Genomic DNA, 121,896 nt, shown 5'->3' with positions numbered 1-121,896 from the left:
TTTTATGATTTTTGTGTGTGTATCTTGGACTCAAAATTTACATAATTAAGTCCAGTTGGTTCAATGACTACACTTAAACTATAAATTCATCAGAAATACAAAGTTGTATCTCTAGAACATGAACCAAAAATTAACATAAAGGCTTTCCTCAGCTACACTCAATTGTTACCTTCTTTGGTGCTCCTATAATGTTCATTCACTAGTCCATTCATATATTAATTCCTTTGTCCATTCATCCACAAATGAGTATCGTACAAAGTAAGAATTAGTCATATTTCCTTCCCTCCAGGAGATGCATGCTGAAGTTGGAAAACCAGTGTTGACATTAGGCACAGGTGCTTCTTACAGAAAACCAGCGGTGGGGAATCTAAACCAGAGCAAGAAACGTCAGAATGTTTCGGCAATGACTCAAGCTGAATTTTGAAGGGCAAGTAGGAATGCCGTAAGTAGAAAGGCTTTCCATGTTCGTGGATTTTCCAGTGTATTACAGATGTAACAACGTGGTACTTTTGGGGACTCTGTAACCAGAGAAATAAGTAAATGGCAGATCAACAAGGGCCTAGGTGCTACAGCGGAGCTTGAATTTTACCTTGCAAACTAGGAAGTTACTGAGAAATTTCAAGTAGGGGAATAAAATGACCAGGCTTGAATTTTAGTAAGGTCACTTAGGCAATAATGTGGAAGATATACTGGAGGAAACATGGAGCAACTGGAGTGAGGAAATGTTAAGAGCCGACTGAAGTAATCTGGGCTTGAACTAAGAGGGCCTAAGTTAAGCAGGCAGGGGGACAATGTACAGTCTTGCTACACTCAACATGGTCTCCATCAGCAGCACGAGCGTGTCTGAGAAGCTTGCCTGAAATACAGAACCTTGTGCCGTATCCCTTACCTTCAGAATCAGTATTTTAACAAGCTCCTCAGGTAACCTGTATGTCTGGGAGGCACCACACAGTAGGGGCAGTTACTGGAGGAAAAAGAAAATCACTCTTAGGTGGGGTCAGTTTGAGATGTTTATGGAACATTCAAGGAAGCTGATCCATAGCAGTTGAGTATATGGATCTGGAGGCTGGGTTGGAGATGCAATTTAACATTTATCAACCTGTTAGTATTTGAAGCCATGGTCCGACCCAACTTTCCTGGTATCTGCCCAGGAAATTATATCATTAGGCAGAGGGCCCAGAGGGAGCACTAAGAAACACCATTATTTAAAGTTCCATACAGCCAAAGGTATCCACAAGAAACAGAAGGAGCTTCCAGTGGTAGGTATACACGTGAGCAGTGGGAAGAGTTCCAAGTGGCCGGACGGTCAACATTCTCATTTTCCAGCAGAGGTCACATAAGAATAGACAAAAGTCCATGGATTTGCCAATCTTGATGTCAGAGTAAAGCTATGGGTGGAGATTATTTCCCATTAAGTTCTTTCTTGACCTTAGTAAGTGGGGATGCAATTTAGTTTCTGCTTTCAAAGTTCAGATGAGTAGAGTATGTGAGAGGAGCTTGGTATGGAGCCAGTTTGCAAATGTTCTCTCTTCCAATAAGATGGTAAATTCTTTGAGGAATAAGGAAGGCACATAAAGATGAGTAAGACCCGGTCCTAACCCTCAGCGTTTATAACAAATAAGAAATAAGATATCTGTAGTACAAGGTGGGACATATATTATAAAATATTATAGGAATTCAAAAGAGGCATAGACTACATCCAAACAATCAGAAGAGGCTGCTTACCTCTCCTCAATTGTTATTACAGAGATTTGCTTAACATTTACATACTTAACACTTAAACTATATTCACTGCTTGACTTTTTCTCTTAACAAATCTGATGAATTATTAATAAAGTCCCATTTATTCCAAAATCCAAGGAAACTTCAAACTCATTCATGAGATATTTATTAAAATAACACATTTAGGGAAAAAAATCAATACAATTGTATACATCATTACTGAAAACTGTATACCATCATACAAAAAAGGATTTTATTTTGGGAAATCAATTCCTAATTTATGGCAAGTTTTACTTTCAGAAATAAAACCACAAAACAACACAATCTAATTCAATCTTAAAGGCTGGCATGCTGAGCAAGGAATGTTCTTATTCTTTGTAGGAGCTCCTTCTTTACACTGTCAGGTACCAGGGCTGAAATATAAAAATAAAAACATAAGAGTAAAGAAGATCCCAATTAATATATGTCAATTTGAGATTTGGTATTTTATTCAGGACTACCAACAAAATAATTTCAAAAGGAACCCTTATGCTTCAATAAAAAAATAAAGACATTTGAGAAAATAAAGTATATTTGCAATTCATTATTTGAATGAATTATCCAATACCTAAAAATATATTGCATATGTGAAAATTCTTTAAACTAGGAATAGAAAAGGCCTTTTTTAAACAGAGGCTGTAAAAGATTGATGAATTTGATTCAAATGCAACAACTTAATAAGCTTGGTCAAAATCACCATAAACCAAAACCAAAACAAAAACTGAGAAAACACTGCTAATCTCTCTACTACACAATTTCTTCAATTTGATATGAAAAAGATCAGCAGGTTTACAGAAAAATGAGCAAAGGAGATGAAGAAAAGGAGGGGCATATAGTTCTTGAATGTAAAAGGAGTTTAACCTCACAACAGAAATGAAAATTAAAACCACATTCAGATAGCATGTTTTACCAATGAGATTGGCTAAAATCCAAAGGTCAATAATGTATGTATTGGCAAGACTGAGGGAAAACTGGCCCTCTCATATTAGCTGGTGGGAGAATAAACTGACAAAACATTTTGGGGAAGGTAATTTGGCAATACTGTATTGAAATAAATGCATATACTTGAATGAGCAAAGATACAAAAGCTTCAACAGTAACTCTATTTGTTATAGGCTTATTTTTAAAATTTTGAACCATGTAACTGTATTATCTACTCAGAATATTAAACTAAAAATGGGAAAATGGGAGTTCTCTGGTGGCCTAGTGGCTAGGATCCTAGGCTTTCACTGTTGTGTGGCCTGGGTTCAATCCCGGGTTGGGAAACAGAGATCCTGCAAGCTGTGTGGCATGGCAAAAAAAAATAAAAGGAAAAAAAGCTCTGCTCTTTGAAATTTAAATTAATATCAAATGTCAATAAATAAATCTACACTATTTTCCCCCTTTTTGGCTACTAAAAATAATGACAATAAGAAATTAACTATACAGATTCTCCTCTTTATAAATTTACTGTAAGCCTGCCTAGAAATAAAGACTACATAATTAATTCAAGTCCCTGCAAATGTGATCACTATGTATGTTAAATATACTTTTAATCAAAATTATGGTGATGGAGAACAGATCAGCTGCCTTGGGGTTACAGATGTGGTGTGACTATGAAGGAACAGCTTGAGGGAGTTTTTTAGAGTGAATCTATACATGTGTATAAAGTTCATAGAACTGACACTAAAAAAGGGTCAATTTTACTGTATGTTAATTTAAAAAATAATAACAAATACTCCTCTTGACAATAAAAAGAACACTATGAAAATAAAAAAAAATATTTATTTTTACTTCTCTTTTCTTTTTTGCTCATTCTCTAGCAAGGGAGCTACAAGGGACTGAAATGTCCAACACACAAGTATTGAAGGAAAAGCAAAGGATGATTTCTACCCTGTTAACAGATTAAGTTCTTAAATGTTAACAGATTAAGCATAAATTACAGAAGTAGAAAAAGAAATTATAGAAATTCATTTAAAAACATAAATCCATGGGGAGAACAATAAATGCTGCTTTTCCCCCCTCCTTTTCCTGAGACATGATTGACCAAAAAAGTCATGTTTAGCTGTAAACAGCCCTAAAAAGATGGCTGGAAAGGACCATGAGATGTTGTAGCTCCTTCCACATGGTAGCAGTTCAGGGGACTAGTATTCACTAGTAATAATTTTAAAATCATTTATTTTTCACACTTAAATTCTTTTTACTATTTCTGTGTGAGGAAACAACTAACGGGTCATCTAATTTACCTGCTTCCACTTATAATACAACTCTCCCTCCCCCCACTGACTTCCTCAAATGAAATGATGAAAATAATCTCGTTACACTTAATTATATGATCTAATTCCTGACTTAATATTTATTACATATAAATATTTTGTTAATAGTTTGTTAATATACTACTTCCTCTCTTTCCTTTGGCTTCTCTAAACAAGGTATTAAAGGGAGAAATTAAGAAGGTAGTTGAAGTGTGAGTCTTAAATATGAATTACCCTGACCATGAAGTTATGGAGCTACCAAATTCTTAATCAGACATTCAAGAAGACATTTTTGTTTATTTTTAATAAGGAAAGAGAGCAATGACTCGGGGGCTGGTGTAAAACTCTGATTATTAAATATCAGGCTAAAGTTTACAAATCCTAGCTTCAGGTAATATTTGCCTCTACAAAATCCTGTATTTTAAAAATGATCTGTTCTAACAACCACATCAACTTACATTTGTGTACTGTTTTAACAGTGCAAAAATGTTTTACACCTCTTACTTGCTTGTTACTCAAGACCATGCACAAAAGTTGGTGAGGCAACTATAACTCTTCCCAAAGAGGAGATGCAAGTACCCACATAATTTTGGAAAGGGTGCTTTTCCTTGTATAACGAAAGAAAAGCTGCACCAGCAAAAGAGAAAAAAAAAAATATCATGTCTTAGCCCACATTTCCTTTCACACAATTTGTATTCATTCCTTACCTCTGCCTTTTGGTGTGATTTCAGCCACCAAGTCATCAACAGTAACGTGTTCTAGTCCTTTTTCTTTAATTACCTCTTATGCAAAAGCAAAAAACAAATCATATCATTTAAAATCATTATCTGTAAGAAAGATTTTCATAGAGGAAGGGTTAAGATCATGTTTTTAGAGTACAGACTGGTCTTTAAAAAAAAAAAAGAGGACACTTCTTTTTTTCTTTTCTAATGAAGGTTTAGTTCAACCTTAAACACAGTATGTATTCACCAGATCAAAAACATAAAACAAATAATTATAACACTTAGAATGAATCTGAACTGTAAATTCAAATCTAATATTTATAAAAAACTGGAAACTTACAACTGCACAGATCTTATTTCATGATAATCATATCAGCTCTTGAATGTATGGAGGGGAAAAAAACGTAATTTACGTCTAACTTGTAATTTCACAGCCCCAAATTAAAATATAGAACAACTCCTTTGCTCCTTTCTCTTCTCTAGGCTGGGCCAAAAGAAGGAGAAAGGAGTTTACACTTATTGGACCCCTATTATGTGCTGGGTGCTTTGCATCATTTAATATTCACAATAAGCTGACAGGCTGGGCGTTTTTCCCACCTCAGAGGTGAGGCAAGTGAGGCTTAAAGATTAAATAACTCATTCAAACACGACTTGAAATCCAGCTCTAGTCTTACCAGTGAAGGTCTGTATGACCTCAAAGTCTATGCTTTTATTAATTTGGCACATTGCCTTCTTCCGGTTAATGATATAAATAGTTTCTATTATCATTTGTAGAAACCAATACGAGAATTCATTATAAATATCCAGAATTCCAGCATACCCAAAAGCTGAGCCAGAAAGGAAGGCTTATCTTAGTGACACGTGTAATTTATCTAATGGCATAATCATCAATACCTAATTGCAATTTAACAAGCTCCCATTTTATAATTTTAAAAATACATGTAATTTTCTAAGAGCTTTTATAGATGATTTTTTTCAAAAATAACACTGTTAAAGATAGGAGATATAATTCCTGTAAGTCTGCCAACCGTAAAGTGCTCAATGTGTTAAGAAAAACAGACTAGGAATAATTAATGTTTCACTTTGAGTAGGCACAGCAAAAAAGGTGGGATTCCATATTCCATGCCAGAGGAAATCTTGTCTCACTTGTTTTAAGAGAAACACAAAGAAAATTTCTAAAAATTAAGGAATAGGTCTACATATTATCACTGAGAGGAGGTAATCTATTACCAACAAGATTCAATTTTCTATTTGTTTAAAATTATGCTCGAGCACTCAATATATCTTAAAATGCTGACTATAATTTTTCTAATGAATTCCAAACCAACACAGTTGAGAGCTATGGAATTAGCTTATCTTCTAAATGAAACAGATTACCTTTACAGTGTGCCTTCAACTGATCCTTCCAGCCACATTCAATTAATTTAGCTCTCAGCAACTCTTTGAGGCTGTTGAAAAAGAAGTGTTTCCAAATTAAACTACAACAGTGTACAATATCTTAGATAGGAATGTTTGAAGCAAAGCTTCAACTGTTCAATTAAAAATCCCACCTTCCAGTTATAAAACTTTAACCATGGCCTAATCTTGGTTCTACCACTAAAAAGTTCTTTGATCTTATGCAAGTCATTTAAATGCTGGGCCTCATTTTCGTCATCAGTAAAATTCAATGAAGTGGATGGGGTACAATTCTTCTTAAGAAACCCTACTCTCTGGCCTTCTTACACACTTTCTACTTCCCTCCACCAACAGGAATATTGTGGGTTTTGTACAACTTCAGAAGGGTATTAGTTGAGTTTGAAGCAGCTGTACTTTTGAAATCTTCAAACTCCAAAATCCATTCTTTAACTACAAATTCTTACCCATTAGCTCTCTTATTGCCCCTATATCTAACCTCATAGACTTGCCCCTCCCTTTTTCTCATTATCCTTCTAAATTACACACTAACTATGGTATTTCATTAATTCTAAGACTGTGTTTTCCCACATTTTAACAATTCAGTAATTGGCATGCCTATCATAATTTAATTGGCAGTATTTTCTTTATTCTTAAAGGTTAAAAAAATATTGGTGTGTATTACAACTAATGGCATCATGGGTGCAATAAAATATTTTATCCTTCTGCAATACCTAGTCTTATAAAACCTCAGTCTTCAACTTAAATCACCTCATTTCTCAGCTTAAACATGTCAAGTCCCAAACCAAACTGCTTCTTTTTCAGTATTCCTAACATCCACTATGTGACATTTCCATCTAGATGTTTACGTCATTTAACCGTAACAGGGACAAAACCCAACTCTTGCTCCTCTTCCATATCAAGCTGTTCTCCTTGTCAGACTGGCAACTCCATTCTTCCGGATCCTCAGGCTAGAAACCTTGGCAGCATCCTTCACTCAGCAATTTTTATTTTATTTTTATTTATTTATTACTATTATTTTTTTTGCGGTACGCGGGCCTCTCACTGCTGTGGCCTTTCCCGCCGCGGAGCACAGGCTCCGGACGCGCAGGCTCAGCGGCCATGGCTCACGGGCCCAGCCGCTCTGCGGCACGTGGGATCCTCCCGGACCGGGGCACGAACCCGCGTCCCCTGCATCGGCAGGCGGACTCCCAACCACTGCGCCACCAGGGAAGACCCACCATCTTCTCTTGACTGGACTGTTGCCAAAGCCTCCTAACTCGTCCCCCTGCTACTTCCCTTGTACACGTCCTTCTCCTCTCACTGCTCAAAACCCTCCAGTGGCTTCCCAATTTACTCAGAATACAATTTCAAGTCTTTACTACAACCTAAATGACCCTGCATGGTCTGCCCCCTCCAAAGCAATGCCTCTGACTTTATTGTTTCTCTCCTTCACCCAGCTGACTTAGTCTTATTAGTTTCCATGGGTTCCTCAAAATGCCAGGCAAGGGAACTCCCTGGCTGTTCAGTGGTTAAGACTTGGCGCTTTCACTGCTGGAGCCTCGGTTCCATCCCTGGTCGGGGAACTAAGGTCCCACAAGGTACACAAGGAAAAAAAAATGCCAGGAAAGCTCCTGTGTCAGGACCATGGCTCTTCGGAGTCCCCTCACTCCCTCATATTCTTTTGATCTCAGTGAAGCCTACTTTTTTTTTCTTATCCAAAATAACACACCTGATTATTCTCTACTTTATTTTTCTTCTAGAACTCATCACCATCTGACATACTACACATTTATTTTCTGTCTCCTCCCATTAGAATGTAAGCTGTGTAAAAGAACAGGCTTCATTTTGTTCACTACTGTATCTCCAGCACCTTAACAGGACATGGCATATGGTAGAAACTCAGTAACTTTAAGCTGCATGAATGAAAACAGATAAAAAAACAGTAATACATAATACCCTATACCCATTATTGGCAATACTATCCTCTCAGTTTCCCAAGGCACTGTTCTAGAGGCTTTCCTCGTCCTCATTCCTCATGTCAAGGGTTGTTGATTTTACTTTAAAAAAAAAAAAAAAATCTGTAAGTTCTCCTTTCCATTTTTGCTGTTTTCCACTTTTAACCTATCATCTTCTGCAATTTATCTCTAGCCCTTCAAGTCTATCCTCCATACTGCCAAAATAACATTCCTAAAGTGCAAATATGATCTAGTCAGTCCCCTTCTTAGAATTTTTTAATGACTCCCACCACCCAAGGATAAAGTCAACAACAGATGTTTTTGCAAACTACCACCTATTTTCCTGCCATTTCTTTGACAGTAAAAACACTCCACAACTCTCGGTGTAAGAAATCCGGGTAGGGCTCTAGCAATGGAAATGTGACCTAGGCAACACTGATTATGAATGGCCTATTACCTAAGTAGGATGGTAATCTAGCTAGGTCCTTTGCTGAAACTACTAGAACGGTAGTCTCAGTTGGAGAGATGTAAATTTTGAACTGCTAATTTCTGCCACCTTGTGGGTAGTGCCTTCTTGAGAATAAAGCCAACAGAGAGGAAAGCAGAGATGAGAGACAGAAAGACAGACATGTTCTTGGCAACAGTTTTTGAGTGCCTGGACCCAGTGGTGCCTAAAGCACCTCCAAGCCCTAGACTTTTAGTCACACGATCTTATACAGAAATTGGCTGAGCCAGTTACTGAGTTCAGTTTCTTATCATTGTTAATGGAAAGATTTCTGATTACACAAAAGCCACATTTCTCCTGTCCACTGTCTTTCACATTTTAACTGCACAGTTCCCCAGAATATTATCATATTGTAACAAATCTCTTTGACTTTGCATATTCGGTTCCATCTGCCTAGACTGTCCTTTCTCCTTTACCGGGCTGGGGAACTGCTAATCCTTCTTACCCAGCTGAAGTACCACTTCTACTATTTTGTGAGAGCTTTACTGATTACCTTAATTCCCAGGTAGAACTGAGAGATCCCTCTTGTTCCTTATATATATTTCTCTCATACAATTTATCACCCTGCTCCTGGAAGCTTTTTTTGATTCCTTAGACTCTCCTCTGCACTTCCAAACCTATTTATTCTTCAAATATTTAACTGGCCAATTATGTGCTAGGCATGACGCTCGGTATACAGTAGTATTTCTGCTGTCAAGGAACTCAGATTCTATTGATACAAACTAGCAAAGGAGGTGATTATAATACAAAGTGATTAAATACTATGATGGAACAAGGTATTTGGGAGTTAACAGATTTCTAGAAGAGATGAAACTTAAATTAAGACCTGATAATGAGGTAAAATTAGTTAAAGATGGGGGGAAGGAAGAAGAATGTTTCGGAGAGTAGGAATAGCACACATTGCTCTGAGGTTAAGAGGGCTTGGTAACTGAAACTGGTTCCATCATGTTGTCTCCCTGTTAAAAAGTGGGTAACATTTTATCTTCAGTTGTAGTTATCTGGGTATGTATTTTTCTTCTCCATTAGATTAGACATTTTTTGAGAGAGAGTCATTTCCTGTTCATCTTTGTACGTGATCCACTTCCCTCCAAATCTTGCAATATTGAACAGACCTAAGCATTTTTAACAGATGTTAGGAATTGCTTTTGATAATCTCAATTTTCTGTAATTATTTCCACTGACATCAGTTTTGTTACTTTTTAGATTCTTATAACTGTAATTTAAAGATGTTAAATGTAATTAATTAACACAATCGATTACTTACCGTTCTCTTTCTCCAGTTTCTATCAACTTTTGGTTAATTGCTGCTCTCATCTGCGCATCTTTGTTCATCTTGCTAACCTGAACATCAACATGTATTTTCAGATATAGAACACTTACAAAGCATTTTCTTCTAAATCCTCTCAAGCACCTCAACACATTTAACATTCTGTCTATCAACTGAAGGGGTGATAAATTTCAACAATGTGTTAACAAGGTCCTTACTCCTAATATTATTTACTGCATCCCAAGAAGTCATGATCATGACCTTACAATTTTCTTCCCCCATGTACCCTTTATTAATGAGTCTTTGGATAATGACAATTACTGTAACATTTATTAAACACCTATGTGCCTGGAACTGAGCTAACACACTGAGTTTTTAATCTCATTTAATTCCCAGATTTTATTCTTTTATGCAAGTACTATTAACATAGTTTGTATTTTACAGATGAGGAAACTGAGGCACCGAGATAGAAAAGTGGTGAAGGCAGGACTTGAACTCAGGTACTGTGACCCCAGAAGCCACAAAATACTTTAACCGCACATAATAACTGACTGCTAATCATTTCTGCATCTTAGTTAACTGCATTCAAAATTTGGGGGAAGCTATATAACCTAAATATCAATAGAAGATTAAGCACAGTTTGTGAAAAATGAAATTCCTGGGTAAGGATCTTAAGTGCTTTACTTTACTTTCCACTAGTATGTACCCAGAATTACAACTGCCAAACTAGCTGTAAGTATGTGTGTGTGTATATGCTCTTTATCAAAGCTTGCTGGTTGGGTTAAGGAGAAAACAAATCTCAAATTAATTCCTAACTTAGAAAATTATCAGTTTTCAGTAAAAAAGGACAACCAAAATGGTGTAAAAAGGACAGGGAGGATAAACTGTAAAACTTGGAATAAGCTAACGTTACTCCACTTATCTGTCACCAACTTGAGACTACTTTTGTTGTCCCCCACCTCGCCGCCTCTATGAAAACTCAAGGCTGGCAGTGAGTTTTCAGAGTTGATTTTTTTTTTTTTAATAGAACAGGAAAAAGGAGAGGTTGAGAAAGGACTAGGATATGTTTGCTTTTGCAGTTGGAGGCTAACATTTTCAAAATAATACTAAGGTCTAGTCCGTACCATTAGCAGAATACTGAACTTGATCTTGCCTTGGCCCCCAAAATACGGAGAGTGACCTTGGACAAGTCAGTTCTTAAAGGCCTCAGTTTTCTCACTGGTAAAACAAGGGCGCTAGGGGATCCCTCCCAGTTCAGACAGTCTTTGGGAAAACAGAATAGGGCGGAGACAGCGGGAGAGGCGGGAGGGGAGGAGCCAGAAAACAAAGCGAGGACTGGCTTCAGGCCAACTCCGGTAGCACGCCCTGTCGGAGAGCCCTACAGGCCCGCGAGCGCGGGTCGGGGAAGCTAACGAAAGACAGCACATCGAAAGGAGCCTGGGCTGGGCCCGGGTCCCGGCCCTGAGGACCACGGGCATAGCTCACCACCATCACCGCGGGCGAGGGCCGTCCCTTCCCAGCGACGAAATGACCCTTGCGCTGACGACCGTTACCTACCACACTCTTCGGCTGCCCGGACCTAGACCCTCAGTAGCTCGGGCACCTAAGCACACAGAAAGCTAGCACACGCATTTCCGGGGCGGGGTCTCGCCACCCTGCCTATAATGTGAGAATTTAACCAGCGCGGGCCGCCTCCTGGTTGCTCAGCCCTCTGGGTAAGAGAGTCCAGATCCTGCTGTCGTACTGGCATTAAGTTCCCTGAAAACTACATATCCCAATATGCAACAGAACCAACTTCCCCGTGGGCACTACATTACCCAGAAGGGGTGTTACGCCGCAGTGTTTGCTGGGGTGGGAACCACGCCGCCTCGCAGCCACGGTAATACGCGTGAAGCGCGGACCTTTCAACCCGAACTTTATTAATTCTCACGCTAGGCCCCTGGAAGGCGATGGAGGTGGCCGCTAATTGCTCCCTGCGGGTGAAGAGACCTCTGTTGGATCCCCGCTTCGAGGGTTATAAGCTTTCCCTCGAGCCGCTGCCCTGTTACCAGCTGGAGCTTGACGCAGGTGGGTAGCGGCGGTGCCCCCTAGCACTCATTTCCTTTCTCCTTTTGGCTTCCGAAACTCGACGCTTCCCGCACTTCCTTCTTTTCTGACTCCGGCTAGCCAGGCGACCGTGGCCTTCCTCACGGCCTGCCGGGCAGGGGTGGACCAGAGTGGCTGGTTCAGGAGAATGATGCCCATCCCCGACCCCCGAGGGAGCCGCCTTCGAGTGGCTCTGCCGTAGCGGGACCCTGGGCCGGCTCTAGGCTCCGCTGCCCGTGCTCCGAGGTCCTGCATGCGGGTGCTTTCTGGGCTCCGCCCTCCTGTCGGTCCTGGCCTGGCCCCTGCTGCGGAGAGAGCTCAGGGCAGGCTTTCCTCCTGGAGCATCCTCTGTAAACGTGTGCGTTGAGAAGTCACACCTCTTTGGAGGACCTTCTGCTTCTGTTTCCTCTGGCCGAGACCCAGTTCTTAGAAGAGAAACTCCATTGCAGTTAGGAGCGTTTTCAATTACCTACGGGCCATCAGATTAAGGACTCTATCGTAGATTACATCTCGAGAATGTAAATCTGAGGAAAAGTTGGTTTAGTACCCACACTTACACTACTTGTTTTGTTTATCTGTAGGTGGCGGGAGTATTCATCCTTGTTTTTACAAGGTAAAGAATGGCATTTTTGTTAATGATAAAGAGCTCAAAGATTGCATTTTTAACACACAGCCCTGCTGATTCTGGTACATGTTGTCAGTGGATCACACTTTGAGAAATAATCTAGAGTTAATAAGTTTTATAGAATCAAATAAGTGTTTATTCATGTAACGTATAAATTATATAAGTTCAGAAATCTCTATTGAGAGCCTGTTTTATGTTACATGCTGATACAATCAAGATGAATATGACACAGCCAGTAACATAAAAATGCTGTTGTCTAGTTAGGAAGAAAAGTGTAAGCAAATAATTATGAGACAATAAGGCAGTGATAGGAATATGTACAAAACATACTGATAACGTTTCAGTATCTTTCCCAAACCAGCCTGGGACATCTGGGAAAGCTTCCAAAAGAAGTTGATATCTAAGTTGAGCTTTAAAGAATACGTAGTTGATCAGGGTAAGAGAAAATGAGCTTGATGTTTCTATTCATTCCCTTCCTTTCTCTCTCCCACCCCATATAAATGAATGATACCACCATGTTAGTTAGCCTTGCATTAAAAAACCACCCCAAAACTCAGTGGCTCAAAACAGTAAGCAGTTATTATTGCTTACAAGTCTACGGGTCAGCTAGGTGGTTTTAGTCATGACTGTACTTTCTCATATGTTTGGGGTTTCTCTGGCTGTAGGCTGGTTTAAGATGGTCTCTTATCCTTCAGCATGCTGGCACAGGGTTATTCCAAGAGTCTTGTCTTGAAGAGTTTTTCAAGCTCTGCTTGCAGTAAGTGTGCTATTGTCCCGTTGGCCAAAGCATGTCGTATAATCAAGCTTAGAGTCAATATGGGAAGCTCAAACCAAAGGGCATAATAGATCCAGGGAAGCATAAAAAATTGGGACTACTAGTGCAGGTTGACATAATTGCTCATGCGAGAGTCAGCTTTGGTGTATTTCTTCTCTTTTATCCCCTATTGTTTCTCAGCAAATCTAGTTAACTCAAAATCTTGACTTCTCCATGCTTCTACCCTTGTCCAAGTCCTTGTTATCTCTTACCTGAACTATACTACCTTCCTGACTAGGCTTCCTGCCTTCGATTTTGGGCTCCTTCATTCCATTCTTTGGAAGGCAGTACTTATAGTTTTTATCGATAACTCTACATTTGTTTGCTATCTGTTTCCTCCACTAGACTGTGAGCTCCCTGGATACAGTGGTGTTTCTCTTGTGCTTGGCATAGTGGGTACTCAATACATTGAGTGAATGAAGAAGAGAGGTTGTTGTTGAGGTCATTCCATTCATGGGAAGCATGAGCAAAGGGAAAAAAATTAGATTGTGTGCAGGGCACTATTGCTGTATTGCCTGAGCAAAAAATCTACTGGGAAAATGAGAGGACTTAGGTGAGGGCACGTTTTGTCTTTTGGACTTTATCCTGTGAGTCAGTGTTTCCCAGGCTTTTCCATGGGCAATTACAATAAAACATAAAGCTCAGCTGTCATTGATTTACCAACTTTTTAATAAAGCTCAGCTGTCATTGATTTACCAACTTTTTAATTTGCTAAGTGCAGGTGTTTCTTAAGAACTATCACGTACTCACCCACCCTTTCATAAACAAAAGGATATTTTGACACCAAAAAAGCAGGAAGCAAAATCTCACAATAAATAGTCCTCTTAATTGAATACATTAACTTTATGAAAAACTGAGTTGTTCTTTTTCGCCCCTCATTTCACCAGTGTTGGTCTTAGATTCTGTTTGGGATGCACAGGTGGAGGTGATGAGGTGCCATTTAGGGTTTTAAGTGTGGAAGGAAAGTGGCAGGTTTGGGGATTGAATAGTTCACTCCTAGGCTCTGTGGAGATTGAGTTTGGAAGATGAGGGGAATGGAGATGGGGAGACCAGCTTGGAGGCTTTGCAACAGTTCACATGAGGAGCTTTCATTAAGAATTAATTACTTGAGGAGGATGATGAAGAGGTTAATTCTTTTAAAAACTGCCATTTCTAGAGATATTGTGAGGTGTGATTGAGCTACTCCTCCTGACAGTTTGATTTCTTTTATAACCAACCTAAGGCGTTCATGTTAATTTAGCAGACTGTTGGTGGGCACCTGTGGTGTGTGAAGCTTCCCAGTTGGGATGTGAGAATGAAGATGTGGTGTCTGGTCTCAAATTGCTTGGAGCTTTGAGTTTTATTCTCTTGTCTTAAATGTTATTAAGTTGTTCTGAAACCCCCTATGCTACATAAACAGTAAATGTCACTTTGTCTTTTTCTTTTTCAAAGAACTAAGCAAAAAAAACCCTTTTGTATAAAGTTGTAACTGCCCTTTGAGCCAGCAGTTCCACCTCTGGACATTTTTCTTATATTTTTTCCCTAGACTCTTCATTAAGTAAATGTATATATTTTCCTCCTATATTTCACCTAGCTAACTCATACTCTGTTCTTTCATCTTGGTTTACATGTTACTCAGATTCCTTTCTTGACTATCTAGTAAAAATCTATACTATAGAATCTATACAAACTAGAATTTGTACTTTTCCACAGTACCTGATTCTTCATAGACTTTATCACACTTTAGCATTTGGTGTCTATTTTCTCTGCTAAGACTGCTAGTTCTGTATTGAGGGTCCTGTATCCATCTTTTTCAGTGTTTCATCTCTGGAGCTGCAGCATGACTGATGAATAATAGAAGATTTTATATCACAACCTAAACAGCTTTATTGAGCTATAACAATAATCTGCACATATTTAAATGTATAGGTTGATAAGTTTTGACATGTGTTCATATACACTGATGAAGTCATCACCACAATCAAGATATTAAACTTAGGGCTTCCCTGGTGACGCAGTGGTTGAGAGTCCACCTGCCGATGCAGGGGATACACGTTCGTGCCCCGGTCCGGGAAGATCCCACATGCCGCAGAGCGGCTGGGCCCGTGAGCCATGGCCGCTGAACCTGCGCGTCCGGAGCCTGTGCTCCGCAACGGGAGAGGCCACAACAGTGAGAGGCCCGCATACCGCAAAAAAAAAAAAAAAAAAAGATATTAAACTTAGCTACCATCCCCAAAAGTTCCCTTGTGCCTTTCTGTAACTGGCCCTCTGTTCCTCCCTCTCCCCTCTCAGTCCCTAAGCAGCAACTGCTCTGTCACTGTAGATTCGTTTGTATTTTCTAAAGTGTTATATACATAGAATTACACAGTATGTACTTTTTTGTCTGGCTTCTCTTACTCAGCATAATTACTTTGAATTTATTCTTGTTGCATGAGAGAGATTTTGAAATCTCTGGCTATAATTGTGGCTTTTTCTCTTCTTCCTTGCAGTCCTGTCAGTTTTTGCTTCATATATTTTATGTTGCATAAACATTATTGATTATTATGTTCTCTTGATAAATTGACCACTTTATCATTATGAAAGAACGTTTATATCCTTGGTGATAGTCTGCCCTGAATTCTCCTGTTTGATAGTAAAATAGTCACTTCGGCTTTCTTCTAATTAATGTTACCATAGTGTATACATATATACTTCCATTCTTTTACTTTTAACCTATTTGTGTCTTAGTATTTAACATGCATTTCTTTCTTTTTTTAAAATTTATTTTATTGAAGTATGGTTGATTAAAATGTTGTGTTGATAACATACATTTCTTTTTGGCAAAAATAGTTGGGTCTTTTTTATTCAAACTGATAATCTTGTGATTAGACTGTTTACATTTAATGTGTTTATTGATTTTGTTAGGTTTGGGTCTTTCCTCTTGCTGTTGGTAGTCTGTTGGTCCCATTTAGTCTTTGGAAAAGTGGAAGTTTCCTGCTTTTCTGCCTTCTTTTGGATTGAGTATTTTTAAATGAATCCATTTTTATCACATTTGTTGGCTTCTTAGCTATAGCTCTTTGTTTTGTTATTTTAGGGTTTATAGTATACATCTTTAAATTATTACATGGTGCATTTAAATGATATTGTACTATTTCATGTGTAGTATAAGAACTTTACAAAAGTATGCTTCCATTTCTCTCCTTTATGCTATTGTTGTTGTGCATTTTACTTTTACATGACTATAAACTTGTAATACATTGTTATTATTTTTGTTTAAATAGTTAATTATCTCTTAAAGAGAAGTAAAAAGTAGAGAAAAAAATCTTATATATTTACATTTCTGGTGCTCTTCATTCCTTTATGTAGATCCATATTTTTATCTGTACAATTTTCCTCCGCCTGAAGGAATTTTAATATTTCTTGCAGTGTGGGTCTTCTGGTGATGAAATATTTCAGCTTTTGTATGTCTGAAAACATTTTTATTTTGCCTTGATTTTCAAAAGATTTTTGCTATGTGCAGAATTCTAGGTTAACAGCTTTTTGCTTTCAGTACTTTAAAGATGTTACCCTTTGTCTTATTACTTGTATTGTTTCTGATGAGGAATTGTATGTTAGCCTGTCTTTGTTCTTTTATGCATAATATCTTTTTCTTCTCTGGCTGCTTTTAAGACTTTTCTCTTTCATATTGGTTTAGAGCGATTTGATTATGTTGTGTGTTGATGTGGTTTTCCTCATGATACTTGTGCTTGGGGTTTGTTGAACTTCCTAGATCCATGCATGGGTTTATAGTTTTCATCAAGTTTGGAAAGTTTTCAGCCATTATTTCTTCCAATTTTTTTTTCCTCTTGTTTTCTCCTTTGAGGAATCTAGTTACCCATTTTTAGATTACTGGAAGTTAACCCCAGCTCATCAGTGTTCTTTTTATTTTTTTCTGTGCTTTTTTTTTTTTTAATCTTTCTTTGTTTTTTTTTTTGCGGTTCACGGGCCTCCCACTGTTGTGGTCTCTCCCGTCGTGGAGCACAAGCTCCAGACGCGCAGGCTCAGCAGCCATGGCTCATGGGCCCAGCCACTCCGCGGCATGTGGGATCTTCCTGGACCGGGTCACGAACCCGCGTCCCCTGCATCGGCAGGCGGACTCTCAACCCCTGCGCCACCAGGGAAGCCCCTTGGGTTTTTTTGTTTGTTTTTTTGGCCCTGCTGCGCAGTATGCCGGATCTTAGTTCCCCGACCAGAGATTGAAGCTGTGCCCCATGCAGTGAAAGCATGGGAGTCTTAACCACTGGACCGCCAGGGGAGTCCCTTAAATCTGTTTTATTTTGGATAGTTTCTATTTTCATGCCTTTAATTTCACTAATCTTTTTTTTGCAATGTCTATTCTGTCATTAGTCCCATCTAGTGTATTTTTCATCTTAGATATTGTAGTTTTCATCTCTAGAAGTTTGATTTAAATGATTTTTAATACCTTTCATGTCTCTGGTTGTCATTTTGAACATTTGGAATGTACTTTAGTAAATATTTTAATTTTTTAAATTTAATGTTTAATTAAACATTTTCATGTTTAATGTTTTAAAACATTTTAATGTTTTGTTCTGCTAATTATAACTTGTGTGTCAGTTACGTGTTGGCTTCTGTCGATTGGGTATTCTCATTGTGGGTTTTGTTTTCTTTCCTCTTTGCATGCCTGGTAATCTTTGGATGCAAAAAGTTGTGAATTTTACCCTATTGGGTATAAGACATTTTTGTATCCTTATAAATCTTCTTGAACTTTGTTCTGTGATGCAGTTGAGTTACTTGGATTAATTAGATTAATTCCACTAGGTCTTGCATTTATGATTTTTTAGCCTTGTCTGGAGCAATGCTCAGTCTATGGCTGATTATTCCTCACCACTGAGATAAGACTTTTCTGTGTACTCTGCCTATGAATTCGGAGTTTTCTGTGGTCTGCCTAGTGGGAACAGTGACAGCTCCTAGCCTTGTGTGAGTACCCAACACTGTTCCCTCTAATCCGTTCAGATGGTTCTTTCCCTAGTCTGGGGTAGTTTCCTCAAACATATGCCATTAGTTCTCTGCTGAATATTTGAGAGAGACTCTCTGCAGATCTCTGGAGTTCTCTCCCTCTATGGCTCTCTCTTCTCTGGTACTTTGTCCGATGAACTGTAGCTGTCTTGGTCTCCCCAGACTTTCAGCTCAGATTCCTCAACCCAGGGAGTTAGTCAGGTTCTACCTCACTTTCCCCTCTTTGTGCTGTGGGCTGGAAACTCACTCATGGCACTAAGCTGGGGCAGTAGTAGAGCTCACCTCACTTGTTTCTCATCTCTTAATGATCACTATCCTTTGTTGCCTGTTGTCTTGTGTCTTGAAAATTATTGTTTCATGTAATTTTGTCTGGGGTTCATTTTATTTTGTCTTACTGGTTGTTTCTGAGGGAGGGATAAATCTGATTACTATTATTCCATCTTGGCTGCTCAATGCATATTTTTAAGGGAAAAATAATTTTATAGAGTAGTAGAGCTAGAAACAAAATTAAAATGGGTTAATGAGGGTAATGAGAAAATGGGAGTGTAGACTGTTTTTTAGAGAAGTTTGAGAAGTACAGGGTGGGAGAGAGCTCTGCTTTGAGTGCAGAGCGAAGAAGAGGAAATCTTTTTCATGTGTTTTGAGAGTGGGGAAGTTTTCAGCATATTTAAGTGGAGGAGAAGGGCCAGTGGAGAGGAGATAACCTGAGGAAAGGCCTAGAGGAGGCAGGAGAGAATGAAATCATAAACAGCTGTGAAAATTAGCCTTGGAAGGGAGAAGAGGAACCGGGAGATGAACACTTAATCTTCTTCTTAGGTGTCACATAGCAAATACTTCACATAATTTAAACTTGTCAGTAATTTCACAGGATAAGTATTATTAACTTTTATTACAGGTGAGGAATCAGGGTAGTAAGTTAGGTAACCTAACCTTAGGCATCAGTGGCTGACCTGACCCTAAAGCTCGTGCTTTTTCTAATGCACTTTGTGGTCTCTGGGCTGTTTCTTCAGGGCAGGGAGAATAAAAGCTGGTGAAGGTTTAGGCTATAATTGGAATAAAGGGAGAGAAGGGCCATGTAACTTATTTATGTAAGTTTACTATAAAATTCATGCCTACTCTTCTGGAGGAAAATTTGGGGAAGAGAAGCAGATCAGTGTGTTATGGTGCAGAAGCATTGTATAGAAGAGCAGTGGGAGCAATGCTGCTAAGTGTAGCCCTGCCTTGTTCTGTATATTTTGCTTCAGAACTAATACAGATGTGTACTCTTGCTTTTTTACATCTTTATATGCAAAGAGCAAACTCAGTAACTAGGTGAACAGAGGACTTAACTGATCATTTTTAGAAGATAAATGGTCTAAGAAGTGACCTTTGTGAGTTAACGTTCTTTGCCCCTTCCCCTCCTTTTAAAAAAACACTGTACTTTGCTTATGTAAGTATTAGATAGAATCATATTCAGTTGGTGTCAAAAGAGTTGAATATTGACAGTTTCATGTGGTTCAACCTAATCGTGTATTTTGAAAGGGCAAGAAGCAGTAATTGTGACCATTGTTAGCACCATTAGGACACAGAGATTATGTCTGTTTTATTTACCAGTATTTGCCCAATGCCAAGCACCATGTCTGGCACGTAGTAGACATTCAATAAATAATTTGTGAATGAAAAACTGTAGGTTTTTGAGGTTCCATGCATGTTTTATAAGAAATTTAGGTAAAGATTAAGGGAGATTCCCTTCTTGTTAGGCCCTAAGTTCTTTTTCATAGAATAAGAGAGAAGGCTTTTTCAGCAAAGCTGTTTTATTTCTAATGCAAGATAATGTTAATTAATAAAATATTTTACTACAGTGGCTTCCTAGCCTCTGTTAAAGAGATTCCTCTTCTTCAGTCATTTCAAAGATCAAGCTGGATTGGAGACTCCCTGCCGTCCACCCCTCCCTTAGGCTTTACAAAAGAGCCCCATCAGTGGTTAACCTCTGTCACATTCTGGACATTGCTTTTCTCCTTTCATTTTTCTCTGCCTGCCCTTTTATACTCAAGTTGATTAACATGGTAAATGCAATAACTTTTCCTTTCTCATTTGGGGCCAGAGAGGTGGCCTTTTTCTGAGCACTGTCAGCTTTTGCAAAATAGCAAGTATGTAATGTGCCCTTCATTTGTGTCCTTATAACCTACCTAAATTAATCTTGTCAGAATGCAGCAACCTAAGACTTAGACTATTTCCTGGTTTCCTAGTAATGGTTTTCCAGAATCAATACAGTTACAGACGAGGTGTTGTACCAAGGCAAAGGGCTAAGAAGTCTCTGGCTTGTTCAGGTTTGGTCAGGGGTCTTTGGTACAAATATGAAGAAAATGTATTTGTTGTATCATTGCCTAATATTACTGCTTTGGACCATTCTGTTACCATGTACACTTCCTGCAGTATTGAGTTTAATCCACACAGTGGTGCTAGAAAAACAAGAATTAACGATTGTTTCCCTTCTAATCAGTGAATATGTATTTTTAACTTCCTTATCAAATAAACACTTCCTTGAGTCATGTAATAATTTCCTCAGCCTCTATCAAATCCATCACAAAGTTATAATGATTTAACCTCTGATAGGTCTCCAAATTTCAATCATCCTTTACCTGGATGACTGCAGTAGCTTCCTGGTGGATCTTCCTGGGTTTACTTTGCTTTTGCTCTGGTCTGTTTTCCATAGGTAGTTATAAGTAACCTTTATATATATATATATATATATATATATATATATATATATATATATATATTTATTTATTTATTTATTTATTTATTTTTGGCTGCGTTGGGTCTTCGTTGCTGCGCGTGGGCTTTCTCTAGTTGCGGCACGCGGGGGCTACTCTTCATTGCGACGCGTGGGCTTCTAATTGCAGTGGCTTCTCTTGTTGCAGAGCACGGGCTCTAGGCATGCGGGCTTCAGTAGTTGTGGCACGCAGGCTCAGTAGTTGTGGCTCGCGGGCTCTAGAGCACAGGCTCAGTAGTTGTGGCGCGTGGGCTTAGTTGCTCCACGGCATGTGGGACCTTCCTGGACCAGGGCTCGAACCCGTGTCCCCTGCACTGGTAGGAGGATTCTTAACCATTGCACCACCAGGGAAGTCCCTATAAGTAACCTTTTATACATTCGAATCTGGACTTTACTCTCCCGCTTAAAAGTTCTTAAATGAGCTCTTATTACATTGAGTTTATCAACAAAGATAAATACAGGGAAGGCCTTTTGTGATCCAGCTTCTGCCCAGTTCTCTAGCTTTATTCATCTGTTGCCTTTCCTTGTGCAGTTCTCCTTGTTGCTCTGTGTTTCAGCCAGTCTGGCTGACTTTTAGTTTTTTGAACACAAGTGTTTCCTTCTACTTTGGCCTGCTCTCATTTTGCCTGTGATAAGTAGTGTGTGTGTGTGTGTGTGTGTGTGTGTGTGTGTGTGTGTGTGTGTGTGTGTGTGTGTGTGTGTAGGGATGTTTCTTAAGTTAACTCTATCTTGTCCTTTGTAGCTTGGCTCAAATTTTTTAAAGTCTTCTTTAACCTCCCCAAGTAGATCAGCTTCCAGTGTTATTTGTTCTCACAGTAGCCAATAATGTTTCTTTATAACCTTTATTACAGTTTAATTATATATTTATTTATTTGACTAACGTCCATTTCCCCCCTGGATCATAAGTGTTAAAAAGGTAGATTCTGTGCTCTTTTCTCATCATTATATCATTTGTGCCTATTAAAATATTTGCTGGGCTTCCCTGGTGGTGCAGTGGTTGAGAGTCCGCCTGCCGATGCAGGGGACACGGGTTTGTGCCCCGGTCCGGGAGGATCCCACATGCCGCGGAGCGGCTGGGCCCGTGAGCCATGGCCGCTGAGCCTGCGCGTCCAGAGCCTGTGCTCTGCAACGGGAGAGGCCACAACAGTGAGAGGCCCGCGTACCGCAAAAATAAATAAATAAATGAATGAATGAATGAATGAATAAATAAATAAATAAATAAATAAATTGCTGAATAAATGAATGAATAAATGTAAGTCAGCCAGGACTCAAGGCAGGTAATAGAAGTACGAACAGGTGAGCATTTGGGAAGAAAAGATGAAAATGCAATCAGAATACAGTAAGGTGAGTTTCATAATTAAGGTGAAATATTGGCCCAGCATAGTCTACTTACGTATTTCCTGTTGGAGCAGAAATTAATTCTAGGTCACTGGCAGCCCTGAACTATAAGTGTCTCTCTACATAGAAGGGAAGGAGGAGTGGGAGGCAGAGATCATGCTTGGCAGATTTAATATTACGGAAGCAGGACTTCCCTGGTGGTGCAGTGGTTAAGAATCCGCCAGGGTTTGAGCCCTGGTCCGGGAAGATCCCACATGCCATGGAGCAACTAAGCCCGTGCGCCACGACTACTGAGCCCGCATGCCACAACTACTGAGGCCTGCGCGCCTAGAGCCCGTGCTCTGCAACAAGAGAAGCCACCTCAGTGAGAAGCCCGTGCACCGCCACGAAGAGTAGCCCCCGCTTGCCACAACTAGAGAAGGCCCGTGCGCAGCAATGAAGATCCAACGCAGCCAAAAATAAAATAAATAAATAAATAAATAAATTAATTAAAAGGAAACATAAAATTATGGAAGCAGCTAAGAGCAGATTGTAAAAGTTCTTATAACGAGAAGAACAGTTGTAACTATGAGGTGATGGATGTGTTAAGTAAACTTATTTTGATAATCATTTCACAATAAATACATATATCAAATCATTATGTTGTGTACCTTAAACTTATACAATGTCATACGCCAATTACATCTCAATAAAGCTGGAGAAAAGTAAAATAAAGTTATGGAAGCTTCCAATGCCCTAGTGGAAAAAACACTGTTCTTTAAATAGGAAACCTTGTTTCTGTTCCAGATATGATCACTGTTTTGTTCTCTACTCTTGGGAAAGATGTGGTATAGCATTAGAGAAGTCACCATTTGCACTTACATTTATTACCATAATTATTTTATGGGATAATAAAAACATTCTCTTTATTTCTTAATGTGTGGTAAAAAATGAATGAGGTGCTAGAGGTAGAGCATTTTAAAAAGCACACACTTTATAAAGTGTACTTAATATTTGCCCAGAAAACAGGAAATCTTTCAATTTTATGATTTCTCTGTTCTTTTTATTTATAATTACAAGGAAGAGGTACCTAAAGGATAAGAGCGTGGTATGAAGAGCTCTGTCTCCTCTGGCCACTCTATTCTGAGTTCTGTAAGGGCAGGCGCCTTGTCAGTTTTACTTATGGTTTATCCTCTGCACACAGTGCCTAGTAGGGGCCCAGAAATTGTTTTTGAAATGAAAAATGTAGTGAATTGTCCTGAGGCCTTGGTAATTAGTATTCTGTGATTTTTTTGCCTTGTTGGCGTTCTGCAGAAAAGAACAAGCTGAGGCAGAACTCTTGATGTTTGTTTATTTTTCTTATATTTCAGCTGTGGCAGAAGTAAAACTTCGAGATGATCAGTATACACTGGAACACATGCATGCTTTTGGAATGTATAATTACCTACACTGTGATTCATGGTATCAAGACAGTGTCTATTACGTTGATAACCTTGGAAGAATTATGAATTTAACAGTGATGCTGGTAAGAAAAAAATTTGTAATACTAGGGATTTTCCAATAAACTTGTTACTTAATTTTCCCTTTTCATCTAATATCTAGAGAATTGAGGTACACATACCTTTAATATATGGAATCCTATCATCAGTTTATGTAAGGCTTCGTTTTGTTTAATTCAATTTTAATTTTTCCCCTTATTCCTGTTACTTAAATTTACTTATTCCCCTCCACTCTTACCAACAGGCAACTACTCTGATGTGTTTTATATCTCAATATTGATGTAACTGCTTTTTCTATGTGAGTAGTTAATCCTATGACAGTGGATTTATCTGTTTTTTCCTTTTAGTTAATTTTTGCTTTATGTATTTTTAAGTATGTTAATTGGGTGCAGACATTTTATCAGTAGGATTGTTTTGTCTGCTATGCAATGTCCTTTTAGCATTATAAAATATCCCTCTTTATCTCTGGGCTCTGGGAATAATTTGTCTTGAAGTCTTCTGATATTATTATAGCTGTCCTGGCTTTTTTTTTGTTGTTTAATTAGTATTTGTCTTTTTCTTTTGTTTTTCTTTGAGTTTGTCAGTGTTGTTATTTTTAAAGTGTGTCTCTTGTAAAGAGCATATAGTTGGGTCTTGTTTTTTATCCAGAATGACAATCTTTGTCCTTTAATTGGCTTAGTACATTTATATTTAATGTCATTACTGATATGGTTGGGTTTATGTTACCGTTTGCTAATTCTTTCCATTTTGTCCCATCTGCTTTTTGTTCCTTTGTGTCTCTCTTCCTACCTGTTTTTTTAAATTTATCACAGTTTTTCTTTTTAAAATTTTTTTTCTTAAAATTCCACTTAATTTTCTCTTTTGGCATTTTATTTAAACCTGTTTGTATTGTTCTTATTTTTAATGGTTAATGTAGAGATTGTAGTACTCATCCTTAATTTATCCTACTTTGCCTCTAATTAATGTTATTCCACTTTTAAAAAATGTAAAAATCTTATGATATTATAATTCCTTTTACTTTTCGATCCTCTGAGCTATTGTCATACATTTTATACTTCTTCATATGTTGTAAGCTCCACAATACATTGTTAATGTATTTGCTTTAAGTAATCAGTGGTCTGTCAGTAGCTTCCTGACTACTCTGCTCCTTTCAGCTTTCCTTTGTGTTGCATCTACAGAATAATCTATCCACTTTGCTTGTTTAATCTTATCACTTCTCATTTAAATTCCTTAAATATTTCCTTTATGACAAAATCCACACTTATTAATATGTAATTTTAGAATAGATAATGCATTCATGTGATTTAAAAAACAAGAAATTTGAAAAGGTATTTAGTAAAGTCTCTCTGACCCCAGTTTTATCTGTCCTATGTTCAGTACCCCTTTTCCCTCCGTAACTTCTTTTTATTAGTTTCTTGTATATTCTTCCAGAGGTGGGGTTTTATGTGTGTGTGTGTTTGTTTGATTTTGATTTTCCTGGCAAGTATAAGCATAAAGTGATGTATTTGTTTAAAAAATACAAACTCCTCACCTTGGCAAATGCAGCTTATAATGCCCTTTTCTCCAGCCTTGTCTTTCACCACTTTGTACACTACATTCTAACAATACTAAACTCTTGCAGTTACTGAAACATGCTCTGTATCCTTTTCCCTCCAGCTCTTTTCCCACATAATTTACTCTACCTGAAACATTCTCTCTTAACTTGTGTGTCAGGCTGCTTCCCAGTCTTCACTTGAGTTTCAGCTAACCATTTCATCTAGGAAGCTTGATGACATCCACCCTTTGTTCCCCCAGGGATATTCAAACCATTGGCTCTCAGATCTGCATGGACTTTGAATTCCTGCTAGGCCAGGGGTTGGCAAACTTCTTCTGCACGGGGCCAGATAATAAATGTTATAGGGTTTATGGACCAGACAGTCTTATGTCACAGCTGCTCAGTTTTGCTGTAGTAATGTGAAAACAGCAATTCGCAATATGTAAACAATGATTGTGGCTGTGTTCCAATAAAACTTTATTTGCAAAAACAGCAGGCTAATTTGGCTCATGGGCTATAGTTTGCCAACACTTGGTCTAGGCTGTGGGTCTTTCTTACATTTCTATAATCCTAGCAGCCAGCAGAAGGCTTAATCAGTCTGTTTATACAATGGATAACAGTTGTTTAAAGCTTTTTCTTACTCTTTGGAGTTGGCTTTACATTCTTGATAGGATCTTTTTATTCTTCAGGTACAAGTATGAGTCTGGTTTGTTGAGATAATTTTACTGAATAAGAAAGATTTATTTTTCTTCAACAGACATTTATTGAATACTGCTGCATGCTTTGTAGCCACACACACAAATAAATTGATAACGTCACAGCGGAAGTAAGGATAAGATGCAGAAGTAGTATGGAGGAGGAAATAGTTTACTACTATGCGTGACTAGGAGAGGGATGCTGATAGGGTCACATTTCAGAGCCAGAAGCTTGGTTTTATCAGCTCACTCATTGATAATCATGATTTGGGATACTAATCCCAACTTAAATCAAAAGATTGGAAATCTAGAATTAAAGTTCATGACTGCATTTGAAATACTGTAGATAAGCAGTGTGGACTGGTCAGTATATTTTTCTTCTATTGCAGAGTTTCCATAGGAAATAAAATTATTTTATTTTATTTTTTTTTTGAGGAGACTATTTAAAGCTTTCTTTTTTTAATTTTTTAATTTAATTTTATTTACTTTTTTATACAGCAGGTTCTTATTACTCATCAGTTTTATACACATCAGTGTATGTCAGTCCCAATCGCCCAATTCATCACATCCCCACCCCCACGTGGCTTCCCCCCTTGGTTTCCATACATTTGTTCTCTATATCTGTGTCTCAACTTCTGCCCTGCAAACCAGTTCATCTGTACCATTTTTCTAGGTTCCACATACATGCGTTAATATACGATATTTGTTTTTCTCTTTCTGACTTGCTTCACTCTCTGTGACAGTCTCTAGATCCATCCACGTCTCAACAAATGACCCAATTTTGTTCCTTTTTATGGCTGAGTAATATTCCACAGTATATATATACCACATCTTCTTTATCCATTCGTCTGTCGATGGGCACTTAGGTTGCTTCCATGACCTGGCTATTGTAAATAGTGCTGCAATGAACATTGGGGTGCATGTGTCTTTTTGAATTATGGTTTTCTCAGGGTATATGCCTAGTAGTGGGATTGCTGGATCATATGGTAATTCTATTTTTAGTTTTTTAAGAACCCTCCATACTGTTCTCCATAGCGGCTGTATCAATTTACATTCCCACCAACAGTACAAGAGGGTTCCCTTTTCTCCACACCCTCTCCAGCATTTGTTGTTTGTACATTTTCTGATGATGCCCCTTCTAACTGGTGTGAGGTGATACCTCATTGTAGTTTTGATTTGCATTTCTCTAATAATTAGTGATGTTGAGCAGCTTTTCATGTGCTTCTTGGCCATCTATATATCTTCTTTGGAGAAATGTCTGTTTAGGTCTTCTGCCAATTTTTGGATTGGGTTGTTTGTTTCTTTAATATTGAGCTGCATGAGCTGTTTATATATTTTGGAGATTAATCCTTTGTCCGTTGATTCGTTTGCAAATATTTTCTCCTATTCTGAGGGTTGTATTTTCGTCTTGTTTATGGTTTCCTTTGCTGTGCAAAAAGCTTTGAAGTTTCATTAGGTCCCATTTATTTATTTTTGTTTTTATTTCCATTACTCTAGGAGGTGGATCAAAAAAGTCTTGCTGTGATTTACGTCAAAGAGTGTTCTTCCTATGTTTTCCTCTAAGAGTTTTAGAGTGTCCGGTCTTACATTTAGGCCTCTGATCAATTTTGAGTTTATTTTTGTGTATGGTGTTAGGGAGTGTCCTAATTTCATTCTTTTACATGTAACTGTCCAGTTTTCCCAGCACCACTTATTGAAGAGACTGTATTTTCTCCCTTGTATATCCTTGCCTCCTTTGTCATAGATTAGTTGACCATAGGTGTGTGGGTTTATCTCTGGGCTTTCTATCTTGTTCCATTGATCTATGTTTCTGTTTTTGTGCCAGTACCATATTGTCTTGATTACTGTAACTTTGTAGTATAGTATGAAGTCAGGGAGTCTGATTCCTCCACCTCTGTTTTTTTCCTTCAAGACTGCTTTGGCTATTCAGGGTCTTTTGTGTCTCCACACAAATTTTAAGATTTTTTGTTCTAGTTCTATAAAAAAATGACATTGGTAAATTGATAGGGATTGCACTGAATCTGTAGATTGCTTTGGGTAGGATAGTCATTTGCACAATATTGATTCTTCCAATCCAAGAACATGGTATATCTCTCTATCTGTTGGTATCATCTTTAATTTCTTTCATCAGTGTCTTATAGTTTTCTGCATACAGGTCTTCTGTCTCCCTAGGTAAGTTTATTCCTAGGTATTTTATTCTTTTTGTTGCAATGGTAAATGGGAGTGTTTCCTTAATTTCTCTTTCAAATTTTTCATCATTAGTGTATAGGAATGCCAGAGATTTCTGTGCATTAATTTTGTATCCTGCAACTTTACCAAATTCATTGATTAGCTCTAGTAGTTTTCTGGTGGCATCTTTAGGATTCTGTATATATAGTATCATGTCATCTGCAAACAGTGACAGTTTTACTTCTTCTTTTCCAATTTTATTCCTTTTATTTATTTTTCTTCTCTGATTGCCATGGCTAGGACTTCCACAACTATGTTGAATAATAGTGGTGACAGTGGACATCCTTGTCTTGTTCTTGATCTTAGAGGAAATGCTTTCAGTTTTTCACCATTGAGAATGATGTTTGCTCTGGGTTTGTCATATATGGCCTTTATTATGTTGAGGTACGTTCCCTCTATGCCCACTTTCTGGAGAGTTTTTATCATAGATGCGTGTTGAATTTTGTCAAAAGCTTTTTCTACATCCATTGAGATGATCATATGGTTTTTCTTCTTCAATTTGTTGATATGGTGTATCGCATTGATTTATTTGCATATATTGGAGGATCCTTGCATCCCTGGGATAAATCCCACTTTGTCATGGTGTATGATCCTTTTAATGTGTTGTTGCATTCTGTTTGCTAGTCTTTTGTTGAGGATTTTTGCATCTATATTCATCAGTGATATTGGTCTGTAAGTTTCTTTTTTTGTAGTATCTTTGTCTGGTTTTGGTATCAGGGTGATGGTGGCCTCGTAGAATGTGTTTGGTAATGTTCCTTCCTCTGCAATTTTTTGGAAGAGTTTGAGAAGGATGGGGGTGAGCTCTTCTCTAAATGTTTGATAGAATTCACTTGTGAAGCCATTGTTTGTTGAAAGATTTTTAATCACAGTTCCAATTTCATTACTTGTGATTGGTCTGTTCATATTTTCTATGTCTTCCTGGTTCAGTTTTGGAAGGTTATACCTTTCTAAGAATTTGTCCATTTCTTCCACGTTGTCCATTTTATTGGCATAGAGTTGCTTGTAGTGGTCTCTTAGGATGCTTTGTATTTCAGCGGTGTCTGTTGTAACTTCTCCTTTTTCATTTCTAATCTTATTGATTTGAGTCCTCTCCCTCTTTTTCTTGATAAGTCTGGCTAATGGTTTATCAATTTTGTTTATCTTCTTAAAGAACCAGCTTTTAGTTTTATTGATCTTTGCTATTGTTTTCTTTGTTTCTGTTTCATTTATTTCTGCTCCGATCTTTATGATTTCTTTCCTTCTGCTAACTTTGGGTTTTGTTTGTTCGTCTTTCTCTAGTTCCTTCAGGTGTAAGTTTAGATTGTTTATCTGGGATTTTTCTTGTTTCTTGAGGTAGGCTTGTATAGCTATAAACTTCCCTCTTAGAACTCCTTTTGCTGCATCCCATAGGTTTTGGATTGTCGTGTTTTCATTGTCATTTGTCTCGTTATTTTTTGATTTCCTCTTTGATTGGTTCAGTGATCTGTTGGTTATTTAGTAACGTATTGTTTAGCCTCCATGTCTTTGTGTTTTTTACCTTTTTTTCCCATGTAATTCATTTCTGATCTCATAGCATTGTGGTCAGAAAAGATGCTTGGTATGATTTCAATTTTCTTAAATTTACTGAGGCTTGATTTGTGACCCAAGATTTGATCTGTCCTGGAGAATGTTCCGTGCGCACTTGAGAAGAAAGTGTAATCTGCTGTTTTTGGATGGAATGTCCTATAAATATCAATTAAATCTATGTGGTCTATTGTGTCATTTAAAGGTTCTGTTTCCTTATTTACTTTCATTTTGGATGATCTGTCCATTGGTGTAAGTGAGGTGTTAAAGTCCCGCACTATTATTGAGTTATTGTCGATTTCCTCTTTTATAGCTGTTAGCAGTTGCCTTATGTATTGAGGTGCTCCTATGTTGGGTGCATATATATTTATAATTGTTACAGCTTCTTCTTGGATTGATCCCTTGATCATTATGTAGTGTCCTTCCTTGTCTCTTGTAACATTCTTTATTTTAAAGTCTATTTTATCTGATACGAGTATTGCTACTCCAGCTTTCTTTTGATTCCATTTGCATGGAATATCTTTTTCCATCCCCTCACTTTCAGTCTGTATGTGTCCCTAGGTCTGAAGTGGGTCTCTTGTATCCAGCATTTTTTTTTTTTTGTTTTTGTTTGTGGTAAACAGGCCTCTCACTGTTGTGGCCCACTCCCGATGCGGAGCACAGGCTCCGGACGCGCAGGCTTAGCGGCCATGGCTCACGGGCCCAGCCTCTCCACGGCACATGGGATCCTCCTGGACTGGGACATGAACCCGCATCCCCTGCATCAGCAGGCAGACTCTCAACCACTGCGCCACCAGGGAAGCCCCCTAGACAGCATATTTATGGGTCTTGTTTTTTTTTTTTTTTTTTTTTTTTTTTTTTTTGAGGCACGCAGGCCTCTCACTGCTGAGGCCCCTCCCGTTGCGGAGCACAGGCTCTGGACACGGGGGCTCAGCTGCCGTGGCTCACGGGCCCAGCCGCTCCGCGGCGTGTGGGATCCTCCCAGATCAGGACATGAACCCATGTCCCCTGCATTAGCAGGAGGACTCTCAACCACTGTGCCACCAGGGAAGTCCCTGGGTCTTGTTTTTGTATCCATTCAGCAAGCCTGTGTCTTTTGATTGGAGCATTTAATCCATTCACGTTTAAGGTAATTATCGATATGTATGTTCCTATTACCATTTTCTTCACTGTTTTGGGTTTGTTTTTGTAGGTCCTTTTCTTCTCTTGTGTTTCCCACTTAGAGAAGTTCCTTTATCATTTGTTGTAGAGCTGGTTTGGTGGTGCTGAATTCTCTTCGCTTCTGCTTGTCTGTAAAGCTTTTGATTTCTCCATCAAATCTGAATGAGATCCTTGCCTCATAGAGTAATCTTGGTTGTAGGTTCTTCCCTTTCATCACTTTAAGTATATCATGCCACTCCCTTCTGGCTTGTAGAGTTTCTGCTGAGAAATCATCTGTTAACATTATGGGAGTTCCCTTGTAGGTTATTTGTCATTTTTCCCTTGCTGCTTTCAATTATTTTTCTTTGTCTTTAATTTTTGTCAGTTTGATTACTGTGTGTCTTGGTGTGTTTCTCCTTGGGTTCATCCTGTATGGGACTCTCTGCGCTTCCTGGACTTGGGTGTCTATTTCCTTTCCCATGTTAGGGAAGTTTTCGACTATAATCTCTTCAGATATTTTCTCAGGTCCTTTCTCTCTCTCTCTTCTCCTCTGGGACCCCTATAATGTGAACGTTGTTGCATTTAATGTTGTCCCAGAGGTCTCCTAGGCTGTCTTCATTTCTTTTCATTCTTTTTTCTTGATTCTGTTCCACAGCAGTGAATTCCACCATTCTGTCTTCCAGGTCACTTATCCATTCTTCTGTCTCAGTTATTCTGCTATTGATTCCTTCTAGTGTGGTTTTCATTTCAGTTATTGTATTGTTCATCTCTGTTTGTTTGTTCTTTAATTCTTCTAGGTCTTTGTTAAACATTTCTTTCATGTTCTCGATCTTTGCCTCCATTCCTTTTCCGAGGTCCTGGATCATCTTCACTATCATTATTCTGAATTCTGTTTCTGGAAGGTTGCCTATCTCCACTTAATTTAGTTGTTTTTCTGGGGTTTTATCTTGTTATTTCATCTGGTACATAGCCCTCTGCCTTTTCATCTTGTTTATCTTTCTGTGAATGTGGTTTTTGTTCCACAGGCTGCAGGATTATAGTTCTTCTTGCTTCTGCTGTCTGCCCTCTGGTGGGTGAGGCTATCTCAAAATAATTTCATTTGATAGCTTACTTGACATGAATCAGAGCAAAGACTAATATGTCTTTGATTCCTTTTCCTGTCCTATTGTCTAGCTTCTGTGGACACCTTAGAATAATTTGTTATAGTTCCTTATTTGGTTTAGTCTCTCTTTGCCTGTCTATTGACTCATTAAAGACACTAAATATACATACACTCTGTATACACTATATACTGGATAGTGTATGCACACAGCCAGATGCCCTATAGACATACATGTGTGCTATATTGCCCATACAGGGTCATACACATCCATTCTCTGCATATGCATAGTTAGCATTTTATTGTGTGTTTTAAATTTAAGGGCTTTTACTTTTTTTCTAAGATTCCATTATGTTTTGTTTAGAAAGACAAATCTAAAATCTGATATTCTTTAAGAATATTGACTTATGGAGCCTAACTCAGTCACGTAGTCTAATTTAATACTATTCATTCGACATTCAAAATGTTTATTGAATACTTGCTGTATGTTATGCATTATTGTAGGCACTGGGAATGCTGCAGTATACAAAGTAAAGTCTCTTCCAGTTTATTAATTTACAGTAGAATATGAACAGCTTCCTTCCCTCTCTTCCCCAATTTGAACTTGACATTGAAATAACAACCTCTTTTGTATGTTTGTACATGTTCAAAGCAATGTACATCTTCCTAATTATAGTGTACATTTAAATTTGTTTAGTTTCCTGGTAAAATTGGAAAGTTTTTTTTTTTCCCCCTCTTAGAAAGCAATAAGGAAACTATAATTTAGAATGCATGACTTCTGGGAAAGTTTCTACAAGGTGCATTCTTTCCTAGTTCTCAGTTGTCATTCTCATCCCTAAATTCTTTTAGCACTTCATATGTATTCTCTTTTTAGCAATTGGATTACAACGTCCTTGAATTATTTAGTCGAAAAGACATAATACACACTCTAAAAATAGTTTATTAGATCCTCTATCAAAAAGACCTACCATATACCTATATATACCTTTTTTGTTTTTTTTCCCCAACTGTTAAGTGACAACTGTCTGTTTGAGAATCCCCTGACCTGAATGTTAGTTTTTGTAAGTTATATCTCCTGGGCTGGCAGGTGTCCTCAGAGAGGAGTCCTCTGGTTTCTTGTCTGAGAAGTATTAAGGCCTGATTGTGGCTTTTTGGGATCCAAAGGAAAGAAAAGAGTTTGTAGTCTCATCTTTTAATAAGTGGGGATTTGCTGATTCCTCTGTTTTCTTTCAGTGGCGTCCTTTACCCCTGTACTTAGCTAGGTCTGATGGCCAGAGTCAGTCTAGTTAAAACTTTCATTAGAGAAATCTCCAGTTTTTTGCTAGAGTGGGTAGTTTTTTTTGTTGGGGAGAATTGGCTTTTTTTTTTTTAACCCAAGAACATGGTATGTCCTTTCATTTATTTAGATCTTCTTTTATGTCCTTAAGTAAGAGTTTTATAGTTTTCCCTTGATCTTATGCTTATTAAGTTTATTCTTGAATATTTTATGGTTTCTGCCTCTCATTAATAGAATATAGTTTTATCTGTTTTCTTTCCTAGATGCTTATTGATAAAGACTATTTGTTGTATAAGCAGTCACCTTATTTGACAGTTCAGTAATTTTTACCTACTCCCACTTAGGTTTTCAAAGTACATAGACAGTTCCATCCTTAGCAAAAGGAAATGGTTTTATCTCTCCTTTTCCAGTATTTATGAAAGTAGAAATAACATTCCTGTGTCATTTCATTTTTGTCTTATTGAGGTTAGTAGATAGAACCTCTGAGACAATGTTGAATAATAATGTGGACTGCAAGTATCTCTGTTTAGCTTTTGATTTTAATTGTAATGGCTTTTAAAATTACTTAAGAGAATACACATTGTCAGTTTTAGATAAATAGCTTTTATTGTTCTAAAGTTGCTTCTTTGAGTTTCTGTTTCTGTTTAATGTTTTTATTATGCCTGCTGAATTTTATTGCATGCCTTTTCAGAACCCACCTATTGTTAATGGTTGTGTGCCTTTTATTAATTTATCAGTGTAGTGAATTAAATTGATATATTGTAGTTTTAAAATTCCTTAATTTCATAATTCCTTAAGTTCCTGGAATAAATTATTTTTGGTTAGAGTGTGTTATTCTTTTGATACATTATTGGTTTCTATTTGCTGACATTTGTAATATTTGTATTTGTTTTCACAAGTTATATTGGTTTTTGGTTTTGATTTTGTTGATATCTGTCAGATTTTGATTAAAGTTTTTTGCTGGCTTCCTTGAATTGGAGAGCTTTCTGGAACTGGAATAGTTTCAGATGGGAATAATCTGTTATTATTTTTCTGATCAGCAACAAAGGAAATTGACTTGCTCTTTGAACTGTATTGGGGGCAGGTGGAGAGTATTGGCTGCTAGATACTCACTGACATTTTTTAAAGCAGAAAACAGTTCTAATATACATTTTATTGTCTGATTTTTTTTTTTTGAGTCAAAGGCACACATTCACAAATCCCAGAGAGGTTCTTTTCTTGTGGCTGATTTACAAAAATGACCATCCATGTTAATCTGGGCTAAACACTATTGTGGTCAAGATGAAGGCTATAGGGCCCAAGAAAGGAAATCCACAAGTTGCTTGACTGTTAGATTTTGTCAGGAGCCAGCAGGTGGCAGCAGTTCAACACACAGGTTTATAGAGGCATTATACTTCTAAGTCAGTCTAACTTGTGGTTTACAATTGTTAATTTTAGAGAAATGTCAATTGGGAGGAAGTACATTTAGGAAGTAGAAAATTCCTTAGGAAAGAAAAAAAATTGTGTTTTAAAATTTGTTTCTTTATTATTTTGTCATTTTATTATGATATTAGGGCTTATTTTAAAGTAATATGTTCTGTCTTAATATTTACGGGATTAATTCTGTCCTAATTATTTTTCCGTTTATCTGAAAAACTCATGTCTTTGCTACTAAAGAAGAGCGTCATCTTGTGGTGCCTCTTTAAATTGCATGTAAAGATGGAGAGGAGAGTTGCTGGATTCCATTTGAAGCATGGATTTGTGAGGTTGCTTGTTAGTCCAGCTCAGTTGTATGCCAGTATGTTCTTATCTACACCTGAATCTAGCTTATTTTCTACAGCTGAATTTATTAACAGGGAGCCAGTAATTTACCTGGTTAAAGAAAAACGAGTGGAGTAAGTTCTTGGAACTGTGTGTGCTTAATGCATTATTGAAAGCTTTGTGGTACATAAAGACATGACTCAGTCAAATTGCAATTAATTTAAAACACCCTTCCTTAAAGCTTTAGCAAAAAAAAAAAAAAAGGGTGGGGGCAGAAGAAGGAAAAAGGAAGACTTCTTTTTTCTTCCATATAAAGTTAATAGTTACTAGTGATAAAAGCCTTTCTTCAGAAAAAGATCACTCCCTTTTAAAAGGGCAAATTTTTAAATGTCAGTGTCTAATAATACTAGTAAATGGCATCTGTATTTAATTTAGCTTGACCAGTTTTTTAAACTTGAGTAGTGTTTTCTATAAATATACATGTATTAGAAAAAATGCTTTGTTAGTTCAGAGCTTGTCTCCTTGTAGCTGTAACTAAGAGATCCCCAAATGGTTTTGAGATGTTTTCATAAATATGTACAGTTTATGAAAACAGTACTTATTTACTGTTTAGTGTCATTTATATACAATATGTGGACATTGAGATTTTTGTATTATGTTTTGTTGACTCAGGAATCTGATTAAAATACTGCATAATATATTAGCCTGAAAGAAAAACTGAATATGGTAGTTTCGTTCATATTAGGGGTTTTTTTTTTGGCGGGGTGGGGAGTTATTCTATAAGTTGCATTGAGTTCTGGGGTATCATTTGTTTAGAAAAACTTGAGAATTGGTTTCTTCTCAAGAAAGTGTGGAATACAGGAAAGACCAACTTTTGGAGTGTGGTCAACCAAGATTTGAATACTGGCCCTGCCATTTTCTAGCACTGGAATTCCAGGCAAATTATTTAATCTTTTTGAACAGAGTTCTTTATCTTCTTAAAGTGGAATAATAATTTCAACTTCATAGGGTTTGGAAATAATTAAATGAGATGGCAAAAAGTCAAAGCACTTATTTAATACAATACTGTATATTGTAGTCATTCAATAAGTGCTCCATTTATCAATGAAATTTTTTTTTTTTGGAGCGTTATGCAGAAACTAGAATTTATTAATTTGCTGAGTTTTTTACATTATTTTTTGCCCTTGGAGGTTCATCAAATCTGATTTTTGCCTCACGTTCTTCCCCAGCTTTTAAAAATGAACAGCAGGAAACTTCTATATTTTACTTACAGAGATAAAAATTTAAATTTCCAACATTAGTACTTTGATTAATTTTTTTTAACAGACACTTTTATCAATGAAATTTTAATTCTTTTGCAATTCACTTGTGAAATGTTAGAATGATTTTCAGCAGCTTTGAACGTAGTTACGTTAATTTTTTTTTTGGACTGGAGGAAGAAAATAATTGGGTGGGACCAGGACATTATAGATGCTAATTACATAAAGCTTTATTATTAGAACACTGTAAAACTGTTATTGAAGGTTATTCAGAAATAATTTAATACTCTAATTTACACAAGAAAATATTTTATTGGTACAGTCCATTTAAAATTACAGTGTACTCTTTGAGAATTAGGTTTCAAAAATCAGGAACATTTAGGTTCTTTCACATAAACTATCATATAACTTCGAGATACTGTATGTTTTCTTTTGCATTTTAATTTAATTAATTTTGGCATCACATTTATAAACTTGAATATCTTAATCATTCTACTAGATATTGCACTCATTTATCTGATAATTAGGTGCCTAGCAATCTCAGTTATGTGGAACCTTGTATTTAAAAGAAGACGGCTTAAAACCACCTTTATAATTGAACATGAAATGAAGAATAGTGGCTTCCTAATAATGCTTCCCTAGATTAGACATAGTGAAGAGCATGTAGTGGAGGAGACCACTAGAAACTTTTACTTTGAAACAACTATTCTGAGGAAGAAGTTCCATTTTATTTTATCTTATTCACATCCTTTAATTATGTATATCACACGTAAATTATTCAATATGGAAAAAACAGTCAAGCAATGTATTTGAAGCAGTAATGGAAAGTTCTTCTTTACCCCCAATCTCCCTTACCACCAGTTGCACTTTGATCTCATTTTCCTAATAGTAAACGCTATTAACAGAATAGCACGTGTCTGTCTACAGCTTACTCTGTGCTTTCATATCACAATGTTTGTTTCAACATACATGGATTTATACATATTCTGCATCTTTTTTGCCAGTTATTATCTTGGTGATCTTTTTGATGTATTGTAAATCTACTTCAGTATATTTAACAGTTATTTGGTATTCCAAAGGATGATTATTCCACAGTTAACCATTCCTCTTCCAATGCTCTCCAGACAAAGATGCCAGGTACACATCTATAGTTGAACACATTGGATTTATTACTTTTTGCAGCAGAGGAGAATGCATACCATGCGACACCATAGGATATTTCAGAAGATGTTAGAAAGGACTTATTGTAGGATTGAGCTTATATTAGATGATTTTGGGGGAGGATTTAAGAGACTGGGGCTTTGCTCTGGATTGGATACTGTTAGGAAACTGGATAATTCCATGATGGATATCTTAATAAGTCTTATCCAGAGGGAGGGAAGAAGACTGGGCCAAGGCTCAAGCTGTGGTTAGTAATATTGGCATGGATTAGGGTCCTGTTTGTAGCTTTGACAACGTTTATGTTTCATCTGTGTTCAGATACCATTACAGGGTGATGCTGTTTTTGTATTGTTCTATTATGGTGACAGAGGTCACACAGTGGCCTTGTCTCATGATGATGTTCTGTGAAATTGTTTATGTTCATGAGGAGAACATAGCTGTTAGTGTCACCAGCTCATAGCAAAACCAAGGCCTAGCTGATACTGCCAGGCCAGCACTGGGATGTCAAGGGCTGCTATTTTCTTACTTACTGTTGATAAACAGCTAGGTTGTATCTTAGTTTTTATTGACACAGTTTTTCATTTTCATCATTAAAATAAACATTCTCGTTATATGGATCTTAGTGTACATGTGCAAGTATTCTTATAATATAAATTCCTAGAAGTGGAATTACATTAAATGGTATATAATGCATCGTAAAATTTGATTTATAATCATTGCTGAAAGCCTATACTTATTTCTGTTCCCACAAACAGGGCACCTTAGCCAAGAATAGACATTAACAGTCTGAGGTTTTTTTTTTTCTGGCTAATAGAGATATCTTTTTTTTTTTTTTTTTTTTTTTTGCGGTATGCGGGCCTCTCACTGTTGTGGCCTCCCCCGTTGCGGAGCACAGGCTCCGGACGCGCAGGCTCAGCGGCCATGGCTCACGGGCCCAGCCGCTCCGCGGCATATGGGATCCTCCCAGACCGGGGCACGAACCCGTATCCCCTGCATCGGCAGGCGGACTCTCAACCACTGCGCCACCAGGGAGGCCCATATATTTTTTTTACTAGTGAGTTTGAGCATTTTGCTCATTTTTTTTTAAACCATAGTTTTCCTGTTCGTATTCTTTTCCCATTAAAATATTTTTAATAACCTTGTCTCTCTTGTTGAGTTTTAAGGTTACTTCTTATGTTATAGATATTAGTACTTCTTTATATTTGTGGCAAGTATTTCTCTCCCTACCTCCTACATGTCTTTTATTTACATAGGAAGGCTTTCTCCACCTTGAGATTATTAAAACATTATTAATCTTCTAACACAGTTATTTTACTTTTCCCTTAAGACATTTATTTTATTAATCTATCTGGAGTAAAGAATATTTTTATGTAATTTTTTTCCTAAAGATCCCTAGTGTTCCACTATCATTTGTTGACTAGTCCATTTCCTTCACAATAATTGGAAATACCACATCATGTTCTAAATGCCTACGTAGACATCAGCCTGCAGTAAAATTTCTCTCACTTGCCCTTCACTTAACTAACTGGATTAACTGATATTCTCTATTCTCTTTGAATAACATACTGACTGAAGACCACGGTGAGCTTAATGTTTATTGCCAGTAGGCTACTCAGTACTATGCTGTTACAATTCTGTTTCTGTTAGTTGTGCTTTATATCACTAATACCCAGATTTTGTCATTCTAAAAACTTTATGCCAGGGCTTCCCTGGTGGCGCAGTGGTTGAGAGTCCGCCTGCCGATGCAGGGGACACGGGTTCGTGCCCCGGTCCCGGAGGATCCCACGTGCCGCGGAGCGGCTGGGCCCGCGAGCCATGGCCGCGGAGCCTGTGTGTCCGGAGCCTGTGCTCCGCAACGGGAGAGGCCACAGCAGTGAGAGGCCCGCGTACAGCAAAAAAAATAAAAAAAAATAAAAAAAAATAAAAACTTTATGCCAGCTGTGTTTGTCATTGCATTTTCATTATTTAATGCAATATTATGTAAATCAGTAAAATATGAGTACAAAAAGAAGGAAAGTTGCTGTTTTAAAGAAAATTGCATGCTTTAGAAAGAAACAGTGGGTCACTAAAAAAATTGAGGCTAATAAGGATACAGTTTACTTAAATTTTTTTAATATGTACATATATTGATCTAAACAGTTCTAGGAGCAGGGAATGAAATACATGAATCAAGGATTATTTTTGTACTGCAGGAAAACCTGTTAACTAAAAACTAAAACGACAATAAAAAATTAATTGAGGGCTTCCCTGGTGGCACAGTGGTTAAGAATCTGCCTGCCAATGCAGGGGACACGGGTTCGAGCCCTGGTGCAGGAAGATTCCCACATGCTGCAGAGCAACTAAGCTCGTGCACCACAACTACTGAGCCTGCGCTCTAGAACCTGCGAGCCACACTACTGAAGCCTGTGCGCTAGAGCCCGTGCTCTGCAACAAGAGAAGCCACCGCAACAAAGAGTGGCTCCTGCTCACCGCAACTAGAGAAAGCCTGTGCGCAGCAACGAAGACCCAACGCAGCCGAAAATAAATTAAATAAATAAATTAAAAAAAAATTAATTGGGACTTCCCTGGTGGTGCAGTGGTTGAGAATCTGCCTGCTAATGCAGGGGACATGGGTTCGAGCCCTGGTCTGGGAAGATCCCACATGCCGCGGAGCAACGAGGCCCGTGAGCCACAACTACTGAGCCTGCGCGTCTGGAGCCTGTGCTCCGCAACAAGAGAGGCTGCGATAGTGAGAGGCCTGCATACCGCGATGAAGAGTGGCCCCCGCTTGCCACAACTAGAGAAAGCCCTCGCACAGAAATGAAGACCCAACACAGCCAAAACTAAATAAATTAATTAATTTTAAAAAATTAATTGAATTGAATACAGTTTGGTGTATGAGAGGAAGTTTATTTTCTCAGTTGTAGCCCTTTTTATATATTTTCTTGTAAAACATTTTAATGATGTGTAATCCATCTTACAACTTTATATTGTAAGGACATATACACAATAAAAATGTGTCAACAAAAACCCAAGTTGTTAATAGCATAATATAGCATTTTCATACCACAGGAATGTCCGTGTAGGCATTTAGAACATGATGCAGTATTTCCAATTAGTTAAAAATACTGGTCATTGGGCCTCCCTGGTGGCGCAAGTGGTTGAGAGTCCGCCTGCCGATGCAGGGGATACGGGTTCGTGCCCCGGTCTGGGAGGATCCCATATGCCGCGGAGCGGCTGGGCCCGTGAGCCATGGCCGCTGAGCCTGCGCGTCCGGAGCCTGTGCTCCGCAACGGGGGAGGCCACAACAGTGAGAGGCCCGCATACCGCAAAAAAAAAAAAAAAAAAAAAAAAAAAATACTGGTCATTAATTTTAAACTTAGAAGAATGAAGACTAGATTACTGCATTGTATTAGTTATCTGCCATATTGCTATGTAACAACTTACTTCAGAGCTTAGTGACTTGAAACAAATGTTTGTCATCTCACAGTTTCAGTGAGAAATCAGAGTGGCTTAGCTGGGTGGTTCTGTTCCAGGGTTTCTCAAGAGAATGTAGCCAAGGTGTCAGCCAAGACTGCAGTGATCTGAAGGCTTTACTAGGGCTAAAGTGTACACTCCCAAAATGATTCACTCACAGGGTGCTGGTTTTTGTCAGGAGCCGTCACTTCCTCCTCATGTGTGTCTGCCATGTGCAATCCAAGAGAAAGCAAGATAGAAGATGTAAAGTCTTTTATGACCGAGTCCGAGAAGTCACATACCATCACTTTTATTTCTTAGATGTGAGTCAGTGGGACAGCTCACACTGAAAGGCAGGGGAATTAGGCACCTACTCTTGAAGAGAAGCGTAACCAGTGCACTGAAGATATTTATTCTGTGTCTGTATGGGTCACAGAGAGGGAGGGATTCATTTATAATGTTTGGCTTCTTTTTAGGACACTGCCTTAGGAAAACCACGAGAGGTGTTTCGACTTCCTACAGATTTGATAGCATATGACAATCGCCTTTGCGCATCCATGCATTTCACATCTTCTACTTGGGTTACCTTGTCAGATGGAACTGGAAGATTGTATCTCATTGGAACGGGAGAACGTGGAAATAGTGCTTCTGAAAAATGGGAGGTGAGTTGTTTTTTTTTTTCTTTAGACTTAGCAAAGTCTGGAAAGTATATTCAAATTAGATCTTAATGATTTTGATATAACACTTTTTTAGGGATAGTTTACATGTGACCTCTTGATTTTTATAATATATAATGTTTTGGATATCTTTTAAGTTAAATTATAAAATGTATACCTTTTATGAAACTGATATATTAGCTATTCCTGTTTTGATCTGGGGTGCGTGCAGTTGTCAAGAATTGTATTTGTTTTTCAGCAAATACCTATTGAGTGCTTTAAAAGTGTCATGCAGTACACTAAGCAATGATGCTGCCACCATCTTCTTGAAGAGTTGGCCAGAAGATTGCATTGTCATGTCTTTTCTCCTCTACTCTTGCTTTATTTGCTAGTATGTTTAAGGGCCCAGCACACTGCTGCACCACTCTGCTAACTGTCTGGTATGTCTAAACGGGTCAAATAGTAACTTTACCAGAGTATTCCCGACTTAGAAAAATATACTGTAGCATAAATAACTATAGTTACGTACCAGTCTCCAAGATGTCATTTTTACTTCAGTTTTTTAAAAACAATGTAACAGACTTAAATCTGAGGGGCAGGTGTTAGGATTTTAACAGTAATAAATATGGAATTATTTTCTCTAGAGCCACAGTCTTTGAAGGTAGAAAAGAATGACACTGAGTTTTGCTAATAAGTACAATGTGATATTGCTACTGTCTAAATCTCAGCAGGTGGCCTTTCGTTCTGGGTAGCTAAAGCGATATGAATTTAATATTTTACATCTTATGAAATATTTTTTTCAGACCAACAGATGCCTACAAAGACCAGGCTTTAATTATTTGAGAAAAACCAAGAAGGCCTTAGTGGTTTACCTTTCTTACTAAGTTATACCAAATGCTGTACTACCAAATTGTAGTATGTTCAAAAAACTAAACAAAAAACACAGTAAATTATCAGAACAACAATAGCCTGTTTATAGGGGGCCTTTGTAGTCATAGTTTCAAATAGTTATTGGACATTGTGACATTTTCTGTTCTGGCCTCCAGTAATACTTTTTTTTTTTTTTTTTGCTGAGGCAATGTGGTATATAGCACAGCTACCTGAAATAGTTGGAAGGAATTTGGAGAATGATGGGCAGGAGAGATATGAATGAGAATTTATCTGTTATCAAGCCGTGTGGATTCTGTTGGTTTTCAGTAGTAAGAAACACACTGACCTTGTTCACCTTCAGATTAAAAATAACACCACATATTCCACCAGAAGGAAATTCATATAGGTTTATATTTCATTTGGTTTCTGCTGTGTATATCTCCTTGGCACATATTAGGCTTTCGATAATATTTTGTAAATGAATTAAACATTTAAATTTACTCCACATCCTCTTCAGTATTTGTACTATCATAATGAAATCAGCACTCTCTGGGGAGGTGGGGGGAGTGGGAAAGGGATGGGACTTGGGCATTACTGAGGTGGGAGGAATACTGAGGGATATTGGTCACTTTGAGAGAAAGAACTCAGTAGAGTTTTGAGACTTTGGGGGAATTCGTATAAGAGAGGAGGCTAAAGGTGAGCATGATGGGGGCATGGTAGGGCCTAAGGGGGCTCAGCAAGCATGGTGGTGATGACTGAAATGTAGAAAGAGAAATAAAAGAAAGCAAGGAAGACTGCCTGTTTCCAAATGTGTGGCCTCTAATGTGATGGGGGTGCTATATATCAACAATATCACAGTTGATTTGCTAGGTTTGTTCAGAAGACTGGAAACTTCAGCCTAAGAATTTTTAAGAGTCCAGACATCTACTCCTCTGGTCTCATTCCAGTCCCTTTCACTCACATGAGAGAGAAAGAAGAGAAGGAAACAGTAAACTGGCTACTTGTGCTTGTCAAAACTTTCAATTTTTTCTTCCTACGGCTTATTTCTTCTTGTCCCCCAAACAAAAGCAGAACCCACTCAACCAACTATAAAAAACCGTGTCTGTCATCTCTGTTTTGAGTATTTGAGGGTTTTTTTTTTTCCCCTGCTTATGGAAGACTTCAGAATGGATTTCAAAGCTCTACTATTCGAATAATTTTGGCAGAGTTGCTCAAACACAAAGAGAAAATGATGACATTAAAGCACACTTTTCTATTTCTTTTCTTTTTAAATTAAATTAAAATTTTTTTTTTTTTTTTTTTTTTTGCGGTATGTGGGCCTCTCACTGCTGTGGCCTCCCCCACTGCGGAGCACAGGCTCCGGACGCGCAGGCCCAGCGGGCATGGCTCACGGGCCCAGCCGCTCCGCGGCATGTGGGATCCTCACGGACCGGGGCATGAACCCGTGTCTGCTGCATCGGCAGGCGGACTCTCAACCACTGCGCCACCAGGGAAGCCCTTCTTTTATTTTTTATTGAAGTATAGTTAACTTACAATGTTTTGTTAGTTTCTGGTATACAGCAAAGTGATTCAGTTTTACATATATATATTCTTTTTCATATTCTTTTCCACTATAGTTTATTACAAGATACTGAATATGTTCCCTATGCTATACAGTAGGATCTTGTTGTTTATCTGTTTTATATATAGTAGTTTGTATCTGCTAATCCCAAACTCCTAATTTATACCTCTTCCCCTTTGGTAGCCATAAGTTTGTTTTCTATGAGTCTATTTCTGTTTTGTAAGTAAGTTCATTTGTATCATATTTTAGATTCCACATATAAGTGATGTCATATGGTATTTGTCTGACTTACTTCACTTAGTATGATATTCTCTAGGTCCATCCAGGTTGCTGCAGGTGGCATTATTTCATTCTTTTTTATGGCTGAGTAGTATTCCATTGTATATATACCACATCTTCTTTATCCATTCATCTCTCAATAGACATTTAGATTGCTTCCATGTCTTGGCTGTTGTAAATAGTGCTGCTGTGAACATTGGGGTAAAGCACATTTTTCTTTATAAGGCTTTCAGGTAGGAGCTGATATGAGGGGATTCCAGATAATGGGTTTAAAAAGAATAAAAAAGCTAATTTTTGTCTCAGATTAGTATTCAGCTATTTATTTTTTCATTTATTTGAAAAGCTTGTTTAGAAATTAGTATTAAAACCTCTCCTATTTGGTATTTAATAAAAATATAATAGTCTTTTAGATTATGTGTATGTCTTATAAAAAGAATTTGATAAGATTTTGTGTGTCTTTGCATAATACTTTGATTTGCTTTTTAAAAGAAACTTCAGTGTTTAAATAGAGTTGGTGGAATTATACCTTTTAAATGTAAGCGGGCTCTTCTGTTTTTGAAGAACAAGAAAGTTTTTGTGATTTGTTCTCTAATTCCTTTGACTCTTACCTTTGTAAATTTCCAGAAAACAAAGAAAAACAAACCAAACCAAAAACAAAAGGAAAAAAAGCATACACACACGCACTCACAAACATTCACGAACGGTATTCAGAAACTAAGAGGAAGAAAGCAGAAATAAATCAGAGATGAGACAGGGGAAGAGATGCAGTAATGCATGTTGACTTGCTCATGTCCTGTACTGAACATTCTTTGCACTTGACAATTATTTTCTAGAAGATTGCTTTTAATTCCCTTTCTCCTTTAGATGCTGTTTGGATGCCCTGTTGTTTTCTTTGTTTTTTTTTTTTTTTCTTTTTGCGGTATGTGGGCCTCTCACTGTTGTGGCCTCTCCCGTTGCGGAGCACAGGCTCCGGATGCGCAGGCCCAGCGGCCATGGCTCACAGGCCCAGCCGCTCCGCGGCATATGGGATCCTCCCAGACCGGGGCACGAACCCGTATCCCCTGCATCGGCAGGCGGACTCTTAACCACTTGCGCCACCAGGGAGGCCCTGTTTTCTTTGTTTTTAAGCCAAGAGTACTGATCAGTTTTCTCTGTAAAACAATTAGATATTTTCCATAAGTTCTTTCTTCAAGCAATATGATTTAAACTTGTAAGCTTTATTTAAGGGCCTTTTTCATTTTTGTATCCTTGTAGTAAATATGGATAGTATCCGAGTTATTTGTTGGATTGTCAGAATTCTGTGTATTTCCTCTGTGCCGTATACATTCATCTAATACATTTTTGTGAGTGTCATCTTTTTTCTTTTTTGTAGATTATGTTTAATGAAGAGCTTGGAAATCCTTTTATCATAATTCACAGTATCTCATTGCTGAAAGCTGAAGAACATTCGATAGCTACCCTGCTTCTTCGAATAGAGAAAGAGGAATTGGACATGAAAGGAAGCGGTTTCTATGTTTCCTTGGAGTGGGTCACTATTAATAAGAAAAGTAAAGGTAAAACATAACAAAAATCTGATCTCTCTCTAGTGGTTGCCATAATTTAGTAGGTTTTGAAATGCAAAGCAGTTCCTGTAAATGCTATTTGCTTTTTCTTAGGCACTGTGTTATGATTCTGGTACCTGACACCCAGTGGAATGAATATTTACAGGTAGTTTCTCCTTAGGTATAGGTTATAAAAAAATAATAATGTGTTTCCATAGTCAGATGTGCCTTTTTGTGTAAAAGGAGACACTGTTACATAATTTTGGAATAATTTAAGTGTATATTTTTAATATATATAAAAGTATATGTTATGTGTGTGTGTATATATATATATACACACACACATATATATACACACACACACATATACACACAAGATTTGTTCTTCGAAATATTTAATGTAATTTGTTTTTTCTTCCCAGTGTTGTAGTTTTATCTCTGGAGGAACACAGTAACTGAAAACTTTAGATTACGTGTTAGAAAGTTTCTGTAAAGGGCTAGATGGTAACCATTTGACTTATATCATAACTACTCAACTATGATGTTGTGGTGCAAGGGCAGCCATAGATGAATGCATAAATGAATGAGTAAGGCTGTATTCTGGTGTTTGTGGACACTGACATTTGAATTTTATATAATTTTTACATGTATTTAAATATTCTTTTGATTTTTTGTGATTTAAAAATATAAAATTCATTCCTTTTCTTAATATCTCAGTTCCTCTTGTCCCTGAATTACTAACATAATTGTGTTACTTTTTATTTTCCCTGAACATTACAGAGCAGTGTTATATTTCTAAACTCTTTTGAGTGGAATATTTGATAAGTTATATTTTATGGTCAAGTAAGTTTGAAAATGTGGGCATATGATATCCCCACTTCACATTAAGCATATTCAAGTTTCTAGAAATTTTGATTAGAAAAAATTTAATTTTCACCCAGCATTTCCCAACCCATTTAGCCATGGAATAATTCACTTGAGACCTACTGTTTTCCGTCCCACACATGTTGGGAAAAACCATCCAATAAAATATACAGTGTCTAAGTTTGGGTCTTTAGAGGCAGCTAGGACTCTTTGCTGTGCATGTACCTGTGGAGGAAAAATAGGAGTTTTTATTTCATTCATGAAATGAAAAGTCTATTCCTAAATATGTATGAAGTGAATGTGTGAATGTAGGTGAGGATTTAGAGAAAAAACACTGACAGATGTTGTAGAACAGATTGTATTATTATGTATGTATATGTGTTATTATGTGTAACTCATGACATTGAGTTATGATTTTTGACTATTCATTGTGTAGCTTACAAGCACTACCCACTATAATAAAAATTGTTACCCCCAGTAACAATATAAGTAAAGGTATGGACTCAACTGAAATGTTTGGGTACTTTTTAAAGCAAAAAACAGAAACAAAAAAACCCTTATTTTCATAGAATAAATTCAGTTAATTTACCAGAAACTCAGAATACAGTTAATTGTTTATATCTTAAAAATTCTAAGTACAGTTATTTATATTTGATTATAGTAGGCAGATAGATCTATATCTGAATGTGTATAAAAATCATTTCTACCATAAACATATTTCATTTTTTAAAAACCCCTTATCAGTAGCTAGAATGGGAAGAAAATAGTCCACACCACACTTTTCCTGGTATCATCAGTTTGTAGCTTTTTTCAGAAGACACTTATCATATACTGGCTGAGAAAGTAGACAGGCTGTAGTCAAGGAATGGGTAGGTTTTTCAGAGGTTGATGTTTCAGGGAAGTCAGTCACTTCTGTGATTTAGAGCACTGCTCTCCAATAGAAATTTTTCCAAAATGGACGTGTTTATATGTGAGCCACTCAGTGTGATAGCAGCTAGCCATGTGTGGCTTTTGAGCACTTGAAATGTGCCTAGTGTGATTGAGGCATTGAATTTCAGATTTTACTTAATTTTAATTAAATAGCTACTCTGGCCAGTGGCTACCGCATTGGACACCACAATCTAGAACAAATTTCATCAGACCCAGTATTTTTTTTAACATCTTTATTGGAGTATAATTGCTTTACAATGGTGTGTTAATTTCTGCTTTATATCAGAGTGAATCAGCTATATATATACATATATCCCCATATCGCCTCCCTCTTGCATCTCCCTCCCACCCTCCCTATCCCACCCTCTAGGTGGTCACAAAGCACCAAGCTGACCTCACTGTGCTATGCGGCTGCTTCCCACTAGCTATCAGTTTTACATTTGGTAGTGTACATATGTCCATGCCACACTCTCACTTCGTCCCAGCTTACCCTTCGCCCTCCAAATGTCCTCAAGTCCAGTCTCTACGTCTGCATCTTTATTCCTGTCCTACCCCTAGGTTCATAAGAACCATTTTTTTTATTCCATATATATGTGTTAGCATACGGTATTTGTTTTTCTCTTTCTGACTTACTTCACTCAGTATGACAGACTTTAGGTCCATCCACCTCACTACAAATAACTCAGTTTCGTTTCTTTTTATGGCTGAGTAATATTCCATTGTACATATGTGCCCCATCTTCTTTATCCATTCATCTGTTGATGGACACTTAGGTTGCTTCCATGTCCTGGCTGTTGTAAACAGAGCTGCAATGAACATTGTGGTACATGACTCTTTTTGAATTATGGTTTTCTCAGGGTATATGCCCAGTAGTGGGATTGCTGGGTCGTATGGTAGTTCTAGTTGTAGTTTTTTAAGGAACCTCCCTACTGTTCTCCATAGTGGCTGTATCAATTTTACAGTCCCACCAACAGTGCAGGAGGGTTCCCTTTTCTCCACACCCTCTCCAGCATTTATTGTTTGTAGATTTTTTGATGATGGCCATTCTGACTGGTGTGAAGTGATACCTCATTGTAGTTTTGATTTGCATTTCTCCAATGATTAGTGATGTTGAGCATCCTTTCATGTGTTTGTTGGCAATCTGTATATCTTCTTTGGAAAAATGTCTGTTTAGGTCTTCTGCCCATTTTTGGATTGGGTAGTTTTTTTTTTTTTAATATTGAGCTGCATGAGCTGGTAAATTTTGGAGATTAATCCTTTGTCAGTTGCTTTATTAGCAAATATTTTCTCCCATTCTGAGGGTTGTCTTTTTGTCTTCTTTATGGTTTCCTTTGCTGTACAAAAGCTTTTAAGTTTCATTAGGTCCCATTTGTTTATTTTTGTTTTTATTTCCATTTCTCTAGGAGGTGCAGACCCAGTATTTTAAAACAGGGATTTATTTACAGAATATTAGGTTGTAGGGCTTCCCTGGTGGCGCAGTGGTTGAGAGTCCGCCTGCCGATGCAGGGGACACGGGTTCGTGCCCCGATCCCGGAAGATCCCACATGCCGCGGAGCGGCTGGGCCCGCGAGCCATGGCCGCGGAGCCTGTGTGTCCGGAGCCTGTGCTCCGCAACGGGAGAGGCCACAGCAGTAAGAGGCCCGCGTACAGCAAAAAAAAAAAAAAAAAAAAAAAAAAAAAAAAAAAAAAAGAATATTAGGTTGTAAATTTTTTTTATCCTTTCTAAAAAAGGTACCTAATAGTGTGCTTTTTAATAGTACATTTAAAATATTTAGTTTAAATTAGAATTAATATACAAATATATTCAAATATTTTTATTATATAGTTTTTTATTTGTAATTTTTTTGTTCTAAAATGCTTTATTTTCTTACAGATAAAAAAAAATATGAAATTACTAGGCGTAATATTCTCCGTGGAAAGTCAGTGCCCCATTATGCCGCTATTGAGCCCGATGGGAATGGTCTAATGATTGTCTCTTACAACTCCTTTACATTTGTTCAAGTTGGTCAAAATCTTGAAGAAAGTAAGGATGAAGACATGTCAGAGAAAATCAAAGGTAATTTTACTTTGAATATCCATAGAGCTCCTGTGTAAAATATGTCTGCTTTGTCCTCCCAGCTAGGTTATGAGTTTTACCAGGTCAAGATAGGTGCTTAATTTTTCTTTATTTTCCTTTATATTTCCCAGAATGGTCTTTTATAAAATATACCACCTAAGTAGTGTGAACTGTTCAATTTAATACTTCTGTAATTACCAAAAATGTTTTTAAAACCTATATATTATCTTACCTGATTAGATATTTAATAAATACTTATTGAATGAATAAACAAATACTAATGTCTACTTGTTGGTGTTTGAAAATCCAGCATATTAGTATTGTCAATAATAGTTTTTAAAAATAAGCTAACCTCTGTTCATTATAGGTGTCCTAATTACGTGTTCTTATCTTTCATACTAAACTGAAAGAGGGTTCCTTGGGGGTAGAATCACTGACTAAGTTTTCTGAGTGTTGAATTCATTCATGAATGCATGAGTGAATGAATGAAGGTAATGTTTTAGAATGAAAAGAGTAAAAAGTTCTTTCAGGAGAAATTTATATTTGTATACAGAAAGTACATATTCTTTAGAAGTATTCAAGAAAACATTTTTCTATAATCATTACTGTTTATATTTCTGGTATTTATAGCCAGGGACTAGTATATTTTACTTAACAGAGATTTTCACAATATTTAACAATTATATATATTACTCTTTGAATCTACCCTTTTTATTACTTTAACAACTTAATTATTTAAAATAAAAATTAGTTTCACTATTTTTATAAGTATATTTTTATATACTTTTATAGCTTAAAAAATGAATCCTTTGAAATGTATTTAAAAATACTTTCCAGGGCTTCCCTGGTGGCGCAGTGGTTGAGAGTCCACCTGCCGATGCAGGGGACACGGGTTCGTGCCCTGGTCCGGGAAGATCCCACATGCCGTGGAGCGGCTGGGCCCGTGAGCCATGGCCACTGAGCCTGCGCGTCCGGAGCCTGTGCTCCACAACGGGAGAGGCCACAACAGTGAGAGGCCCGTGTACCACAAAAAAAAAAAAAAAAAAAAAAACAACTTTTCAAATACTTAATTTATATGTTATATAATATTTGAATAAGTAATAAATATTTGAAAAATATTTTCTCCAGGTTTGTAAACATGTACACCTCCAATTATAAGGGTTGTGCTTGGTAGCGTTTTATTTAGCGTCTTGTGATGTTTTTATGTGAGATCCCTTTCTGAATAAATTCTATTTTGTCTTAATTATAATGTTAAACTCTCCTAAAGCTTAGCCAGAGCAGCTATCCATATCTCTAGACCACATGCCCTTTAGAACTCCTTTGGTAAGCGGTTGTGGAAGAATGAAAGACTGCCTTAATCCTTAGAAGCAGTCTGCCTAGTAGCTAGGACCATGTGGTTCCAAGACAGATTTGCAGGCTAGTTGGGACACATCATGTGTTTAAATCACTAGCCACTAGTCCAGTGTTTCTTTTCTTGACATCTCACTATATTTTGCATTCCGCCTGAATTCGTTTTTCCCTTTTAGTGTAAACCACAAGTCCCTTCCATTTTTCTGTTTCCTTTCTAATAAATAGCCCTTTCTTGTACCCACTTTCTCTTGGGAAATTTCTTCTGTATTTATTTTGTCATTGGACTTCCACAATAAGAAAGGAAAATTGTTCTAATTTTTAAAAATTATGCATAGTTCGTTAATTAGTATGCTTTCTTTTAAGCACTCTTTTGAGTATGTATACTGGTTTCATTTTCCATAAACTTCAAGAAGACTGATATTATCTATTACCTATTTGGTATTGTCATGATATTATAAATAATGATATTTTCTTTGAAGACCTAATACAATCTCTAGAGATATAGAAAGGTTCTCAAAGCAACCAACAATGGAAAAAATTATTTAGGTGTTTGTATAGTTTTGATGGAGAGGGGAGTAAGAAAATTCTGGCTTTCTCTTTAGTCTATGTCCATGGCCTTAATTTATACTAAAAGCTCATGTGATTTTGAAGGTTCCTCTCATCCCCATATCTGGCAGAAGTTATATATTGCATGATTATTATGTATAAACTGCCTTGTTAATGTTTGTGGGAGACGAGGGATGAGTAAAACATTTCTTACCTTAGAGAGCTTATAGTATGTTTTTTAAGCTATATTTCAAGCTTTTTCAGTAAATTTTTATTAAAAGTACTTCTAAAGGCAAAAGATAGAGGATCTGAGATTTAAAGGAATGTGATGCAAGTTAGATATTACCCCGAAGTAACAACTTTATCCTAAAAATTCATGCTTTTTTTTTTTGGCGGTACGCGGGCCTCTCACTGTTGTGGCCTTTCCCCTTGCGGAGCACAGGCTCCGGACGCACAGGCTCAGCAGCCATGGCTCACGGGCCTAGCCTCTCCGCGGCATGTGGGATCCTCCCGGACTGGGGCACGAACCCATGTCACCTGCATCAGCAGGTGGACTCTCAACCACTGCACCACCAGGGAAGCCCCCCATGCATTTTTAAAAATTTTATTTTAATTTATTTTATTTTTGGCTGCGTTGGGTCTTCTGTTGCTATGCATGGACTTTTCTCTAGTTGTGGCGAGCAGGGGCCACTCGTCTTTGCGGTGTGTGGGCTTCTCATTGCGGTGCCTTCTCCCGTTGCGGAGCACGGGCTCCAGGCGCGTGAGTTTCAGCAGTTGTGGCTCGCAGGCCTCCAGAGTGTAGGCTCAGCAGTTGTGGTGCATGGGCCCAGTTGCTCCGCGGTATGTGGGATCCTCCCAGACCAGGGCTCGAACTTGTGTCGCCTGCATTGGCAGGCAGATTCTTAACTGCTGCGCCACCAGGGAAGCCCGCATGTTTTATATTTATTTCTATATTATCAGATTTGTTAAAAGAAAAATTTTAATATCAGATAAAAGTGACCCTTCCAGGAGACACACCATGCTTATGCTATATCTTTCAGCATATCAAGTACCCCCCCAAGTTTTAACATAAAACCACATGAAAATAAAAAGAATAATAACCCACATTTAGTGAGAGTTTATAATATATTTAGCTAACAGAATTGATATTAAATGTTTTACATGCATTAACTCATTTAAATGTCACCAGTCAGTCCTAAGAGGTGTGTAATATTCTGTTACACTATTTTACAGATTAGAAAAATGAGGATTAGAGGTATAGTTGTGTATCAGAATTATTAAATAGTTGAACCAGGATTCAGACCATGGACTAGCCAGCTCTGGAGCACTAGTTCCTAACAGCTCTGTTACATTCCTTTCTGATGAGTGGATAGACAGATTAATGTTTATGGATGCCATTAAGCAAATATTTATTCATTTTGCATTTAAGCCCTATTTTCCTACTTCCATGGTGATAGTATGATGGGTCTAAAAGTGTTTCTTTAGTAGATAGCTTTTTAGGACACAAGCTGAGGAGTTAGAGATGGTGATGAAGGGAGGATTCTTTTATTGGGAACTTAGACAAAATATACTGACAGCCCTTGAATTTGCTATGAAATTGCTTTCATGTTGTGAATGAGGTAGAATAGCCAATACTTTATAAGGAGAATATCTTTTATTTTTGTGTGGACATGTATCCCACCAAATAACAGTAGTCTCCTGTATCACAGAGTTACTATATTGCCCCAACATTGGCAAATCTAGGCTGTGGTGAAAGTTTCAGACAGGAGTTTATGACATATTTGGTATTCTTTTGAACTCGGAATCCACTGTGTGTGTGTGTGTGTGTGTGCGCGTGCGTGTATAAGAGGAAGAGGGAGAAGTAGGGAAGTAGGGATACTGAGAGGCAGGAAGAGAAGGAATGGGAATGAAAGAGTTGCTATGATTTGTACTGTATGAATGTGTATCTCTTGGAGCATGAGGTAATCCTGGAACAGGAAAATGTCAAGTAAATTGCTACAACTCTTTTGAGTGAAAATTCCCCATGGAGATCTCTGTGTGTTTGTTCATAATTATTTTTTTGTGAGACAATCACTAGAAAATATGCTAAGATAGGTGTTCTTTTGTATGACCTAGTCTCAGCTTTTTAATTATATAATGCATTTTTCTTTTCCTAAAAGAACCTCTGTATTACTGGCAACAGACTGAAGATGATTTGACAGTAACAGTATCGCTTCCAGAAGACTGTACTAAGGAAAACATTCAAATACAGTTTTTGCCTGATCATGTCAACATTGTGCTGAAGGGTCAGAGGTTTTTGGAAGGAAATCTCTATTCATCTATTGATCATGAAAGCAGTACATGGATAATTAAAGAGAATAATAGGTATTTTTATAGTTTTATTTATATTTAAAATTTTATTTTTTATTATTTCACTTTTTCCTTCTTCTCTTTTTATACTTTCTGCAGTGGTTACATCATAGGGGAATACTACAATAGGTCCGTCAGTATTGCTGATTATTTTTCTTAAGATAGATTAAAAATGGAATTACTGTAGTTAAGATTAAAGATACTATTATAGTTATTGTTTATATTATACTGCAGTGCTTTTCATTACCAGCTCTGGATACAATAATAATAATAACAAACAATAATAATCAATAGGTGAAAGTGGTCGTTTATTTAAATTTGTGCTTTTTAAACTTTTTAATAGAAATAATTTTTTTCTATTTACTTTAATTTACTAATTAGTGGAATGCTACTCTGCAATAAAAAGCAGTGAACTACTGATAGACATAATATGAATGAACCTCAAAAACGTTACATGGACTGAAAGAAGCCAGAGACAAAAAGTATGCCCTGTGCAATTCCACATAAGTGAAGTTCTGGAACTGGCAGAACTAATCTATGGTGATACAAATCAGAACCGTGGTTACCTCTAGGGTGCAGGAGGATTGACTGGAAAAATGCACAAGTGAACTTCCTGGATGTTTCACTATCTTTATTGGGTTATATGGGCGTATGCATTTGTCAAACAATGAACTCTACACTTAAAATCTATGAATTTCATCTATAAATTACACCTCAGTAAAAAGAATATGTAAATAAAAGGTAAACAAAGGTTGTGTCTTATAAGACTATAATCCTCTGTCCCAACTACCGTTCCTCTTTGTAAATCTGTTGTTCCAGATACTTCATTCCCTAATCATTTGGATTAATAAAATTAGTCTCTTTCATTTTAGATCAAGTCTTAGTAATTATTGAATTCAGTGATGGTTAATGAATGGTATAAGGCACTTAATTTTTTAAATGGTCAAATTTTGTCAGAAGTGGGTTAAAATTAGATATTTTTATTAAATATAATTCTTGGTTAGTGGTATTTTACCCATCCATGTGAGTCTTGATGTGACTCTGAATTCTGCTAGTCTAAGAAATATATATCTAGTTCAAAATTGTTTTTAAATTAAGCAGATACCCTGAAATCATTTTATTAATGGAGAAATTTGGTGACTTGTTATACTTTTTAATGTATTATTTTAAAAACTCAATATCTGAAAGGTTCTTTCAAAAATATTTTATATTTCCATATATTCTATTTAAACATATCTTACTAGTGTGTGTGAGAGATGAGGATAGCATTTTTAAATTGGCAAACCAGCTGGAACATATTGCTAAATATAAGTCATCAAGCAGTAACCCAGCCAAGGTTTAGGAGAAGAGCTGGACCTTATGCAAATAGTTTCAGCATTTAACACATGAATATAGACCAGTATTCTTTTTTCATTAAATTTGAGGTGCTTGATAACTATTTTATGTTACAAAAGATAATTACAGTGCTATGTAGGTGATATCATTGGTTTAAAAACACATGATTTTTTTGTACTTGATTATATTATTCATCTCATTTTCAGTAGTTAATGTTCCTGTAGTTTTGGAAGGATTTGTTTAACTAATCTGTAGTTTATTATGTATGGGGCTATGTGTTCCTTTTTGCTTGGATGGTAGGATGTGATTCTAGTTTTAAAATGTAGAAATGCATTTGTGCTAAAAGAGTAACATTGACTAGATATGCCAATTTAATGATGGTTCATAAATTCTTTATAACTAAAACTGTATGAACTCTTAACTTCTTTAGGTAGCAACTGACTAAGAACAGTATTTATTCATTCTGGTCACTAGGTACAAGTTCTTTAATAGTTATTTACATATATTTTTTCAGAGAGGCAGAATAGTGCAGTAGTGAAGAACATGGACTTGGAGCCAGACTGCTTTACTAGCTTGTGACCTTGGCAAGTTACTTAACCTCTCAGTGCTTTCTTTTCTTACTTGTAAAATGGAGATGATAATAGTACTTACTTTATTTGTTTGTGGTGAGCAATAAATGAGTTAAAACATGTAAAGTGCTTAAGATAGCACCTAGCTCACGGTAAGCATTAGGTAAGTATAAGCTGCTGTCATTATTTTTATTATCATCATTATCATCATCACCATCATCATCGTTCAAGATTAGCTTTCTCCTTAGAAAATGTAACTAAATCTGGGCATTATTGACCATGGTGGTAGTTTTTAATGCTAATGATAGGAACTCATTACATAAGAAAGATATTATTTTGTATAGTCTCTTAAAATACAAGAAGTTTTAGAAAATTTTAAAGTACTGTAATTAATTCATGAGGTAGTGATAATAGCCTTGAAAAAGAATATCTGATAAGTTTGCATGTTCTATTTGATAATTACGATAATAGTTACTATCGTGTTCTTGCAATTGTTTCCTTGCAGTTGTGTTCCAGGGCATGGGCTAGTATGGCCCACGTGTACCAGAGATGGCACATGGAAAAGGTTGCTTTGCTGTGAAACAGCTACCACCAACACCACTCTTCTCTGTATTATAGCAACAGCCAGCTTACCTGGATTTCCTTTCCTATTCAAGAGGCACATGGGCAACTCCCTATCCCATGTCCACAGTCTGCCCTGACTCAGCTCTCTCTCCCCTTTCTGCTGCATCAGTCCTTAATCTTAGTGTTCCCCAATGGGTCCTTTTTTATTGATTTAACTAACCTTCCTGATATTTAGGTTAATAATATATTTTGGCTACTGGTTTGTGATAATGAAGGTAATTGTTGGCTCCACACACAAAGAGGTACCTTTAGCTATAGGCCCTTTCCAGTTAACTTTATGTGCCCCCCCCACCATTCCCCAGTGAAATAGCTCATAGATTCATGCTGCTTGCATTTTTCTATTACTGAAGATTGGTAACACACAGCACACCTGAACTGCAGCAGTACTTTCTGAGTGGTCTTACTCTTTCCAATCACTCCAGTGGTACCTTCTTGTCTATTAAATCTATATTGTTTACCCTTGGATGATAGGTTTTCCATCATATGCAGAATGAAAATGAACATGATTTTTGGTAAAACATCCTCTGGACATCAGAGGGGTAATTTCTGTGGAAGATTCTTCTGTTTGGTATTGGTTGTATAATTTGTATAGTTGCTTAATGTAACATTACTTTTCTCATCTTAAACTTCTAGCTTGGAGATTTCCTTGATTAAGAAGAATGAAGGACTGACATGGCCAGAGCTAGTGGTCGGTGATAAACAGGGGGAATTTATTAGAGACTCAGCCCAATGTGCTGCAATAGCTGAACGTTTGATGCATTTGACCTCTGATGAACTGGTAAGCAATTGCAACAGCAGTGTGACTTCCCAAGGATCCAGAAGTATGTTATGTTAGGATTATACCATGTTTTTCAAACATTATTTTGCTTTTCCTAATGTAGGAGACAGATAGGTATTACTGACTAGTGTTTGAATATGGCTTAAAATTCTAATATTTATTCCTTATACTGTGTGAATATATATATGTGTGTGGGCATGTACATATAGGGTGGGTGTGCATGTATGGTTGTATGTATATATGTATCTCTCGCTCTCTCAATATATGTACAGAGAGAAGAAAGATATACCCTCATGCACTCAAAAATCCAAGTATAACTTTACAGTTGGTCCTCTGTATCTACTGCTCCACATCCTCAGATTCAACCAATTGGGTATTATATATTTCTGTAGTATGTATTTTAAGTGGACCTTTCCAGTTCAAACCCATGTTGTTCAAGTGTCAACTCTATCTCCGTGTATATCTATATTCTCTTTTAGAAGAATTGACTGACCAAAGCTGACAGAGACAAAAATTATGATTTTACCCCCTACCTTGCTAATAATCTACATGTAGTCATTGAAATTTTCTGGGTGCTCTTAGAATATCACAAGGGGTGTGTGTGTGTGTGTGTGTGTGTGTGTGTGTGTGTGTGTGTACATATAAAACATACAACTATGAGATTTTTGTTGAGTATGTTCCTACTCCGATAACATTTAAGATAATGTTAAGAATTTGAACAAATACAGCAAAACATATCAGCAAATTTAAAATGTCTGATTTATTGCCATCTGGAATTATAACAACGAGGAAGATTATATAAAGAAGTATTTATACTGTAGGGTTAGTTGCATCCTAAGGTAGAAAGGAAAGGTTAGAATATTGAAAGTAAATGTCTCTGACAAAAGAAAACATGACCAAAATGGAGAAACCAAGTTTCACATTTTCTAGCATAATGGAAAATTTCAAGAATCACTGGAATTCATATGTATGACTTTAAAACTTTGATTTCATAGCCCTCTTGTTACAAGCCATGCAGACTGCATTGCTCTGTGTTCATTCAATATTCAGCAAGTATTTATTGTGATAGGGCTCTGGGGATATAATTATAGTGATAGTAGTGGGGGTTTGTTTTGAGATTGTAGATAATTGCTACTAAATGTCTTTTAAACTTGATGATTTCAAATGAATATTCATATATATGAGTAAGTTATTTATGCCTAAACACTAGTGTGTTTGTTACTTTTAAAATAAAAAACAGAATCTTGTCATCTCTAACTGAAGGCAGTTTTGTGTTTTCCAAATCTTTATACTTTTTCTTGCCTTACTGCATTGATTAGAACCTCTAATCCACTGTAAAATAGGAATGGTGAATAGTGAAAGCAGATATTCTTGCCTTATTCATGATCTTGGGGAAAAGACTGAATTTTCACTGTTAAGTATGATGGATTCTTTTTATCACTTTGAGGAAATTTCCTTCTATTCCTAGTATGCTAAGAGTATTTATCATGATGGTCATGATGTATTATTCTTTTTTACATATCACTGGTTTGGTTTACTAATATGTTATTGAAGAGTCTTACATTTAGGTTTGTGAGGAATATTGGGGCCTAGAGTTTTTGTTTTGTTTTGTCTTCTTACTGTCTTTATCTACTTTTGGTATCTGGGTAATGCTGAGTTCATAAAATGAGTAGGGAAGTGTTGCTATCTTCTATTTCTGGAAGAGATTGTGTAGACTTGGCATTATAGCTTCTTTAATGTTTGATAGATGTTGCCAGTGAAACTTCCTGGACTGGAGTTTTCATTTTTGAAGGTTTTAAACCATGAATTTAATTTCTTTAAAAGTTACAGGATTATTTGGGGCATCCATTTCTATTGACATTATTTTTCCTTTTTTTTCAGTTTCCAATTTCATTCATTTCTGTTATTACATTTATTTCTCTCTTTTGTTTGCTTTAAATTTATTTTGCTCTTATTTGAAGGTGAAAGCTTAGATGATTGATTTTTGACCTTTCTCCTTTTCTAATGAAAGCATGTAATGCTATACACTTCCTTATAAATACTACATTAGCTGCATCCCCAAAATTTTCTGCCTGTTTTCTTAATCCCATTACTCACTGATTTGATTTGATGCTGGATTTCAGTTTTTTGCATGGCTGGTTTATTCTTTGTTTGTTCTTACTCCTAGGGCAGAACTTTTCATGAATCTCAACTGAAAGTCTGGAATGTTTACCTGGGTTTCTCCTCCTGTGTGGGCCCTGATCTCTAATTTTTGTCTCCCAAGCACTTTGATAATTATCAAAACTCAGCTTTTTAGCCCCATATCCTCTGCTCTCCACTTGTCTTTTTCAGCTCAGCTTGAAACAGCAGATAACTCTAGGAAAGCAGCATAGTCTTGGGTTCTCCTTGCTATTCCCTTTTCTCTGTAATCTTGTCCTGTTAAATACTGGCTGCTTTGATAGTCCTTAGCTTTTCATCTTTGCCCTCCCATCTCTAACATATGGGTAATTGAAAGGAGAAGGGAGGGAGGAGTGAGGAGGCTGCTTTCTTTTCTGCTGGTTGTATATATCTTCTTGAGACACTCTGACAAAATGGCCCCAGCTAATTGCTGGAATTACCTTCTCAGCCAGCCACTGCAACCAGAATTGTTTCATTGGTACTTAGAAAGGACAAGACAACCACAGCTAGCTGGCTCCATATCCCAGCTGGAAAATGGACAGATTTGATAATGTCTGTAACTTCCAGACATTTAGTTTCACAGACTCTCTAGTCCTTTCATTAGGTTCTCAGTAACATGACTGCATTTTGGCAAACTAGTTGTGTGGACATTTTATCAGTTGTTATAGAATTGTATTTCTGTTATATGCATGTGAATGTATAATTAATCTTTTAAGTGATCCTTTTTTACTCTTTGAGGGATATAAGACCAAACAGTGATTTTTGCATTCAAACAGTGAACATATTAAAATTACTTTAATGAGTCCATTTATCTCTACTTTTGGCATATTTTTAACTATACCTCTGTGTTTTTGTTTGGGTGGATATTTGTGTGTGTGTTTAGTGGTTGTTCTAGAGTTTATAGTATACATCTTCACCTTATCACCATCTATCCTCAAAATATATCACTTAACTCATAATTTTAAAACTTTACAGTATATTTCCATTCCATCCTTTGTATTATTTTTGTCATTTTATTTCTATGTTATAAACTTCATGATATGTTATTATTTTAACTTTAGTCAGTCAGTTTTCTTTTAAAGAGATTAAAAATGCAGGGTGAAAAAGCCTTATATTGATCCAGATATTTGTCATTTTCTCTTTTTTACATTCCTTTGTGTTGATTCAGATTGCCATCTGGTGTCATTTTTTTCCTGGGTGAAGAACTTCTTTTGTCATTTCTTGCAATGTAGTTCTGCTGGATAAATTCTTTCAGCTTTTGTTTGTCTGCAGAAATACATGATTTCCTTCTTTTAAAGCTATTTTTGTTAAGGGTGTAAGTCAGTGCTGACAGGGTTTTTTTCCCTTTCAGAACTTCAAATATACTCCATTGTTTTCTGGCTTGTGTAGTTTCTGATGAGAAGTCAGCTGTCATTTGTAATTTTGTTCCTCTGTCAGTAATGTGGTTTTTCCCTCCTGTAACCACTTTTAAGATTTTCTCTTTATTACTTAGAGAATAATTTCATTTTTCTCATTTTCAGCAATTTCATTGTAATGTGACTTGCTGTTTTTTTTTTTTTTTTCTTAATGTTTGTTATGCTTGGGGTTCTTTGACCTTCTTTAATCTGTAGGATTATAGTTTTCATCAAATTTGAAAAAAAATTGCCATTATTTCTTCAAAATTTTTTCCATTCTTCTTGCATTCTTCCAAATACTCATATGTTAGACCATTTGATATTGTTCCACAGGTCACTAGGGTTCTCATCTTTTGTGTGTGTTTTTATTTTTTGTCTTCTCTGTGCTTCATTTTTAGATAGACTCTATTACTATTTTAGATAGACTGTTACATTTTAGATAGACTGCAACTCACTGGTTGTCTTTTCTTCTGCAATGTCTAATCGGCTGTCAACCCCATCTAATATTGTTTTCCATTTCAGATATTGTATTTTCATATCTAGAGTTTCAGTTTAGTTCTTTTTTATATCTTCCATATTTCTCAATGTGTTTGTTTTTCTTTACATCTCTGAGTATATTGAACAAGTTTATAATAGCTGTTTTCATATCTTTCTCTGCTGATTCCATCATTTTATCTTTTTTGTGTGTTTTTAAGGTTTTATTGGTCATGAGTCTGAATATTTAATTATTGCTGTAATCTTAACATCGTTGAGTATGAAGAAATTCATTCTCTTGTTGTTATTTATTTTCTTTTATGGTCTAAGAATCCAAATCCAGATAAAGGTAAACCTCCTTGTAATGCTCAAGAGTTAGAAGAATGTGATATTTTCTTTGAAGAGAGCTCCAGTTTATGCAGATTTGATGGCAGTACATTAAAAACTACTCATGTGGTAAGTTATTGATAATGATATTTCTAAAAATTTGTGAATAAATAAAAGTTATTCAGATGAGATGATAATTGATTTACTAAATACTATTTTGCAAAGACAGCTTGATTGTCAGTTACTGGCTGTGATGTAAGTTTCTTCACTCCCTAAAGTAGCCATCTTTTTATACCATCATCCCTAATTAAACAATGTTGTATGTTTGGCACTACTGCATATTGATATCTTTCAGTGGGCTTTTTTTCTGTGCAGTTTTTCTATGTGTAGTTGTGCCTGTAATATATAACAACTTAATATCTAACTTTCCTCTCATTCACTGTCCTTTCCTAACTTTTTTTGGATACTTAACATTTTTTTAACTAATGTCTGGGTATTACAATACTCAAAGGTGTTATAAAAATGAGCATTTTTTTGATTATACCTATGTAGACAAATGAGGTGGAATGGCATAAGACCAGTGGGTAGAAAGAGGTGTCATTCAAGCTTGTACCAAAATTACTTACTCTTATGATTAATTTCTGCATCTGCTTTGCTCTCCTATAACTAACTAACTCCAATAATTTCTAAAAAGCACAGAGATGACATTTTGCTTACCACTGTGTACCTAACACCCACCAAAGGTTCTGATTCTGATAACTGCTTAAAAACATATTTTTAGACTGATCTCTTGGTGACAGTCATAGAAATAGAAATTGTTTCAGGTGCATCTTGGATCTCAAATTTGCATACACTTTTATGTTTCCCTTCTTTGTCAATCACTCCTCTAACTGAAGAGTAAACAAAGTTCTTGGTCATATTATATTATGCAATCTGGGCATCGATCCAAAGCCCAGATGATCAAAGTCATTAGATTTTTTTAGGCGTTTTCTTTCTTAGATATTGTTTAGTTCTGACATAATCCCATAGATAACTCCCTTAATTGTGAGTGAAGAACCATTACACAATTACTCTTACTGCCTTGGGTTAGCTTTTAGAAAATCATTCTTAAGTGTGACTGATGAAAGACTCTTCATTCTGACTGACTGTAGATTGTTTATTCTTGAAGAATCTGGCCTTTCTTCCTAAAGTTATAGTCTTAGGAGCTATAACTTTTAGGTACTGTTTCCTGCCTAACTTTTATAGGAAGACATGTGATCTTAGATGTCGTAAAATGTTATTGTTCAAGCTTAGCTTCTCCGAGAATTTCATTTCATTTTAGTATAGCACTACTAAGTAGTATTGATCAAGTAGTTTAATGTTGGTCACTGAGAGGCATCTAGTTAATGATACCTCTCTTTATTTGCTATGTTTAAGCATACTAAAAATTAAAACCAAGGAGTCACAGAAGGGGATCAAAATAAAACATTTATTATTTACAAATTAGGGTACAAAAGCCCCATCTGCTGACTAAATCCTAGAATTTAGCAAATTTAACCTTAGTCACAGGCAGTGCCAAACCAGATCTGGCTGACCCTGGTGGAGCGGTGGAAACATCTTATTCTCTGAGGCCTCTAGCTCCTTAGAGGAAGAAGTTGATACTACTTATATACTTAAATAAACATATACTCTCTTATATTTTTCTGAGCTTTGTTGAAGTTCTCACTTTGTTCATTCTTCTCCCAAGCTCAGTGGGCATCTTTATGACCATTATTTTGAACTCTTTATCAGTTAATTCACTTATCTCTGTTTCATTAAGGTCTCTTTCTGAGGTTTTATCTTATTGCTTCCTTTGAAAGATATTCCTCTGTTGCTTCATTTTCCTTGACTTGCTGTGTTGGTTTCTATCCGTTAAATAAAACAGCCATCTTTCCCAGTTAAAGACGTGGTCTTATATAGGAGATGAACCTTATTGTTCAACTCTGTCCCTAGTTCTTAGTTGCCTCTCAGACTTTGTGATTGTCCAAGCAGCTTTTTTTTTTTTGGCTCCCAGTAGTTGAGGGTGTGCCAAGACCTGTTAGTGTCCCAAAACGGACCATCTCAGTCAGCACCTGAATTCAGGCTGGTTGGAAGCCAGACCCTCAGGCATCAGGTTTTGAAATACACAAATGTGTACAGTCCTGTGGGATCGCAAACTTAAGTCAGTCCCACTGTCCACCAGAGCCAGATAGTCTAGAGTTATACCCTGGGCGACAGTCGCAAAAATTGGGGCACCAGATGCGTATGCAAGCTCCTTTCCTGGAGATACCAGTGACTTAGAGTAAGGCAGAGGGAACGTGCAAAGATGGCAGTCACTGGCCTCTGTCCACAGAGAGCAGCAGCACCTCAATAGGCCTCTAGGTATGTGTCACACCAGAAGCCTACCACTACTCTGAAGCTTTAGGACGAGCAGAGAGGGTTTTTTCACAGAAAGACTGGGGGTGTGTTTCGGTCTGCCATCCCCATTGAGCCCTGTAGTGGTAGTCAGCCAGGAACTGTCTCTAATTGCTATAGTCACATGGCAGGCACCAGGAATGCAAGCCCTACTGGCTCCCAGAACCAGGCAATCAGTGAGCATCCCCTGGGCAGAAACCACAAAAATCAGAGCACCAGATGTGTGTACAGGGTTCCCTCTGGGAGATTACTGGTGCTCTGAAGTGAGGCAGAGGAAGAGTGCAAAAGATGGCACTTACTTCCTCTCCCTGAAGTATATTTCAGATGTGTGTTGAATTAGATGCTTGCCCCTCCTTCATGGGAGGAGGTGAGTATCTTTCAGATCTTCAGTATCTTTCTATATTGCTATCTTGAACCAGTATCTCAATTGAGTTAAATCTGAGGCCAAAGTTTCTTTTTATAATGGTAAGCACTTTGATTTTTCTATCATTAGTCATTTTTTATGAATATAGGCAAAGATTCAGTGAAGTAAAAATGCATAAACATTGATGTTTGGGAATAAGTGGAATGGTAATAACTGGAACAACAATTAAGTACTAAGTCCATCTTCTTTCTGAAGACAGATTTGGGGACTTCCCTGAAGGTCCAATGAAGGGGGCGCAGGTTCGATCCCTGGTCGGGGAACTAAGATCCCACATGCTGTGTGGTGCGGCCAAAAAAATAATAATAATTTAAAAAGTAAAAATAAAAAATAAAGACAGATTTGGTAGGTCAGTGTATTGTATGAAAGTCAAGGTCTGTCTGGTCAAATGTAGCTTGTTAAAAAATAGTTTCTTGGTGTACCTAAGAGGATACCAGTTGGCATGTCATTGGGGAAGGGAATGAAAGAGGCTCCAATATTGTGGATATTCAGTGGTACATCCATTTTAGGCATCAGATAGTACTACATGGGTAATTCATACTCCTTTCTGCAGTGTTTACTTCAGATTTATCTTCTTGATTTCATTTGTCACGACTTTGGACAATTTGAAATTACCTGTACATGGAAAGGTCAGTATATGTCCTTAATTTAGAAGAAAAAAAAATACTGTAACAAAAAGGTCAGAACTCTATATTGTAAATGACAGATTTTCCAAAATACAAAATTCCCTGAAAGAAATGTAAATTAGGGTTAGAATTTGGCATTTGGAAGGTAAAATGTTAAATGAATATATGTAGCAGCAGAATAAAAGAGAAATATTAAATTTCAGAAGCGAAGGAGAAAAGTAATAAGATGTGATCATTTGTGTAAAGCTCAAATCAGAATTTAGATACAGTTGAAGATGAATTATTTTTGCTTTTATCTAGAGCTGTGTTATCCAAAATATTAGTCACTAGCCACATAGCTTTTGAGCACTTGAAATGTGGCTAGTTTGAGATGTGCTGTAAGTGTAAAATACACAACAAGATTTTGAAAACTTAGCATGAAAAAAAGAATGTGAAATATATTATTAATGACTTTTATATGAATGTTCATGTTGAAATGATAATTGGTTATGTTTCGTTAAGTAAAATACATTTATTAAAATGAATATATCCCATTTCTCTTTACTTTTTAATGTGGCTACTAGAAAACTTAAAATTATGTATTTGCCTTGCATTTTATTACTGCCAGACAACACTGATTTATAGAGATCAAATTAAATATAGCCTTGAACAATCAAAAGATGATAGGATGTTTTTAAAAAACTACAGTGAATTTTGCAGATCAGGTGGTATTCATCCTTAACTGCTTAAAACATGAGAATGAAACAGCTGAAAAGAATATTTGTAACTTATAAACTCACTGAGACAGTAAGCAGAGGAAGTAGAAACAGGAAATAATTTTTAGGTTAATGTTACTAAGAAAGGTAGTAGAAATGGCATGTATTCAGTGTACTAATTCTTTCAAAAAGATATTAAGAATAGGATCAGAGTTTATAGAGGAAGGAAGTATATTTAGAAAGTATCTAAATCAGTGGTTCTCAAGCTTTTAAGCTCCTTGAGGTACTGAATTTATAATTTACTTGATTATATCAAATTTGACTATATTAGAAATGAAGCTATGTAATAATTTCCCTGCCTTCATGCTCAGAGTAGGTATATATCTCCGTAACAGTGCCTGAAAGTGGGAGGAGACAAATCCTAGTGCTAGTTGTTACTATGGGATGGACCTGAGGCTCACCATTATGTTGGTGAGGAGGTATTCTCTTCTGGAAGATTTAGAAACAACCAGAGCACCATTCAGGCAGCTGTCCATGAACCAACCACCTTTCCTGGAAGCAGTCTGCACCCCTCTCCCCAAGTCTTCCTAATTACCAGGCAGTAAAATAGAGGGCCATTTGTTGCCTGATTGGCCATACAATTTGGTCAGCATATTTGCTACCAGTACCTACAGACTTACCTCAAATTGTATAAATTGAACCATAAGGCCCTCATATTTTTTCTTTAAGAGAGCCATGTCTCTATCAGCATCCCATCTTTCTCTCCAAAATCGCACTGCATTTGAGATTTTTAACTTTCCCATACACTAGCAAGTTAGCCTGCCATAGTTTCATAGATGCTGGTAAAAGCCATGAGACTCTTGGGTCAGAAACAAAGGACAGTTTATTACTGACAGCAGTAATATCAGCTAGAGTATCAACATTTGGACCAATTCCCAGTGCCCCAATTCCCACAGTGTAACATGGAGATGACCAGAAAGCTTGGCTGACCTTGCTCAGGAGGGAGAGATTATGTTCATGCTACTGGACAGTAAAAAAAAGCCTGCCTTTTGCTCTGGAGGGAGACAGTTTACCTTCCACAGTTGTTTGCTCTAAAAACACCTTGAAGTAGTAGTCTAGAACACATTAGTGCTTCTGCTAGAAAGATGTGCAGAAATGAAAGAGTCCTTAGAATAATTGTCTCCCTGCAAGTTAATGTTCAGGTATCACAGTAATACTGGTGTCATAATGCGTGTGATTCAACTGAAAGCACTTCAGTTTCTTTCAGGGTTATGAGAATATAATGGATAATGTCAATTATTTGCTGCCAATGGTTATTATTGAAATTACCTGTGACGGACCTATTTGAAGTAGTTTTCAATTCCATTTTTACCTTCTGTTCTCTGAAAGGAAAGATAATTTTAATTGCATATCACATATTTCTTGATTCTTAAAGTTTCTACACAGTTATCAAGCCCTCAATCCACTAGAATTTAGCCTTTCCCTTGAGATATCAATGAGATTGTTACTTGACTGACAGAATTTTTTCTTAGAGCATCTCTACAGGAAGAAACTCTTCCTAGAAGTTTTTGTTTTAGATAGAATATTTAATAAACTTTCATCTAGACTCTTAAAGGACAAGGATGTTTTCAGAAACTATCCTAAGTGACAATCCCAGTTGGAAGACCTTTTATCAGACAACCTATGGCTCTTTTCTTTCTTTATTCAGCAGCCTTTTTCCCAGGATGATTGCCCCTCACACACCAGGTAAGGGAAATTCCCTTATCTGGGAATTTATAGATACTTGACAATAATTTATTATTGTCAATTTATAGATACTTGACAATAAATGTAGTTTGTTTGTTATTATGGACAACAAGCCTAACACAGGAATACAATTAGCCTGATTTGTGACAAGGATAATACTACAATATAGTGGGGAAAAAGATGGTCAAAATAAATGGCTCTTGGGCTTCCCTGGTGGCGCAGTGGTTGAGAGTCCGCCTGCCGATGCAGGGGACATGGGTTTTTGCCCTGGTCTGGGAGGATCCCACATGCCGTGGAGCGGCTGGGCCCATGAGCCATGGCCACTGAGCCTGCGCGTCCAGAGCCTGTGCTCCGCAACGGGGAGGGCCACAACAGTGAGAGGCCCGCGTACCGCAAAAAAAAAAAAAAAAAAAAAAGGCTCTTAGTCTGTTAGATATCCATAGGAAAAATAATTTATTGACATTTACATCACACCATATGCAAAAATCAATTACAGATGGATTGCATGTCTAAACATGAAACAGTAAATTAATAAAGCATAGAGAGGAAAACACATTTTTGCGGCATTGGAGCAGTAGAGATTATTTGAACAGGGCATATAAAACACTAACTGTAAAAAAAAGATGTTTAGTTGGATCAAAATTAAGAACATTAAAAACATCTGTTTATCAAAAGATGCCATTATGAGAGTGAAAAAGGAAACTTGCAGTGAGGAGAAGATATTTGTAATACACGTGTTTGACAAATGGTTCGTATCTGGAACAGGGTCAGTAACCGTACTGGTTACTTACAGCCACCTGATTGGTAAAAAAGTTTTATTGGAACACAACCATAGACATTTATTTGTATATTGTCTGTGGCTTCTTATATACTACATCAAGAGAGTTGAATAGTTTTAACAGAGACCATATTTCAGAGACCTTTAGGCCTGAAATATTTACCATTTGGCCCTTTGAGTAAAAGTTTGCTGATCCCTTCTTTAGACAGTACTATACTGGCTTGATTCTGTAGCTATGTAGTGAGTCTTGATTTCAGATAGGGTTAGTCTTGATCTTTGTTTTTATTTTCCTAAATTGGTTTTGTTTTTGTAAAAACTTTACAATCAGCTTTTCAATTTGTACAAAAACATCTGCTGGGATTGTCATTGGGATTGTGTTTAATTTGTAGGTCAACTTGAGGAAAATTGACACCTTAATAATATTGAGTTGTGTCATTCATGAACATTGTATGTCTGTTTATTTAGGTTTCCCTTAATGTTTACTAGCAATATTTTGAAGCTTTTAGCGTTAAGTTTAACATCAGTATTTCATATTTTGGAAGCTAATGTAATTAGTATATTTTTTTAATTCCCAATTTGTTTTGTCTTTTACATAGAAATAAGGTTGAGTGACTTTATACTGTAACTTATAAATTCTTTTTCCAGTGCTTTTTTGTAGATACGTCAATATGTTTATGTACAGGATAATGCCTGTGAATTAAGATAGTTAACATTTCTTTTCAGTCGGTACACCTTTTATTTCTTTGTCTTATCTTATTGTACTAGGTAGGACATCAGATGCAGTATTGAATTTCATTGATGGGAGCAGAAATCCTTGTCTTATTCCTAGTCTTAGGAAGAAGGATTGAGTGGTTTACCATCAAATATGATGTTAGTTCTAGGGTTTACGTATGTTAGGTTGAGGAACTCACTTATAGTCTAGTTTGTTGAGGTTTTTATCTTTTTAATCATGAATGTGTGTTGAATTTAAGTGCTTTTTTGGGCATTTGCTTGATTATATGGATTTTCTTCTGTTAATATGTTCAGTTTTATCATTTAATTAAAAAATTGTAACAGCATTATTTTAAGGATTTTTATTTATATATTCATAAGGGATATTAATCTATGGTTTTCCTGTAATTTCTTCTTCAGATAACAGTAATGCTGTCCTCATAATATGAATTGAGAGGTTTGTTTTCTGAAAGAGTTTGTATAGGGTAGGTATTATTTGCTCCTTAAATGTTTGGTAAAATTTATCACTGAAATTACCTGTGCCTGGAGATTTTTTGTGGGAAGGGATTTAATTACGAATTTAGCTTTGTTAGTAGATGCAGAGCCATTCCAATTTTCTCTTTCTTTAGCTTGTGTTGATCGTTGTTGTCCTTCAAGATATTAATCCATTCCATCCAAGTTGTTGAATTATTGCAGAAGTCCTCCAAAATACTCTCTCATTGTCTTTTTAATGTTTGCAGGATTGTAGTAAATGGCCCCTCTATTTACTAATTATGGGTTTAATTTACTCCTCTTTTTCTAGTTTCTTAGGTGGAAACATAAGTAATTGATTTGTAGCATCTCTCCTCTGATAAATGCATTTAGAGCTATAGATTTCCATCAAAGTATCACTTAACCTTCATTCCATATTTTTCATTTTATTTCAGCTTAACATATTTTCTAATATCCTTTCAGATTTCTTCTTTGACCCATGCTTATTTATAAGGTGGTGTTTTAATTTCCAACTATGTAGGGATTTTTGTGATGTGTGTGTATGTGTTTGTGTGTGTATACAGGTTTTTTTTTAAGTGATTTCTCACTTAATTTCATTGTGGTTAGGGATAACCAGTCTTTTTAAATTTATGCAAACTTGTTTATAACCTAGTACATACACGGTCTCTAGGTATTTTTTCCATATATACTTGAAATATGTATATGCTGTGGTTGGGTGACCTCAATTTGTGTTAAGTCAAGTTGTATTAGGTTCAATAGCTGAGGTTTTGGTTTTTTCTTAATTTTTATTTTATATTGATGTATAGTTGATTTTCAGTGTTTTGTGTTAGTTTCAGGTGTACAGCAAAGTGATTCAGTTACACATATACATGTGTCTATTTTTCAAATTCTTTTCCCATTTAGGTTATTATAGAATATTGAGTAGAGTTCCCTGTGCTATACAGTAGGTCCTTGTTGGTTATCTATTTTAAATATAGTAGTGCATATATGTTAATCCTGAACTCCCAATTTATCCCTCCCCCACACCTTTCCCCTTTGGTAAACATAAGTTTGTTTTCTAAGTCTGTGAGTCTGTTTCTGTTTTGTAAATAAGTTCACTTGTATCATTTTTTTAGATTCCACATATAAGTGATATCATATGATATTTGTCTTTCTGTGTCTGACTTACTTCACTTAGTATGATAATCCCCAGGTCTATCCATGTTGCTGCAAATGGCATTTCATTCTTTTTAATGGGTGAGTAATATTACGTTGTATATATGTACCACATTTTTTTAATCCATTCATCTGTCAGTGGACATTTAGTTTGCTTCCATATCTTGGCTATTGTAAACAACGCTGCAGTGAACATTAGGGTGCATGTATCCTTTTGAACCATGGTTTTCTCTGGATATACCCAGGAAAGTGGGATTGCTGGATCATACGATAGCTCTATTTTTAGTTTTTTAAGGAACTTCCATACTGTTCTTCATAGTGGCTATACCAACTTACATTCCCACCAACAGTGTAGGAGGGCTCCCTTTTCTCTACACCCTCTACAGCATTTATTATTTGTAGTCTTTTTGATGATGGCCATTCTGGCTGGTGTGAGGTGACACCTCATTGTAGTTTGATTTGTATTTCTCTAGTAACTAGCGATGTTGAGCATCTTTTCATGTGCCTCTTAGCCATCTGGATGGCTAAGAAAAAACCATCTTTTTTTTTTTTTTTTTTTCTTTTTTGGCTGCACCACATGGCTTGTGGGATCCTAGTTTCCTGACCACAGATTGAACCCAGGCCCCCAGCAGTGGAAGTGCCAAGTCCTAACCACTGTACCACCAGGGAATTCTCTGTATGTCTTCTTTAGAGAAATGTCTATTGAGATCTTCTGCCCATTTTTTGATTGGGTTGTTTGTTTTTTTGATATTGAGCCACATGAGCTGTTTGTAAATTTTGGAGATTAATCCCTTGTCGGTTGCTTCGTTTGCAAATATTTTCTCCCATTCTCTGGGCTGTCTTTTCGTTTTGTTTATGGTTTCGTTTGCTGTGCAAAAGTTTTTGAGTTTAATTAGGTCCCATTTGTTTATTTTTGTTTTTATTTCCATTACTCTAGGAGATGTATCGAAAAAGATATTGCTGAAATTTATGTCAAAGAGTGTTCTGCCTATGTTTTCCTCTGAGAGTTTTATAGTATCCAGTTTTACATTTAGGTCTTCAATCCATCTTGAGTTTATTTTTTTGTATGGTGTCAAAGAATGTTCTGATTTCATTCTTTTACATGTAGCTGTCCAGTTTTCCTAGCACCACTTTTTGAAGAGACTGTCTTTTTCTCCATTGTATGTTCTTGTCTCCTTTGTTGTGGATTCATTGACCACAGGTGCGTGGGTTTATTTCTAGGCTTTGGTATATCTTTCCATCTGTTTGTGTCATCTTCAGTTTCTTTCATCAGTGTCATAGTTTTCTGAGTACAGGTCTTTTATCTCCTTAGGTAGGTATATTCCTAGGTATTTTATTCTTTTTGATGCAAAGGTAAGTGGTATTGTTTCTTTAATTTCTCTTTCCAATCTTTCTTTGTTAGTGTATAGAAATGCAACAGATTTCTGTGTATTAATTTCGTATCCTGCAACTTTACCGAATTCATGGATGAGCTCTAGTAGTTTTCTGGTAGCATCTTTAGAATTTTCTATGTATAGTATCATGTCATCTGCAAGCAGTGACAGTTTTACTTCTTCTTTTCCAATTTGGATTTCTTTTATTTCCTTTTCTTTTCTGATTGCCATGGCTAGGACTTGCAAAACTATGGTGAACAAAAGTGGAAAGAGTGGACATCCTTGTCTTGTTCCTGATCTTAGAGGAAATTCTTTCAGCTTTTCACCATTGGGTATGATATTAACTGTAGGTTTGTCATTTATGGCCTTTATTATGTTGAGGTAGGTTCCCTCTATGCCCACTTTCTGGAGAGTTTTTATCATAAATGGGTGTTGAATTTTGTCAAAAGCTTTTTCTGCATCTACAGAGATGATCATATGGTTTTTATTCTTCAATTTGTTATTTTGGTTTATCACACTGATTGATTTGCAGATATTGAAAACTCCTTGCATCCCTGGGATAAACCACACTTGGTCATGGTGTATTATCCTATTAATGCATTGTTTCTAGTTGTGGCCTTTTCTTTTCCACCTAGAGAAGTTCCTTTAGCATTTGTTGCAAAGCTGGTCTGGTGGTGCTGACTTCTGTTAGCTTTTGCTTGTCTGTAAAGCTTTTGATTTCTCTTATCAAATCTGAATGAGAGCCTTGCTGGGTAGAGTGTTCTTGGTTGTATGTTCTTCCCTTTCATCACTTTATCGTGGCACTCCCTTCTGGCCTGCAGAGTTTCTGCTGAGAAATCAGCTGATAACCTTATGGGAGTTCTCTTGTACATTATTTGTTGCTTTTCCCTTGTTGCTTTTAATTTTTTTTCTTTGTCTTTAATTTTTGTCAGTTTGATTATTGTGTGTCTCAGTATGTTCCTCCTTGGGTTTATCCTGCCTGGGACTCTCTGTGCTTCCTGGACTTGGGTGACTGTTTCCTTTCCCATGTTAGTGAAGTTTCCAGATATTATCTCTTCAAATATTTTCTCAGGTTCTTTTTCTCTCTTCTCCTTTTGGGACCCCTATAATGTGAATGTCTGTGAGTTTAATGTTGTACCATAGTCCTGTTCGACTGTCCTCAATTTTTCTTTATTGTGGTCTGTGGCAGTGATTTCCACTGTTCTGTCTTCAAGCTCACTTATCCATTCTTCTGCCTCATTTATTTTGCTACAGATTACTTCTATTGTATTTTTAATTTCAGTTATTGTATTTTTCATCTCTGTTCTTTATATTTGCTAGCTCTTTGGTAAACATTTCTTGTATCTTCTTGGTCTGTGCCTCCATTCTTTTTCTGATATCTTGGATCATCTTTACTGTCATTCTGAATTCTTTTTTGGGTAGATTGACTGTCTCCACTTCACTTAGTTGTTCTTCTGGGGTTTTATCTTGTTCCTTTGTCTGGGACATATTCCTCTGCCGTCTCATTTTATCTAACTTCCTGTGATTGTGGTTTCCATTCTGTAGGCTGCAGGGTGGTAGTTTTTCTTGCTTCTGCTGTCTGCCCCCATCTCGTTGTGCCTTCTTCTTTGTCTTTGGATGTAGGATATCGTTTTTGGTAGGTTCCAGTGGGTTTTTTGTTGATGGTTGTTCAGCAGTTAGTTATTTTGGTGTTTTTGTGAGAGGAGGTGAGCTTACATCCTTCTACTCCGCCATCTTGTCTTCACCCAACATTTGACACTCTTGAGCCTCTGAATTCACAGGGGAAGGTGGTCCTCATTGTTGCCACCGAGTCAGCAGAGTGTGTGGCTGCAGCTCTGCCTCCTCTCAATTAGTTGAATTTTTAATATCCCTTTTGTCCTTCTCTGTACTTATTACAGTTTCCAGGTGAGGAGGTTACAGTCTTCAACTGTAATTGTGAATTTTAAAGTTTCTCCTTTTAATTTTTAGTCTTGTCAGTCTTAATTCAAGTATTTTGAAGCTGTGTAATGTTAGGAGCATACACATTTAAGATTTTTTTTTGTTCTCTAGATGAAGTGACCCTTTTGTCATTATGAAATGCCTGTTTTTATCTCTGGCTAATACTCCTTGTCATGAAACATACTCTGTTTGATACTAGTGTAACCACAACAGCTTTCTTGTGATTAGTATTTATAGGATTAAATTTTTTCCATCCTTAACCTGCAACATGTGTCTTAATATTTAAAACATGTTTACTAGTTATCCGTTGCTATATAACCAGTTATCCCAAAACTTAGTGATTTAAAACAGAAACATTTATTATGTCATACTTTTGTGGGTTGGGAATTTGAAAGGCATTTAGCTTGGTGGTTTGGGTTCAGGATATTTCTTAAGGCTGTACTCAGGGTGTTGGCCTGGGCTGTAGTCATCTGAAGCTTGACAGGGGCTTCAGGATCCACTTACAAGTTCACTCACGTGGTTGTTGGCAGGAAACCTCAGCTTCTAGCCATGTGAGCCCCTTCATGAGGTTGCTCATGACATGGCCACTGCCTTCCCTTAGAGTGAGTGATCTGAGGAGGGTTGTGGGGAGAACAGAAGTGACCAAGATGGAAATTGTAATGTTTTCTATACTAGATCTTGGTAGTGATATACTGTTATTTCTGCTATATTCTGTTGGTCACACAGGCCCACCCTAGTACACTGTGAGTGGGGAAGACATACGGCTGTGAATAAAAGAAGGCAGGGATCAAAGGGTGCCACTTTGGTAGCTGGGTGTCATAGCCACTGATATGGGCATTGGGGGCACTGGCATACCCATTGTTCCCAATGATTTATGGCCTTCTCACATGCAAAATAGGTACCCTGCAAAGGTCTCTTAAAGTCATATTCTAATATAGCATTCACTCAAAGGCAAGTATATCATCAGCTAAATCTTGTCCAGGTGTAGATGAGGATCCTTTAAGGACAGCTCCTTGGGTACAGTTGCTCTTGATCTGTAGCCCTGTGAACTAAAAGACTAGTTATCTGCACCAGTATATCCAATATAACATGATAGGATAAGCATAGGATTATCACTGTACACATTTCTGTACAAAAAGAGGGAATATGGAAGGTACACAGGGGTGACAGGTCCAAAGCAATTCCAAAATCTAGCCAGGCAAAATGTCAGAAGTTTCTCAAGTAAGACTCAACCCTCCTCTTATTTGGAAGTGTTTCTCCCTGGCTCTTGGTTCTTTCTTCTGCCCTCTGGGCTCTTGATTCCACCCTTTAGGTCATCTTTCCTTATTCCTGAGAGATTACAGGCATACCTCGTTTTATTGTGCTTTACTTTATTGCACTTTGCAGATATTGCAGTTTTTACAAATTGAAGGTTTATGGCAACCCTGTGTTGAGAAGTATCCTCTAGTTGACTCTTGGCTCTTTTTCTAGTAACATGCTTAATTGAGGTGGTATTTTAGAACTAACAACTTAAGATTCAGCATCTGAATTCCTCAGTTTTGATATGCACATGCCTCTGGCCAGGGCAGTAACTATTCCTGGGTGAAGATTGGTGGTTGGGAAGAAGATGGTAGCTATAGAAACTGGCACCTGGATCGAGCTTCCAACAGCACTGTACAAGCTACCGCTATAGTATAAATCTAACCATGGCTGGTGTTCCAAAAAGCCTAAATTTGTCAATACAAGCATACCTCATTTTATTATGCTTTGCTTTGTTGTAGTTCTCAGATATTGCATGTTTTTGTTTTTGTTTTTACAAATTGTAGGTTTGTCACAACTGTGTGTCAAGCAAGTCTATAAGCAACTTTTTTCCAACAGCATTCGCTCACCTTGTCTTTCTTTGTCACATTTTGGTGATTCTCACAGTATTTCATATTTTTCATTATTATATTTGTTATGGTGATGTGTGATCAGTGATCTTTAAAGTTAGCATTGTAATTGTTTTGGGGCACCACAAACCATGCCCATATCAGATGGCAGACTTAAGAGATAAAGGTGTGTGTTCTGATTGCTCTGCTGATTAGCAGATTAGTGTTTACTGTTCCCCCATCTCTCCCTCTGCTTGGGCCTCCCTATTCTCTGAGACACAATAATATTGAAATTAGGCCAATTAATAACCCTACAGTAGCATCTAAGTGTTCAAGTGAAAGGAAGAATTGCATGTCTATCACTTTAAATCAAAAGCTAGAAATGATTAAGCTAAATAAGGAAGGCATGTCAGAAGCCAAGATAAGCTAAAAGCTAGGCCTCTTGTGCCAGTTAGCCAAGTTGTGAATGCAACAAAAAAGTTCTTGAAGAAAATTTAAAGTACTACTCCAGTGAACACATGAATGGAAGTCTAATTAAAGTCTAATGGAAGTCTAGTTCTCCAGTCTAATTACATGGAGAAAGTTTTAGTAGTCTGGATAGAAGATCAGACCAGCGACAACATTCCCTTAAACCAAAGCCTAATCCAAAGCAAGGCCCTACTTTTCTGCAATTCCATAAAGGCTGAGAAAGATGAGGAAGCTGCAGAAGAAAAGTTTGAAACTAGAAGAGATTAGTTCATTAGGTTTAAGGAAAGAAGCCGTCTCCATAACATAAAAATGCAAGGTGAAGAAGCAAGTGCTGATGTAGAAGCCGTAGCAAGTTATCCAGCTAAACACCATTACACAACAGATTTTCAATGTAGGTGAAACAGCCTTATATGGGAAGAAGATAGCTAGAGAGTAGTCAATGCCTGGCTTCAAAGGATAGGCTGACTCTCTTGTTAGGGCGAATGCAGATGGTGACTTTAAGTTGAAGCCAGTGCTTATTTACCATTCCCAAAATTCTAGGGCCCTTGAGAATTATGCTAGATCTCCTCTGGCTTTAAATGAAGCAACAAAGCCTGGATGACAGCACATCTGTTTACAGCTTGGTTTACTGAATATTTTAAGCCCACTGTTGAGACCTACTGCTCATTGACATTGTACCTGGTCACTTAAGAGCTCCAGTTGAGAAGCACGATGAAGTTTATGTTGTTTTCATGCCTGTTAACATAACATCCATTCTGCAGCCTGTGGATCAAGGAGTTCTTTTGACTTTCAAGTCTTATTTAAGAAATACACTTTGTAAGGCTGTAGCTGCCATGGATAGTGATTCCTCTGATGGGTCTGGGCAAAGTAAATTGAAAACCTTCCAGAAAGAATGCATCATTCTAGATGCCATTAAAAACATCATTATTTACGGGAAGAGATCAAAATATGAACATTAACAGGAGTTTGGAAGAAGTTGATTCCAACCCTCATGGATAACTTTGAGGGATTTAAGAATTCAGTGGAGGAAGTCACTGCAGATATGGTGGAAATAGCAAGAGAACTGGATTTAGAAGTGGAGCCTGAAGATGTACCTGAATTACTGCAATCTCATGATAAAACTTTAATGGATGACAAGGCACTTACTCCTGGTGAACATGCTGTCAAGACTGCTGAAATGGCAACAAAGGATGTAGAATATTACTTACACTTAGTTGATAAAGCAGTAGCAGGGTTTAAGAGGATTGATACCAATTTTGAAAGAAGTTCTATAGGTAAACTGCTGTCAAACAGCACTGCATGCTACAGAGAAATCAGTCGTCCATGAAAGGAAGAGTCAATTTTTGGCCAACCCAATATTTTTTAAAGTAGGTACATTTATTTTTTCAGACACAGTGTTACTGTGTGCTTAATAGACTGTAGTATAGTGTAGACATAACTTATATATTCACTGGGAAACCAGAAAACTCGCTTTATTGTGATATTCACTATATTGCTGTGGTCTGAAACTTGAACCTGCAGTGTTTTCAAGGTAGGCTTATACGTGTTTGCACTTTAATAGTTTTCTCAGCCTGTGTTATGGGCTGAATTGTATACCCACCAAATTCATATGTTGGAATCCTAGCCCCTAGTCCTATCCTAACCTTGAGAATGTGACTGTATTTGGAGGTAAGGCCTTTAAAAGATAATTAAGTTAAAATGAGGCCATTATGGTGGGTCCTAATCCAGTACGGTTGGTGTCTTTGTTAGTAGAGGAGATAAGGTCACAGACACACATAGGAAGGACCATGTGAAGATAAAGGGAGAGGAGAGCCATCCGTAAGCCAAGGAGAAAAGCTTCAGAAGAAACCAACCGTGCTAACACCTTGATCTCAGACTTGTAGCCTCCAGAACTGTGAGAAAAATTTCTGTTGTTTAAGCCATCCAGTCTGTGGTACTTTGTTATGGCAGCACTAGCAAACTAATATAGCCTATACCTCCTGGAACTTGTAGAAACTGCGAGCGTGGGGGGTGGGGGTGGGAATCTAAGGACCACTTTTCATTTCGTGCTGTGTCCATTTCAGTCCAAGCTGTTGTTATTCCTGCTGATTTAATTTTCTTAAAATTTTGTGGATATTCTGTTAACCTTACTAGGATTTACTCCATTATACAAAAGCCATACCCACAATATCTTGTAGATAAGGCCTTTCTCTACCTTGAGTTTCTGTTGAGATTCAGCTGATGAACAATGTCCTTAAGCTATTTAGAAACCCGTTGTTGGATTAGTGAGGCATACTCTTTGTCTTTAGGGAGCCTTTTGTCTGACTGAGTGGTGCTTTCTTTGCACTTTGAATTCTTTGAATAAAGAGTTTTACAGTTATACCCTTGCTTTCCATCTTTAGATTATGGTTTCCCGAGAGTACCCTGGATGTGATCTTTGCAGAGAAGCCATTTCTTAATTTTAAATTTAATAGGTAGAACAGTATGTGTGTGTAATGACAGAGTCCACAATACATGTGACTTCCTGTAGTCAGCGTTGAATTCTGAGGTTAAACAATGACCAGTAAAAAAAAGACTTACTGGCAAATAATATTTGTTTCATTTTTGTTGTTTGTGTAGGATAGGATTGTCCATGTTACATCTTTGAAGGCAGTGAGTATCTGATGGGCAGCAGAAAGATTTGGTACATCTAACACATGGAAACATCAACCTTAAACCTTTAACCTTAAATCTTAAACTCTAGAATAGGTGAGATTTCAAATTACTCTGCAAAATAGAGTATGTAACCCAGCCTCTGTCTAGCTAATTTTTCTTAAAGGTGTATCTTAATGTATAACTAACCTATTAATATAAACTGTTCATGTAACACTAGCATTGACACAGCTGCATTTAATCCTTATAATTCAGTCTTGGAAGTTTCCATTTTATTATTGTCCCACTTTACAGAGTGAGTTAGCAATTGATTTTTTTTTTTTTTTCCGGTACGCGGGCCTCTCACTGTTGTGGCCTCTCCCGTTGCGGAGCACAGGCTCCGGACGCGCAGGCTCAACGGCCATGGCTCACGGGCCCAGCCGCTCCGTGGCATGTGGGATTTGGGATCTTCCTGGACCAGGGCATGAACCCATGTCCCCTGCATCGGCAGGCGGACTCTTAACCACTGCGCCACCAGGGAAGCCCGGCAGTTGATTTTTATAAGCCAATTTTATATTTAGTAGCCACAGTGACCCATTTTATTTTAAAATTTTGACTTTGTGTTTTCAAGAAAAATTCAAATTTACAGAAAAGTTAAAAAAAAATAACAAACTACTATGTACCTGTATTAGTTTTCTGGGACTTGCCATAACAAAGTACCACAGACTGGATGGCTACACAACAGAAATTTATTTTCTCACAACTCTGAAGGCTAGAATTCTGAGCAGGGTTGGCTTCTGGAGCCTCTCTCCTTGGCTTGTTAGATGGCTGTCTTCTGCATTTGTCTTCATGGTCTTCCATCTGTGTATCTGTGTCCTAATCTCCTCTTCGGACACCTATCCTATTGGAATAGGGCCTATCCCAATGACCTCATTTTAAATACCTTTTTGAAGGTCTTCTTTCCAAGTATAGTCACATTCTGAGGTGCTGAGGATTGGAGCTTCAACATATGAATTTGGGAGGGGATACACCTCAGCCCATAACAGTATCCTTCACTTAGATTTTAGTAACTGTAATATTAACATTTGCCAAATTTTTTGTTTCTCCATTTCTTTTTGTTTAAACATTTAGGAGTAAGTTGAAGATGCCATGCCCTTTTACCCCCAATACCTCACAATATATATTAAAAATGAAGACATTTTCTTGTAGAACCACAATACAATTCAGGAAATTTAACGTTGGTATATATCAATACTTTCATCTCATATAGAGTCCATATTCAAATTTTACCAGTTGCTCAAATAATGTACTTCACAGCAATTTCTCTTCCTGATTCAGGGTCCAATCCCACGTCTCATATTGCATTGAGTTGTGGTGTCTGTAGTCTCCTTTAATTTGGAATATTCAATTATGCAGCCTTATGACATTGACTTTATTTTCTACCTTTTATAGACTATGTCCAGTATTTCCTCAAGATCAGATTCTGATTTTGCATTTTTGCCAGGAATAATATTACATAAATGATGTTTCCTTTCCAGTGTATCACATTAGGAGGTACTTGGTTGACATCTACTGTTTTCATACTATTGTGGTGTTAAATTTGATTACATGGTGTCCACCAGATTTCCCTATTTTAAAGTTATCATCTTCCCCTTTGAATTAGTAAGTACTTTGTGTGAAGTTGAAAGTAATCCTCGTAAAGGGCTTAGATTTTGTCATTCCCCTGTTTCTTTCCTCCCTTTACTGGCTTCCTGTCACATTTAGAAGAATGTCTAGGATCCTCACTGTGGTCTACAAGCAGCCTTATGACTCACTGTATTTTGTATATTTTAAATTGAGAGATCAGGATACACATATAACATGAACATATCTGAAGCAAAGATTTCACAAGACAGTGCTATCCTCATTGTACAAGACATACTTTAGTACTCTACTCCATACTGTTTTTAGTGAAGTAAAATAGAAAAGTCTTTTCTTGATCTACTAAATTGATTTTGCTACCAATGTTGAAACCCATAGTTAAAAATCACTGCCCTCCGGTATTGATTGCCTCTCATTTTTTACCATTTTTTCCCCGGCTTACTTTTCTTAAACCACACTGGCCTTCATGCTATTCCTTGTACTAAACATGCTTCTCCCTGAGGGTGTTGGCATTTGTTGTTCTCTGAATGTGAAATGTTCTTCCTTTTCTCATTTGTTCCCATACTTTATTCACACCTGCGTTCACATGTTAGCTTCCATCCTTACTAACCTATGGGAACCACAACCCATTATCTACTCACCTGTTTGCTCTTTTTTTTTTTTTCTCACAGCACTTTCTATTTTCTGGTATGTATTTCTGTTATCTGTTACATTTATATATATATATATATATATATATATACACACACACACATATATATATGTATATATATATATATCCTCCATTAGAATAGTCAGTGAAATTTGATATTATGATACACACAGCTAAAGATCCAACTTAATAATTTTCAAAATGAAAAAAAAATCAGCGTTTTTTCCTCATATTTCTAAGTAATATTCTCTTTCTACGGCTTTTATTAAAAATGTAAGTGCGGGGCTTCCCTGGTGGCGCAGTGGATGAGAGTCCACCTGCCGATGCAGGGGACACAGGTTTGTGCCCCGGTCCAGGAAGATCCCACATGCCGCAGAGCAGCTAGGCCCGTGAGCCATGGCTGCTGAGCCTGTGTGTCCGGAGCCTGTGCTCCGCAACGGGAGAGGCCATGGCAGTGAGAGGCCCGCGTACCACAAAAAAAAAAAAAAAAAATGTAAGTGCATTTCCTCCCATTTCATTTTACACCACTTAGCTACTATCTGACATCTTCCTATGCTACAATCTCTAGTCAGTATTAGAAGGTCTTTAATTATATGGTTAACTTTATGAATGGATATTCAAACAAAAATGTAACTCAGGATTTTATAAGACTTTTCTGTAGTTTTCAGACATCAATTTTAGACATATCACACATGTACAACTTATTAACACAACTTAACTGACCAAACAGAATATATACATATTATCAGCTTCTTAACCTAAATCTCTTAACCTCTTGAGTTTGAGTTTCTTCTTCCATAAAATGGGAATTCTCAGGTAGTGAAGATTAAAAAGGATTAAGTAAGGTAGCTGTGAAAAAGTATATATTGATCTGTGTCCCGTTCCTGATACAGAGCTCCTAAAACCTTTGTAATTTCCTAAGTGATAAGAGCACTAGGACTAGGAGCATATTTTGGTTCTTGGTCTTTGATCCCGGTTCCTGACACAGCTCTTAAGTCCCTTGGAATTTCCTGGGTGATAGGAGTGTTTTTTATGCTAATGAGGCAGTACTCTTGGTGAGCTCCTGGATAGCTTCATGATGGGAGCTGGTCACCAGAAAGACCAAGTCATGATTACAAGATTGGAACTTTCAGCAGCAGCCCTCATCTAACCTCCAGGAAGGGGAGAGGGACTGGAGACTGAGTTAATGATCATGCCTATGTGATGAAATGTCCATAAAAATCCCAAAAGGACAGAGTTTGTAGAACTTCTGGGTTGCTGAACACATGGAGGTACTAGGAGGGTGGCGTGCCTTGCAAGGGAATGGAAGCTCTGTTCCCCTTCCTCAGAAGCTTGCCCTATGCATCTCTTCCATCTGAATGTTCATAGTTTCCTTTATCATAGACTTTTATGGTAAACTGGTAAATATAAGTGTTTCCCTGAATTCTGTGAGCCATTTTAGCAAATTATTGAACCCAAGGAGAGTCGTTGGAATTCTTGATTTATAGCAGTCAGTTGGAAGTGCAGGTGACAACTTGGGATTTGTGATTGGCATCTGAAGTGGGGTGGCAGGGAGAGCAGGGCAGTGGTACTCAGTCTTGTGGGACTGAGCCCTTAACCTGTGTAATCTGATGCTATCTCCTGGTAGATAGTGTCAGAACTGTATTAATTGTAGGACACCCACCTGGTGTCAGAATTGCTGGATGTGTGGAAAACCTACACATCTGGTGTCAGAAATGTTTTGAGTGTGGTGGTATTGTGAGTAACAGGAGAAACACCAGGGAGTGTTTTTCCTTATACAGCAGTAGATGCAGATCAACTCAATACTTCATGCATAGTAAGAATAGAGTAAATTTTAGTAATTTATTCTATGTACAGAATATGAATTTGGAGTTAAAGTTTCATGTCATTAAATTTTCAATCTGACCTCCAACAGATGCATTATTTATGAATAGATAAAACCTTTTTCTTAATACTACTTTTCAGTTCAGTTTGGTAATAGCAGTGATTAAAGGTTGTTTAAATGTCTTCACTTTGACATATAATCTTCAGAAGTCTTTAATTGCTAAGTGTTCTACAAAGAGAAGAAGAAGACAATCGATTACTTGAAATTCATGTTCCAAATTTTTCTCTAGAGAATATTTTACTCTAATTGTAATCTTCACTGGTACTTCAAAGGTAAACAAACATGAGAATAGAAGAAATGTGGGGTTACATTTTATTTATCAAAGGGTTTATGAATTTAAGAGGTTTTTTAAAGGCAATAGGTTATTTATTTGGCATTAACAAAGAATGAGTTTTCCAAATAAATTCTCTAGTACAAATTACTTCTCATTTAAGTGCTAAAACTATATTTAGAGTTTTTTTATGGAATCTTACTAAAATTTATTATTTGCCCCAAATCTAATGTAGAGCATTCTGAAGAGAAAGTAACATTTTATAGATTGTCGAATGTCATCAGAGTGAATATTAATTACCATGCTGTATATGTCTATAGTAAAGCCATTAGAAGCATTTGAAGTTAAGTTGGGTTCTTTACTCCCACACTAAGTAGTCTCAGTGTACTCCATTTAAAAATTTCTTCTCTGGTTCTGCATGGTTGGTTTTTGTTCTTTCCACTGCTAATAAGCTATTGGGTACTATTCTTACCTTTGACAGTGTGTGCCCCAAACAGTCATCCTTTTCTTTTCCTTCTTTCTTATTTGCTGTCGCATTTTGCTTTTGGCTACTGAGTTGTGAACTCAGTGGGATTTTTGGCACCTGTTCTTTTTTTTTATTTTTTATTGAAGCATAGTTGATTTCCAGGGTTGTGTTAATTTCTGCTGTACAACAAAGTGAATCAGTTATACACATATATTCTTTTTTATATTCTTTTCTATTGTGGTTTATCCCAGGATGTTGAATATTGTTCCCCGTGCTATACAGTAGGCCCTTGTTTTTTACCCATTCTATATGTAATAGTTTGCATCTACTAAGCCCAAACTCCCAGTCCATCCCTCCCCCACCTGCCTTCCCTCTTGGCAGCCACAAGTCTGTTCTCTCTGTCTGTGAGTCTGTTTCTCTTTCGTAAATAGGATCATTTGTGCCATTTTTTGATTCCACATATAAGTGATACGGTATTTGTCTTTCTGACCTCACTTAGCATGATAATCTCTAGATGCATCCATGTTGCTGCAAATGGCATTATTTCATTCTTCTTTACAGCTGAGTAGTATTCCATTGTATATATATACCACACCTTCTTTATCCATTCATCTGTTGATGGACATTTAGATTGTTTCCAGGTCTTCGCTATTGTGAATATTGCTTCTGTGAACATAGGGGTGCATGTATCTTTTTGAATTACAGTTTTGTCTGGATATATGCCCAGGAGTGGGATTGCTGGATCATATGGTAATTGTACTTTAGTTTTCTGAGAAACCTCCATACTGTTTTCCACAGTGGCTGCACCAACTTACATTCCCACCAACAGTGTAGGAGGGTTCCCTTTTCTCCACACCCTCTCCAGCATTTGTTATTTGTAGACTTTTTAATGATGGCCATTCTGAGCCACATGTGGTGGTACCTCATTGTGGTTTTGATTTGCATTTCTCTAATAATTAGTGATATTGTGCATCATTTCATGTGTCTATTGGCCATCTGTATTTCTTCTTTGGAGAAATGTCTCTTTAGGTCTTCTGCCCATTTTTCAATTGGATTGTTTTCTTGTTGTCGAGTTGTGTGAACTGCTTGTATATTTTGGAAATTGCTTGTCGGTTGCATCGTTTGCAAATATTTTCTCCCATTCTGTAGGTTGTCTTTTCGTTTTGTTTATGGTTTCCTTTGTTGTGCAAAAGCTTATAAGTTTGATTAGGTCCCATTTGTTTATTTTTGTTCTTATTTCTATTGCCTTGGGAGTCTGACCTAAGAACACATTGGTACGATTTATGTCAGAGAATGTTTTGCCCGTGATCTCTTCTAGGAGTTTTATGGTGCCTTGTCTTATATTTAAGTCTTTAAGCCATTTTGAGTTTACTTTTGTGCATGGTGTAAGGGTGTGTTATAACTTCATTGATTTACATGCAACTGTCGAACTTTCCCAGCACCACTTGATGAAGAGACTTCTTCCCATTTTATATTCTTGCTTCCTTTGTTGAAGATTAATTGGCCATAGGTATGTGGGTTTATTTCTGGGCTCTCTATTCTGTTCCATTGATCCATAGGTCTGTTTTTTGTGCCAGTACCTCACTGTTTTGATTACTGTAGCTTTGTAGTATTGTCTGAAGTCTGGGAGGGTTATTTTTTTTATTTTTTTATTTTTTTGCAGTATGCGGGCCTCTCACTGCTGTGGCCTCTCCCATTGCGGAGCACAGGCTCTGGACACACAGGCCCAGCGGCCATGGCTCACGGGCCTAGCCGCTCCACAGCATGTGGGATCTTCCCGGACCGGGGCACAAACTGGTGTCCCCTGCATCGGCAGGCGGACTCTCGACCACTGCGCCACCAGGGAAGCCCCCTGCTTTGTTTTTTTGCCTCAGGATTGCTTTGGCAATTCTGGGTATTTTATGGTTCCATATAAATTTTAGGATTATTTGTTCTAGTTGTGTGAAAAATGTCATAGGTAATTTGATAGAGATTGCATTACATGTGTAGATTGCTTTGGGTAGTATGGCCATTTTAATATTAATTATTCCAATCCAAGGGCATGGGGTATCTTTCCATTTCTTTGAATAATCTTCAGTTTCCTTTGTTAATGTTTTATAGTTCTCAGCATATAAGTCTTTCACCTCCTTGGTGAGGTTTATTCCTAAGTATTTTATTTTGGGGTTACTATTTTAAAAGGTATTTTTTTCTTTTATTTTCCCTCTCTGATATTTCATTATTGGTGTAAAGAAATGCAACTGACTTCTATATGTTCATCTTGTATCCTGCTACCTTGCTGAATTCATTTATCAGTTCTAGTAATTTTTTGTGTGGAGTCTTTAGGGTTTTCTATATATAGTATCATGTCATCTGCATACAGTGACAATTTTACCTCTTCCAGTTTGGATACCTGTTATTTTTCTTGTCTGACTGCTGTGGCTAGAACTTTCAATACTATGTAGAATAGAAACGGTGAGAGTGGGCATCTTTGTCTTCCATATTTTCGTGGAATGCTTTCAGCTTTCACTGTTGAGTATTATTTTGACTGTGGGTTTGTCATAAATAATTTTTATTACGTTGAGATATATTCCCTCTATACCCACTTTGGTAAGAGTCTTTATCATGAATGGATGTTGAATTTTATCAAATGCTTTTCCTACATCTATTGAGGTGATCATGTGGTTTTTATCTTTTCTTTTGTCCATGTGGTATATCACGTTGATTGATTTACATATGCTGAACATCCTTGTGAACTTGGGATGAATCCCACTTGGTTATGGTGTATGATCTTTTTTATGTGTTGTTGGATTTTGTTTGCTAGTATTTTGTTGAGAATTTTTGCATCTATATTAATCAAAGAAATTGGCCTGTAATTTTCTTTTTTGGTGGTGTCTTTGCTTTTGGTATCAGAGTGATGGTGGCTTTGGGAGTGTTCCCTCCTCTTCAGTCTTTTGGAAGAGTTTGAGAAGGATGGGTAAAAGTTCTTCTTTGTATGTTTGGTAGAACTTGCCTGTGAAGCCATCTGGTCCAAGACTTCTGTTTGTAGGGAATTTTTTTAAATTACAGATTCTATTTCACTTCTAATGATTGGTCTGTTCAAATTGTCTGTTTCTTCTTGATTCAGTTTTGGTGGGCTGTATGTTTATAGAAAGTTGTCCATTTCTTCTAGGTTGTCGAATTTGTTGGCATATAATTGTTCATAGTACTCTTTTATGGTTTTTTTGTATTTCTGCGGCATCCGTTGAGGTTTCTCCTTTTTCCTTTCTTATTTTGTTTACCCTTTCAAAGAACCAGCTCTTGGTTTTATTGATTTTTTTCTATTGTTTTTTAATCTCTTATATTTCCTCTCTGATCTTTATTATTTCTTTCCTTCTGCTGACTTTAGGTTTTGTTCGTTCTTTTTCAGCAACAAAAAAAGGTAGGTTTTGTGGTAGGTTCAGTTGTTTGAGATTTTCCTTGTATTTTGAGAAAGGCCTGTATTGCTATGAACTCTAAGAACTGCTTTTGCTGCATCCCATAGATTTTGTGTTTTCATTGTCATATGTCTCAAGATATTTTTTAATTTCCTTTTTGATTTCCTCATTGACCCATTGTTTCTTTAGTATGTTGTTTGGTCTCCATGTAATCTTTTTTTTCTCATTTCTTTTTCTGTGGTTGATTTCTAGTTTCATGCCATTGTCAAAGATGCTTGAAATAATTTTTATACCAGATTTTGTTTTGTGCCCTATTTGGTCAATCTTAGAGAATGTTCCATGTCCACTTGAAAAGAATGTGTATTCTGTGTTTTTTGGATGTAATCCTGAAAATATCAATTAACTCTAACTGTTCTGTTGTATCATTTAGGATCTCTGTTGCCTTATTGATTTTCTGTCTAGAAGATCTGTCCATTGATGTGAGTGGGGTGTTAAAGTCTCCTACTATCATTGTATTCCCATCAGTTTCTCCCTTTATGTCTGTTAGTTTTTATGTACTTGGGTGCTCCTATATTAGGTGCATATATGTTGATGAGTGTAAAGAGTGTAAAATCCTCTTTTTTTTTAACATCTTTATTGGAGTATAATTGCTTTACAATGGTGTGTTAGTTTCTGCTTTATAACGAAGTGAATCAGTTATACATATACACATGTTCCCATTTCTCTTCCCTCCTGCATCTCCCACCCTCCCTATCCCACCCCTCTAGGCGGTCACAAACCACCTAGCTGATCTTCCTGTGCTACATGGCTGCTTCCTACTAGCTATCCACTTTACGTTTGGTAGTGTATATATGTCCATGCCACTCTCTCACTTCGTCACAGCCTATTCCTCCCCCTCCCCATATCCTCAAGTCCATGCTCTAGTAGGTCTGTGTCCTCCTCTTGTATTGATCCTTTTATCATTATATAGTGTCCTTCTTTGTCTTTATGGCCTTTGTTTTAGTCTGTTTTGTCTGTTATGAGTATTGCAACCCCTGCTTTCCTGTCATTTCTGTTTGCGTGAAATATCTTTTTCCATCCCCTCACTTTCAATCTATGTGTGTCCTTTGTCCTAAAGTGGATCTTTTGTATGCAGCATAATGTAGGCTCTTGTTTTTTTATCCAGTCTGCCATACTGTGTCTTTTGATTGGAGCATTCAGTCCATTGACATTTGAGATAATTATTGATAGCTGTGTATTTATTGCCATTTTAAACTTTGTTTTCCAGTTGATTCTATGTTTCTTCTTTGTTTCTTTTTGTTTTTGTTGTTCTTTTTGTGGTTTGATGATTTCCTTTTATTTTATGCTTGTGTCCTTTTCTTTGTTTTTGTGAATCTATTGTGTTTTTGATTTGTGATTACCCTGTTTTTCAAGTATGTTAATCCCTTCCAATAGCTGCTTGCTTTAGACTGATAGTCATACAGGCTCAAACACATTCTAAAAAAAAAAACAATCTATATTTTCTTACTCTCCTCCCCCACATTTTATGATTTTGATGTCCTCTTTTACATCTTTATGTTTATCCTTTTGCTGTCCCTTGTGTTTATCATCACTTTCACAAATAGCTTTTTTTTTCCTTTTTGATCTGTATACTGGCTTATTTAAGTGATTTTACTTTGCAATTGTGAGCTTCTCTTTCCTATATCTTCTTGCTTTCTTTCTATTTAGAGAAGACCTTTCACTATTTCTTTTAGGATAGGTTTAGTATTGCTTTAGTCTTTTGGTTTTTGCTTGACTGAGAAATTCTTTGTCTCTCCTATTCTAAATGATAATTTTGCTGGGTAGAGTATTCTAGGTTGCAGATTTTTCTATTTTAAGACTTTGAATTGAACATCTTATTCTTGATTCTTACCGGTAATTGCCCATGCCAGATAATGAATAACATCTTATTTCTCTGTTTTGTCTGCTTCAAATTAATGATGATATGTCTTTGTTGTTCTTCAAACATTTTCTTTTTCTTATATTGATTTTTTTTTGTTTCTATAGCATACAAAAAGTACACTTAATTTGAATTGTACTTTTTAATTTTTGCACTTTATTTTCATTCACTTAATTAACTTATTAGCAAAACTAGTTTGTTTCAGTTTGTAATCTTAATTCTGATTTTCTTCTCTTTTGGACAAAATCCTTTAGTCTGGACTTTCAGAGGTTGCAAAGAGCAGAGAAGACCTCTCGTTACCTCAAGTTATAGATATTTAGTGTGAACATATGTGGAGACTGTAAGGAATAGTGGAAACAATCTCTTTAGATCTCATAGAGAAATAGAAGGTCATTCTGTAAACAAATGCATTTGCAAGTTCGACCTAAAAGAGAAGGAAAACATTGTTTAGAAAATAGCACAAGCACTGATGACAAGGTAATCTACTTGTCTCTTGAGAATCAAGTGTCCCTTGCTGTCTACTATAGTGCTGTGCCATTATCATCACATCACCATCTTCTTTATTTGCTTCTGCTGCTCATACCTTTGTGATTCACTTCCTACCTCATGATTTCTGCTTACTACAGTCTCTCTGGGTATGTCTTTTACCTCTCTTTCTTATTGGCTGTATGTTTGTGTTTATTGTTCATTTTTGGCATTTAGACTTCGAAAGAAGAGGATTTACTGTTTTTTGGCCAGCCACCATCCCCTATGGGAAGCACCTGTCAAGAAAACACTTCAGTCTAACCATTTCATAAATCAATGGATAAAAGATGTTTGCCTTTAAGTTAGTTAGCTACCCTTGATTCTGTTAGTAGAAGCCAGGGTGTGGGATCCTACAGTTTCCCTACTTGGGTATATGGAAGCTCTTATGGATACTGAACTATCACCAGTCTGCTCATTATAAGTGGCTTGCTTTTTAGGCAAGTTTGTAAACAGTGAGCAGGGGACTTCTAGTTCAGTCTAGGGTCTGGAAAGCTGGAAAGAGTGTCACTCCCAATGTAACAACAAGAGAAGCCTGGATACTTAAAAAATTTTTTTCAGAGATCTGAGGTTACAGGGCAATCAACTAGCTTGAAATCCAAGGGAAAAACAGGTACCACCAAGGAGAGATTGGATAGGAGAGCTGGTTCATCTGAACATGGGAAGAAGAAAGGATTGCCATATAAGTGGGTAAGAAAAATTCAACAAACTGCTAAAGGCCTAGTGGGGGCTAACCAGAAAGTATAGAACCCATGGGATTTACAGATCCTCTTTATGGACCTTGACCAAGGCCTGATGCAGAAGATGGGGAGCAGGGGAGGAGACAGGAGGAAAGCCACCCTGGTGATGCAGCATTGGAGGAGGGAAGTATCTTCTGCTGTGAAAGAAGCATGAAGTCCTGCCTGGTTTATTTTCCTTAAGTAGCAAAAGCCTTAAGCTGCTGAGGGAAGAGCATCAGATCTTATCCTAAGGGCTCAGAAGAAGACCCACTGCAGCTGGGGGGAAATAAAAATAATTTTAAAACACCACCGCTATGCCTGGGGCAGGGGCAGGAAATCAAGGGTAGATTATTAGAATTCTCCTACCATTGGAGATGAGGCAGTATCACTAAAAAGGCCCAAACCCAGAAACCCAAGGACACAAGGCCCAATACTGAGGCTGAACCAAGAGAACCCTCTGCCTATATCCTTCCACCCACCATCATCAGGCTGAGAAGCACCAAGTAACAGGCAATAATAATCTACCACTAGGGAAGGAGTAAGAGCATAGAGAGACTCTCTGAAATGCGGATGTATGGTGAAGGCCTAAAGTTAGGGGTGGAACACTACAGTTGGGGAAAATCCTCCAGCATCTCAGTGCCCACCACAGTGCAAAGTAACACTGAAGGAATTTGAAGTTGGTGATGCACTGAAGGTAACCATAGCAACAACAGAATTCAAGCTCAGATCAGCCCTTTCTCAACCTCCCTCTGTCATGACCACCCACATGAATGGCCTAGCAGAAGAAATGAGTCCATTACCAGGCATAAATATGGCTTACCTCAGTCTCTACTGTTTTTTACATCCAGTATGCAGTCAAAGGTTACAAGACACACAAGAAGAAGTAAGAAACATCCTTCTGTCAAGAAACAAGGGGAAACAAACCAGACTCAGAGATGACCCCTATTTTGGAACTACCAGACAAAGGCTTTAAAATAACTGTGGTTAATATGTTAAAGCCTCTAGTAGAAAAGATGAATAAATTAATACAGAATTTTAGCAGAGAGAAACTGTAAAAGAGTCGATTAAAAATGCTAGAAGTTTTTTTAAAAAACCACAGCAACAAGAGAAGAATGCCTTCAACAAACTCATCAGTATACTCAATACATCTGAGTGGAAAAAAAATCAGTAACCTTGAAGACTGATTTCAGTTCTGCTAATTTTTACTAACCTAAGAGGGTGGAAGTGGGGTGGGATTAAAAACAAAAAAACAGAGCATCCAAGAGCTGTGGGGCAATATCAGATGGTCTACCATACATCTAGTTGGAATCCCAGAAGGGACATGGAACATTTGCCAAAATAGACCATATTCTGGGCCATAAAATAAATGTCAGTAAATTTAAAAGAATAAGAATCATGAACAGAATGTTCTCTGGCCATAACAGAATTAAATTAGAAATTGATAATAGAAAAATCTGGAAAATCCACAAGTATTTGGAAATTAAATACATTTCTGAATAACCTATGAATCATAGTGGAACTCACAAAGGAAGTAGGAAATATTTTGAATTGAACGAAAATGAAACACAGCACATATGGGATGCAGCTAAAGCAGTGCTTAGAAGGAAATTTATGGCATTACATGTTATATTACAATAGAAAAAATGTCTCAATTTTATAATTTAAGCTTCCATCTTAAACCAGGAAAAGAAGAGCAAACCAAGTATAAAGCAAGTAGGAGGAAGGAAACTTACAAAGAGCAGAAATCAGTGAAACTGAAAACTGAAAATAATAAAACCAATGAAAAGATCAAAATTGATAAATCTCTAGCCAGAGTAACCAAGGAAAAAGACAACACAAATTACCATATCAGAAATAAAAATGAACATGTCAGTACAAGTCCAAAAGACAGTAAAGTGTAATAATGGGATGTTATAAACAACTCTATTTTCATATATTTGACAATTTAAGTGAAGCTAATTCCTTGAAAGACAAGCATTACCACAGTTCACTGAAAAAGAAATAGATAACCTTAATAGTCTTATATCTGTTAAAGAGACTGAATTTATTGTTAGGAACCTTCTCCTAGGTCTGGACAAATCTCCAGACCTAGGTTGCTTCACTGGTGTGTTCTACCAAATGAACAAACAATACCAGTTCTATACAAACTTCCAGAAAATAGAAGAGGAAGGAACACCTCCCAACTTGTTTTATGAGGCCAGCATTACCCTGATAGCAAAGACATGACAGAAAAGAAAACAGGAAAAAAATTAAAAACCACACCAGTATCCCCCATGAATATAGATACAAAAGTCCTCAGTAAAATATTAGTAAATGAAATCCAGCAGTAAGTAAAAAGGATAATACATCATGACCAAGTAGTGTTTACCCAGGGAATTCAAGGCTGATTCATCAACATTCAAGTATCAATCAACATAATTCAGTGTATCATCAGACTAAAGAAGAAAAATATTTGACCATTCTAGTAGATGCAGAAAAAGAATTGACAAAACTTAGTATGTTTACAATAAAAATGCTTAGCAAACTAGGAGTTGAAGGTAACTGCCTCCTCGAAAAACCTAGTGTTAACATCGTATTTCATGGTAAAAAAACTAGAATGCTCTCCCCTAAGATTGGTAACAGGCAAGGGTGTTTGCCCTCATTACTCCTAGTCAGCATCATGCTGGCGCTCCTAGCTAGTGCAGTGAGGCAAGAAAAAGTAGTAAAAGGTATAAAGAATTATCAAGAGGTTTCAGTAACTACCATGAGAAAGATGAAACCATTTTTAGGTGTTATCTTAAAAGCAGTGTTTATCTGCAGTTCCTTTGTCTACTCTTAGCTTGCAACCTTTGAATGGAATTATAAGTTTATTTTCCTAACATGGCCTCTGACCAGCCTAATAAGTATCATACATCTTAAGTGGTGTAATCTTTTTTATTTATCTGTATGGAATACTTGACTTTAAAAGGAAGAATAGGAAGGCTGGAATTTATTAAATGAATATCACACAGTCTCTTAACTACATAAAGGAAAAATTATCTCATTTAAAGGGAGTGTTTTATCTCACAGTAAATTATATTTGCAGTTAGTTAGTTCCATCAGACTAGTTTATTATAATTTGTTTTTAAAACTTCCAGATAATTAGTTTTGAGTATATTTAAAGCATCCAAATCTTACTTGAGGAATAATTTGTTCACTTTCTAGGGGGCAGATCCACAAACTATTTGCTGAAACATGCATTAATGGAAAGTATAAAACTGAAAGTAATGAGAATACAGTTGAAACTACAGAGAGAACTGAATTTGACAATAAAACTTAATGTAAAATATAATATAAAAGGCCAGTCAGTTGGCAGTGATTTTGAAAATAAACCTCACTTAGCCAGTGATTATCAGGAGCAAAGGAAGAGAAGAAATAGTCTGTGAACACTGTGTGCCAGCCTGTTCCCCTTCTGCAGAGAACAAGCACTGGCCCCACCCAAAAGCCCTATCCCTTGGCATTGTTGCAGCAACACAAATTAGGTTGCTCTGTCTCTGGATTCTCCTGTGACCAGTAGCCTGTGCTGGAGAGCCACTTCACAGCTTTCCCTATTGAACATAGGTCAGGTCTCCACCTTAAATTTCAACCCAACATTTTATTCTCCAGTCTGCTCTAAAACTCATGGAAGCAATTCATTGTTTATTAAGTGCTATGCATATTTTATGTTTTCTATATTTGATATGATTTTTGTTGGTATTTAGGCATTTTTAACTCTGATAAACAGCATTTGTAATGAAGAATATCACTGCAACCTCTTTCCATTAAAAAAGTATTCCTATAGATGGAATCTAGTTAATGAGCCTCAACCTAATGAGTCTGTAGTAAAATGAGTTCCTTTAGCCATCAATATTGTAATAAAATTATTAACATAATGAACATTCTTGACATTTTATTGTAAGTAGACAGTACAAAGTCAATAATGTGTAAACAGATCTGTTTGAATCCTAGCATTGTGATTTTTCTATGTAGCCTAGAATAAGTTACTCAAGCTCTCAAGTATATTATTTCATCTATGAAGAAATAACAGCCTTGTGGGTTATTGACGTTAATATTTATAACATGTCTGGCACATAGATTATGCTCATAAATCATAGTGGATATCGTTCTTGGTAGTTATTATTACAAGTTAGCATTTGTAAACTTCATATTTGTATTCTGTGGTTTAAAAAATATTCTGCCTATAAAATTGGTGCTTTATAGCATGTTGTAAACGAGTTACTAACAGTTGACAAATATTACAGTGTAATGGTTAAGAACATAGACTCCAGATTCAAATCTCAGCTGCACAACTTATTACCAGGCTGACCATGGGCAAGTTAGTTAAATCCTTTGTGCATCACTTTCCTCAGCTTTAAGATAGACTTAATAACAATAGCGCATTTCTCCCAGGAGCATTATGAAGATTTATTAATCAGTTTTAGGTATGTAAAAAGTTTAGAACAGTTGTTGACATGTAGTTCTGTGTGTCAGCTGTCATCCGTATTATTATTAATTTGTTGAGTAAATGATTTTTTGTCACTTTTTATTTTAGGTGAATCTTGGAAGCAACCAGTACCTTTTCTCTGTCATAGTGGATCCTAAAGAAATGCCTTGCTTCTGTTTGCGCCACGATGTTGATGCCCTTCTCTGGCAACCACACTCTGGCAACCAAGACGATATGTGGGAGCATATCGCAACTTTCAATGCTTTAGGTATAAGCAAGCTCTTTGACAACTTTTTCCTTTATATTGAAAATTACAGTCATTCTTTTTTTTTTAAGTTTTTGGGTTTGTTTAAATTTGAGCTGTCGTGATTATGCTTGGATTGATTTGTGCTATAATTTGGTTGCTTGCACATAGTTGATGAATGTTAGTACTTTTGGAACAGTAGGACTAATTTGTTTTTATTCTTGTGCAGAAGATCAGCACAGAATAGAAATCAAAGTGGTTATCTAACTGCATGAATCATTCTAATCAGTTATTTGCTTATTCCAACTAAGCTATACAATATCAGAATATGAACAAGGGGCTTGACAGTACCGTACATGGAACTTGTATTCAGGTTTCTTCAGAGTAGTCTTTGGTAATCATGGAATTGCTCTAAGGTAAAGCACATTATGAGACATCTTTCATGGAACTTAAGTGAAAAACAGCCATTATAATGAAAACACTTAGGGAAGATGATGATAAGCAGAAATGAAATTTATTCTGTAGGATAAAAGGGAAAACACTGCTTTTAAAACTAGAGCTTGAAACATTTTGAGCTACATAATTGTAGGCTTATGCAATAATTGATTTAATGATAAAATACATTAGTATTGTGTGGGAGAAATTTTTTATATGAATTGACCACAGCTATTGCTTTATTGAAAGGTTATTTTAAACTGCCAGCAGGAAGTAAAATTATGCATTGTGATTGCTGTATATGTACAACCCTAATTGTAGAGGAGATTTTTTCAGTTATCCCTTATAGTTAATAATATAGGCGGTTAAACTGGTTAATTCAGACTCCAAATGAATTTTTATGACCTGAAATAAAGTTTGATTGAATAGTTTAGCCACATAATTTCTAGCCTTTCTACTAAAATTCCTGATTTTTTATTCTCCTGTTTTTTTCAGTAAGAGGAAAGCTTTATCTTAATTTTCAGATATTCCTTTTGTATCCCTAAATCCCCTAGTATAATGGAATTCTATTATGCTTGAGTTTAAGTTAAATCAACATTACATTAGATGTGTAGTCCTGAGATGTTATATACATTATTTCGTCTGGATTAGCCTGGAGAGCTAAATCTAGGCTCTCAAATAGGTGTCTGTGTCCTCTCTACTTTTTCCTCCTCAAGCCCTGCTTAATATTAAAAAACCAGCATTGATCTGCCTGTGCTCAGTGGTTCCTTTGCTCATTCATTGTTTGATGAGGTCTCAATTTACATTAGTATTATATTTCCTCTCTCACATGTTACAGTGTTCAGTAATCATGTCCCAATCTGAAAATTCTAATTTTTATTTCAGAACATAAATGCTCTTTTAGACTATAAAGATAATTTTTAAAAAGATTATTTTTTTAAAAGTTTAATTAGTTTTCAAGGGATATCCCAATGGAATTTTTTAAATAGATACTTGAATTTTCTTTGAGTTTGTAGTGGTCTCAAGGCTCTACTTCTGAGAGGTGAAGTACAAATCCTGTTACAGTGTTGGTATTGGTGTATAAAAATACCACTAACATTATAGAAATAATGGGAATGCATTGTGCACATTAGTACCTTTGGGGATGGGGTCTGCATTATGCACACACTCCTAAAATAACTTTATAATACATCCTATAAACATTTTCCCATTTATTTGATAAGAAAAAAGAAAAGATGCTGTAATGCCACATCTCTGATTGATGTACTCAACTATTATTTAAAGATATTTTGGCATGTTTTTAGTGTGTTAGATTTTTAATGTTTTAATTATTCATGGAAATTATAGGAACTATATTGTGCTTTTTTTTTGAAGGGATGAAACACTATTTTGTTCCTTAGGAGTTAATGCTTTATTTTTGCACCATTTGGGAGAGATTCATTGTGGCTAGTCATTAATGGTTCAGAATTTAACCATTGTTGAGTATCTATGATATATATTTTTATTTAATCCTTTCAATTTGTAATAAGATTTATGAACTATTAAATGTTAAATCACTGTTTTTCCCCTTCTGTTTAATATATAGTTTTTCTTTTTTTTTTGTCTCATATTTCTTGGCAGGCTACGTCCAAGCATCAAAGAGAGACAAAAAATTTTTTGCCTGTGCTCCAAATTACTCTTATGCAGCCCTTTGCGAGTGCCTTCGACGAGTTTTCATCTATCGTCAGCCCACTCCCATGTCCACTGTACTTTACAATAGGAAGGAAGGCAGGCAAGTAGGGCAGGTTGCTAAGCAGCAAGTAGCAAGCCTAGAAACCAGTGATCCTATTTTAGGCTTTCAAGCAACAAATGAGAGATTATTTGTTCTCACTACCAAAAACCTCTTTTTAATAAAGGTAAATACAGAGAATTAATTACTCCAACATGTTGGCTTCTCTGTACTGGAAAAGTATTCAGTGGTAGCTGGAAGGCTGGGCAGTTGTGCTATAATCTGTTAAGTTTTATTTTGTTAAAATTATCTTGTATGAATTTATTTTTTAAAGGATATTGGAAATATATTCGAGATTATGAGTCTATAAAAGCTATGGAATGAAGCTGCAAATTTAGAGAAAATTAGCTTCTGTAAAAAATGTAAAGATAGTATTAGCAAGTATAATTAATTTTTTAAAAACAGGCTAGAATCTCATCTTTTATATGAAAGATGTACAATTCATGTTTAAAAATAAAAATATTTATCATGTATTCTTTGTTCACTGATACAGTTTCTACTTCTTTACCTATAGAATGTATAATAGTTAAAGTGTTGATTCTTGTAAATACTTTTTAAATGGACTGAATAGCTGGGGTAGAGGGAGAAATATAACAGGTACAGCAGGTCTAGTACTGTTAAAGTTTGCTGAGAGACCTTAAGTGTTTTTTCATATTAAATATAGCTTTATTTTATTTAACTTTTATCCATTTGGTCATCCACAGACATAAATAAAGAGATGATAAGGTACTACAAAGTGTAGCTCTTATCCATTGCCATATAACAAACTACTCCAAAACTCAGTGGTTTAAAACAGGATGTTTTATAATTTTTCATGATTCATTGACTTGACTGTCTCTGTTCTGCATGGCCTTTCCTCCTCCAGTAAGCTAGACCGTGTTTCTTCCCATGACAGAAAAAAACATTACAAGAGGGCAAGCCCTAATGTACAAGAGTTTATCAAGCCTGCACTTGCATCATATTTGCTCATCTTCCATTGAACAAAGCAAGTCTAGAGTCAGTGTGAGAGTGGAGTACACAAGGATACAGATAGCAGGTGGTATGATTCACTGGGAGCCATTTATGTAACAGTCTACCATACAAATTATAATTCGTCCTGGTAGTTCTTACATTTCTACAGTTAAGAAAAAAGTAATCCTGTTTATACATTAAATATGTTTTGCCATGAATTTTAGTTTCTTATATTATTTCCTTGGATTTCTTTTGGTGTGCATTTACCTGGAAAATTGTTTACTTTTATACCATTTTTGTATGCTTATATAAACTTCAAGTTAAATTTTATATTATAATAGGGGAATTGAGACTTTAATATAAGAGGCAGAAAATGAAGAAAAGAGTACACGATAGGAAACATTTGTTCCTAACGTATCTCTTGCCTATCTAGACAAGTGTTTGGCTGAATTAAATTTTAGTGAAAGAAGGAAAAATAAGTTTGAGAGACAGAAAAGGAGGAAAAAGATGGCGATTACATGCATGTTCTAAACACTATGTCAGAAAGCAGTTTCCTGGAGAGAAGTATTGGGATGCTAGATAAAAAGTTGGGAAAAGTCCTGAGAACTGGTAGTGACAGTGGAGTCCTTATAGTACTCTGTTAGTACTAGGAAAGAGGACTAGATAGCTATCAAGCATCAAGAGATCATGAACACAGAAAAAAAAAAAAAAGTATGGCTGAACCAAAAAACAAAACAGTGATATTTGCAGAACTTTTTAGTGTCACTGTAAAATTTAATGAAACAAAAGACTATTTCGACAGTGAACTATTAAAAGCCTTTGTTATGTGACAGTAGATTTAAATTTTCTTTAAAATTTACCTCAGAGATCGTAAATACCCTCTTAGGGAATTTAAGAAAAATACAGATTAATGTGGTGCTTAATTAGCCATATGACAATATATATATGCAAATTTCCATATGGTAATCAATTTTCTTTCCTTTGTATATGTGATTTTTAACATGATTAATGTTGAATTGAAACCTATCAGGATAACTAGTCCTAAATATTTTTGCATATTGATCTATGTTAAGAGAGTAACAGGTCTAGAGCAGTGATTCCAAGTCATGTTTTCTTGAAATGTTTCAAGGATTCCACAAATATTTAACTCAGTTTGAATAATGTTCTAAAGAGATATGTACAACAAATGCTATGAACGTAGTACCTTGTGTTTTGTTGATTTTTTTACCATAAATTATAAATGGGAATTTATAAAATATTTATGATAGTAATAAAGTAGTATTTTGTGTTTTTCATATGGAGTCATTTAAAGATATTCATTATATCAACATCTGTAGTAAGCATCAGCTATGTACCATAACATATTTTCAGGGCTAAGGATAATACAGTGTTAAGTTAAAGACAAATATTCTAGTGATTTCCAGGTGAATTTTCTCTTTAAGTAAAGAAGTAGGTGGGGGGTAGGTGGAGTTGCTCTATTAGAAAGACATTTAACCAGGGATGGAACCCATATGAGAACAGACAAAAGAGTTGCCAGTGGCAAGGGTCAGGAAGAGGATAATAAAGTTCAAGAAATTAACCAAAGAAAAGCATCGTAAGGGACTACTATGAACAATTATATGCTAATAACTTTGTAACGCAGAAAATGGATAAATTCCTAGAAATGTATAACCTATCAAGACTGAATCATGCAGAAATAGAAAATCTTAACAGACCGATTACGAGTAAGGAGTAATAAAAAACCTCCCAACAAACAAAAGACCAGGACCAGACGGCTTCACTGGTGAATTCTACCAAACATTTAAAGAATACCAATTCTTCTCAAACTCTTCCAAAAAAACAGAAGAGGGAACCAATCCAAACTCATTTGAGGTGGCCAGCATTACCCTGATACCAAAACTATACCACGAATGCCACAAGTAAAGAAACTTACAGGCCAATATCCCTGATGAACATGATATAAAAATTCTCAATAAAATATTAGCAAACCAAATTCACAATATATCAAAAGGATTACACACCATGATCAAGTGGGATTTATTATAGGGATGTAAGGGTGATTCAATATTTGCTAATCAATCAACGTGATATATCACATTAATTTAGATACAGAAAAAGCATTTGACAGATCTCAACATCCATATATGATAAAAAGTCTCAACAAAGTGAGTATAGAGGGAACATACCGCAACATAATAAAGGCCGTATATGACAAGCCTACAGCTAACATAATGAGGAAAAGTGAAATCTTTCTCTCTAAGGTCAGGAACAAGACAAGGATGCCCACTCTCGGCACTTTTATTCAACATAATATTGGAAGTCCCAGCCATAGCAATTAGATGAAACAAAAGGTGTCCAAGTTGGAAAGGAAGAAGTAAAACTCACTATTCACAGATGACATGAGTATATATATTAAAGACTCCACCAAAAAAACAGATCCAATGAATTAGGTAAAGTTGCAGATAAAAAAATCAATATACAAAAATCTGTTGAGTTCCTATACACTAATAACAAACCATCAGAGAAATAAAACAATCCCATTTACAATTGCATTAAAAAATAACAAAATAGGGCCTCCCTGGTGGCGCAGTGGTTGAGAGTCCGCCTGCCGATGCAGGGGATACGGGTTCGTGCCCCGGTCTGGGAGGATCCCATATGCCGCGGAGCGGCTGGGCCCGTGAGCCATGGCCGCTGGGCCTGCGCATCCGGAGCCTGTGCTCCGCAGCGGGGGAGGCCACAGCAGTGAGAGGCCCGCATACCACAAAAAAAAAAAAAAAAAAAAAAAAAAAAAAAAGAACAAAATACTTACAAATAAATTTAGTCAAGGAGGTGAAAGAAACTGAAGACAAATAAATACAAAGGCATCCCATGCTCATGGATTGGAAGCAATTGCTACTCAAAGCTATCTACAGCTTTAATGCAATCCCTGTTAAAATTCTAATGGGATTTTTCACAAAAATAGAACAAACCTGAAATTTATATGGAACCACAAAAGACTACAAAAAGCCAAAGCAGTCTCTTAAGAAGAACAATGGTGGAGGCATCATGCTCCCTCATTTCAAACTGTTTTACAGAGCTATGGTAATCAAAACAGTATGGTATTGGCATAAAAACAGACACAAAGATCATTGAAACAAAATAGCCCAGAAATAAACCCACCCATACATATGGTCAATTAATTTATGACAAGAGTCAATAATATACCAAGGGGAAAGGAAAATTTCTTCAATAAATGGTTTTGGCAAAATTGGACATCCACACACAAAAGAATGAAAATGGACCACTGTCTTACACTATACACAGTAACTCAAAATGGATTAGTCTTGAATGTAAGACCTGAAACCATAAAACTCCTAGAAGAAAATATAGGCAAGTAAGCTCCTTGACATTAGTCTTAGCAATGATTTTTTTTTTTTTTTTGGATCTGACACCAAAAGCAAAGGCAACAAAAGCAAAATTAAGCGGGATTGCGTAAAACTAAAAAGCTTCTGCACAGCAAAAGATACCATCAACACAATGAAAAGGCAACCTACTGAATGGGAGAAAATATTTGCAAATCATATCTGATAAAGGGTTAATATCCCAAATAACTTGCACAACTCAAAAGTAAAAAAAAATCCAATTAAAAAATGAGAAGATCTGAATATTTTTCAAAAGTAGACATAGAGATGGTCAACAGATACATGAAAAGTAGTGCAACATCACTAATCAACAGGGAAATGCAAATCAAGACCACAATGAGATATCACCTCACACCTATCAGAATGGCTATTATCAAAAAGACAGGAAATAACAAGTGTTGGTGAGGAGGCAGAGAAAAGGAAACCCTGTGCCCTGTTGGTGGAAATGTAAATTGGTGCAGCCACTATGAAAAACAGTATGGAGGCTCCTCAATTAAAAGTAGAACTACCATATGATCCATCAGTTCTACTTGTGGGTATTTATCTGAAGGAAACAAAAACACTAACTCAAAAAGGTATATGTGCCCCCATGTTCACAATAACCGAGATATAAAAACAACCTAAGTGCTCATTGATGGGTGAATAATGGCATATATATATAATTCAGCAATAAAAAAAGGAAATCTTGCCATTTGTGAAAACATGTATGGATTTTGAGGGCATTGTGCTAAGCAATATAAGTCAGACAAAGACAAATGATCTCACTTATATGTGGAATCTTAAACACACACACACACACACAAACCAAAACTGAACTCATAGATAAAGAGAACGGAATGGTAGTTACCAGCGGTGGGGGTGGGGGTGGGGTGGGAGATTTGAATGGCTGAAGGGGGTCAAAGTGTACAAACTTCCATTTATAAAATACATAAGTCATGGGGATGTAATGTACAGCATGGCAACTATAGTTAATACCACATTGCTTATTTGAAATCTGCTTAGAACTTAAAAGCTCTCATTATAAGAAAAAAAAATTGTAACTATGTATAGTAACATGTTAACTATCCTTACTATGGTGATCATTTTGCAATATATATAAATATCAAATCATTATGTTGTACACCTGAAACTAATCTAGTGTATGTCAATTTTAAAAAATGAGCATGAAAAATAATTATGAAAACAATCTGCAGAATATTTTATTGAGTCACAATTCAGTTGCCACATTAAGAAAAAAAAAAAAAAAAAAGGCCTGAGGGATGATCCTAGGGCAGGCAGGGATAATGGCTGCTGGGGCAGGGCTCTCCAAGGGGTCTTTTCCACATGGGATCCAGAGATCCCATTTCTTCCTTGCCCCAGCCCACTAGGAAGACAGGTCAGCAATGTACTATAGCACACGTAAGAACTGCACTTGGTGGTGTGAAGTAAAGGAAGTTAAAGTGCTTAGGGAGCTACCTGTGGACTGACAGCATTTGGGTCTAGTTCCTGCCTGCCCACCTCCTCATGGTCATATTCCCTCCTTTCTTCACAGGCTGCGGTCTAGTTCTGCCTTGTTATTCCTGATAACCCCTAAAATTTCAAGTGTTGATTAAGGGAGCCCTTTTCACCATTTTATATCCAGGGCCTGATACAGGTCTTAATGTGTAATAAGTATTTAATATATGTGTTAAATAACTGATTTTTAAAAAGAAATTAAGAATGGTTAACAATATTAAATAATGCTTTGAAATAATATACAACTATCACATTTCTACATAGAATGGAAATTACAGGTTAAATCATTGCACAGGTATTTCTAACATTTGTGATTATCTATAGAGATAAGAACAATGGTAAGTTTATGTGTGGCAAATAATAAAATTGGTATTGTACTAGTCATTGATGATAATGAAGAATATTTTAATTGCTTAGTACTAAGTGTGTCTTACTGAACAAGTGATAGTAGTTGAGCTAGTAAAAACTAGGCCTAATGTTGGGATGTTGGAGTAATAAACGAGTGAGAAGTAAGCCCTTCTAAAATTAGTATGAAAGAAAAACAGGCAAAAATGGCCAAGCCAACTAGATACCAAGATATATTATGAAGCAGTAATTAAATGAGGTGGTATCATTGAATCAGTAAACAAATACACATTTAATTTCTATTTACTTACTAGAAGGAAATGTTTATAATCTCAAGGTTAAGAAGGCTTCTTTAAGACCCAGAAAGCAAAAATAAATTAAGGAAAAGATTAATGAATTTGATCATTACAAAATGTAAAATTTCTTTATGACCTGTTCTACTAACAGTGGTAAAAGATAAGCAACAGACTGTGAGAAGATCTTTGCCAGTGCATAGTATATGAGGGAACTACTATCAAAGAGAACTATTAATAATAAAAAAGGAAACAAGTCACACAATAGAAAAGCATGCAAAAGAAAGAAAAGTCAATAGGAAAAGAAAGAAAGATGGCCAATACAGTTCTTTAAAAATGCCTAGTCTTCCAGGTAATCAGAGAAATAGGTAAAAAATTTTAAGTTTTATAATAGTAAATATTGGCCAGGATATAGGAAAATGGGAACTCTCCTACCCTGTTGGGGGGGGGGCGGGTATAAATAGGTATATGTGAAGGACACTTGGCAGTATGTTTTTATATTAGAATTCTATGTATTAGTGTTTTTTAGGAGAATAGGTTAAATCCCTCTTAATGGGCCTGAAAACTTCCTGATACTCATATGTAAGTAATATTTTTTTCCTTTTCTCACTGAAGAAAGATGGAGTTAAATTGTAACATCTTGGCAATTTACAACAAGATCTGTGTGCTGTTTTCTAAGAAAATAGATACTCCTGTGAAAAGTCTTGGTTCATAAAAACATGTTTTTCTGCTCTTTAATGCATCTATTGGAAAATAAGAGGGAAACACCCCTTAGTGTCTCAAAGGAAATAAGAAAATTGAGATTGAATATCACCTGGGTTCCAAAGTTTCTGTCGTGGGAAGGAAATCAAAGGAGCCACCCTTTCACTTTGCTTTCAGCAAGTATTTTGGGTTTAAAAGCAGGCAAGTCATTTTTCAAGAGAAGCAACTTATGTCGGATCCATTGCTAGCCGCATCCATCCTGAGATTCTGTTCCACCTGTCTTTTTCTCCAGCAGACTAGCCCAAACATAGCTATGTATCAGAATGCGAGAAGGCAAGCATTTTTCAAGCTTCTGCTTGTGTCACATTTTTTGATATCATATTGGCCAAAGCAAATCACAGAGTTTATCCCAGAGTCAGAGTGGAGTACTCTGCAAGGTTATGTGGTAAAGACATGAAAATGGATGAGGTGAAAAATTGGAACCATCTTTGAAATCTACCACACGTATCCATACTATTTCCCAGCAATATCATAGATTTCTAACCTTCCCCCACCCCGACTTCATGGCACACAGAAAATTATACAGCAGAGTGGGGCAAAAAAATGAGGTTGCTCTTGTCCAGAAGTGACCTTGGCTATCCAAGGGCCTAAATATCTAGGCAGCTGGTAACCTATTTGCAGCACAATGATGTAAAGTCTATAAAGAGGTGTGTGCATACATTGAAAGACTGCCAATTATAGTTAAGTGCTGTACTCAATTCTAAAAAAAAACCAAAATTATTGAAAAAATTTAATTTAGAAAAATATACTGGGCCATTTAGATCTAAAATCTATAATTAATAATATTTCAAATGTACATATTATCACTGTATCAGCTTTTAAAATAAATTTTATTGAGGTATAATTTGCACACAATAAACTGCCCATTTAACATGTACAGTTGGATCAGTTTTAATATATTTAATATATTTTTTTATTTAAAAGTATTCATCTGTAATAATATGTACATTGTATGTATATTCATATTTATGAAACCACCAGTATAAAATTAGTTGGAGTGGCCATCTTAATATCATGCAAAGTCAATTTCAGACCAAAGAATAATACCAGGGATAAAGAAGATTATTTCATGATAATACAGGGATTAGTCATTTAAGAGGACATAATTCTAAATGTTTATACACCTAAAATAACAAAGTTTCAAATACAAAAAGACTGATAAAACTGCAGCAATAAACAGGTAAATCAACAATTATAGTTGGAGATTTGAATACCCTTCTTTCAATTATTGATAAAATAAGTAGACAGAAAGTCAGCAAGGATATAAAAAATTCAAATAACACTATCAACAAAGTTGACCTGATTGACATTTACAGAAAACATTACCCAATAACAACAGAATAACATTCTTAATATTCTTAATCTTAAGAATAAACATTCTTAAGTGCAAACGTTACATTTATCAAGATAGATCATATTCTGGGCCATAAAACAAATCTCAATAAATCAAAATGTCACACAAAGTATGTCCTCTGAGCAAAACGGAATTAAATTGGAAATCAGTAACAGAAAGAACTTTGGAAAATCCCCAAATATTTAGAAACTACATGACACACTTCTAAATAGTTAAGTCAAAGAAGAAATCAAACAGTAACAGAAAGTATTCAAAATGAATGAAAATAAGAACACATATCAAAATGTGTGATGCTGCTAAAGCAGTATTTAAGGGGAAATTTATAGCACTAAATGCTTTTATTAGAAGAGAGATTTCAAATCAATGACCTTAGCTTTCACTTTAAGAAACTAGAAAAGGAAGAGCAAATTCAACCCAAAGTAAGTGCAAAAAAAAAAAAAAAAAAGAAATTAATAAAGATCAGAGTAGAAGTCAATGAAATAAGAAACAAAAAAATTGAGAAAATCACCAAAACCAAAAGCTGGTTCATTGAAAAGACTGATAAAATTAATAAATGTTTAGCCAAACTGATCAGGAATAAAAGAGGAAGATAAAAATTATCAATATCAGCAATAAGAGAGGTGAGTGAAATCACTACAAATTCTACAGATATTTAAAAAACAACAGGGGATTATGAGCAACTTTATCCCAATAATTTGGACAACTTAGAAAATATGGTCAAATTCTTTAAAAAAGACACAAGTGTCCAGAGCTCATTCAAGAAGAAATAGATAACTTGAAAAGCTTTATTATCTATTTTTAAAATGGAATTTATAGTTAAGAACCTTTCCACAAAGACTCACAGATACAATGTCATGAAAGGTAAATTCTGCCAAACATTTGAAGAAATAATATCAATTTAACACAAATTCTTCCAGAAAACTGAAGAAGAAGGAATATGCCCAATTTATTCTATGAGGCCAACATTACCCTGATACCAAAACCAGGAAAAGACATTACAATAAAAGAAAACTATAGACCAATATCCTGCATGAACATGAATGCAATGATTCTGAATAGAATTTTAGCAAAATTAAAGAATAATATAAAGGAAATAAAAGGGACGATACATCATGACCAGGTGGAGATCTGAGCAGTGCAAGTTTGGTTTAATATTTGAAATACATCTCAATGAAATTTACCATTTCAACAGACAAGAAGAAAGAAATAAACATAAGATCTTTCAGTAAATGTAAAAAAAAGCATTGGATAAAGTCCAACATCCTTATTTACAAATCACAGCAAACTAGAAATGAAAGAGAACTTCCTCAACCTGATAAAAGGCATCTACAGAAAACTAGTAGCATCATACTTAATGAGGAAAGACCAAATGTCATCCTCGCCCACCCCTGCAGTAAGGTTGAGGACAAGGCCAGAATGTCTGCTCTCACCACTTCTATTCAACATTGTACTAGAGATTGTAACCAGTGCTGTCTGGCCAGAAAAAATAAACGAAAAGAATCCAGATTCGAAAAGAAGTAAAACTGTCTTTATCCATAGGCAACATGACCATTTATGAAGAAAATCATTTGGAATTTATTTAAAATAAAAACTACTAGATCTATAAGTGAGTTTACCAAAGTTGCAGGAAATAAAATCAATATACAAAATTCAGTTGTATTTCTATATACTGGCAACATTCAGAAACTGATATTATAAAAAATAGCATTTATAATAGCACAATGTTCATAAATCAGAAAGTCAGTATTGGAAAGATGTCTCCCCAAGTTCCTATGTTTATCTATAGATTCAATGTGATCAGTCAATCCTAGCAGGGACCAAAAACAACAAACAGATCTTACACCACCTGACTTTAAGGCTTATTATAAAACTACAGTAATCAAGTCTATGGACAATGTGGTATTGGCATCAAGATAGACAAATTGATGATTGACAGAACAGAATAGAGTGTCGAGATACAGATGCGTATATGGACATACACGGTAAATTAATTTTAGACAAAAATGTGAAGACAATTCCGTGGAGAAAGGATATTCATTTTTGCCTTTGGGGTAGACTGAATAATGGTTACCCAAAGATATTAAGTTCTAATCCCTATAACCTGTAAATGTTAACTTATAAAGAAAAAGGGTCTTTGCAGAAGTGATTACGCTAAGGATCTTTAGCTACATTGAGAGATTATTCTGGATTATCTAGGTAGACCCTAAATCCAATTACAGTATCTTTATAAGTGAGCAAGAGATTATAAACACACAGAAGAAGCCATGTGAAGACGGAGGCAGAGACTGGAGTGATAGGTCCACAACTCAATATGCTGACAGCCACCGGAAGTGAGAAGAAGCAAGGAATGGATCTCTCCCAGAACATGGAGAGAGAGGATGGCCCCCCTGACACCTTGATTTTAGATTTTTTTTTTTTTTTTTTTGCGGTATGCGGGCCTCTCACTGTTGTGGCCTCCCCCGTCGCGGAGCACAGGCTCCGGACGCGCAGGCTCCGGACGCGCAGGCTCAGCGGCCATGGCTCACGGGCCCAGCCGCTCCGCGGCATATGGGATCCTCCCAGACCGGGGCACGAACCCGTATCCCCTGCATCGGCAGGCGGATTCTCAACCACTTGCGCCACCAGGGAGGCCCGTGATTTTAGATTTTTGTCTTCAGAACTATGAGATAATATATTTCTGTTGTTTTAAGTCACAGATTTCATGGTAATTTGTTAGAGTAGCCATATGAAACTAATAGCCTTATACCTAAAGTAACTCAAAATGGGTCATAGACCTAAATGTAAAGCCTGCAACTCTGACACTTCTAGAAGATAACATAAAAGGAAATCTTTGCAAAGATTTCCTTGCAAAGACTTCTTGCATGTAACAACAAATGTGAGATCCGTTAAAGAGAAAACTGATAAATTGAACTTTGTCAAAATTAAGAAATTATGTTCTTGGAAAGACAGTCTTAAGGAAATGAGAAACAAGCCACAGGCTGGGAGAAACTTCTGCATGCATACATCTAATAAAGGACTAGTATCCAGAATAAAGAACCCTCAAAACTCATAATAAGAAAATAATCAAATGAATAAACTTTTTAAAATGGGCCAAGGTATTAAACCCGACATCACATTAAAGAAGATATATGAACTGTAAGTAAGCTCATGAAAATATGCTCATCATTATTAGTTATTAGGACGTTGCAAAATGAAAGCACGAGATATCACTACACTTCTACTGAAATGCCTCAAATTTAAGACTGACCATACCAAGCTTTGGCAAGGATGTGGAGCATCTGAAATCTCATACACTGCTAGTGGGAGTGTAAAATGGTAGAACCACTTTGGAAAATAGCAAATAGCATTTTCTAAAATGTTAAACTTACATCTACCATATGACCCAGACTTTCCACTTACCCATATTGCTCCCTCATCTGCCATCTTTATTTTTTTCCAGGAAAAAATGTAGTTCAGCATGCAACATTAATTCAGTCACTGGAATCACAAAATGAAGAACTTTCAAGGAAACTATATTCTCAGGTCCTTTACTAAATAGAAAATATGTATTCAGTGTTTTTCTCTGCCTGCAAATATATACCTTACAAGAGGAAAAATGAGAAGGGTGAGGCTATCTTAGTGGAGGAACAGGGTAATAAAAGTATGAAGCATATTATTCTACAATGTTGGTAACAGTATGTTCTGCTGGAGGTTAATTACTGGTGCTTCAGGAACCCAGTTAGAATCAGGTGTGAGAAAAAATAATTGAGAAATCAAGAGCTATGAACAACAACGCAAGCTGCTTTGGAAAACAGTCTGACAGTTCCTCAAAAGGTTAAACATAGAGTTACCATATGACCCAGCAATCCCATGCCTAGGTATATACCCAAAAGAAATAAAAACTTGTACACTTATGTTCATGGTAGCAACATTCATAATAGCCAAAAAGCATAAACAACCCAGATGGATGGATGGATAAATAATACACAATATATCCACACAACAGAATATTATTCAGCCATAAAAAGAATGAAATACTGATACATGCTACAACATGTATGAACCTTATGCTAAGTGAAAAAAAAGTCGCAATGGGCTATACATTGTATAATTCCATTTCTACGAATAGGCAGATCTAGAGAGATAAAGGAGATTAGTGGTTGCCAAGGGCTGGGGGGAAATAGGGAGTAGCTACTAGTGGGTATACATTTTGGGCAGGGGCGGGGGATGATGAAACTGTTCTAAAATTGATTGGGGTGACTGCACAACTCTGTGAGTACATTAAAAACCACTGACTTACATACTTTAAATAAATGGGTTGTGTAGTACATCTCAATAAAAAGCTATTATAGAAACAACAACATGAGAGAAATGAACTAAAAGAAAGTCTGTAGTCATCTTCCATGCTAAATATGTATGGATTTTTAAAACAGTATTAGTATTTTTGCCTTCAACTTCTTGAAGTATCTTATTTTAAAAGAAATTTGAAAAGATTTTTGGTAGGGGAATTGTTAAAATCAAATTGTTCATGTAATTTTATTGGGGGAAACTGGTTAGATACAGTGGTGATCCCCTCTTGCCAAAAGTTCTCAGCTGGAATACTTTTCCTGTAATATTATGAGGAGTTATTTGGATGAAAGCACCTTCTTTACTTTAGTGTTTTCTGATATCTACTGATATCTACTGATATTTATATTTTATCTAAAACTAGTGGATCTATAAGAAATGATTTAAACCTATTAGCATTTTTGTTCTTGATAATGTATAGAGTCTGTGAAAAACAACAAAGAATACTACATTTCTGGTTTAGGATCAGAGTCTCCAAAATTACAAGTATTTAACCCTTTATCCTAGAAACAAAACCTATCTCCTGACTTCAAGACGGCAAAAATACATGGGCCATCTAAGTGGTTTTGTCCTTAGAGGAAACTTTGATATGTAAAGTTTTTCTGAACATGTTATAGTTTAAAAATAATATTTCCATTTACTTTGAGTTTATCATTTATATATTTTTGGTAATGAATGACTTAGACCAATAATGAAAACAATCATTTCTTACATGTCCAGAGTCTAGTTGAAAGTCATTGCAGGGGGCCTAGAAGAAATATCACAAATTATATGTAAGGGTATGAGACCTACGAAGGCCCTTTGGATAAGGGAAAAGCATTAGTGAAAACATCCATGCACTGGAGTTTCTCATGACCTAGAACTTCCGGTTTTCTTTCTCTTTTCTTCCTCCCCCTCTTTCTCTACCTACCTTCCTCCTTCCTTCTGCTTCTCCTCTTCCTTCTCATTTCTGTCTCTGTCTCTCCCCAACCTTCACCCCCCCAATGGCAGCCACAGCCTCAGCAAAGTTTCCTCCCTTCTTCACTCACGTACTTATCTGCTGTACACTTGCCAGGAGAGACCCAATATCTGACAGAAAAATCTATCAGCACTAACACAAAAAAATTAAGAGAATGCATTTGACTGCTGGTGTATTAAGTTGATCTCCTTAATACATAAAGACTTACCAGTTTATACCTCTGTTAACCAAGACACTTCTTTTTTATCAAAACATCCTATGTCAAAACCACTGTAAAAATCTAACACTCCTATAGCAGAGGGTGAAGGTCTTAGATAATGAGAGGTGCTTGACATCTGAGCAGAGTACCTGGAAAACTGTTTGAAAGAAGAGGTTGGTGACAAAAGGGCCTGATCTCATAATTACCTAGTCAGCTTTATTTTGCACTATGTGTGGGAGGAAACTGCTTTCAGATGATTTTTTGTTGTGCATAATTATGAAGATATCTATATCTATATCCATCTGTTAGTGGTAATGGCTAGAACCTGGCTGTGTTCAGTATCATAGCTATTATATGTGGGAGATAGTTAAATATTCTCCAAAGAGAGAGCCATTTCCCAAGTGTGAGCAAGCTTCAGGTACATTAGTTCATTGTTCAGATATTTCTTGTGTTGCAATTATATGTTTTCGGGTAATTTTGCTAGGTGCTGAGGATGATCAAAATGTAAACACAGATCTTCAAGGAGTTTTGTTTAGTAAAATGAACATGATTTAGAGAGTTACATTTTCCCCAATACCTACTATGCAAAATGGAGACAATAATACATTCCCCAGAGAGTTGTGCTGAGGGTTATATGTTATGTAGAGTGTCTAGTTTTCAATGTGTGCTAGTTTCCTCAATATCTTAAAGAATATATAAGAGATAAGAAATGATTTTGACAGCTTGATATTTGATGTTTAATGAGATTTTTTTCCCTGTAATTGACTACTGGAGGAGCTCCCAGAAAGAAAACAAAGGTTGCTTTGCTAAGCACCCTGCCTGATAGGCCTGGGGGAGCACCTGCTATGAGAGTAGGAGGGCTTGCTGAGGCGTCAGTGTTCAGCAGAACCTCTGTTACCACCGTGCACTTCTACAGTCTTCAGGGAATTGTAGAGGGAACTATAGGAAGTTTGGGGCTGGAGAGTAGTGAGATTCAAGTAGTGCTTAAAAGTATGTCTACATATGTCATCTGTAAAAGTATGTAGACAATGGAGAAACTGGAGGCCTGAGACCAGCATGAGGGCCATTATAACTGCAAGAGCTCATGAGAAACTGCTCTGGAGTAATGACAGTGGCAGCCAAGAAGAGAGGACAGAGAGACCATATTAGAGGACAAGAAAAAGGAGGAAGAATAGTACACATTTTCCTTTTATCACACATTCAGGATTAGGAATAATCCAGTAGAAGGAATACACCATCTTTAATGTGGAACATGTTAAAAGTCCAACCTTTTGGAACCCTCCTACACTGTTGGTGGGAATGTAAATTGGTGCAGCCACTATGGAAAACAGTATGGAGGTTCCTCAGAAAACTTAAAATAGAGTTGCCACATGATCCTGCGATCTCACTCCTGGGCATATATCCAGAGAAAACTCTAATTTGAAAAGATACATGCACCCTAGTGTTCACTGAGGCACTATTCACAATAGCCAAGACATGGAAACAATTTAAATGTCCAATGACAGATGAATGGATAAAGAAGATGTGTTACATATATATATACAATGGAATACTACTCAGCCATAAAAAAGAATGAAATAATGCCATCTGCAGAGCAACATGGATGGGCCTAGAGATTATCATACTAAGTGAAATAAGTCAGAAAGAGACAAATACCATATGATATCACTTATATGTGGACTCTAAAATACAACACAAATGAACATATCTAAAAAACAGAAACAGACTCACAGACATAGAGAACAGACTTGTGGTTGCCAAGGAGGTGGGGGGGCAGGGGAGGGACAGATTGGGAGTGTGGGATTAGCAGATGCAAACTATTATATAGAGAATGGATAAACAACAAGGTCCTACTCTATAGTACAGGGAACTGTATTCAATATCCTGTGATAAACCATAATGGAAAAGAATATGAAAAAGAATGTATATATGTGTACAACAATCACTTTGCTGTACAATAGAAATTAACACAACACTATCAATCAACTTTACTTCAATAAAATACTTAAAAACTTTTTTAAGTCCAACCTTTTAAATTTCTTTGAATTTTTTTGCAAGTTAAGACAGAATTCTCCCTTCAAAAACAAAAATCAGGGCTTCCCTGGTGGCGCAGTGGTTGAGAATCTGCCTGCCAATGCAGGGGACACGGGTTTGTGCCCCGGTCCGGGAAGATCCCACATGCCGTGGAGCGGCTGGGCCCGTGAGCCGTGGCCACTGAGCCTGTCCGTCCGGAGCCTATGCTCCGCAATGCGAGAGGCCACAACAGTGAGAGGCCTGCATACCGCAAAAAAAAAGAGAAAGAAATCAAAACTGTGGAATCTTGAAATAGTAGATTAATAATACTCTCTTAAACTTACACATTTATCTAAATAACAGGTTGACATCTTTGCCTTAATGTTCATAGGAGCCACAGGCATTTCAAAATCCTATTTCTTAAAGGCAATAACAATTACAACTAGTACATAAATAGCACCTACTATGTACCAGCCACTGTTCTAGCACTTTACATATTAACTCTTTTCTCACAACAACCCTATTATTTTTTTTTTTTTTTTTTTTTTTTTTTTTTGCGGTATGCGGGCCTCTCACTGTTGTGGCCTCCCCCGTTGCGGAGCACAGGCTCCGGACGCGCAGGCTCCGGACGCGCAGGCTCAGCGGCCATGGCTCACGGGCCCAGCCGCTCCGCGGCATATGGGATCCTCCCAGACCGGGGCACGAACCCGTATCCCCTGCATCGGCAGGCGGACTCTCAACCACTTGCGCCACCAGGGAGGCCCTAACAACCCTATTATTATTTCACAGAAGAGGAAACTGGGACACAGAAGTTAAGTAGCCTGCCTTAGTTACACATTAGTTCTACAGCCAGTAAGTGGCAGAGACTGGATCTGAAACAAGGAAGTATAAACTCTAGTGAGCTTTTAGCAGCCACTTGTTAAATCTGCTTTGCACACACAGGTAGTGACTTGTCCACATACTTCATGGTGACTGTGATGGTAGTGATGTCTTAAGTCATATATGTCTTAAGTTTCTCAGATTTTAAGCAGATGGAGTTGGGACACAATTGTATTTCTCAATCATTGTTTTTCTTTTGCTTTTTTTCTTGCTGTTGTCAGTATTCAATATCTTCAGAGACAGAGGCTTTGGGAAAGTAATTAAAAATATTCAAATCAATGGGAACATTTAGAAACTCGTGATTTCACCCCATGGTTGGTGGGGTGGGTCTAGAGAATTTCTACTGTGGTTTCCATAGCAGTGCTTTTGAACTCCTTCCAAATGCATGCTTTTTAATGGCTTCTCCAGTGATGATGGATGAGTGACTGAACCCAGCTGTATGATAATTCCAAATTAGGCCTAAAAGGATTATTACAGTTTGGTACAATGAGAAGAAAAAATGCTATCCATTTGAACAACCTTCCTTCAGGCAATGCTTTTTTTCATAGTTTTTTGACTTTCTTTTCTCCAAGTTTGGGCTCCTGTTTTTTGGTTTTTTTTTAAATGTCACTTGATGTGTTTTAGTTCTCAAGGTATCACTTCAACCTGTGTTGAATCCTGGGCTAAAAGTACTTGTTTACTTACCCAAAGACTTTGTTTTACAAAGATAGCAGCCAGCTAAGCTCCCTGATCCACCCGGTGTCCATGAGTCATTCTAACAAAGCAGGAAAGCCTGTTGACCTATTTGCCAAGTGTTTGCTCTGGAGCCAGTTGCAGTGACAGATTTTTGAGATGCAAGAACTCCTCTGGTAGGGATTTAACTAGTGGTTTCCACTGCATTCCTAGTAAGACTCTGGAATGATGATTCATAAGAATTGAATCATTATAGAAAATTAAAGAAAGGAGTGGTAAAGTCCATCTGTCCCTCAGCAAATGTTCTCACTTTGGTGATAACAAATATTGATCCCAGGTCTGACAGCAGTATGAAGGCAAGTATGCCAACTTTTCAAACTGATGTGAAATTAGAAACCAAAGTCAGTTCGCGATCATCAAACACCAAATATAATGGGATGAGTAGGAAATGTTGCTTTTAATAAACAGGAGAATTCAACATTGCCATAAGCACTTTAAGTTGTTTGAAGAGAAGCTTTTGGCAATTGTATTCCCTAATTTCCTCTAAGAATTGTATCGAAAATCACATTAAAAAAAAACTATTATGTATTGACACTATTATTCTTTTTTCACCCAGAAGGAAGTAATATGCTAAATGATAGCATTCTCTGACTAGCACTGCCAAGCTGGTTTTACCCATTCTGAACTCCAGAATCTTAATTACAATAGGAATCCTAAAAAGATTCTTTAACTTTGTATATTTATTGTTGTATTAGGATACTAATTACTAATTAATTATCACAAACTTGGTGGCTTAAAACAATACAAACTTACATTAACAGCTCTGGAGGTCAGAAGTCCCAAATGGGGCTCACTGGGCTAAAACCAAGATGTAGAGGAAGATTTGTTTCCTTGACATTTCCAGCCTGTTGAGTCTGCCTGCTTTCCTTGACTCAGACCCTTTCTCATCTTTAGAGCCAGCAATGGTGGTGCAGATTTTCTCATGCTGCCTTACTCTGACACTGAGTCTTCTTCTGCCTCCCTCTTCCACTTTTTGGTACCCTTTGGATTACATTGGGTCCACCCAGATAATCCAGGATAATGTCCCTATCTTAAAGTCAGCTGATTAAATAAACTTATTTCCATCTGCAGCCATAATGTCTTTCCCTTGTAACATATTCACAGGTTCTGGAGATTAAGATGTGGACACCTTTGGAGGTGGGAGGGGTGCTAATCTACTGACTACAGCTGTCTACAGTCTCCTATCTAGAGTATATAGATTTTTACATCAATATTTTTATTTTATTATTTATTTTTGTTATCTACACACACACATACACACACACACATACATATATATAAAGCAATCTCTACCTTAAATCCTGTTTGAATGAGGCAATATATAAACAAAAAAATAAAAATGTAAAACTGGTAAAAATATTTCCTATAATTATGATAAAAACTCATATATAGAATGCTCATACACATGGATAATAAAAACCTAAAGATCACCCTCAAATAAACAGGAAGATAGTGGATTAAGCACATTTTGAAACAATTTCTGGAAAACAAATTGGAAGTGGGTTGATGATGAAACAACTAGAGAAGATGATAATTCTAATACACCATGAGAATCCTGCTGAAGATATAGGAGCCAGTTTACCAAAAGAGAACCCCGCTGAGGCTGTGGGATCAGATTGGGCAGATTGGGCAGGTGGGACAGTGAACGAGACAAATCTGAGGGATTAATTACATGTCCCTATATGGGTCAACCGTACCTGTAGGTGTGCCTATTCTCGATCCTGCTCATGGAGCAGAAGCAGATGGTATTTTCCAAGGCAAACCATTTGTTGCCTTTTTTTAAGAAAGAAGAAAAAAAAACCTGATTATCTAGAGACAACTAAGACTTCTGGTGAAGATTTTGGAGCTTGCAAGAAAAATATTTCTCATTCTAGAAATTGGGCAGATTTGTAGCCTAACAACTGGTTTTCTGATGGCTCACAATGAGGTGTATCATACTAACTGACATACCCTGAATTTCCTCACTAGAGTTCCAGTCAAAAGTTTTACGCAGGAGTGAAGACCTGGTCAGAAAAGGGAACAAAGACACCCAATATAGAACATCCACAGCAGCAATCTGCCTATCTGTTTTAAAGAAAAATGGACAACTTGCAGTGGCAAAAGTTGTGGTGAGAATCCATGGAACAACCATGGGAAAAATTTTTCCAGAACCGAAGAAGAGTCTTCAGGCCAAAGGACCCACCTGTATCCAGGAAAATAAGTGAAGAAAGACCCACACCTAGAGCATATCATGAACTTTCAGAATACCAAGATTAAATGATGATCTTAAAAACATCAATGACAAAATCCCAAATCACTTACAAGGAATTACAAGTCATAGAGATACTTCCTCCCCGCCCCTGACTATACTAGAGAATAGAAAATAATGGCAAAACATCAAAAATTCTGTCATAAGGTTATTTTCAATCTAGAAATGTGTATCCAACAAATTATCAATTCAGTGTGAGGGCTGAATATACATATACCTTCTTGCATGTAAGTTCTCAGAAAGTTGAATATTTGCTTAGTACAAATGTAGTCCCACAAGATGAGAGAATAAACCAAGAGAGGGAAGCATATGAAATACTGAAAACAGTGGGCCCAACAAATAGAGCAATAAGAAGGGTCTCATGAGGTCAGTGTCCCGCAGAATAAGAGCAAATAGTCCATTTAGGGAAAAAAAGACACAGGGCACTGAGAGAAACAGCTTCCTAAAATAAAATCAGTTTGAACTTAGAAAAGGCTCAGAGTCACAGTATGCTAAATACAAATAATGCAAGAGAAAAAATTACGAATAGAATTCCTGAGCAAAATAAAAATTTGGAGAAGAAAGTCAGGGCTCATATGTGATGGTAAGTGATACATGGTAGGAAGTTAAGCATGTTAACTTTAATTTTCTCTTCAAGTGGCTTAGGTCAACCTACTGTACTCATGATGCAGGAAACACAATCCAAACACATTACTTGAGTTTTTAATGACAATGTTTGTATAGAAATGTTGTTTATTGGGTCTCAATTTTTAGAGTCAATCTAAAGACAAAGAAGGCTTGACTGTGGTTGCCAGATACACATAAATATTAACAACCTTGTTAAGGTGTAGCTGAAAGAGGGTGGGATAGAGAGAGAGGAAAATGTTGAGAAATGGCTGAGCGGGGCATGGGTGCTAATCTCCTTATCTCACAAAGCAGGGAGTCCATAAGAGATAATGCCAAAAGTATCTGGAGTGTCTGCTTTAAATTATCAAGGTAACCAACAGAACAATTAAAAAATAATTGAAGCATGAACATCATACTTTAGGAGGAAGAATGTAACAGATGCTGTGGTGCCCTACCCAAACCCCTGTAGCCTACCCTGGAGACCACCACAGCCAGGTCCTGCACACACTGACCTGGTGGCCTCCTGTGTGTCTCTCTCTCTGCTGGGATGGGATTGGCCTGCAAGCTGGACAGGCCAGAAGTGCAGGGAAGATGGCACAGGAATAACCCTCAACCAATGAGGATGAGAATCTGTTTTCAATGAGACACCTTCGAGTGGTCCATTTTTAGAGGGTCCCCTGAGATACTGAGCCCAGTTGCCCAGGTAACTCATTAATCCACCTTTCATTGGTTTTTCTCCCTTCTGGGTTACACTTCTCACTCCTTCACTGTGCTTCCCAGAATTGCCTTCCCAAATAAACTACTTGTACATAAATTCTTGTCTCAGGGTCTGTTTTTAGTGGGAACAAAACTAAACTCTAAAATGTGATTCAAATCCTTTTTTTCATACTCAGAAGCTGATATATATTGTCTACAAGAAATGGCAGTTTGAGCATATTATACAGTTATAGTGAAAACCACCAGAACAAATTCAAACAGTAACATTAAAAGAGTTTTTCTTGAGCTTCCCTGGTGGCGCAGTGGTTAGGAATCCCCCTGCCAATGCAGGAGACACGGGTTTGAGCCCTGGTCCAGGAAGATCCCACATGCCGCGGAGCAACTAAGCCCATGTGCCACAACTACTGAGCCCATGTGCCACAACTACTGAAGCCTGCGCTCTAGAGGCCGTGAGCCACAACTACTGAGCCCGTGTGCCACAACTACTGAAGCCCGCGCACCTAGAGCCTGTGCTCTGCAACAAGAGAAGCCACCGCAATGAGAAGCCTGAACACCGCAACGAAGAGTAGCCCCTGGTTGCTGCAACTAGAGAAAGCCCACACGCAGCAACGAAGACCCAACGCAGCCAAAAATAAATAAATAAATAAATAAATAAATTTTTTTTTAAAAACAGTTTTTTTCTGATGGATGGAGAGGTGGGATGGGAGACTTTGCTTTTTATTATGTAAGTGGCAAAGGACATGAACAGACCATTTACAAAAGAAGAAAAAGCTAAAACTTCTATAAAAATTTCTCAGCTTCCCTAATCAAAGAAATATAATGATGAATTATTTTTCACTTATCAATTAGAAAATCTTTAAACACTTGGTAACCAAGTTTACACAGGTAACAAGGGTGAAGCGAAAGGAACACATTTTTTATACAAGATGAAGTGAAACAAACACAAGGTAACAGGGATGAAGTGAAACAAACACTTTTCATACACTGCCAGAGAGATTTTAAACTTACACAATCTTCCTGAGAAAGCAACTGAGTGATTTGGTTAAGAGCTTTAATATTTTTCATAATCTCTAACTCTGTAATTTCATTTCTTGGGAACAATTCCAGAAGATGAATAAAAAATATAAACATTCATGCATAAAGATGAATTGTCATTTACAGTAGTGAAAATTAAAATTATCTAAATACTCAAAATTTAGGGGAATTATAAGTAAATTATCATATATTTATATAATAAAATACTATGAAGACATTAAATATGGTTTTGAAGAGTTTTTATTCACATAGGAAAATACATCTGGTCTAAAGTGAGGTGAAGAAGGCAGAATATAAAATTAGATATACTGACAATTTACTATCTCAAATATCTAAAACTGTATCTACTTTTTACAAAGATGAGAAAAAATGTTATGTAACATGGTAAAATTCGAGGTGGAATCAGACTTTAAAAGAGGACTTTATGAGGAAATTATCTTAAGACATTTGGGGTTGAATTGAAATATCAAGATGTGTAGGTAACAGGTAATGGTTAGTAAATTTCTACATATGAGAAAAATGGACTAAAATTTTTTTTTGTATTGCTGAGAAGAGGCAAATAGAGAATGAGGCCCTGAGGTATGTGACATGGCTGTGCCTCAGGACACAGTCTCCACCAAACCTTTAGTACAGTTTCCTAAACTCACACAATATGATATTTGTGAAGGCTGTCATGTTGTGTGCTTTGTTCATGGTGTGGTACAGGTAATATGCAAGGATGCTAGGTCCCAATCACTGGCGTGGTGGGGATAATGTAAACTTCCCAGGAATTAGCTGATGTCTTTGGAAGGGTCATGTGCAGCTGTGGTTTCCACAGGTGATGGGTTTGGAAGGGGGGTTTAGGAAATTTCACTTATATGGAACCACCAGAATTACACTTGCATTACAAACCATATCAAGCAAGGACTTTGTTGTAAGCAACAGAAGCACTTGTTGGAAGGGTCTGAGCTACAGGAACCAGGGTCTGTCTGGGCCTTGGAGTTTGAACTAGAACTTAAACACCATTTACATACACACCCTCTTGGTCCTCTCTCCTCCTTAGTGTATTAGCTTCATTCTCCTCCTGCTCATTGGATTTCTCCATTTGCTGTAATGTGATTGGCAACGGTTTTACATCCTAACAGCTTCGTGATTAGCTTACATTGGAAGAATCCCAGCAATGGCCTCAGATGAGCTTGACTTGGTTCGTGTGCCCATCTCTTTGCAATCACTGTGGCTAAAAGAGCAAGTTTCTCCAATGGCTCAGCTGTGGAGTGGGAATTAGGCCTGATGCTAGATTACAGGAGGTCAAACAAAGCCCACGGGAGAATTCTGAACCCAGCTTTGTCTTCACAACCCAAACAAGCAAGCAATAAAAAATCCAAAGTTAACACAAAGAGTACAAAAAAAACTGTAAATCAGGAATTTAAAGAACTTTCATTTGGCTCCAGGAAAGATAGTTGAAACTATGGACTGAGACCTATTAACCCATCGGGTTATGGAGATCAGGATACATGAACACCTGTTCTACAAGCATCCAAGAAGAAGAGTTGCCCACGTTACTTAACCTTATAAACCCATACAAGGTAACTGTCTAATATAGACTGACAACCAGAGGATCATGCAATACACATTGATCAGTACATAGGAAGTCTGCTAAACAAACAACAAACCCAATAAACTTCCCTAGCAATTCCATTATTCTTTTTTGTTTTGTTAGTTTCTGCTTTATAACAAAGTGAATCAGTTATACATATACATATATCCCCATATCTCTTCCCTCTTGTGTCTCCCTCCCTCCCACCCTCCCCCTTTATCTCCTTGTAAGACAGATCATCTTCCCTCCTCTCTCCCTTACCTCTTGTTATCCTCCATAAAAACCCCTTCTCCTGTGCCCTTCCACTTGTCTTCAGGTTCTGCTCTTTGCTGGCAGCAGCTTATTGCATAAACTCATCTGTGTTAATGTGTTAACATCACCCAGGTAACAGAACCTACTGTTGACTACCAAGGATAAATCTCCCTGTATCTAAACTCTGTCCTCCTGGGCTGAATTAGTTTCCTCTAAAAGCCAATGTATTTTTCATTAAAATGCTTGCAAATTCTTCAGGTTATTAGGTTTACGGCAACCCCATTAAGCAGAACAATAATGATTTATGTAAGAAGTTAGGCCAGGATCTTTGTTTTTTTTCAATAAGAAGTTTCATGGTCTACAGCTGCTCTTTTGGGTCCTGTAGTCTTGCATTACAGGAGTGTTTCTCTGTGACTTAAATCATTTCCCTATTTTGTTTTCCAGGAGGATA

General features: G+C 36.7%; 2 protein-coding genes across 4 annotated transcripts; one reads left to right on the top strand and one right to left on the bottom strand.

Annotated features, from left to right (window-relative positions):
- Window positions 1-1,872: 1,872 nt before the first annotated feature.
- On the bottom strand, window positions 1,873-11,488 carry ENY2 (ENY2 transcription and export complex 2 subunit). 2 transcript variants are annotated; one of them, XM_060115808.1, is made up of 5 exons: window positions 11,397-11,488; window positions 9,837-9,913; window positions 6,095-6,165; window positions 4,703-4,777; window positions 1,873-2,135 (listed from the first exon to the last, which is right to left on the bottom strand). In XM_060115808.1, exons 2-5 carry the CDS (start codon window positions 9,902-9,904, stop codon window positions 2,059-2,061), a joined length of 291 nt encoding a protein of 96 aa, XP_059971791.1. In that variant the 5' UTR covers window positions 9,905-9,913; window positions 11,397-11,488; the 3' UTR covers window positions 1,873-2,058. The 2 variants fall into 2 exon arrangements, with proteins under 2 accessions (XP_059971791.1, XP_059971790.1); XM_060115807.1 differs by having other exon boundaries at window positions 11,325-11,478.
- A 186-nt stretch (window positions 11,489-11,674) lies between these two features.
- NUDCD1 (NudC domain containing 1) lies at window positions 11,675-99,474 on the top strand. 2 transcript variants are annotated; one of them, XM_060115693.1, is made up of 10 exons: window positions 11,675-11,906; window positions 23,780-23,934; window positions 41,495-41,680; window positions 45,757-45,937; window positions 49,593-49,775; window positions 53,831-54,035; window positions 57,182-57,326; window positions 61,682-61,807; window positions 94,966-95,125; window positions 97,157-99,473. In XM_060115693.1, the coding sequence occupies exons 1-10, from the start codon at window positions 11,789-11,791 to the stop codon at window positions 97,447-97,449; spliced, it is 1,752 nt and encodes a 583-aa protein (XP_059971676.1). In that variant the 5' UTR covers window positions 11,675-11,788; the 3' UTR covers window positions 97,450-99,473. The 2 variants fall into 2 exon arrangements, with proteins under 2 accessions (XP_059971676.1, XP_059971677.1); XM_060115694.1 differs by lacking the exon at window positions 61,682-61,807 and having other exon boundaries at window positions 97,157-99,474.
- Window positions 99,475-121,896: the final 22,422 nt, after the last annotated feature.

Source organism: Mesoplodon densirostris, chromosome 13 (genome assembly GCF_025265405.1).
Source record: "Mesoplodon densirostris isolate mMesDen1 chromosome 13, mMesDen1 primary haplotype, whole genome shotgun sequence".
NCBI lineage: Eukaryota > Metazoa > Chordata > Mammalia > Artiodactyla > Ziphiidae > Mesoplodon > Mesoplodon densirostris.
This window is presented reverse-complemented; position numbering and strand designations above follow the sequence as displayed.

What these genes read in the sequence shown, in the direction of transcription:
- NUDCD1 (XM_060115693.1), top strand. Translation starts at nt 11,789, where the DNA reads ATGGAGGTGGCCGCTAATTGCTCCCTGCGGGTGAAGAGACCTCTGTTG. An exon ending in GTGCTTCTGAAAAATGGGAG is followed by an intron (nt 41,681 to 45,756) that starts GTGAGTTGTTTT and finishes TCTTTTTTGTAG; the next exon opens with ATTATGTTTAATGAAGAGCT. An exon ending in ATAATTAAAGAGAATAATAG is followed by an intron (nt 54,036 to 57,181) that starts GTATTTTTATAG and finishes TTAAACTTCTAG; the next exon opens with CTTGGAGATTTCCTTGATTA.
- ENY2 (XM_060115807.1), bottom strand. An exon ending in GAAACTGGAGAAAGAGAACG is followed by an intron (nt 6,166 to 9,836) that starts GTAAGTAATCGA and finishes CTTTTTCAACAG; the next exon opens with CCTCAAAGAGTTGCTGAGAG. An exon ending in GTTGAAGGCACACTGTAAAG is followed by an intron (nt 4,778 to 6,094) that starts GTAATCTGTTTC and finishes CTTTTGCATAAG; the next exon opens with AGGTAATTAAAGAAAAAGGA.